The sequence below is a fragment of the Neomonachus schauinslandi genome, chromosome 10 (genome assembly GCF_002201575.2).
Source record: "Neomonachus schauinslandi chromosome 10, ASM220157v2, whole genome shotgun sequence".
Taxonomy (NCBI): Eukaryota; Metazoa; Chordata; class Mammalia; order Carnivora; family Phocidae; genus Neomonachus; species Neomonachus schauinslandi.
Window position 1 is genome coordinate 26,765,033 of NC_058412.1, and position 144,179 is coordinate 26,909,211.

At 40.0% G+C, this 144,179-nt stretch overlaps 3 protein-coding genes across 5 annotated transcripts; 2 read left to right on the forward strand and 1 right to left on the reverse strand.

Annotated features, from left to right (window-relative positions):
• Positions 1-17,715: 17,715 nt before the first annotated feature.
• Positions 17,716-18,542, forward strand: LOC110587285 (60S ribosomal protein L7-like). The gene has a single exon (XM_044918748.1). The coding sequence runs from the start codon at positions 17,738-17,740 to the stop codon at positions 18,482-18,484; it is 747 nt and encodes a 248-aa protein (XP_044774683.1). The 5' UTR covers positions 17,716-17,737; the 3' UTR covers positions 18,485-18,542.
• Positions 18,543-29,206: 10,664 nt separating this feature from the next.
• RASGRP3 (RAS guanyl releasing protein 3) lies at positions 29,207-66,091 on the forward strand. Of its 3 annotated transcripts, XM_044918750.1 has the most exons (16): positions 29,207-29,276; positions 30,267-30,369; positions 31,574-31,636; positions 32,211-32,342; positions 33,117-33,264; positions 34,732-34,905; positions 35,517-35,633; positions 38,177-38,452; positions 44,888-44,965; positions 48,674-48,790; positions 52,303-52,418; positions 55,187-55,334; positions 59,275-59,311; positions 61,797-61,922; positions 62,258-62,622; positions 65,955-66,091. In XM_044918750.1, exons 1-16 carry the CDS (start codon positions 29,207-29,209, stop codon positions 65,961-65,963), a joined length of 2,079 nt encoding a protein of 692 aa, XP_044774685.1. In that variant the 3' UTR covers positions 65,964-66,091. The 3 variants fall into 3 exon arrangements, with proteins under 3 accessions (XP_044774685.1, XP_044774684.1, XP_021553183.2); XM_044918749.1 differs by lacking the exon at positions 65,955-66,091 and having other exon boundaries at positions 62,258-62,650; XM_021697508.2 differs by lacking the exon at positions 65,955-66,091 and having other exon boundaries at positions 48,677-48,790; positions 62,258-62,650.
• A 21,992-nt stretch (positions 66,092-88,083) lies between these two features.
• On the reverse strand, positions 88,084-105,706 carry FAM98A (family with sequence similarity 98 member A). The gene is made up of 8 exons (XM_021697375.1): positions 105,544-105,706; positions 102,465-102,613; positions 99,967-100,101; positions 96,400-96,584; positions 95,298-95,378; positions 94,640-94,756; positions 90,959-91,126; positions 88,084-90,868 (listed from the first exon to the last, which is right to left on the reverse strand). Exons 1-8 carry the CDS (start codon positions 105,594-105,596, stop codon positions 90,200-90,202), a joined length of 1,557 nt encoding a protein of 518 aa, XP_021553050.1. The 5' UTR covers positions 105,597-105,706; the 3' UTR covers positions 88,084-90,199.
• Between the last annotated feature and the right edge of the window lie 38,473 nt (positions 105,707-144,179).

The following is a 144,179-nucleotide window of genomic DNA, read 5'->3' on the forward strand; positions in this document are numbered from 1 at the left end:
GTCATCAAAACTTCAGTAAGTATGGCCTAGTTTATGAGACTTCTTATGTTGGAAGCCAGAATTTACATTTACGTAACAAAAATAAGAGAAAGAAAGGCCCAAAATATATTTTCATACAATTCATTCGGCAAGTATTTTTTTTTTTTTTAAAGATTTTATTTATTTGACAGTGAGAGATACAGCGAGAGAGGGAACACAAGCAGGGGGAGTGGGAGAGGGAGAAGCAGGCTTCCGGCTGAGCAGGGAGCCCGATGCAGGGCTCGATCCCAGGACCCCGGGATCATGACCCAAGCCGAAGGCAGACGCTTAACGACTGAGCCACCCAGGCGCCCCTCGGCAAGTATTTTTAAACATATGCGTTGTGCTGCTTATTACACTAACATGAATAATAGCACAGACTTCACCCTACAGGATATTACCACCTAGTTAAGCATATAAATATTTAAAAAAATTGTTATGACAATCATGACACACAAATATTTGGTCTATAAAAGAGGCTTGTGTAGAATTTTATGGAAGAAATTTTTTGGAGAAAAGGAGAGGACTGTATATCTGAGTGAGTCAAAGAAGGTTCCCTAGAACTGGTGACATTTGAATTAGGTATAAAAGGATAAGTAATCATTGTTCAAGGAGAAAAAACTATATTTTGAAAGTCTTCTTTCCATGAAGAAAATGTAATTTGGTAGAGCTGAATCAGAGGGTACATGTTAGAGGAGGAACTGGAGAAAAGGCTCAAAAATAAGGTGGTTCTGATGGCTAAGGGTAGTGTGTGCCCTTCTGAAGCATTTAGATGTTTTTGAGGACCGCTGAAAGTTTTTTAAAAATCTTTTTATTATAGAAAATTTCCAACATATACAAAAGTAGACAGAATAATAGAATGAACCCCCATGTATTCATTACCTGACTCTAACAATTTTTAATGGCCAATCTTGTTTCATTTCTATCCCCACAAATGTTCTCTAGTTCCCATATTAGTTTTGACACAAATCTCAGACATTTAATCATTCCACTTGTAAATATTTTGGTATGTATTTCTAAAAGATAAGTTCTCTTTTGAAAAACCCATGATGTCATTAATACATCTAAAATAATTAATAATTCACAACTGTTGTTTTATAGCTTGTCAAGTAAAGAAGTGATATAATATATTTGTAATCTGGAAAGAAAACTCTGGAAGCAGTGAGGGGAATAAGTTGAATAGAAAAAAATACCAAACAATAGAAGATTCCAGAGATGGGTTTGAACCAAGTCAATAGTGATGGAGAAGAGGGAAGAATTTTCAGAATACTTAAAAAGTAAATTGGTAATTCTGGAGATCAATTAGATATGGGGGTGAAGGGGAGAAGGAAGTTAAGGAAAATTTGGAGGTTTTAACCTGCATAACCAGAATATAAATATGCCAATAACTGATATAGTGTAGGGATTCTTTGAAAGGCAGTTTAGCCTGTTTTTTCATTAGCCAGAGATGTTTGGAAACAAATCCAAAAAATATCTTCCTATTACCCTCAAATAAAACTTTCAGACTTGGAACATTTGGAGTAATTTAGATTGTCCCATCTTAAGAAAGTCATTAACAAAAGTTAGGAAACATCCAGAGTAACATCTAAAATGTTCAAGGGGATAGAGGAGCCACTTGGACAGACTGATGACTGAGACCTCTTTAGTTTACATCTGATAATAGTTATAAAATCACAAAGGCTAATGAACATGACTTATTCATCAAATCCCCAAACACTGAAGGTTTTAAAGATGTGAATTTAAAATAATGGAAGGAATTTTTTCACACTTTATGATGAAAATGTTCAAACAAACAAAAAAACTTGAAAGAATTCTATAGTGAATATCCATATACCACCAATTCAGCTTTATCATTAACAATTTGCCATGTTTGCTTTTTCACATCTATTCACATATCCATTCTTCTATCCATCCATTGGTTCATCTTTTTTTCCCCAAAAATAAGTTGCAGACAGCAGTGCACTTCATTTCTAAATACTTCTTCAGACATATTTTTAACTGGAGTTCAGTATTTGTTTATGCAAAATTTGTATTTTACACAAGAGAGATTAAATTTATACATTTATTTTGCCAAAAGGAAAGGCTGTGATTCAAGAGGGATTAACACAATTTATGGCTGATTCTTACTGGGTTATTTATGAAAATGAGAAGCTGTTTGAGAATTTCTTGATCCTCAAAAGTTGTTGCCATATGGAGCAACCATACCCTACCACAAAACAGCCTTTGAGGCAATGTCAAGTATTGACTTGGCAAAACTAATGCTTCTCAGTAAAGGTTAATTGAGTTTGAATGTGAAGAAACTGACACCCAGAAGCATAAGCTCTCTGCCAGTAAGCGACTGAGCAGGTATGAGAACAAATCACCTCCAGTAGTTTCACACTGAGCATCACTCCCTGCCTGTAACAACTCTGAAGAAGAACAGGATAACAGAGTGGATCGTTTATAAGGAAAAACTGTAGGAAAGGCAATGCATTCTATACAGAGTCATCCTGAGATTACTCAAGAGGAGCCAGTACGTGGGCAAGAGGAAAGAAGGTAAACTATTCTCACAAAAGAGAACTCTTTATTCACATATTGAGAAAAAAATGCCTATGTTCATAAATCTTCTGACATTCTCCAGAAAGATTAAATGCAGCTTATGATAAACGGCAAAAATAAAATAAAACTGAAAATGATTAGCACAGGAATAAAACAAGGGCCAAAATATGTCAGTAGAGTGATAAACAAGCTTAGACATAGAAAGCTTTGAAATGTTGTAAATTAAGTCAAATTCTGACATGTTAAAACCCACCGATTGGCTCAATAATTAAAAATCAAGCTGAGATGATGTCTAGAAGATGCATTTTTTCAAATGCTTATTGCTGATGAAGATATCTAGGATTCATTTGAAGACTGAAAAATTCAGTCAAATAGCCCGGTGTTTGCTTACACAAAAAGGAGACATTCTGATACTAGAAAGAAATTTAGGTGTTTGATTGGTTTTTTCAGTTTCCATTTTGATGTTAGGACATCAGCCTGTCTCAGTGGTTTTCACCGGGGGTGGGGGAGGGGGAGTAATTTTACCCTCCAGGGACATTTGGCAATGTCTGGAGACAGTTTGGGCTGTTCCTACTGGGGTTGGGGGTGGAGTACTACCGGCACCTAGTAGAGAGAGGCCAAGGATGCTGCCAAACATCCTGCAGTACATGGAACAGACCCCCACAATGAAGAGTTATCCAGTTGAAGTATCTATAGTACTGAGGTTGAGAAATCCTGATCAATATGTGTCAGTTACAAATCTTACTCTCATGTGCCTTGAAAACGCTAAATGACTTACACGAGCCATTTCATCTCATGGTTGCTGGTGAACAGTAGTAACTAGTGATGACCCAATACCCTTAATGAAATACTATTGCATGGGCACCAGGGCAAAAACAAGATGTAAAATGACAAGTCTTTCAGAATAAGGTCCACAGGAAGCCGAACTGAGTGGTTTACAACACAAGCCGACAGCACTCTTTGGTATCTAAGAGCATCAAATGTTGGCAGGCAAGAAAACAGATACTTGACGACTAGAAAAATATTCAAGGGAATTAGCGCCATACTGTTGAACAGGCAGGGAAAGGGATCATTAGATCCCAAGTAATATAGGACAGTTCATCCTGGGACTTCTCCCTCTGGGACTTGGGGAGCTCGTTTCTCTGCCTGCTTCTTTCCTCTTCAAAATCTCAGGAAGGAGAACTGAGAGTATCAGAAGCAGGTGGATTAGATAAACTCCGGCTGCCAACCTGATAATTGTGTCTCTGATTTAGATTCTTCTCCTTCATCTTCCCCTTACTAATTATATATACTCTATCTGGGTTTGCAACCATGTTCTCCTTTCTTCATCCATGTTACATCAGGTGTTCATCCCCTTGGTTACTCCTTCCTCCTTCTGATTCTTTAACTTCTTCCTCTCTAGAAGATCATCGCCATCAGGGTACAGGAATGCTTCAGCAGCTCTCATCTTATAAAAATATCCCTTGATCCCCACATCCTCTGCCAATTTCTCTTCCATTCTAGACAAAGTCATTAAACTCCTATTCTACACATGCTGCCTTTGTTTCTTTATCTCCCACTTACTCGTCAGCTCACACCAACCTGGCTTCTGCCCACCACTCCATTAAAGCTGCTCTTGTCAAGGTTACCAGTGACCTCCTTGTAGCAAAAATTTAAAAAGCAGATAGCTTCCCATCCTTCTCTTGTTTGACCCCTCTTAGTAGCATTCAACACACAGTTTCAGCTTCCATGAGCATGTTCTTCTCTTGGCCTCATGGCACAACATGCTTTACATTTTCCTTCTGCCTCTCTGGCAATTCCTCACAACACTGCTGCTTCACCTCCTTTCTCTGACCTCTAGATGTTGGAATGCCCAAGGCGTAAGGGTGGGCTCTCTTGTCCTTTCTCTTTATGCTTTCTTCCCAAGCGATTTCATTTCTGTAGCTTTAGATGCTGTTTACATAGGGATAATTCTCAAAATTAAATTCTATCTCTGATCTTTCCACATTTGGATGAATTAACTGCATCTTGAGACCTGCACTTGGGAGTTCACAGGCAACTCAACCTTAGCACATCTTAAGCACAACTATAGATTTCTCCCAGTGTACCTCTCCCTCTGTCCTGTCAATCTTCCCTAACTCAGTAAATGAGATTGTAATCCTGACAGTTCTTCAGGCCTTTCATTCTCTCACATCTCTCATTAAATTAATCTCCAAGTTCCGACACTTCAAAGAGATCTTTCCTTGCTACTCACCTAAAATAGTCCCTCTTGTCATTCTCTATCTTAGCATCCTGTGTGGGTTTTCATTCATTGCTCTTATAACGACTTGTAATTGTATATCAGCTTGTCTACTTGTCTGATGTTGGTTTCCCTCACTAAACTGTACACTCCATTGGGCAGGAATCTGGTCTCTTTGGTTCACTGCTGAGTGCCCAGGCCCTGTCATAATGTCTGGAAGGTAGCGGTATTGTGTTCAGTCAGTATTTGTTTAGTCAATCAAGGACTATTTGGATACTGAGCCTAAAACAGACACTTTTTTCCTGATGAGATAAGAATCAGATCCTTTTGCTGTTTGAATCATACTCTTAAGTAGATTAAAAGATAATAGTTAAACATCATTCAGAAAAGAGAGAAGGGGTGCCTGGGTGGCTCAGTTGGTTAAGCATCTGACTCTTGATTTCAGCTCAGGTCATGATCTCAGGGTTGTGAGACTGAGCCCCACGTTGGGCTCCATGCTGGGCGTTGAGCCTATTTAAGATTCTGTCTCTCCCTCTCCTGCTGCCCCTTGTCCCCCCAAAAAAGAGTAAAATTAATTTTTAATATGCTTGTTGATTGATGAATTGATTGAGTAGCTAATGGAAAATTTACTTAATTTCTTTGTGTTCCTATTTATAATATAGAAATAATACTATTAACTCTTTTTTTCAGAATTATTTTGTAGGGTGAAGTTAGATCATTGCTTTATAATGTCTTTTGAAGAAAGACTTTAGATAGGCACAAAGCCCCATTCGAGATGGTACAGAGATTACATGTATTATCAATTTCCTTAGTCTGAGAACTGCATTGCACTAATGTCTGAACTCTTGTGGTTTGTGGGTCAACAAAATGTCATTGGGCTTCTTTGTTATAAGCCCTATTTGAAAGGACACCATTTGACAGTGTTTTTATGAAGTGGCTGGACTTAGATCATTGTCTGTGTACCCTTGGAGCCTTCCTCTTGGCTGCTCTGCCCTGTGGGAAGTGCCATCCAAGCTGGTGGACCACACAGCACAGTGTCCACCCCACCTCACCTGATGGTGTCTGGCCAAGGTTCTGAACGAAGTGGGGAAGAAAGCAACTTCACTGGGAGGAGTGGGGGTAGCATCTCTAGACCTTGACAGCATCATAGATGTCTCTGGAAAAAAAAAAAAAGAAGGAAAGAAAGAAAAAAGGAAGAAGGAAAGCAAGCAAGCTTTTTTTTTTAATTAAAAATTTTATTTATTTATTTGACAGAGAGAGACACAGTGAGAGAGGGAACACAAGCAGGGGAAGTGAGAGAGGGAGAAGCAGGCTTCCCACGGAGCAGAGAGCCCGATGCGGGGCTCGATCCCAGGACCCCGGGATCATGACCTGAGCCGAAGGCAGACGCTTAACGACTGAGCCACCCAGGCGCCCCAAGCTTACATTGTTTTTAAGTTGTTTTTAAATTGGATGTTCAGTCTAAGTTTACACATAGACTCTTGGGAGGGGAAAACATTTCAGTATCTCAAATTTTTGTGACCCTAAAAAGCTGTTGGTAGGAATCAGGGAATGATGTTGTTTTTTCCTCTCCTTTTGCATTGGGCAAGTCCATTTGTTTTAATATATAAAAAATGACATTAGATGGTAGAACCTCAAGGAATACTGACTTTCCTTTGTCTTCTGAAATCTTCTGAGGCAATCAGTCTTTGTAGGTTTAAATAGTGGTTCCTAAACTTTTATTGATCGCAGACCCCTTTGAGACTGTCAGGAAGGCTATGGACCCTCTCCCCAGAAAGAAGGTTGTTGGGGGGCGCCTGGGTGGCTCGGTCAGTTAAGCGTCTGCCTTCGGCTCAGGTCATGATCTCAGGTCAGGTCAGGATCGAGCCCTGCATTGGTGTCCCTGCTCAGCGGGGAACCTGCTTCTCCCTCTCCTGCTCCCCCTGCTTGTGCTCTCTCTCTGTCAAATAAATCTTAAATGTAAATAAATCTTTAAAAAAAAAAAAAGAAAGAAGCTCATGGGCACATACACACACAATTCCACATATGGTGTCGGGGCCTTACAAATCTCTGATTCTTGGTTAAGAGTCTTGCTGCGGACTGAATTGTGTCCCTCCCCAAATTCATAAGTCATAGCTCCAACTCTCCATGTAACTGAATTGAGAAATAGGGCCTATACAGAGGTAATTAAGCTGACGTGAGGTCATAAAGGTAAGACCCTCATCTTGGTTGGCTGGAACCCATGTAAGAAGAGAAGAAGACACCAGAGCTCGCTCTCTCTCCACCATGTGAGGACACAGCAAGAAGAGTGCAAGCCAGGAAGAGTCTCACCAGGAACGAAATTGGCCAGCACCTTGATCTTGGGCTTCCTACCTTCTAGAACTCTAAGAAATTTCTGTTGTTTATGCCACCCAGTCTGTGATACCTTATTATAGCAACCGGAGCAGACTAATATCAGCCTACTCTAAAAACTGTTGTGCCCCCTAAAGTAGTTGTGCTTTGAAGGAGTGGGTATTGGGAAGGGGGTAGTAGAAAGAAGCTTTCCTTTTTCCTTTTTTCTTTCTTTCCTTCTTTCTTTTTTCTTTCTTTCCTTCTTTCCTTCTTTCCCTAGTGAGCAACTTCCCTGCATGTGGAAGAACCACCTTGGGGTGGGGGGGGGCGGTGGTGTATGGGAGCCTGGGAGAACAGGGAAAGGACCAGGTGGCAGCACTCTGCCTGGCTCTCTCTTTCTGCCCCAGGCTTCATGAGTCCCCACTGACTGAGCAAAGTATGAAGGTCGTGCAGAAGGATGATGAGTTCTCAAGCTGGGTGTGGACTTCTTTTGTAGGTTCTCCTTCATTTCACTGGCAAGGTTGTCCCTCTGAACCCAGGGCCTCCTTGAATTTCTTTCAAGTGTTTATTAAGAGGCAGGTATCCTCCAGAACACAATAATCCCATTTTGTAAAGTAGAGAGGTCTCTCTCCAATTAAGATTAGAGCTACCCAAGCCAGAGAAAAACTGCTGAGAATGTGGGAAGCATTTGCTCCTTAAAAATCCAGCCTTGGGCGCCTGGGTGGCTCAGTCGTTGGGCGTCTGCCTTCGGCTTGGGTCATGATCCCAGGGTCCTGGGATCGAGTCCCACATCGGGCTCCTTGCTCTGCGAGAAGCCTGCTTCTCCCTCTCCCACTCCCCCTGCTTGTGTTCCCTCTCAGGCTGTGTCTCTCTCTGTCAAATAAATAAATAAATTATTAAAAAAAAAAAAATCCAGCCTTATCCCTCTTGAAAAGGCTGCCACTGCCTGACGTTGGTGGAATTTGTGAGTGAGGACAATAGGAACTGTAATTTATAGACTATTTGGTCCCAAACCTAGGAGAGCGAGGGCAGAGTCTCAAAGCCTGGTGATGTAGTTTAGACTGGGGGAAGGGAGCATGTGCAGGTCTTTTCTGGAAGACTTAAAAGGAGAAGTCAAAGTCTGAGTGAGCAAAGTTAATTGACTTAAAACGAGAAGTCAAAGTTTGAGTGACCAAAGTTAACCAGCAAAATATGTGGAGTTTCATGTGACAGGAGTAAATGATAGGACAGGGTTTAGGATGCAAACGTCAGAGTCAGAGAGCCAGCTCTTTGTGTCAGGACCATTTGAGTTCCAAGGTTCCACCTTCTCAAGCTCACCGTCACCAACAAATACATCTTTGTCCAGCTCAAAAGTACCCAGAACTGCTTCAGATGCCCAGTACCCACCAACCAGGGATTTTAGCCTCTTACTAAAACTCCCATTATCATATTAGACCCCTGAATGCAAAAAAAAATATTTTGACAAAGGGAGATGATGGGATAGGAATCATATTTGCAAAGTCAAGGAGCCAAATTCCCTTAAAATTAGACTGCTGAGCAGAAATTCTGTGACAGACAGCAGATAGCTTCTACATTTTCCAAGTCTAAGTTAGTTCAAAATCAGCTTTCTGACACAGGTACTTTTTATGTCCCAGGGACCCCAGGATGAGGCTGGATTCTCTGGACACTCACCATGGTGGTGTATTTCCCTTTCTTCCATAAACTCTCTGTTTAAACTTGGGTAAATTATGTAATCTTTTTGGCCTCAGGGCTCTCCTTTATAAAGTGAGGTAGTTTACCTGGAGAATAAAAGGTCCCCTTGAAAAGTAGAAATGCTCTCTGTCTCTCCTCTACCACAATCTCTTTCTCTATTAGAACGACAGAGTTTCTCTGAGTAGACAAAAAAAAAAAAGCACTATCAGAAGACTTGAATGAGCAAGCTGATGAAATCAGGTGTTCAGAGACCAGTCCTTGCAGCTGCACTGACCAGTAAACAACCCTTCCCTGGTTTCTGGTTTCTCCTTTTAGAGCGATAAACAACAACAAAGGAAGAATACCAGCTCAACTTGTATAATCGCTAGTTGGTGACTCATGATCTAAGTGCTGGGAATTATTCACAGGAAGCTATCCTGAAAAGCCCACAGTGATGAGTACCTGTGGATTACTCAAATCTGACATGGAGGAGTAAGCTGTTAATAGTTGTAGTCAACGTATCCAAAGCAACATAGAGAGGAAGTGGGAGAGAGTGAAACTGGATACTCACTGTAATGTGAGGAATCTAAAAATGTATTTGCCTTTCAGCATGAGTAATTACATATTTTTATATAAATATCCCAGTATACATTCTGTTTTCCCTTAATCTTTCCAGAATCTACAAAGTAAAGTGTTGAGAGGGCGTTTGCACCAAGTCCCATGCTCTTTGGGAATCATTAGTGGACGTCTATTTTGTTGATTATGAGAGCTTTTCTGCAAAAGAAAGCACAGAAATCTGGGGGAATTGCAAAACTTGGAGGTAATGTAGACATTTTAAACATATTGTAAGTGGAAATAAATAATTTATTAGCCAAAGCAAGCTTGACGAATGCTGTAGAAATCCTTAAACTTGCTTTCTTGTTTGGGCACGAGGTGAAGTTTGTCTTGCAATTCGAACCTACTTTGTAAATGAAAATATGCCAGAAGGTATAGTAGTTGTGATTCTAGTTTGTTTAACCCACGAATAGTAACATTCTTAAGATCTGCCCAATGAAGGGTCCTCTTTAGCTTTCCCTTAGCATCTGTGATGTCAACAGGCAGCCTATGTGTCTGAGGTAGGGGCTCCCAAATGCAAATGTCTGCAGGAAATTATCTCCCTGTCCAGAACAACTGATATTTCACTTTCCTCTTAAATCTACTAAAAAGAAAAGGCACATAGTGGGGTGATAAATGGCAATGACCCTTGGCCTCAGTTGGGGAAACAATAGAGGGTAGTGGGAACTTTGAGGAATTAGAAGGCAGTTGCTACTCAGCTCCAGCCAGATGTTACCTCATGGGGCAGATCTGATTTTTCCATAAGAATCTAGAAAACTGGGGTGCCTGGGTGACTCAGTCAGTTATACATCTGCCTTCAGCTCAGATCATGATCCCAGGGTCCTGCTTCCCACCCCCCCCCCGCCCCGCTCATGCTCTCTCTCTCAAATAAATAAATCTTTAAAAGAATCTAGAAAACTGGAATTGTAAAAAGTGAAAGTCTGGATTTGTACATGTTGTAAATAATGCAAAATTTTTGAAACTTCGTGAGAGCCAATCCTGTGTGGGCCTAACAACAACAACAAAATACATCTATGGGGCAGATCTCTGTCCAAGAGGTCACTGTTTTATAATCTGTGGATGCTGAGTGAGGAAGACCTTATTTTGCACCATCTGCAATTTGGAGAAAAGAACTTAAGATTTCTGGTTCAGGGGCGCCTGGATGGCTCAGTTGGTTAACCGTCTGCCTTCGGCTCAGGTCATAATCCCAGGGTCCTGGGATCGAGCCCCACGTCGGGCTCCCTGTTCCACAGGGAGCCTGCTTCTCCCTCTCCCTCTGCCCCTCCTCCCTGCTTATGCTCTCTCGCTCTCTCTGTCAAATAAATAAATAAAAATCTTAAAAAAAAAAAAAAAAAGACTTGTAGTTCAGTAGTTCAGTATTTGTATGTCTTTAAATAGACATTCTCAGATAAAGAGAAAAACGTCAAAAGAGCATTTGAGAACGATATAATGATTAAGCAGCCACTGTACTTTTATATTTAATTTCTATGGCATCAGAGCCAATTTCTTAGATTTTATGGAAGCTATGATTTTGTATTAGGACCCACAAGAACACCTATGCGAGATGTTGCTGATGTCAAGCATATGGTATCTGTTCAGTCATCTTGCTGTGAACATGGTTCTCAATAAAAACTCATTGGGGTGGTTCAGATCGCTCCATATTACAACAAAGATGTGGAGATTTGGAGACATCTAGATGACATAAACAATTTGCCAGCTTTTATAAAAGAGATGTTTGGCACTGGGTAGACAGCACATTACCAAAGTCAACACTCTCTTACCCAAAAGCAAAACTAAATTTTGGGGAAAAAAAATAACTAGAATGGCTGAGGACCAGAAACAATTTTATAAAACTTGGGCTCCATTTACATTGCTTTAGATTCCTGAAGGTAACACAGTTGGGTCTTGAGTGTTCCTTCATTTTTCAGTATAGACACCATTTGAGATACTCCAGTATTTTCTTTCCGCAGTCATTGATGTTTTATGGTAGCTTTTTTCCCCTTTATTGCCCAAACCAAGTATTACTGCAGAATAATAAGTTAATGAGAGGCTTAAACATTTTCATTTGTATTTTTCTGTTTTAAGAAGGCAATAAATAATCGCGTTGTATTTAGTAGTGAGGAAGTATCTTTTTACCACCACGCTTCGTAAATCCTTTCAGGTTTTATGTGATTAATAGTTGAAGCGTGCTAAGACAGCTAAATAAATAAATAAATACATTCCCTGGTTCCTGGACTAGAAATTAGAGGTGTTGAAAAAAAGTCACTGAAAATGAGATATTGTGGTGAGATATTGGTGAGGGTTTAAAACTATGTGAACATGGGGACTTGTGAAATCCCCACAAATTACCACAGAAGTTGATGAGGTTCTCATTCTAATTTTAGTGCCCAGCTCGGTTTCACTTACTATTTCAACTCTTCAACATCCTTATTGTGACTAGTAGATCCATCAGCAGAACTTTTGGTGGAAGTGTTTTTGTGTGATTTCTACTCTTAAGAATTGTTTTTATGGATATTAATAACCTAATATGCATTTATTCCCATGCTGGAGAAAAATGATTGCAATGTCAAGACTTGGATCCTATTCATGACTCTTTGGTACACATGAAATACTACTGGGATTGCTATATGAATCTACTAAAATCTCCTCCTCTTTAACTTCTTTGGGGACATGTATTGTCTGTGTATCCCCTTAAGTACTTATATGCTTGATAGATATTTCTTCAAAAAATAGATTGTAACCGATCGATAAAAATATGAATAGTTGAGGGACGCCTGGGTGGCTCAGTCATTAAGTGTCTGCCTCTGCCTTCAGCTCAGGTCATGATCCCAGGGTCCTGGCATCGAGTCCCGCATCGGGCTCCTTGCTCAGTGGGGAGCCTGCTTCTCCCTCTTCTTGTGTTTCCCCCTGCTTGTGTTTCCTCTCTCTCTCTCGGCAAATAAAAAAATAATAAAATCTTTAATATATACATACATATATATACTTTATATATATATTAATTGTATATGTATATATATAAATAGGTGAATATGAATAGGTTGAGTTATATGTCTAGAGGCAGCTACTTTGTCCTCCCAAAATAATGAATACTACATAGTAAGAAGCTAATTATGGAATCTTTATTTAAGGAAATGTGGGCCTAAAGCACAGTTAGTAGAAATGGGATTTAAACTAGTTCTCACTTCATAACTCAAATTTCCAGCCTATGCTGCCTTTCCCCCTGGTTTCTTTGTTTCTTTCTCTCTTATTTCTTTCTTTTGCAAAATGAGTATATGTAGGTCAACTTATGGGGCTTATAACTTTGAGAGAAATGATATAAATACGAATCATTTTATTCCATAGGTAGAAGGCACTTTTTGGTCATTTACCAGGAAGAAAATAAATAATAGTAGCTAACACTTACCAAGAATATACTATGTTCCAGTTAATAAGCCCTTAACCTTTATTAACTCATTTAATTCTTTTTTTTGAAGTATTTTATTTGTAGATTTTATAGATGTTTTATTTAATTATAAAACAATGTTTTGTTTTTTAATATTTAATTTTAGAAACTTTTTATTAACATATAATGTAGTATTTGTTTCAGGGTACGTGTCTGTGATTCATCAGTCTTACACAATTCACAGCGCTCACCATAGCACATACCCTCCCCAATGTCCATCACCCAGCCACCCCATCCCTCCCACCACCCTCCACTCCAGCAACCCTCAGTTTGTTTCCTGAGGTTAAGAGTCTCTTACGGTTTGTCTCTTTCTCTGATTTCGTGTTAACTCATTTAATTCTTGTAACAACCCTACAACATAGATCCTATTACTATCGAGGTATACAGGTACAGAGACACAGTAAGACTACATAAAGTGCCCAAGGCCACATACTAGAAAGCACAAGAGTACAGTTTGGTCCCAGTGGTCTGGCTCTAGAGTCCAGACTCTTACCCATCAGTCGAGCTGTGCTCAGAACTCATTAAGTGACTAAAATGTGTGAAGCCTGCACAAACCCACAGCAAAGGGCTGCGTTGGATTATATCACGTGGACCTTCACAGTGGCTTTTAGTTCTGCTCCTTACAACATGGTAGCCCTCTCTCCCCCTCTCAATGTTTCTTGAATGAAAGAATGATCACATAGATTCTTTAATTCCAGTTTTAAGAGCTCCCCATTCTGTTAGCATTCCTGCTTCTCCACAGCTCTCTGCCTTTTTCAGTGTCCTTTTCTTTGCATGTGGTTTCTCCTTTTCTCCACTCAGTGCAACCCCACTCATGCTTTAAGGCCACAGCTCAACTGTATGAGTCAGAAGTTTTTACTTCTCTCGTGACTCTTTCATAATGCCCTGTATCGTCATTTCTGTTTATTTTGTGCCCCCCCCTTCTTTAGATTCTAAGGACTCTGAGATCACAATCTGTGCCTGATATAATCTTGTACCTCTGCCATGGTGTTAATCACAGTGTCTGGCACAGAAATAACTGTTTATTAAACAAATGATAAAATGACTGGAAGAAGTATTCAGTGTAATTTTATTCTCTATAACATAAATCTGTAATAAAAATCTGGAAGCATGTCTTGACATTCCATCAGGGGCATGTTAATATAAGAGGAGTAAATTCATTCAATAAAACTTAAAAAAATCAAGACAAAAATAAGATTGGAGGAAAAAAGTGGAAGAGCAACAAATTTAAAGTCTGCAGATCATGTGGGAAGAATAAGATAGCAGAGCAAGATAACCATATGCAGGTATCAGACGTACTTCTCCGTTAAGAGCTAGAAAGACAAAAGACACTGTTTGGTTCTTAAGAAACCACCGGGGAGACAGATCCATTCAGTAACATAAATCATAAAAGCCTCACGCAAGTCAGTACATTGAGTGCCAAAAATCTGCCTGGAGGACCTGGGAGGGAGGAGAAGAATTCAAGTAGGCATTTAAGAAGTGAGTATGTGATTGCCAAACAGACATATTGAGGGGAAGGAAAACATTCTAAAAACAAAACAAAACATGTACAAAGCATGATGTCCTGGTCAGTTCAGGCTGCTGTAACAAACATACCGTAGACTGGGTGGCTTAAGCAACAAAGTACCTTCATGACTTCATTATCTCCCAAAGGCCCCATCTCCAAATACCCAGGAGTGGCAGTGGAGAGGAAGAGGGGTGGACCCATATGAGAAGCATTTGGGAGGTAGACGATCAGACTTGGATATGGAGGGCTGGCACTGGGAGGTCTCGTTTCTGGCATGGAATACTGGGAGGTAGATGGAGCCATGCATCAAGGAAGGAGATACAGGTACAAAAGTTTAGGAGGGTGGAGAGGACATATTTTTTAAGTAATCAAAAAATTTTAGTGGAAATAATAATTCACAGGCTATTGTATGTCCCTTTAAAGTGTATAGCTTAGTGATTTTTAGTTTATTCACAAGGTTGTACCACAACTGCCACTCTCAAACTTCAGAACATCTTCATCACCCCAAAAAGAAACCCTCAACTCATTGTAGTTACTCCTTTGCCTCCCTTCCCTCAGCCCTTGGAAGCCACTAATTTACTTTTTGTCTCTATGAGTAGAGTCTAGGTCATGAGTATAGTCTTTGCCTATTCTGGACATTTCATCTAAATGGAATTATAGAAAATGGCTTTTTTTTTTTTTTTTTTTTGGTCTGGCTTTTCTCACTTAGCATCAGGTTTTCAAGGTGTACCCATGTTGCAGGATGTATCAGTGCCGTATTACTTTTTATGGCTGAATGAAATTCCATCATATAGATATACTTTATTTTATCCGTCTATTTATCAGTTCATAGACATTTGGGTTGTTTCAACTTTGGGGCTATTATGAATAATACTGCTGAACAGTTGTGTACAAGCTTTTGTGTGGACATAAGTTTTCAGTTCTTTCAGGGATCTATCTACCTAGGAGTGAATTTGCTGAATCATATGGTAACTCTATGTTTAAGTTTTTGAGGAACTTCCAAATTGTTTTCCAAAGTGGACACATCATTTCATATCTCCACTAGCAATGTATGATGGTAAGGTATGAAAACCTACCCTCAAGTTAAATAAAACTTTCCCAAAGGCCCCCCGTATTAAGTGGCAGCCCCCACTCTTGGCTCTCTATGGTACACCATGCAGCTGGCCTCAGTCTGATTTGGAGTTACTGACATGGAAGTGGTAGTTGAAGCCATGGTTGTGGATGAGTTAATTCATGGAGAATCTGAGGTGAGAAGAAAAGTCCAGGCACAGATACCTGTGGACCCCCAGCAGCAGGAGAGGAGTCTGTGTGTGACTGAGAAGGTGTGACCAGAGGCACAGGAGGAGAACCAGGGAAGAGAAGTTGCCAGGAAAACCATCCAAGGGAAGAATTTCAGGGGGAGTGTGGCTAAGAGGTAACACAAGGCTGCTGAGCCTTAGCATAAATGTGGTGACTCCGTCAGAGTAGTTTTAGTGAAATGTGGGAATGGGGAGTGAGGGGAGAACTGGACAGAGCTTGATTTGGGCGGTCTGAAGAGGGGATGGAACCAATCCAGCAAATTCTACGTGGCCGTCAAGGATGGGAGAGGTAAGAGAGTTGGCCAATGGGGAGCTGGTGGGTTTTTTTGTTTCTGGTTTTGGCCAGGGAAGATACCTCCTGTTTACTTAAACTGCTAACAGTTTAGCTCTAATTCATTAATTCTCCCTTTTTTATAGCTGTATCAACAAAACCCTTATTTCCAATCCTTTGCCTCCTCCAACTCTTTAATAGTTACTTTGTGAAAAGGAACCATCCTCTCCCTTTTTTTTCCTCTTCCTGTGTCTCTCTAGATCCTCTAATAAACCCATCTGATTCATGTTTCTAGCAGTTACACAATTTCCGAAGGGTAATTCGGCATATTAAAAATTAGTGCCATCAACCTCTAAACTCCATGAGAATTCCAAAAGTTCTTTTCAGCATTTTGACAGATGCCCACCAACCTCCTTATCCTCTGTATGTAATATGCTATTAATCCATGTATAATGTTGTTCTAGTGGGGAAATATACTCTAAATTCCAAATAACCACTTTACAAATATAGTTGGAAACATTTTGTAATTTTAGGACTTCCTTTTTTTTGTTTTTTTTTTTCATTGGGTTTTGTGCTCTTAAAACTTTAAGAGAGCTTTTTTTGTTCTGATGAGGAAGACAGAGTAATATTGTTTCTCTCGTGTTAGGGATGATGAAAGCAAGCCTTAGAGAAGTTAAATAGGGACCTAAGCCACTACTGACATTTATTAGTCACTAATATTTTCTCTTTCGTTGGTATATACAGGGATTTCTTTTCAGCAGTAAGGTGAATTTAGTTAATGCCTTAAATAAGAAGAGAGATATCACCACCTCTTGAGATTTGTTTTCCTTTTAGAGAAAGGAAGAAACATTTGCTGTAGGAAAAAACACGTGAAATCAGAGAGAATGACAAAGTCATTAAGTGGAGTCTTCTAATTATAGCCTTCAGGCTATATACATTTAATTGACAGTACGGAAATAATTTCAAAAACATTTTTTTGGTCCCTATGCTTTACTTTTAATTGTTTTCAATAAAAGGTCTAGCCCCAAATCCTTGATAGAGACGTGTTTTAAAACTGAGACTTTACCATCCCACAAAAGAGTACCATGAACATACTGGTTTCTAAATAGGAGCAAAAGTTTTCATTTAGATGATAACACACACAGTTTCACTTAAAAAGGAGAAATGAATATTACATTCCCAAGTGGGTCTATTTATGTATACAGAAGTTAGCATTAGAATAGTGTAAGAAATTTAGCTTTTATAGCTTATCACTGTCTCAACAAAACAAAATGCATCCGATAGAATGGGAGAAGATAATTGGATAAAAGGCTAGTATGCAAAATCTATAAAGAACTTATCAAACTCAACACCCAAAGAACAAATAATCGAATCAAGAAATGGGCAGAAGACGTGAACAGACATTTCTACAAAGAAGACATCCAAATGGCCAACAGACACATAAAAAAATGCGCCACATCACTCAGCATCAGGGAAATCCAAATCAAAACCACAATGAGATACTACCTCACACCAGTCAGAATGGCTAAAATTAGCAAGTCAGGAACACGACAGGTATTGGTGAGGATGCAGAGACAGGGGAACCCTCCTACACTGTTGGTGGGAATGCAAGCTGGTGCAGCCACTCTGGAAAACAGTACGGAGGTTCCTCAAAAAGTTGAAAATAGAGCTATCCTAAGACCCAGCAATTGCACTAGCGGGTATTTACCCCAAAGATACAAATGTAGTGATCTGAAGGGGCACCTGCACCCCAATGTTTATAGCTGCAATGTCCACAATAGCCCAACTATGGAAAGAGCCCAGATGTCCATCAACAGATGAATGGATAAAGAAGATATGGTGTGGACTTCCTCTTTTTCCGGCTGGAACCATGGAGGGTGCGGAAGAGAAGAAAAAGAAGGTTCCTGCTGTGCCAGAAACCCTTAAGAAGAAGCGAAGGAATTTCGCAGAGTTGAAGATCAAGCGTCTGAGGAAGAAGTTTGCTCAGAAGATGCTTCGAAAGGCAAGAAGGAAGCTTATCTATGAAAAAGCTAAGCATTACCACAAGGAATATAGGCAGATGTACAGAACTGAGATTCGAATGGCAAGGATGGCAAGAAAAGCTGGCAACTTCTACGTACCTGCGGAACCCAAATTGGCATTTGTCATTAGGATCAGAGGTATCAATGGTGTGAGCCCAAAGGTTCGAAAGGTGTTGCAGCTTCTTCGCCTTCGCCAGATCTTCAATGGCATCTTTGTTAAGCTCAACAAGGCTTCAGTTAACATGCTAAGGATTGTGGAACCTTATATAGCATGGGGGTACCCAAACCTGAAGTCGGTGAATGAATTGATCTACAAGCATGGTTATGGCAAAATCAACAAGAAGCGAATTGCCCTGACAGATAACACATTGATTGCCCGATCTCTTGGTAAATATGGCATCATCTGCATGGAGGATCTGATTCACGAGATCTATACTGTTGGAAAACGTTTCAAAGAAGCAAACAACTTTTTATGGCCCTTCAAATTATCTTCTCCACGAGGGGGAATGAAGAAAAAGACCACCCATTTTGTAGAAGGTGGAGATGCTGGTAACAGGGAAGACCAGATCAATAGGCTTATTAGAAGGATGAACTAAGGTATCTACCATGATTATTTTTGTAACCTGGTCAGTTAATAAATGGCTACTCTCAAATGGAAAAAAAAAAAAAAAAAAAAAAAGAAGATATGGTGTATATATGTATACAATGGAATATTGCTCAGCCATCAAAAAATGAAATCTTGCCATTTGCAATGACATGGATGAAACTAAAGGATATTATGTTAAGCGAAATAAGTCAATCAGAGAAAGACAATTATCATATGATCTTACTGATACATGGAATTTAAGAAACAAAACAGGGGATCATAGGGGAAGGGAGGGAAAAATAAAACAAGATGAAATCAGAGAGGGAGAAAACCATGAGAGACTCTTAATCAGAGGAAACAAACTGAGGATTGCTGGAGGGGATGGGGGTGAAGGAAGGGGGTAACTGGGTGATGGACATTGGGGAGGGTATGTGATGTAGTGAGCACTGGGTAGTATATGAGACTGATGAATCACTGAACTCTACCTCTGAAACTAATAATACACCATATGTTAATTGCATTTAAATTAAAAAATAAAAATAAAATCTAAAAAATAAATCTTATCACTGTCAATAGTAAAATTGGATAATAACATTAATACTAATAAAGCAGCATTGTACCGTCTCCATGCTTTTCATAATGTATCCATTTACTTACACTTTTTAAAAAATCCAATGACAGTTCAGAACTCAGTGCATCCCAATCATTTTACTGTTCTTGTTCTAAGTATTGTCTTATATGTGTTCTTTTTTCCTGTGGGGGTAAGTTTTTTGATAACAGTTTGATGATATCAATCTCTTGCCCAATTCTAGAATCAAGCTCAGATATTTCTGGTTGCTTTGCTGTCTGACACCACTGAATTTAGCTGGTATTTTCTGTTCTAGTTTTGTGACCCATAAAACTTAATATTCTCAGATGTCTCCTTTTCAGGAAGCCTTCCCAGCTCTCTTCGGTTAAATTTTATCCCACTTTTGTGCTCCCATAACACCCAGGGCATGTTTCTCTGGCACTGGACTTAATGGGCTTGTTGTTTTATAATAATAGGTTTATAATCTGTAAACTGAAATGGGATGTAGGCTCTTTAAGTGAGCTCTTTACATCTCCAGCCCATATCATAGCACTTAATATTTAGTAGATATTTAATAATCATTGGCCTTTCTTTTTTTTTCTCAACCAAACAAATGCCTTTCTGTGAGCATGGAGATACTTTTGAAGTCAGTTCTTCATTATGTTAGTGCTTCTTGCTGCATTCCTATGAAACAACTTAGAACTCAGAATTTAGAATGCTTTCCTAGTGTTCTCAAAGATAGCAGCTTCCACCCCCAGCACAGAAGGATGGTAGGTTAGAGAGAGATTATACTGCAGGCTGTGCCTTCTGTTCACGTTCTTTTGTTTCTTAGAGGCTTTCTGTATAGTATCTTCATTCTCTTAGAGCCTCCTTTGTGTAGATTCTAACCCATGAGATTGTCCTCTGGCCTCAGTGGGTGGATCCCTAAGAGTTATTTACTCATGCCAGTTACTGAAAATGTCTTCTTGCTCCTGGTGGGCACATGTAGGCATGACCATGTTAGTGCTGGTACCAAGTACGGAACAGAAGTGAATAACCAGCTCAGAGCTCATCCCATGTGGCTTCCTTGCATTTTTTTGGTAACAATTAAGTAACAAGCTTTAGCTGTGTTTTATTTGTTGCTAGATTTCTGGGGAGAATACTGGCCTCCCAGAGTTCAATGGGTAAAGCACTCAGCACCGTGATGGCACAGACAGCATTCAAAACGATGACCTCTTCTTTCTTCTCCTCCACTCATCATCATCATCAAGCTCACTCTGGAGTAAATGAACAAGGGGACGTGACTTCTTTTCAAGGGATTTGGAACCAGGTCCTTCCCAAGCATTAGTGCCACAGACAAGATTCTTATGAATATAATGCTGAAGGAAACACTGGTCTTCACAAAAACTATTTTCCCAAGGCCTAAAATTTTAACTTCTAAGCTAAATATTTTCTAGTTCTGAATCTTATTTTGGGATATTATTTACCATTTGAACACTAGAGTTGCCATAGTAGGTCATAACATTTCCATGGAGTTGAATGTGTCCATCTGGAAACCATCTGATTGCAAATGTCTAATATGTGTATATATCGGTTTTCTTCCGTGTTTAGCTTCAGCCAAATGCTAGGAAAATACCTCCTCAGTTGGACTTTGGAATTTCATATTTATTACTAGAGCTTCTTCAATATTCTCATTTCTCATTCAACTCATGTCAGATAGCTGTAAATATGTTCGTTTGGTTGCCAATAGTATATATCAGTAACCAAGAAAAAATAAATATAATGCATCTTAACCTTGTTACTTAATTGTTAGCCCAAACTACAAGGGGGCCTTGTGGAATGAGCTCTGAGCTGGTTATTGACTTCCGTTCAGTATTTGGTACCAGTGAGTCCCTAAAATGCCAAGCTTGCTCTAATAATAATGGTTATTCATCTTCAGACAATGGAGCCAGTGATAGAATGCTTAGAAGCTAAGCAGAGGACATAGTACACATTTGTTCTAGACAATGCCCAGAAATTTATCTAATAGGCAAGCCTTAACAACAGCTAAGATTTGTGTGGGTAGTAGAAAAAATATAAATTTTCATAGTCAGAGCTGGCTTTGCCACTAAACTAGTAACATGATAGGACAAGTAACTTAACCTCCGTAGGCCTTAATTTCCTCATCTGTGAAATGGGGAGAATAATATTTCGCTTTCGGGGTGTTATAAGATTTAAACATAATACAGGTAATTTTCCCAACATTATGTGTATCACATTACATGCCACCAACAAGTAGTATTTAAAGAAGATATTATTACTTTGTTTTCTAAAATCCGTAACAGTATTGTTTATTAATGCCCTATTGATTTAGGAAAAGCTCTATGCAGGAGAAAAACAAACAACAACAAAATTTTAAAACCCAGGAAAACCTCATTATCACGTTGAATAAATCCATCCAAGGCAAGAATGAAAAAAATTAGAGTTGAGAAAATATTTTCCACGGCGACTCCATATGTCATTGTTATATAACCTTTGGGAATATTTCTCCACTCTCTATAAATGTGGGATACTTGATTCTCTGGGTCATCATGATGGCCCACTTAAAATGTTGTAACTTTGCTGTAAGCATTGGGCTCATTTCCTCAGTATATACTGTCCCAGTTGGTTTGTGATAGAATCAGCTTCGACAGTGACAACCATGAGGCTGTGAGAGTATGATAAGAAGAGTAACTGATTGGAGGAAATAAGGTAGAAAGAGAAATTCAAATAACTGAGAGGCGATGTGGGAAGAAGTGAGAAGGAAAATTAAAATTAAAACAAGACCAATACAGAAATCAGCAAAGAATTCCAGATATGAAAAGTGAGCTGAGAAGGAACAGTAATATATCTTGTGATTTATGACCTTTTTTAGAGGTAATGGATAATGAGGGCATTGGTGAGTGTGCGTGGGGGGTGGGGCAGAGATACAGAAATCCTGGCAAGGAAAGTGCAGGATATGGGCATGGTGGCTGAGGCTGTAGATGCCCAAATGCAGTATCCTGGATCAAGACAAAGGGTGGGAGACAAATGATTTCTCCAATAGTGTCTGTCTTCTTCACTATTTGAAGCAAAGCTAGGTGAAATGGGAGGGATGCATGCCCTTGTGAGGAAACTACCTAGCAAATGCCAACCATGCTTTAGTTCTGAGTTATGGAAACCACATGTGACTGGACCATAATGGCATTAACTCAGAATCGCCTACTCCATAAAGAAGGAACTTGCTGTATAAGTTGTTCCAGAAAAGTTAAATAATTTCAGAAACGTGGCACAAGTGAATGATGTCACCCAGGGAACAGGGAACACGAAATTAATTTCTCTCAAAACAAACTCCAGAAGAAAAACATCAGCCTTTTCAATGGAAATAATGGGAAATAGCCCAGTAATTCTGGTTTCTTTCTTCTGTGCTTTATAACATCTGTTGTATATTTTTTTCTCTTGATAAACCTCAGATCTTCCAGCAGATGACCTTGTCTCCTTCTTTTTAGAGTAAATGAGTCATTAGACAGAAACTTCCTTGACTCTCCGCTATCAAAAGGACAAATCTATCTATACCTCTACCCATTGCCCCCCTCTTTCCTGCTGTTAAATTGAAAAAGGTGGCCAGCTACCTTATGCAAGGTAAATCCCTCCAGCTATGCATGGGTCCATGACTTCTGTCCTCTCAGGGACCTTGTTATGTATATTAAATTCTTTTTCTCCTGTTCCTTAAATTTTCCTTTCCACTGATTCTTAGAGCTTAAATATGGTCAGGTGTCAATTCAGAAGACTGTAATAGGTATCCAGAAACTAAGTCAACATTTCCCTTTGGATGTCTCAGACATCTCTAACTCAACACATCTAAAAATGAACTCATCATTTGTCCAACATGAACTTCCTTCCTCTTCCCCTCAATTTCTCAATCTCAGGGGAGTGGCTTCATAACCCAACCAAATATCTAGCTAGAAACCTGGAAATTATCCCTGAGTCCTCCTTTCTGCTCAATCCCCAAAGCCATTTGATCAGCAAATCTTGTTGGATCTATCTTCAAATTATATTCTGTAACCAACCAGTCCTCTTCATCTCTATTGCCACACACTGGTTTAGATAACAGTCATCTCTTGCCTAGATGGTCATAATTGACTACTAACTGGTTTCAGCATCATCTGTATATGTCTCTACTAATCTCTTTTCCATACTGCAGCTGGAGGGATCTTTAAAAAATCTAGATAGGATCATGTCACCCTCTTATTCATTTTTGAAATCATGGTTTCCCATTGCCTTTCAGATAAAGCCCATACTCCTTCATATAGCTTATAATACTGTTCATGAGCTACTCATACAGACTTCTTAGTCTCATGTCTTGCCACTTGTCAATACTTCAATCATTCTAAATGTCTTTCAGCTTTTCATAATTGCCGTTTTCTCATTCACTCTTTGCCTCGCTAAAACTCCTTTGGCTCCGAATTAACGTAGTGCTCCTCCCCTTCCTGGGATACTTTATTGTAATTACTTGTTTAATTCTTTGCTAGAGTATAAGAATTACGTCTTTCTTGCTCACCAATTTATCCTCTCTGTTTGCTCCTAATCTCTTCTACCAGCCTACTCTAGTATCTTGCTTAGTATCTGGTATCTAATAGATCCTCAGTATTTGTCAAATAACTTCATTGTTTTTCAGGGTTTTGATTCATTTCTCTTACTGAACTTAATAGTCTTGATTCTCCAATGGAGTCTCAGAGAATATAATCACAGCACCTTTCAAATCTCATGTCTGTGGTGAGAAAGGGAGATTAAGCTTGAAGGTGGCCAGAACAACAAATGCTATGTTAATCCTTAAGGCTTAAAGGTTTGTGATCATTAGCACTCATTTTCACTAAGGATTTAGGCATTTAGAGACACCCCCTTATCTCCGTATGAAGGTCATATAAAAGCAAAGACATATTTGTGGTCATTTATACATAAAGACAGTATCTGCCATTAGGAGGGAAGAGTCTTTAAGGGTTTTTGTTAGTTTTTTATTGCAATAGAGAGAATGCTATAGACAAGACTACCTTTGGAAGTTCTAATATGGCCAACATCATTTCAAAACTATTTATTGAATACTTACTAGATACAATATTTCACCTTATAAATCGTGCAGTCCTGGAGCCAGGAGCAACCTTTGCTGTCATTCTGGCATGCTTCCTAGACACCATCTGGGAATTAAGCCTACAACATCTCTGACAGTCATTACTTTACTTTGGCTTGAGAACTTTCGAGAATGAGATTGCATTGCTGATGAGGCCACCTGCCCTACTCCTAGAAGCTCTAATGTCACAATATTTTTTCTCCTGTTTCCTCTTCCTTCTCTAACTTAACATCTCTTTCCTGTCACTTCAATCATATGTCCTCTACTTCACCTAAGTCCTCAACTTAGGAACCCTTAAATACTGGAAGGGAAGAGATAGTGTGGGCAAAGGGAGATACCTTTCCTGAACACCTAGTGTTTTTGTTTTTGTTTTTAATTTTTTTTTAAGACTTTATTTATTTGTCAGAGAGAGAGATGAGAGAGCGAGAGCACAAGCAGGGGGAGCTGCAGGCAGAGGGAGAGGGAGAAGCAGGCTCCCTGCTGAGCAGGGAGCCCGATGCGGGACTTGATCCCAGGACCCTGGGATCATGACCTGAGCTGAAGGCAGACGCTTAACCGACTGAGCCACCCAGGCGTCCCTGAACACCTAGTGTTTTAAAGGACATGCAGTGGGTAGATTTTACGTTACCTCTGAAACTCCTTCAACAATCTAGTAAAGTAAGGAGCATTAATGGCATTTTACTCAGAGGTAACTAAAACTTTCCCCATTTGCTTATCTAATATGGAAATCCAATCCAAGATTCTGAGTCAAGAGACTGGGGTGCTAATTTATGTCTCTTAATGGACAGCTGCATGGAGTTGGCTCCTTTTTACTATTTCTAAAACTGAGAGTATAGTCCTTATTGTCCTAGGCAACCTCAGGAGGATTTTTTGAAGATAGAGGCTTTCATTAACACGAAAGCCTTTTTGCTGCCTGAATACATCATAGCCTTTGGAAATCACACCCAGTAGAACTCTATTGCCCTTTTGAAGTGAGAACTTCTCTCTTAGAAGTAATTCAAGCCCTGGGGAAATTTTGGCTTATTGTGTCCTTTTCAAACTTGTGAGAAAATGTGTATGCTGGGGAGCAATAATTCTTCATTGCAGCCAGAGAGTACCTATCAACACTAAAGCAAGTCCCAAATCATTGGGAGACTGAACAACCTGGACTAAAATAACATTGAAATTCATGTTGAGACAGTCAGGAGTGATTTAGAGTCAGACTTTGATGATCACCACAACAAACTCTTCTAGAGATTTACTAACACTCCAAGGTCAGTGTTTGGAAATTCTTAATGAGTACTCCAATAATAGAAGTATATTTGGACCAAAATAGTATTTTATACTGTGTGTATAGATTTTGATTTTGCCACATTTGCAGGATTTTAATAGGCTGAATTAAAAAAAAAAACTACTTGATTTGAAAAATATCATGTTACCAAATAACTATTTTGAATATTTTTCTTTTTTTAATTGACTTTGTAGATGAAATTTAGACAAAAATCACTCAAGGGTTTTGGAAATGCTTTAGCACCATGAGCATTCTTTTGGGTTTCTATTATTTTAACTCTGGGGATTTCTTTACGTTCTTTTATCAGGTTCTCCAAAGTACTTATTATTCAAATTGGAGAAACCAGTTCTGCAGACTGCATCCCCAGCGCCTTTTCCAATGATGATAACTGCCTTTAAAATTCTTTCAGACCTGGAGATCTTTCAGGGTGAAACCAGTGGGTAAGTATTTCTTTAAACTATTGTAGATTATGTGAAAAGCTTGACAAGATAAATATGCCTAAGAAAACTAAAAGAAACATGCTATGATATTAATAAGAGTTGTCTTTGGATGATGAGATGATGGGTAACTTTTTTTCCCTTCCTTTTTCCTTACTGTCTTATTTTAAATGGAGAATATATATTGTTTTTTAAATTTATTTTTATTTTTATTTTTTTATTATTATGTTCAGTTAGCCACTTTATAGTACATCATTAGTTTTTGATGTAGTGTTCAGTGATTCATTAGTTACTTATAACACCCAGTGCTCATTATAGCACGTGCCCTCCTTAATACCCATCACCCTATATTGCTTTTATAATAAAGAAGCTTTACTGTTGAAAAAGCAGTTCTAGACACAATAATAGCCATACATATAAAATGAGACCTCAGGTACATGTGCAGGTGACAGAACGCTAAGCAGGGGCACAGACCCATCTCCTGATTGCAGAAATAGATTGTAACTGGATAGTCTGGCCCCCCTGGCTTTCACGTGCTGGCTTCACTGTGGATCACAAATATAACTCCAAACATGGTGACAGGTCTTTGGTACCAGGTTATTTCCAACCCCTTATGGAAGGGTAATACCTTCCTCAAGTAGAACAGCTGAATAATTTTGGTTTTGACTTGAGACTCTAGTTTAGTTAATCTAGGCTGTTTGGTTCTAAGTAATATATTTACTCTTCAGTAACAAGTGTTAACAAGATAAAAAGTGTCTGTATAGACGTGAAGGGGAATCAGACTTGTCAGTTGTCCAATCTTGACTTTTAATGGGATTGACAGAATTTACATTAGGGAAATAAGAGAAGTGCTGCCCTCAAAATGTCCTGGAAGAGATAGCAAGTTCTTATTATGAATGCAGAAAGATCCTATCAAGTCTAGAAAGCTGGCAGGAACTTCTGTCCCAGGATGTTTACTAAATGCTGATTTAAATTGCTAAAACAAACTAAAAAATTTATAGTACACGTGCATACAAATATATAGTTACTCAAAGGCAAACTTTTTACAGTTTTATATTTTATTCATTTCTTCATCAATTCACTAATTCATCAAATGCTTTTCTTAGTATCTTCTCTGTGAGGGACAAAATCTTTGGAGCTGGGGAGTACACCAGAGAAGAAAACACAAAAATCCCTGCATTCATCGAGCTTATGTTTATAGTGCTAGAGAGATTTCAAAACAAATAAACAAGTAAAATATATAGTATGTCATATGGGGAAAACTGTTAATGAAGAAAAATAAATCCAGGAGGTGAGGTAGGGCATGCCAAGTAGGAGGTGAGTATGGGGAGAGAGGTCTTGTTGTTTTATTTTTTTAAATTTTTAAATTTATTTTTTTAAAGATTCTATTTATTTATTTAATTGACACAGAGAGAGAGGGAACACAAGGCAGGGGGAGAGGGAGAGGGAGAAGCAGGCTTCCCGCTGAGCAGGGAGCCCGATGCGGGGCTTGATCCCAGGACCCTGGGATCATGACCTGAGCCGAAGGCAGATGCTTAACGACTGAGCCACCCAGGTGCCCCGGTCTTATTGTTTTAAATAGGGTGGTCAGGAAAAGCCTCACCGATTAGGTAACTTGGTGAAGAGATGTAAAAAGAGTTGGTTCCAGACATCTTTAATATTTCCCTTTCACAAATCATTTGAGTAGCAGAAGTGGGAGAGCCCTGATCCAGTGTTTCTGTTATTTTTTACCGCACGTGGGAAATAATCCAACTTTTTATGCCTTGAGCATGGCACCTTCAGCACAAGAATATGGTTTTTACACAGAAATAATACATGGTAAAAAATTTTCCTTAAAGTTATATGCCTATTGCACAGACCCACTCAACTGTCACTCTTTGGGGTCTGATTGCACTAACACAACCATACACAGGAACATTAGCTTTTTTCCCCTATTCATTCATGTGTTTGCTTTCTGAAGTTGACTTTGAGCCTACTGAAGGCAGGGGTGGGACAATGATTTGTTCATCTTAGCAGCCTCAGTGCTTAGCCCGGTGCCTGGCATTTGTCGGGTCCTCAATGCTTACCAGTTGAATAATCACATTTTGAAAGTAAAATAGACATTGATTTCAAACAGCTTAAGAGATTCATGCCCAGTGGCCACATTTACCTATTAAACTGCCCAAAGTAGATAACTGTCTTACATCATGATGACCTCTGACCTTCTTTAGGCCCTATATGGAGCTGCCACGAGGACTCTGTAAAACAAAGTGATGGTGTTTCCAACAGCAGTACGTCCAGTATGAGGAACTCTAAGAGGTTTCTAATCCCCATTTTTCCCGTGACAGTGCTATAACATGGGACCTCTGTCATACCCACATATTTCTTCTACCTAGGTGACAGATCATTTGGCTAGGTTCTCTTTCTGACTAGATTAGGGGACAAAATTATGACAGTTTATGATATCCATACTTGAGAGAGCAATGAAAGGGGGCAAAGGAAACTAAAAGCTTTATTTTACAGTGGAGTCCTGATTCTAGACCTTACTAATTGTGTGGTTTTAGACTAGTTGCTGCATCTCTGCAAATCCATGACCTCATCTGTAAACTGGGAGTAATAATTACTATCGTTTGGAAGCACTGTTATGAAGCATCATTGTGTTGATCATAACAGTATTATTATGAAGGTTAAGTTGGATAATATATAAAGCATTTGGTAGAGTGCCTGGTACGTAATGTGAGTGTTCAGTAGGTTTTTGTTAATACTTTCACTACTACTATTATTGTTACTATTAGAGAAATCAGGCAAGTAAGATTTTTTAAATCAGTTGTTGAATGTTTATATGATCATTGAGGATGATGCTCATCAATATATTTGCACTTCAAAATTTACCTCCTTCTATATACTTGTAATAATATTAAACCAAGTAACATTTATAATATTCTTGAATGTCTCTCTTATCACTTAAGAATATGAAGAAAACGTAAGATATTATATTAAAAAAATGTCAGCTGCAAAATGGAATGGTATCTCACAGAACATTTCTGTGGTTCTGGAGTGCCCTATATGCTAAGGAGCACTTTAGCAGGCATTTTACCATCATGGTGGTTGACATAATCTCTGTCACTCTGAGACTTTTCTTGGGGAAAGATACAGTCAATGGAAGTCCTTATCTTTTTAGGTGGAAAAGTAATGCCTTAATGAGGTCTTGAACTCTAATCTGATAACTTTCGTTTCTTGTTTCCTTAGAGTCTTGAAGTATGACTAAGGACAGAAACCAGTAGCAGCACAGACATCACCAAGTTGTGTGATTATGGAGATGGTCTACCTGATGCTGAAAATGTGCCTAGTTTTTTGACAACGGCTAAATAACCATGGGGTCAAGTGGGCTTGGAAAAGCAGCAACATTAGATGAACTGTTGAGCACTTGCATTGAGATGTTTGGTATGAGCCTTTTCTCCCTTTGATATAGCTTGATACTCTCACTTCTCCCTATTCAGATGTGAGTGTTGCTGTGGAACAGAATTCAGTCTCCATCTTTGGCATTTAAGTCCTTTTTGATTGACCCCAATCTATCTCCCTAGTAACACTGCCCTGTGCATTTCCTTCCCTTTAATGCCCACAGCTAATATGCCAGCCATACTGTCCACTTAATGTTTCTGGAACATCCCCTGCATCTTTCTACCTCTGTGCCTTCACTGAAATTCTGCTTCAGGGCTCAGCTCAGATGCTGTTTCAGATGTTCATTATACCATTCCTAATCTCTGCTGTCAGGACTGCTGATTGCTTCCTCCCACAGCCCTTTGTGACTTTCCCACGGTGCTATGATCATTTCTCGGTCTTTTGGATCACAGAAGTGTGGATAGCACAGTCTGCTGCATTTTAATTTGCATATATGTCTTGTATCTCCTACTAGGTTACAGACTTTACAGCTATATGCTTTTTCATGTTGTTTACATATCCACCTCAGGATTTCAGATTATTCTTTGTACAAATGGAGTCACATTTGTACAAAACAAATGGAGTTGTTTTTTAAATTGATCATTACAGGAGGAGTTAGACCAGAGTAGGGTGGCCAGATAAAATACAGGATGATCAGTTAAATTTGAATTTCAGATAAAGTTTATTTTTAGTGTAAGCATGTCCTAAATAATGCATGGGTCATACTTATACTAAAAAATTATTTGTGGTTTACCTTAATTCGGATTAACTAAGTGTCCTGTATTTCTGTTTGCTAAATCTGGTAGTCCACCAGAGGGTGGGTGAAACCCCACATCCACTTAACTTGTAAGAAAGTACCAATGGAAAGAGGAGGAAAACAATAATTGGGTCTACAAGAAATTTTTGACACTAATGTTTCTCTACTGTTATTAGAAAAAGAGAAGAGTAGTACTGTTGTCTCCTCACCCCGCATTTTATTTTATTTTTTAACAGATGACAATGGAGAGCTGAATAATAGTTATTTGCCAAGAATAGTTCTACTGATGCACCGATGGTATTTATCTTCCACTGAATTGGCAGAAAAACTTCTCTGCATATATCTTTTCAACTACCGTGTAACTTCTACAATCATAAATCAAGTTCTGTATTTAGATAGAGCGTCTAACAAAAGCCAGTAAATTAAGATGAATAAATAGTCTTTAGTCAGTTATCCAGCTGTTTTGTGGATATATATAGATGTCTAGACAAGACATCTGGATGATGGACCAAACAGTTGACTATCCATCTGGATGTTTTGGCTCTACTTAAAAATAATCACTAGATATAAAATGAAACAGAAGCTATAGGCTGAATGTTTCTAACTTGACTTAAACATTTCTGCTGTTAGTACAATGAAAGAATAGTCAACACTGATTCCAGACCTAATTTATTCCTTTTAGGATAGCAAAATGATGGACGTAGAGGATACAGTTTAGACACATGGAAATGCCAGCCAAAATAATAGGATCTGGCTCAGGCACAGACACCACCTGAGTTTTCACATCTTTCCTTGCTTACAAGACACAAAGAACATTCTAGCAAGTTTATTGCGATTTGTTGGTTGATCTTAATTTCAGATTTCCTTCTGATATAAAAGCAAAAAAAAAAAATAGTAGAAACTCCAATTTTATAATAAGGGCTTTTAGCAGTCTACCACTTTTGAACACACAGCAGTCCTGAAAGGTGGTTGAAAGCCGAATGGTCCAAAATGAAAAAACAGTCTCAGATTTATAAGGATGTTTTTTTTCCCGGAGATCTAATGTTTATTATGTAATCACTAATATTGGTTCCTACAGTCTCGGCCTACTTCAAGCCCAGGGGACCTTGCAGATGACTGGGAAGACTTACAGGGTAGGAGGAGCCTGAAAGGCAGAGGGTCTGTCAAATGATTCTGAGGGTCACGTGGGCGTCCATCTGCTCATTGCAAGCTTCCTCCACTTCCTACTTCTTCCCTCCGTCCTCCCTACAACCTTAGGGCAGAAGGGGATGCAGAAAGGGTAAGGGGACATTAACCCTGAACAGAGGTCCCTGAAAGTGAGCAAGATCCTAGTCCCCAGATCTCAATATTGAGGGGTAGTGTGTAGATGACAATTATTCAGTGCTGACATCGTCAGAGCCCATTGTCTTCCCATTTGAACATCCACATAACCCAAATGTCCCCAGGATGGCCTTCTTATTAGGAATTCATCTAAATTGGTCAAACAGCTGCAGGTGTGGGCAAAGGAAACAAGGTGCAGGGATTTTTTCTTTAACTAGTGTACGTATCGAGATGCCAGTGGAGAAAGCTGTGATGAATTTCGGTTAAAGATCTGCTACTTCATGAGGTAAATATACATGTAATTGTCTTGTAGGGTATGGTTCTGGAATTGTTGACAATTTCTTTCTGCCCAGACAGTAGACCTAGTCTGGCAATAGAATTGACTCAGATTCCCCCCTTTATTGATTTTATTTAAATTGGCCTTCCTCTGTTCCTGGGAGTAGAATTTATCTTTCTTTTAGAGACCAAGCAGTAGCAAATGTGATTAGGGAATGAAACTAGCTCTTGGAAAGAGTAAATTCATTTTATCTTTCTATTTCCCCACCATAAGCTTTCCCATCTAGTTGCCATAAGTTGGGGGAAGGGTTTGATTTCAGCTGTGGTTCAGCACTTAGATGTGAGCCCAGATGCTCAGGACTTAGGGTCAGAAAGAGAGGCTCAGAGTGGGAGTGGTAGACTTGGGTCCTTGATTGAAGGAGGGAAGAGTGAGACCCCACGTCATCGGTGGGGAATAGGAGATTGCTAATTTGGGGTATGGTCCTGGGTTCATTGTTAAACGTAATCTGTAAAATGATACAATAGTTTCCATAAAGGTCTAGCTTGAAATCTTCTCTTCATCAAAAATACTTGATGCCTTTCAGGTACTGGATTCTCAAGTTTCCTGCAGAGTTTAATTTGGACCTTGGTTTGATCCGTATGACTGAAGAGTTCCGGGAAGTAGCTAGTCAACTAGGGTATGAAAAGCACATCAGCCTCATCGACATATCCAGCATGTAAGAGTGGCACACGTTTCTTTCGACATGATGAGCCCACTGTTTGGGGGAGAGAGTAGTGATGGCCCTGTTGGTGAACTCAGTTACTAGGAACTCAGCACTAATGAGACTAGCGTTTTATATCTACTAGGTAACTTTGCACAGAGAAAACTATTTAATGACCCTAAGAATGGTTATACCATCTTGCAAAGATAAGCTCTTGTGTCCTGGGCATTCATACTCTAGTCCTTTTTCCTAGGATACTTCTTCAAGAATCTTGATCAACAGTGCATGATCCAGGAATCACCAGGGATGTTGTTAAAAATAGAGATTATTCAGGTTCATTCCTGGTAAATTAGAATCTCTGGCAGTGAGGTCAGATCTCTCTATATCACGAGCTTTTCAGATAATCCGTATGTTGCTGTGGTGTGAGAACCAACTTCGGGTGGCTTTCATGTGCCTTAAATCACCATCCTATATACTGATAATCTGCCAAATTTATAGACCTAACCCTGACCTCTCCCCTATGATCCCAACCTTACCGGTCATAAGAAAGAGCAAGTAAGAGATTCTTGATGGATCAGTGCAAACCCACCCTGTCTGGAAAAACAACTCACAATTTCTGTTCTATTGGCAGTGGGTCAGTGGTTTTCTCTTCAGATATGAAGGACAGGGTGTGTATTTTGCACAAGCTTCTGGAAGCAGGCCAAGAGTTACAGAGTCAGTAGGTTAATAACTTCCATTGAATGAAATGGCCTTTCAGCACATTGACCAGACTCACTGTTTCTTTTATAGTCCTTCCTATGACTGGATGAGAAGAGTCACACAGAGGAAAAAAGTATCCAAGAAGGGAAAAGCCTGTCTGCTGTTTGACCATCTGGAGCCCATCGAATTGGCTGAGCACCTCACTTTTCTGGAGCATAAATCTTTTAGAAGGATCTCAGTAAGAAACTGACGTATATTCTTCCAAGGATAACAACCACCATGCCAACTTTCCCAAGAGCTGCGTTTTCATACCCTGAAGTGTTGGCAGCCTTTGTCATTGTGCTCTATTGGAAAAGTGCCCTGAATTCACAGGAACAATCCCTTTTAACCAAAGATAAATATTATCCTGTCTTTATTTTATGGCTTAGGAGCTATATATCTGTCGCTATTTTCAATGTCTCCTTTCATAGGATTAAAGCATGATTTTCTAAATACTCAGTGGAGATTTAACCATTCAAGGTTTACGGAGCTCCACTGACTTCTCCCAAGTGACCATGTTTTGCTAGGCCCTTCATTTGAGGGACAAAATCTTTATTTAGGTTGGGATTTGTATAAATGCTTAATTATGGGTGTAGGTTGAAAATAAGAATTGTAGGCTTTGATGAGAATCTCATATTAGGTTGTTTCTTTCCCAGGAACGGAGATCCTGAATTAAACTTGTCTTTCCTACTCTGTCGTGATAGCGTTTCTTCTCCACCCCCTTTCTCTTGCTCCTGACTATGGTCTCATGTCTCTTCCTAGCCACCTACTCACTATCCACTTGTTAGGATAATATTTCTGCAATGGCTCATAATCAGCCTTTGTCTTACCAAGCTCTGGGGCAGTCATTCTTCCTCCTTCTTTTCCAAGATGCCAGGGAATTAAATATATTATTACTTGCAAAGAAGAACATGAAGTTAGAAGTATGGATTTCTGAAAGACAGATTCTTTTCAATAAATAATCCTATTGGAGAGGGCCTTCATGGTTCTCTACCAACAGGCCATGAAAAGGAACCCCCTGCACTGTTTATATGATGGAAAGCTCATATGTATTTGATGAAATCCATGCTGACTTCCTGAGAAGGTGTCTGTTTTGCTAAGGAGCTACCTTACTTCAACTACTGTTTCTTTTTTTTTTCTTGAAAAAACTTTACAAAATTATTCTGACTTGAAATCATTATATTCATATTCATTTCCTTTTCTTTAATGTATGCCATTGTATCTCAAACTTGCCTGACCATTGGAATCACCAGTAGTGACTGAAAAATGGAGATTCTTAGATTCTTCCTCTGGAGAGATTGATCCCGTTAGGTCTCAAGTGTTCCCAGAAACCAATAGGTTAAAACACAAATGCCCCAGGTGGATCTTACGATCCAGCAAATTTGGGACTCACTGGAATGTGACTTCGAATCTTGTCCCTCCCCACCCCACCCCTGACACTGTGATGTGTAAGTGTGTGTCTGTGTATGGGGGAGTGAAACACAGCAAAACAATATATTAAGGGTACCTGTATATTCAAATGTGTAAGATGCCATTATAAATGTGAAATGAAAGAAATCATTATGTTGTTATGAAACAGTATTTCACATCTTCCATGCAACATTCTAATTTCTGATTTTGCAAAGACTCCATTTTAATTCAGAGTCTCTGAATCTTCCTTTACTAGTTCACTGATTACCAAAGCTATGTCATCCATGGCTGCCTGGAGAATAACCCAACCTTGGAGAGATCTATTGCTTTATTTAATGGAATCTCTAAGTGGGTCCAGTTGATGGTTCTTAGCAAACCAACCCCCCAGCAAAGGGCAGAAGTCATTACAAAGTTTATCAATGTTGCCAAGGTATGTATGTCTGGGAGTTAGATGGGGGTTCTTTTTTTTTTTTTTTTTTTTTTTAGGATTTTATTTATTTATTTGTCAGAGAGAGGTAGGAGGGAAACACAAGTAGGGGGCAGCTGCAGAAAGAGGGAGAAGCAGGCTCCCCGCTGAGCAAGGAGCCCAATTCAGAACTTGATCCCAGGACCGCAGGATCATGACCTGAGGCGAAGGCAGATGCTTAACCGACTGAGCCACCAAGGCGTCCCTTAGACAGGGTTCTTAAAGGAATCTAGATGGTCCTTCACTCTAGGGAAAAGTTGTTGAAGAAATTTGGGGTTCACAATATAGAGGACAATTAAAGTATTCATAATATCTAGTGAACAACTCATACTGCTATCATGCAAGAAGACTGCTTTTAATCGGCAATACTTAGAAGCATTTATGATAACTGTTTTTTTTGTAAAATGATTAGTATGTTTTTCTGGTGGATTGCATTTGTGCTTCATTTTAAATTGATAATGTTTTTCTTAGATCCTTGTTATTGAAATTGTGCATGCATTCACCTGTAATCCAGAAAGACCAGAATAATTGAAAAATTGTTGCGAAGTATTGATGTTAACATTTTTGTATTGCAGAAGCTCCTCCAGCTCAAAAATTTTAACACTCTAATGGCAGTGGTGGGAGGCCTTAGTCATAGCTCCATTTCACGCCTCAAGGAGACCCATTCTCATCTTTCTTCAGAAGTTACAAAGGTACAGTGGATTAGATCCTAGTCCCAAGTGAAAAAGTCATCTGTAAATTGTTCAGGGATAGGATGCTTCTAACAAATGTCACTCACAGGGGGAAAGTGTTCTTCTTAGGAAATTATTGGCTACACATGGAGAATTCAGTAGGAAGGGAGTAGGCACACTGCCTGGAAAACCAGACTGGAAGTGGTGGCAAGTGTCCCAATAGGAAGGACTTGAATACAATTAACGTATTGCAGGTGTGAGTACTCTACAAGTCTGCATTTGGTCCTTGCTATGTGATACGCTCTGTGACACACACAGGGGGTGCAAGACAAATAAGACAAATCATTCCTACCCTGCCCTCCTCAAAGGAAGTCATTGAACACCTGCTCTCTTCAAAGCACTGTGTTTGGCACAGTGAAAGAGACAAAGGAAGAGGGAGATGTAGACCTTGTCCAGAAATCCCTCAGATTTATAGGTGAGTTTTCAGGAACAAAAATATATTTTTTTAAAAAACAACGATCATTTCCCAAACTGAGCTTTTTCTGCCATATCTGTTTCCAGACCATAATAATAACAGTTTTCCTTATTGAGTGAAAAAGAACATTTCATCCTTATGAAAAGAGTTCCTTATAAGCATGGAGTTTGCTGTATCAGTAAGGATACTTTTCAGCTATCAGTTGAAAAAAATCTGGAAATTGCTGAAACAGCAAGGGAATGGGCCATCTCACATACCTGTAAGTCCAGAGGCAGGGCCAGATCCAAGCATGGTCTTATCAGAGCTCTTGGCTCAGTAGCTCTGTCTTCCTTGGAGGATCAGGTTTTTGTTTGTTTCATTAGACTGGCTTCCTTCCTGATTGGACCATCTGCAGCAGCAGGAAAATGATGCTCTCTTGTTTTGTTTTTGTTTTTTTTCTTTAAGATTTTATTTATTTGTCAGAGAGAGAGAGAGAAAGAAAGAACACAAGCAGGGGGAGCAGCAGGCAGAGGGAGAAGCAGGCTCCCTGCTGAGCAAGGAGCCTGATGCGGGGCTCGATCCCAGGACCCCGGGATCATGACCTGAGCTGGAGGCAGACATTTAAGGGACTGAGCTACCCAGGCACCCCATAAATGATGCTCTCTTGCTCATGAAAATTGGAGATAGGGAAAAAAATCTCTTCAGCCCTGCCCTCATGGAACGAAAGACCTTCTTTTTAGGCAGATTCGCCCACCTCAAGTCACATGCTCACCACTGGGCCAATAACAGTTGCTAGAGGAATATAATGTACTGATTGGCTTAGGTCTGTGTTCCTGAACCAATCACAAACTAAAGGGATAGAATTATGATGATGGTAAATCAGAACCCATCCTTGGACCTGGGAATGGAGGCAGCTCCATCTGAGTCACATGGTATGCTTGGAGAAAGTATAGCGCCCTCGAAATTGAGGTCTGGTTGCTGTTAGGCAACTAAAAATAAACAGAAGGATATAAGCCAAGATGCACAGCTGCCCGACCTAAAACACTCATTCTAAGTGTAACGGGGCTCGTTATCTAAGTGTCTTATTTTCCTTTAGTTTTGTACTGAATTTCGAGTAAAGAGCAAAACACATTTTACATGTTGTGAAGAGTAAGAATTCAGTAGGGGCTCTTAGAGGCTTGGAACCACCAGTGTATCTTCGAAAATTATTTGAACTCTTTCTTACAGAAAAGGAAACTGAGGCCCTTCAAAATGAAGTTGCTTGCTCAAGGTTGTGCTTCTAGTTAGTAGCAGAGTCCCAGACCATAGCTATCTCACACCTCAGTGTGGCTTTTCCTACCCCATCCCATCCCAGATTAACCTTCAAGTAATACCATGAAGGCAACTTTCTTAGAACAACTAGGACACTATGTTAAAAAAAAAAAAAGAAGAAGAAGATAATAGGAAGGGAAAAATGAAGGGGGGGAAATCGGAGGGGTTGACGAACCATGAGAGACGATGGACTCTGAAAAACAAACTGAGGGTTCTAGAGGGGAGGGGGTGGGGGGATGGGTTAGCCCGGTGATGGGTATTAAAGAGGGCACGTTCTGCATGGAGCACTGGGTGTTATACGCAAACAACGAATCATGGAACACTACATCAAAAACTAATGATGTAATGTATGGTGATTAACATAACATAATAAAATTTAAAAAAATAAAATAAAGGCAAAATAAAAAAAAAATTTAAAAAAAGAACAACTAGGACACTGTAATATACTACATACTATATTTTAATAGGATACATGCTTATATTTGTGGACTGTAATATTTCCGTGAATTGCAAAATACTTACGGCTGTTTGAAGCTATTTTACATCCCGAGAGCGCTAGCAGGCAGGAAGAGGTGCAGGCGGTTTCTGCTCAGCAGGAGACTAGAACAGGCTGCCCCACTCGTAGCCAGGCCCAGTACATTTTTCTAATTTTCTTTTTCCAGGTTAATATTTCCCTGCATCAGTGTTGGTGCAATCGATACCTCTCTCAGTGGCTGAGGAATGTCCTAGCCGTCCAGGGCAGGGCCTGGGGGTGGGCGGAAAGGAAGACTGAAACCTCTGCTTTTCCATCTGTTCTCAGAACTGGCATGAAATGACAGAGTTGGTCTCCTCCAGCGGTAATTACTGCTGCTACCGCAGGGCCTTTGCTGACTGTGAGGGCTTCAAGATCCCCATCCTCGGCGTGCACTTGAAAGACTTGATAGCGGTCCATGTCATTTTCCCAGACTGGACGGAGGACAACAAAGTGAACATTGTAAAAATGCACCAGCTCTCCGTGACCCTCAGCGAACTGGTGTCCCTGCAGAATGCCTCCCACCACTTAGAACCCAACATGGATCTGATCAACCTACTCACGGTGAGTTCAAGGGACCGGGGTTTGTGCTAAGGGCCCTTGCGTGCCTCCCTGCACGGGGGGTGCAGGAACATCCGGGACAGGCATTCACCAGGTTGTGTGCAGGGCCAGCAGACCGGGAGAGATCTGCAGGGGTGGGTGAGGGGAGAGGAGCCCAGCCCTATAAGCAGCATGAATTGAGACTATAATCTTGGGGCCAAGAAATTTTCCGTTGTCTGGAGGAGCCTAATCAGCACCCCTACAGCTCCACATCCAGAGCTCTTAGAGAGGCCCTCCAGCTCTCAGCCCCTCCCTCTCCCTCATCACACCTGTCTAGTTCATCACCTCCCTCTACATGGCCTCCTCTCGTCTGCTTCCCTTTGCCCTCCCTGCGCAACTGTAGCTGGAATCTGGGGTAATGTCAGGACCTCCTCTGTCATCTCCCTGCCCCCATGGCCAATCTCCCCAAAGCCGCCTGGCATTCGAGGCCCTTCCAGACTCATTGTCTATCTAGACTGTTTTGTCATCACCTGATCCCACATCACACTTGCCTTTGAGGAACGTTGGACTTTCCACTGTGAACCGTGGCCTTCTGCTTCCTGGCCTTTGCCCTTTCTTGGAAAATCCCTTCCCCTACCCACCCCTGTGACTAGCTCACATTCAAAAGCCTCTGTCTTTCTGGAGCATTCTCTGTTCCTCTCCAGAGCAGTAACACATCTGTCACATGTGTGGCTTTTGCTGTTTATACTTTCTTAACCATAGGAGGTATCACTTTGTAATAGATTTTTTTTTCCTGTTTACCTGACTTACACATCCCATAGCCCCAGCACCTCTCATGGTACCTGGCATATTTAGGAGCTCAACAGATGAATTGAACGCTGTATTTCGGAACGAAGTGGGTCAGACAGAAGACATTCATCTAGCATTCATATTTTTTTGTCATTTGTGGCTGGTCTCCAGGTGCTAGGGCTTTTAGACCCAACAGGTGTAGAGAAGAAAACCTTCCCCATTGGCGGCTGCTTTGTTTGCGGGGGAGGAGGCATAACCAAATTCTTTCACCCTTGTTTAACAAATGGAGAAGCAACTTCCCAGTTTGGATTTATAACACTGAAGCATCTGACACTTGGCTGCAATATTCAGTTGACTATTTTCCTTTAATGGCCATGGAAAATGAAAACAATAACACTTCTGAAGCTCTGAGAGCGTGAATCCCCTAGGACTGCTACCCTGGAGTGAGAGTGTTGGTTCCTAGACCTTTTCACAAACTATTCCTAGAGCACATAATTGTTTACCAAAAAACAGAACCCCTGAAATGTATGTAGTAATGGAAGCCGCACCATGATATAAAGTGGAAGTGGCCAACACCCAGAAACATGAATCTCTTGGGGCTGAGTTTGTATGATAAACAGTAAACACACAGACATTCTCTATTAGGGGGAAAAAAACCCCTCACAATAAACCAGGCACCTGCATTTATTAATCATTTGCCATGTAAATCTGTTTCCATGAATAAGTGACCAGAGTTGCAGCCCCCATCAGACTGCAAACCCACAGGCCCAGGTGATGTCTGCAGAGCGGCCTGAGTTCCCCACGTCTGTGTGTAGGCTGTCCTTACCATGTGGAGGAGAGCGTCGCAGAGCAGGTGCCCATGCTCAGGCATTTTCTCATCCACACAAAAGATAGGGTTGGAGGAGGGGAATGGATTTTGAGTCATGAATGCAGCAAGCACCATAATGACAGATATTTAGAAGGTATCAAAAGATTTTGAATGAAATTTTTTGGGTGCCAATGGAAAATTTGAACTCTAGAAATAAAGATTAAGCATTTTTTTTTTTTTTTTTTTTTGCTGGGAAGGAAAGAAAAAAGGAAGAGGATGCCAGTCTCTCTCTCTCTCTCTCTCTCTCTCTCTCTCTCATATTAAAGGAGAATATAGAAGCCACCAAACACCATATTTAGGAAGAGCAATGTTATCTAGTGTACTGCAGTGACCAGAATCCTAGGTGGGAGATCTAGCTTTTAGCTCTATGTGTGCAGTTACTTAGTTTTGTCTCCTTGCTAACTGGACTTGACTCTGGACTTTTCATAAAGGGTTTTGTGCTCATTTGTGAGATCTCTTCCAGCTCTAAACTTCTGTGATTCTAAATATAAGGACTGGTGGAACCTTGAGAATAAGGAAGTTCGTGTCAGTCTGATTCTGTGGTTCCAGCCCAGTGGCTCCTCAGGATAGCACAGCCCCACACATGAGCATCGATCAGCAAGCCAGTTTCTATTTACAGCCAACATCCCCCCTTCCTCCCCACAACCAAGCAGAAGGTTCAGGGCACGGGAATATACGTTCATTCTTCCTGGCCACAGGCAGATGAATCTCTTCAGTGCAGATAGAGGAGACTCCCATCAGGTGTTCACTGGAGCCCAGTGGGCATTTCATGAAGCACATATGTGTTGGGATTAGAACCATTTGATTGACAGAAGCTGCCCAAATGCATGTGAAGGCATACATAAGTGCAGGTTCGTTTGAAGGGACCATTCTTTTGCCGCAAGACTCTAGGTCAGGTTTTTGCCCAAAGTGATTGTTTGCTTCTAAATATGGCCCCAGGCGAGGAAGCCAATTCACAATCGAGAGCCCTGGAAGATAGAAAATAAGAACTCTTAAATGAATCCACAACTACTGAATGTCTGCTCCGTGCTGTGAGCTGCATAGCAATGTTTGAACTTTCTGTAATAATTGGTTGCCTTTTCACAACACTTCCCTGTGCTTTTCCTTGGTTCTCACAGACACTCTCAGAGCTAGCCTCTGCAGGCCAGAGCCTGTAAATTCACCCCTGCCCCTTTGTGTTTTACAAAGGAAGAAACAGATTTCTAAAGGACAAAAGGCTTGCAAATGGGGAACTTCTGAATCCCACTGTGGAGGGGTGGGGGCACTCCCTCCCCCACCCCAGTGATGGACATTTACTCCATAATATAGGAACATTGCTAATATTTATTTTATTTTGCATCTATAATAATTAAATAATCTCTCCATCCCTCTTCATGGGTATCTAAAGAAGGAGTTAATTATAGAACCAAATCTATGAGTCAGGGACTCTGATGCCATTTTTATCATTGTAAACTTACCCCCTGAATAGCACTGGGCACATGAAGGAAGGAGGACCCCAGCACTAAACTGTTGGGATTTGGATTGTTCCCCTTTTCAGGGAAGATCTAGAGAAGGCATTTTCCCTTGTGCTCCTACCCAATCCTGGAACCGGAAGTTTTAAAAGCTGATGCTTCTTGCTTCATGGTATATGAAATCATCTGATTCTTTTCATAGTATTTTTAGATCTATCAGTTACTTTTACCATTCTGAGTATATGCAAATAACTGGAAAGCCCCCTGTATTTTTACAGTTTCAAAAAGAAAAAAAGAAGAAGAAGAATTGCAAAAATGGTGAATGGCGATAGTTTGATGACCAAGTGTGTTTTATTTTACAATTCTCCAGTCAAGGCAATGTGGTCTGAATGTACAGGGTAAATCCACAACCATCTTTGCTGATAGGCTTGGATGTAAATGCAGCAAACTGTAACAGTGACTCAGGACATTTTTCAAAAACAGTCAGACTCAAAATATGTGAGACACAAGCAAGCATTCCTGAAATTCCATTGACAAGCTGCCTATAATTATAAAATAGAGGTGTATAGGAAGTACAACAGGTTACTCTACGCAGGGCCATAAAACACAGAGGCGATGAGAGAATGCACCTAGGTAGGATTGTGGCTGGGAAAGCAAAGAGCTGGCAGGAGTAACCCAGGGGCAGCTTTGCATTCGTTGATGCATGCAGTGGTATTTGACTGGGAGCCAAACCCTGCAGTGCCCATCTCTATGGCCCGCTAAACAAACCCTGCTGGTTACACGTTAACTTAATCTTCACGGCAGTCCAAGGAGGGACCTATTATTTATGCCTCCCATTTTATAGACTGGGAGACTGAGACCCAAGAAGGTTAATGACTTGCCCAGGTTCACAACAGTGCTAACAGAGAGCAAACATTTGGAGAAGATATTTCCATCATAGCACCCGATATCTGTCCATGTGATGTATGAAAATACTCAAGGATGTTCTGTGTCTTTTGAAAGAGCATCTCCCCTACATAGTATGTGGTTATTGGGATTTCTGGTCAGATGTTCTAGCACGCTTGTCATCCCTTCTCCAGCAGATGCCAGTGCCAATCACTAGAGGCCTAATCAGGAGGACAGGAACATGCTCATCAAAGTCCAGAATAACTCCTGATAACAAGGAATTGTTACTTGATTTTCTTTCTGTTTATGTAGTGTTCACAATGCAAGGCAGCAAGCTGTGGCTGGGATTACAGAGGCAGAAAAGACGGATGCGCTGCCTGCTTTCTTGAGGCTTAGAAGCCAGTAGAGTTTTCCATTGTGGAATTTACAAAATGGCGGGCAACTGCCCATGGCAGATGGGTTTTATTTGGCCCACATGGAATCATAAAATTTTTTAATTAGTTGCCAGTATTTAATAATGGAGATATTTCATATAAAACTCCAGATTTCTGGCTTCTTTTGACAAAAGAGAAGATATGGCACTTGTCAGGCTGACGACAACTTGCCTTGGCTGAGCAGTGGTTGTCTCCCATTCACCAGGAACCACAACTCTCCCTATTGCTTCCCTAACCCAGAGATCCATGTCAGATTCTACTTATCACAAATTTTTTTGTTGTTGAGCTCAGAGAGCAGGGCCCCAAGGTAATTACATCTGCAAAGACGTTTTTTGCAAAAAAGACATCGTTATACCAATGTTTCTATCAAAAGAGTTCTTTCATGCATCCCATTGCGTTCTTTTATATAATGGGCTGGCCCTTAGAGGCATTGGTTTGTGATATGGGGATGGTTCCTCTCCTGCAAAAAGGCGGAGCCCCTGGAGGTAGGAGTGACCTCTCTTTAGGGGAAGGTGGATACAGTGTCCATTCTTTGTGAGCAGGATTTTCAAGATCTGAAATGATGCTGGGGCAATTTTATAATAAAGTCAATTTTATTATGTTTAGAAAAAAATCTCTAGGTGACAAAGTCTAGGTAAAGCAATATATGACCCAATGTATGAAATCCTTAATTTAAATGTATTTAGTAGCTAGAATAGTGACTAGAATGGTCCTCAGCACATATTAGATGATCAATAAATCTTTGCTGAATGGATGAATAATTCAAAAATGACATCTATTAATACCAACTTTTTAAAAATGAGAACAAAAAGATAAATCCTTGAAAGATGTCCTTTGCCTCTGAGTTTTCTCCCACTTCTCCTCGTTCTTCTCCCTCACTCCACACCTATACACATTAAGTCTTTATTTTTAGACCAAATATTTTTTTTTTAAAGATTTTATTTATTTGATAGAGAGAGACACAGCGAGAGAGGGAACACAAGCAGGGGGAGTGGGAGAGGGAGAAGCAGGCCTCCCGTGGAGCAGGGAGCCCGATGTGGGACTCGATCCCGGGACCCCAGGATCTTGACCTGAGCCGAAGGCAGACGCTTAACGACTGAGCCACCCAGGTGCCCTAGACCAAATATGTTAAATGTTTCCTGCCTAAGTGGTCAAAGAAAGAACAGGGCACCTGGTAACATTCACTTCTGATGAAATGATGTGATTCATCAGGTATCTTAACATTGAAGAGTGGGGGTGGGACTCATCCAGGCTTATTTGTAGTCTCATGACTTCTATTTTAAGTGAATGGGACCATGCATTTTAGGTTTTACTGATTTTATCCATACTTTTCAATCTTGGTCTATGTTGGTATCCTTCCTGCCCTGATCTTTCCCTCTTTCTTTGCCCAAGTCCTCCGAGTTAGGTCCTAGTTCACAGGTTCCTCTGTGATTCCGTCTTGATCATTTCTGTCTTCGGTGACCCCCACACATAATAATAATATCAGTAGTAACAGCTGCAACACCAAATAACCTTTCTTGACATTTCACTGTGTACCAGGGCCCCTGTGTAGCACTTCACATGAAGTATTCCATTTGATCCTGATCAAAATGCAATTCAGTAGGGACTTTTATGATAATTTCCACTTTACAGATGTGGAAACTGAGCATCAGAGAAGATATAACTGGCTCAAGGTGACAAGGCTAAGCAGTGGCAGGCTCAGCACTTGAACTCAGGCCCTTTGGACTCCAGAACCTCTCCCTCTGCTGTATACACCACCCCTGAACAATCCCTACCTCATTGAGAGTGTTGCCTTTTATTGATGTAAATACATCTGATGTAACTCATAGGATGCTGATGGCCATACTAGGTTTCCCTGTTTCTTTTTAAAAGTTCATGTTCTACCTCTACATATTATCTTTCTAATGCTCTTCATGCTGTCAAATTATTAGACATTGAGCTAACACATTGAGTTTGAAAAATATTTCAGCCATGTAAATAAATAAGTAAATGTGATCCAACATCATCGTTTATCCCTTCTAATTTGTTGTAGCTTTCTCTGGACCTCTACCACACAGAAGACGATATTTACAAACTGTCACTGGTGCTGGAGCCTAGAAATTCTAAATCGGTAGGTGGTGTTTTCTCTAAGGATCAGTGGCAAACACCGTTGTTCGTCATTTATCGTACATGCCTGTTACAGTGAGGCTTTGTGATCTGAAGATTGAAGAATTTTAAAAATCTGTATTATTCCATTTTGCCCATGGAACGGCTGAGCCCTGACAGTTTAAGGATTATTTCTTCATATCAGAGGCTAATAAAGAAGAACGTTATTCCCAATTACTCTGTTTTATTGTTTATCTTCTATGTGTTGTGTCCCGTCTGAGAACTTGTGTACCTATGGGGCATCCTCCCAACAAAAGAAGAACTCATCTTAATGTTAAAGAGCGTTTAGAGTCTTCAATATAAAATCTCATTTAGCATAAAATTAAGCTTAATAAATTTTGAAGACCCTGATCATAATTCACAAATTTCCCTGCTAATGACCGACTCAGCTCAGAATTTCAGTATCACATTGGATCATGTCTCAATTAATGGCTGACTCTTAGGAAAGAAACATTCTACGCTGAGATTGAGGAAATTGCATTACTGACAGTACACTGGTCATTAGTTTTAGTGAGTGGACTGTTTCTTAGATATGTTTTGTGCTAGTAAGAAAATACCTGGGCAAATTTGAAATTTACAGTGAGGATGTGGTTTGCATGTTGAAGGAAAAACTGTCTGTGTTGGCTTCTTAGAGTCATATCCTGAGATCAGGATTCTGATAAAGACCTCATGCCTTACCTCCTTACCGGTTGAATTCTGTGGCATGTTGCCAGAGACATGGACCTTAAGTGTGACCCTCTATTCTGATTCTGAAGCATCAGCCCGAAAGAGGCAGAATGACTGTGACGTGCTGGGAGAGTACGCACTTGAGTCTGAGTCCGTTGACCTGGTAGCATCTGTTCTTACGATCTTGAGTATGGTGTTTCCATCAGCACGTTCACCTCCCCACCAGTCCCCAGAGGCCCATCTCCTGGGGACACTGAAGAACAGACCCATGTGGGGAGATACAGGCCAAGGGAGGAATGAGGGCTAGACTCTGCAAAGTTACCATGCCTAAGAGCTGGAGAGAAAAGCGAAGTTATTAGAAAAAAAGGAATTCATGAGCTCTTCTCTCACTCCTTAGCTTTGGTGTGAAGAAGCTGATTGCAGGGTGGCAAGCTGTTCCATGTGCACATGGCATTTCCACCACCTTGCACCTCCCTCTTCCTGTAACCGGGCACCTTAATTGCTACCGGTTGGTTGTTGGGCACCTGGTGGGGCATCATTATCTCATTAACTCTTAAGGAAATGGAGTCTGGTGAGGACAGGCGTCTCACACGGAGCACACAGCCAGTATGTGGGAGAACTGAGAGGTGGGTCAGGCCTGTCTGTCTTCAATGCCTGTGCTTTTTCTACCTCGGGACGCTGCCCTTCATTTTCCCGCCACCCCTTGTATCAGGAACATGGTAGGAATGACCATGTTAGCACACTTGCCTGAGTGGTGCTCTTTAGATTTGTTTAAGTTTATTTTCAGGATAAATTTTTGCCAATTGTTGGAGACATTTCCATCCAACATAGTCTTTTTTATCTTTTATAAAAGCAGAAGCTTTCAAAGTGCCTTCCAACGGCTAAAATCCTCTGAATCTATGAAAATGCAGTTCCCCAATCCCTTTCCATCTGTCATCCTGTTTTGTGCTCTGGTTTGACATATGCTGACGCTAGAGAACAAGTATTATCAGGATGATAGTACTGAGAGCGTGTAACTCAGTGTGCTTACGGTTGGTGCTGGTGGACCTCACATAATCCCACTGTGAACCTTTGCTCTGCACAGCGTACACTTCGTGTCTCACTAATTCTTTATGTTTTACTTTGTGTCTCAGTTTTTTCAGACTACCTCTAGGTCAAAAGAAATACCTCACAATTCCATTTTTAGGATAGTTAGGTCCAAACAATATATATCAATGTTCTAATGATGTAGAACCCACTTGAAAAAATAATACATGTCAAAATAAAAATAATATTTTAATTTCATTCTTAAATAACCACAATTACTTACTAATGGATGTGTGTGCCTATTGGGCATGGAACAATTTATGTCTTGGAATCAGATTGAATACTGCCACCTTTTTTCTTGTTCCACATTGATTTTTTGCTTTGGAAAGAGATGATAGCATTGAAAGAAATGTAGCAGGACCTAATGGGGGAACTGTGAACTATTTCAAGCTGGTAGTTCACGTGGTGTCTGACAAATATGGAGTACTGCTGTATTTCCCTTGGAAGTTTGAAATATCTTTTGGTACCCCTATGAGTCCACTGCTGTATTACGGATGGGGCATCTTGTTATATAGTTTGGGAACCATGGGTTTATCCTTCATCAGATGAACAAAATGAAAAGCTTGATAGAAAGAGCCATGATGTGTATGATGTGTGTGTGAATGAGTCTAAGTTTTGGTGATCATATCCAGACAGCAGGTAGTTTTTGGTCCTGCTGTCTCACCCACCGCACAACATTGTGAGGGGCTTAAATGCAGTACAGTTACTCCTCAATTCCTCTTGCAAACATGTTTATCCCCAATTCAGTATCAAATAAAACCTGCCAATACAAGTTTGCATGCATGCACCAGCAAAGATATTTATATTATTTGAGGGTCCCAGGGAGAGGAATAAAGTGCACAGCACTCTTGGCTGGTCTCCTGATAGGATTGTGTTTTTCCCTTGTGTTGTGTGAATATGTTGTGTGTTATCATCACTGTCTTCTCCACATTATTTAGTGAAAATGTCTTGCAAGAACATGGAAAAACATATAGAGAAAGCAAATTCACTGAAGAGGCTAGAAAGACCTAATTAGCCAACCAGAAGGGATTAAGGATTTTTTTTTTTAATTTAATTTATTTATTTGACAGAGAGAGAGACAGTGAGAGAGGGAACACAAGCAGGGGGAGTGGGAGAGGGAGAAGCAGGCTTCCCACAGGGCTCGATCCCAGGGCCCCGGGATCATGACCTGAGCCAAAGGCAGACGCTTAACGACCGAGCCACCCAGGCGCCCGGGATTAAGGATAATGAGAGAGATGGCAGCTTGAGGACATAAACTTGACAATTCTCGTGGGCCCATTTACTGCACACATCTAATTTTTCACCAACACCAAGTATTAAAGACTTAGACAACTGGTGTTTTATATATTTTATATTATACAAAAATCTGTATGGAGTATTATGTAGGCTTAAGGATGTTTTAGTCATATTTGGGGAACTTGGATAGAATATTTGGGTGGGCTGGGAGAGCAATATCTTTTTTTCCATTTAAAATAATGGAATTGAGGCTACTGCTAAACAAAATACACTATCCACAGGTGTATTTAGTCACAGATTAGATTCCATTGGCAAAGATGTTTGTTTTCAGAACATTTAAGTGCTACGTATATGTAAGTTTTTACTAGTACTATTAATATATAGAATGTATATGTCTTTTTAGTGTCCCCTAATTGCTCAAGGTCTCAGATAAAGTTGAAAAATGTCTTTCCTCGGGCGCCTGGGTGGCTCGGTCGTTAAGCGTCTGCCTTCGGCTCAGGTCATGATCCCAGGATCCTGGGATCGAGTCCCACATCGGGCTCCCTGCTCGGCAGGAAGTCTGCTTCTCCCTCCCCCACTCCCCCTGCTTGTGTTCCCTCTCTCGCTGTGTCTCTCTCTGTCAAATAAATAAATAAAATCTTTAAAAAAAAAAAAAAAGAAAAGAAAAATGTCTTTTCTCTGTCAGCAGCCTACCTCCCCTACGACGCCCACCAAGCCCGTGGTGCCCCTGGAGTGGGCTTCAGGAGTGGTGCCGAAGCCAGATCCCACAGTCATCAACAAGCACATAAGGAAATTAGTTGAGGTAAGTGGTTGAGAGAGTGGAGATTGAGCACTAGAAGGCCCTTTTCTCTTTCCAGAATATTCTGTCATTGCCCAAGAATCAGCTGAAGTCAATGAAAACAGCCCTCTAGCAGGTAGGAGCAATTTAGCAGACACTTAGCTCTACTTGGCATTGGCCTCTAGGGGAGAGTATCCCGGAAAGGCCCTCTTTTCCCTTCTTGTCATTCTGTTCTCATTTGCCCAAATACCCTCAGCTACTTCCAACTCTTTCGGTAGCATTTGACGCCTCCACTATTGCCCCTGCAACTTGAGGGACTATTTGGGGATTAGAATCTACTCCTGAGAAACCTACATGGGTCACAATAAAATGCCCAATAAATTGATTGCATGAGGGTAGGAAAAGATCCTGTAGGTGCACAGTTTCTCTTGCTGTATATATTGGGGTCTGTGACACAACAGCACAACGCCATTTGGGTCAGAAACATCACTTAATGATGGGAAAGTCTCTATCAGAAGTTTCCACATAGAAAGAAGAATAGAGGGGAGCCTGGGTGGCTCAGTCTGTTAAGTGTCTGCCTTTGGCTCAGGTCATGATTCTGGGGTCCTGGGATGGAGCCCCTCCACCCCACCTCCCAAGTTGGACTCCCTGCTCAGCAGGGAGTCTGCTTCTCCCTTTCCCTCTGCCCCTCCCCCCACCCCGATCATGTGCGCTCTCTCTCAAAATAAATAAATAAAATCTTTAAAAATAATAAAAAGAAGAGTAGAAGTGCCAATGTGCAGAAAATGGAAACATACCTGGCAGTAAAAACTATGACCCCTGATTAAACATCTGCTTTAATGGGTGGGTATGATGCAATAGGATCGTGTCTTTGGGATAAAATGAACATTTTGCTGGGGATGGATGGTTAAAGAAAAAGAAAGAATGTTCTACATCTTGGATCATCCAGGGAACTATAGTGCATTGGAAGAAAAGTTCTGTGGAGCATGTGAGGCAGCAAGGAAAGGTCAGAAAGGATGAAGGAAGGCATTGAGAAGCATAAGGTCCAGTGGAGACCATGTGCTGATGTTGTGGTCACAAACCCAACTTGGAGCCAAGGAAGGGGGATGGGATCCAGGCAGGAAAGAGTTGCAGCTCAGGAAGGTCTGGAGCCAGGAAACGAAAGACAGAATGATTCTCTCCCACTCTTTTCTCTGAATGCTCATTCCATTATCTGCTGAAAGACTTTCTTTGCTCCATTTGGGGAGTCTGTTTTGCCCTCTCCCCCGTCCTCTCTCTCTCCCTCTCTCCTCCCTTATGCCATCTCTCTTATTTTCTCTCCAATTCCAATTTCATGGGGGAAGGTTGGCCCAGTTTGGATAAATTGCCTACTTTTGGCTCAATCAAATGAAAGACTGGGTTTTATTATGAAATTTGCATACTAAATTTTATTCTACAAAAAGATTGTACTTTCAACATAAATACGGATTTTAGGCTATAAATAGTAGGCACTCTATAATGGTCAATTTTAAGCAATTTTGATTGTAGATAAATATTGATATTGGGACTTGCAAAAAAAAGGTAGTGCTTTATGATTTTGCACAATTCAGTTATCTATAGATAAACTTACAATGGGTGCTAAACAGTTATATTTTTAATTAAGCAATTTGTTCATTTATGTCTTGGTCATCTCCCAAAACACTTCTGAAGCAGTTTGCTACATAGGGCAATACGAATAAAGTAGAATAGACAGAAACCATAGGAAAAAGGGAGAAAGACTCGTTATAATCTTGCATACATGTGTTTCCGGGGAGAACTTAACAAACCTTTTTGAAAATCGGATTTAGCAGAGGGCAATGGAAGACTCCTTTTATTTTTCTCTGATTATAAAGAGAGTCAGAATCATTGTAAATATGCAAACTTTTCATAAAATAGAATCCAAGTTTTACTTTTAGGTCGTGGGAATTCTGCTCTCTAGGGATAAACACTGATAATTTGTAAATTATCTTGTATGACTTTATTCCCCCCCCCCCCATAAACACACTCACACCCACGTATGCCTCTGAGTAACATTGTTCAACTATTTTCCTAGAACAGATTCCCCTAAGTGGAACTGCTGGGTCAGAGAGTAAGCAGACTATTCTCCAGAAAGACTGTGGCTATTGACTTCATCAAGTAATATGAGAATGCCTGTTTTCTCATACCCTACGAAATTACCAATTATCTTAATGTTTTCCTATCTGAGAGGTTAAAAAAAGTTTTCTTTGCATTTCTATAATTATTAGCAGAATTGAGCATTTTCCATGAATATACTGGCCATTTGTATTTTTACTTTGGTGATCTCCCGTTTTCCTTTTATGTCTTTGCTCTCATGTATATTGCAAACAATCTTCAATGTCATTTATCTTTGAATTTGTTAGCTGGGCTTTTTCGATTCAGATATTTTGCATTTTATGTAATAAAATGTTTTCATTTATAGCTGCTGACTTTGATGTCATGGTAAGAAAGGCCTTTCCTGGGCGCCTGGGTGGCTCAGTTGGTTAAGCGACTGCCTTCGGCTCAGGTCATGATCCTGGAGTCCCTGGATCGAGTCCCACATCGGGCTCCCTGCTCGGCAGGGAGTCTGCTTCTCCCTCTCCCACTCCCCCTGCTTGTGTTCCCTCTCTCGCTGTGTCTTTCTCTGTCAAATAAATAAATAAAATCTTAAAAAAAAAAAAAAAAAGAAAGGCCTTTCCTACTCAAAGATCACAAAATATAAAATATATTTTTATCTATTTACCTTTCATACTTTTGTAGCTTTATTTTTTACATTAAAATATTTAATGTATCTAGAATTTAGTTTAGGGGCAACTGATTTTGTAAGATTATTAGCCATTACCTCAACAGTAATTATTGGATAATTTTTAATTTCCCTATGGATTTGAAAACATACTTTTTGAGATTCTAAATTCCTGAATATACATAGATCTATTTCCAGACTCTGCTATCTGTAGTAAGTTATGGTACCATGTTGTTTTGATTAATGTAGCTTTGTAGATTATTTGATTTCTGATAGGACACATTCTCCCTCATTACTTCTCATCTTAACAATTTTAGGCTATTCTTAACATGTTCACTTCTATTTGAACTTTAGAATCAATTTGTTCATTTAAAAAAAAATTCTCACTGGAATTCTGACTGGAATTACATTAAAAGTATACTTGAAGTTTTTGGATAATTTAACATTTTAAAGCTTCATTTTCTATCAGCATGGTATTGGCATTTGTGAATTCACCAAGCTTAACTCTTACTAAAACTGAAGTTTCAGTTTAGACCTCACTTTCTCCAGGAAACCTTTTAAAATCTCCCTCCTGTCTCCCCTCCCCTCATGGCACCCTGTTTTTATCCTCAGCATTGCACTTATCTTCTTATACCATAAAGGCTTCTTGATTTCATTATCTCCCACTGGATTCTAAGCTCCTCGATAGAATAATATGCTAGTTATCACTGCTTTCCCAGTAAGTTGAGAGCCTGACTCATAAATATTTATTCCATAAATATTTGTCTTTCCTTTGCAGTCTGTGTTTAGAAACTATGACCATGACCATGATGGGTACATCTCCCAAGAGGACTTTGAAAGTATAGCTGCCAATTTTCCCTTTTTGGATTCCTTCTGTGTGCTGGACAAAGATCAGTAAGTTTTAATTTTGTTATATTTTAATGCAACTGTTCTGAGCAGAAAATTAGTGTCAGAGGAGAACAGGGATACCTTTAATGTACATCCTGACAGCTTTAATCCCAGCGTGTTGATGAGACACGTCTGATGTTTTGCTGATTTTTTTCTTGGTGTCCACAAACATGACTGGTTGGATGAAATCACAGGGCAGACTGCACCATCAGTGTTGAGTGTGATGCCCATTTGCAAATGAGCCTGAGTCTCCATTTCCCATGTTACTTCTGCTTAGCTATTTCATCAACCCCCAAGCCTCCATCAAAAAGAGTAGGGGAGAAATATAGTTACACCTAGGCTGGTAGAGTCCTCAGCATCAGTGGACCTAAGGGCAAGACTAAAACTCACCAAGTAAGTAAAATTATTTTAAGTTACTTACAGTCTTCAGAAAAGCAGGTGATATCTACAGATAGCCAAGAAGTGTCCTCGCTTTGTTTCTCTCTTTGCTAGCTCAAAGGTTGTTTTGATAAATGAAGTAAAAATATATTTCTCTTTAGCTTCAAATGATTCCTGGAAAATTATATGACTTTAGAGGCTAAGATCCAGCTCATTAGAAAACAATGATAAAATATATACATATTGCGGAGAAACACTGGCATTAGTAATCTGACTGCTTAATTTTTAATTCTGTGAGATTAGTTCCTAGTTTAAAAATCATCTGTAATGAGGTGTTAGATTTTATATTGGTGAAATGTCCAAACTATATCACCTTAGAATTCTTTAATATTTTTGTTGGTGTGAGAATTTTTAAAAAATTAAATCTGTAAGTAATTCAATACACCAAGGAAAGCCTTGATATTTTATCATAACATCTTAAAACCTTAATTCATCTTCATTGTATATCTCGAACAAAGAATACTTTTTAAAATAAATTAAATTATTAGAAACATAAACTTCTTTTACAAAATAAAATTTAAGTTTCCTGCTAATTACCCATTTCCCTTAGTTTGTTTCTGTCCGTGACATGTAGGTAGGACATGAACTTAAAATCACTTCCTATTCTTCGTTTCTTTTTTCTGCTGGTTCTTTAGATGGACCTGACACTGTTCCAGAAAAGATATATAATTACATTTTTTTCTAAAAATGAAGGTTTGAAATATTCATAGCTTACATGATTTTTGTCAAAGAAGCTGAGATATGTTGATTTTGAGAGGCGAGTAAAACATCCAGGAGGAGATTCTAGCAAGCTGTAGATATGGTACCAAGATTCAGGAGAACAGTTTTGGAGATATTGATTGCTAGGTCTTCAGCCCAGCCGTGCAAGCTGAAGTCCCGGGCGTGAGAGCAAATTCTGTTGGGAAAGTTGAGAGCAACATGAGCTTAGGGCCTGAGGACTGCAGCTTGGGGACCCTTCCTCCCACATGCAGATGAAAGGGAGACATGGATCCTGCAGGAGAGCCAGAGAAGGAGGAGCATGGGAGGCAGGAGAGAAACGGGGCTGTGTGGAATCACAGGGGTACGTGGAGGAGAGAGTGTCAAAAAGGAAAAACCCTGTCTGCATGTCAGATGCAGCCAGGCGGTCAACAACGTCAAGTAGTGAGCAAAGGGGGTGCCTGGGTGGGTCAGGCGGTTAAGTGTCTTCCTTCAGCCCAGGTCATGATCTCAGGCCCTGGGGTCGTTCCCCATGTCAGGCTCCCTGCTCAGTGGGGAGCCTGCTTCTCCCTCTCCCTCTGCCTCTCCCCCTGCTTGTGCTCTCTCTCTCTCTTTTCTGTCAAATAAATAAAATCTTTTTTAAAAAGTGGGAAAAGGCCACTGAGGACATCATTGTGACAGTTTCAACAGAACGGTAGGGTTAGAAGCCTGTTTATATGGAGGGAAGAGTAATTGAAGGAAATGGGGGAAAAAACCCCTCTAATTAATATTCTTTTTGAAAACTTTGGGAGTAAGAAAAGGAAGAGAGAAAAGACAGGTGCCAGGGATGGAAGCAAGATTGAGGAAAGACATTTTCCAGGCGGGGAAGTTGCGAGCGTATCTTTACACAGAGGAAGGAGCGGGTGAAGAGACTGCGCAGAACCTGGAAGGAGCTGTGTCCTGGGAGACTGCAGAGTAGGGGATGGGAGCATGACTTCCTCAGAGACAGGAGGACCCAAGAGAGGACAGATGAGATACAAGGAATTCTGAATTGGCACAGAAGGGTGTGGTCTCCAGCACAGGCCGATGTGGAGAGAGGGCAGTATGAAGATCACCTACTTCATGTGGATTTGATCTTCTTGATAAACAAGAGGTCTGGATATGTGCTGGTGGGTGCAACCAGAGGTTCTGTGTGAAGAAGATCTGGAAGAATCGCTCTAGGAAATGGTCTATAAGCCAGTAAGACATGAATAAAAGATTACCAATGGCAGTGGCCTGGATGACATCAGGCTGAATGAATTTGAGAATGGCGGGCCCAGTTATTACAGTTTTTTGCCTTTCTCTAGCAGCCTAATTCTTGCACACCCTATTGCTAGGGATGCGCTAGAAAGGAGATTTCCTTCTAGAAGCTACCATTTGGTAATGAAGGAGACTTTCTGTGCTACGGAGCACAGGATACACATACGTATCTTCTCCATACTAAGAGCCTTTGGCACTAAATGCTGTCCTTCAAGGTCCTCTCCTTTCAGAAAGAGCAGAGAAGTAAACACTCCCCACCTGCTTTTGGCCACAAAGGTTTGGGGAGTTGGGTGATCACAGTGTGTCAGCCACTTAGCAACATGGTCTTCAAAGATCCCTCCCTTTTCTGATTCTCTTCACAGGGATGGCCTTATTAGTAAAGATGAAATGATGGCTTACTTCCTGCGAGCTAAGTCCCAGTTACACTGTAAAATGGGACCGGGATTTGTCCATAATTTTCAGGAGATGACCTATCTCAAGCCAACCTTCTGCGAACACTGTGCAGGATTTGTAAGTCTGTTTTCCATTGTTTTCTCTTGTGTGTAATTTGTGCCTCATTCTGAGAAGGTAGGAAAATGATACACCAACGGAGTCCATTGTCTGCTTTAGGTCAGAAGTAAAATATGATGGCTCCCTGAAATTAAAAACTAAGTTGAAAAGCAAAAACAGGGCGCCTGGGTGGCTCAGTTGGTTAAGCGAGTGCCTTCGGCTCAGGTCATGATCCTGGAGTCCCAAGATGGAGTCCCGCATCGGGCTCCCTTCAACAGGGAGTCTGCTTCTCCCTCTGACCCTCCCCCTCTCATGTGCTCTCTCTCTCATTCTCTCTCTCAAATAAATAAAATCTTAAAAAAAAAAAAGCAAAAGCAAACTCTGCAGGTTTCACTATGTTCTTTCTAGGAATGTAGGGCTGGTGACAGGAAAGGATAGTGAGGCTTGTTAACTCAAGAGAGCAGTTTGTCTGTTAATCCCTGCCAAGGAAAGTTCGGCCCAAGGAGCCTTGGCATTCATGGCTAATACTCATAGCAGGTGCAATTAAGGGGATTATTTATCTTAGCCAGTTCCTCCCAGTTCTTGCTTCATGTGATGTCAGTCACTAGAAATCCATCATGGCATGGCTCAATGATTCATAATTCGAAAGGAAAAAAAATCTTTTCGGAGGGAAGATAGTTATAATAATAAATAACATTTATTTGGCACTTGACAGTAATGAAGTACTTCCATACACGTTAATGTAATTAATCCTCATAACTAGCTCATGAGGCGAATATTTTATTCTCCCCATTTGCCTATCAGGACAGAGAGGTTCAGAGGGCATAAGTTTCCCGGGACCCTACAGCCCATAATTACCAGAGCCAAGGCTCAAACGCAGGTGTTCTGACCCTAATCCCGTGCTCTACGTACACCACTGCACAGACTGGAGATTGTACACTTCAGTTCCCCACATTGGATAATTCTCTGGCAACTAAGGGCAGCGTTGGTCCTGATACTGAACAAAGACTCATGCGCCCTGCAAGTCTAGTTGTTACCCAGGGTGTAGAAGATGAAAATGTGGTCCTCTAGGGGAGGCTGGCCCGGCAGCCCGCATGACTGCCACTCCTCTGTCCAGAGGCCAGAACTCAGTTGTGTTAGCTTCATTCAGCCATCGTGTTCCCCTGGAGACCCATTTGAATTCACAGCTGCTATCACAACTGCCAAAATAACAGTTTTCCCATCCCATGCTTGAAGGACTGGCTTTGAGGGGCCCAAGGACAGGAGTTTGTGTTCAAGCACATACTCCCCTGAGAATGGGTGAATAAGAGGCAGTAGTTACCTCAAAGATGGCCCCAGGTGGTCACTGCAGTGGATGTGATCAAGGGGCAAGGCCAGCCCACCCAGCTGTCCTCGCCCACCCCAGAGAAGGAGAGATTCTTCTTCTGTCAGGTTCACCACTGGGATTTCATCACCTGACCACTTTATCATACAACAAATATGTCTCCTTTTTCATATTTCTTTCCTCTGATGGGAAATCTTGGTTGTATCTACACCGAAAAATGCTGAAGTAGGATAGGGCCGTGTACAACTCTTCTGCAGAGCGGGGCCCAGTGAATCTGTTAGGCCATGGCTTAGCTCCACCGAAAGTCAGGTTGAGACATCTGCCCTTTGGTATGGTGTGAGAGTTGGCGGGCTCTTATCAAATCTCAAGGTCTTATCTGTGCTCTCTAGTCCTTCTGGGTATCTTTCCCTTCTGTGGAGGCATGGGTTCTGTAGAAGCAACAAGGTGGTCTTTCTCAGGAGCTTCCACACTTCCCTTCCTGACTCATCAGAGCAAGTTTGCTGGTGCTAGGTTCTTGATGCATCTGTGATAAGGTATAAAGCTCTGGACTTGAGTCTGGAACCCTGACTTTGAATCTCAGTTCTGCCCTTATTAAATTTATGTCCTTGAGCAAATTATTGATCATCTTTGAGTCTCTGTTTTCCTATCTGTAAAAGAGAGTTAATTAGCACTCCCAGTCCAGTGCTCCTTACACCATAGTCCGTCCAAATCCTAAAGCAACCTGAGGTCTCAAATCAAAGGACTGTGGGAAATATTCCTACACACTCATCTCCATGAGGTCACGGTCTCCTGTCTGTGGCTGGCACGCTGACCCAGAGCCCCTTCCTGCCTTGTGTCATCTCCTAGTTATTAAGGAGCGTTAGCAAGCAGTGCCCTGAGTTTCCCTCCTGCTAGAACTCAAAGTTCCTGCAGCTTTGCTAATAATGTGCCATATCTGGATATTAGAATGCTTCTTCTTAAATCTTGTCCTTTCTTGTCCTAGATCAGTGGCTTTTGCTCACACACAAAACACCCAGGAGCAGTGGCTTCCTGTCCTTCCCTCATGTGACACATCCTTCTTTCCCTGCTCACTAGCAACAAGACCTTGCCAAGTGACTTCACCTCTCGAGAGCCCAGTCTGTATATACATAGCATTGGATGAGTGAATACACATAAAAAGCTTAAAACTGTGCCTCTCACACAACCAAAGTTAATAAATGTTAGCTATCATTACTATGGGTATTACTATCACCAAGGTCTCTGTGAGGAAACAATTTCTTATCACTGCACAGTTTCCCAGATGTGGGACCTTGCAGATTATTTAATTCTCTGGATCGTCCCACTCACCTTTTATGGGAGAAAAGCAAACAATTATCTTGAAGGTCCCTGTATCTCTGACATGCTGGGATTACCCCAACCCCACTTCCCTTTTCTGCATAGACTGCCCCTCACCTCTTCTGGTCATCCAAGGTAACAAGCTTTGCTGCCAGTTAGTTGTCTTAATAATCCTTCCTTCCCAGGACACATTTACATCTTAATAATGTACTCCGGAGGACCCGCTAACTTTTAAGACTCAAAGGAATCACTTTCCACTGGTGGAATTTCCTTGTCAGAAAGAGGGTAAGGATCAGTCTTCCTGATGCCTCGAGTCACTTCACATTGGCAACTATTTATTCTTCTTGTAGGGAGGGTCATGAACAATGCCACACTCAGGGCATTGTTCCCCTATCATACATGTAAATGACACCCCCATCAGCCCCAGTAGGCCACCGGCCCTGTTTCTTTCAAAATCATTTTATTACAAAGATATCAGTCACCTAACCTAACCACTAAAAGGTTAAAAATGGGGGTTTTGCCAGCTTGAGCTAAGCCCACTGAATTCATCAATATTGTATGTTTCTGTGTCCCTGGGACCCGTGTGCAATGCTGAGAGTCATGGGGAAGAACACGGTGTGTCAGGGGGGTGAACACACTACCCACAGGATGATCCTCCGAGCCACCTGGACAAACACCCCCTCCTTAAACTGTAGGCCCTCACATGTCTCCTGAGACACTCGTCACTTACTACATCCTCCTTCCTCTGTGGTTGGCAGAATCAGAGTGTTTTCTGAATCTCCCTGAGCCCTGGCACAGGCCAAACACTAAGCAATCAGAGAATGAATACATGAACAAATAGATCTTTTCCTTTTCTATATTCTTTCAAGGCACAAATGCTACTCAGAAAAGAACCTAGCTCCATGCAAATGCTTTAGTGGGATATGCACCCCGTAGGTTTCTTAATTTCCTGTAGAGGGCGCCAAGAACAGCTGGAGTGATGAAAAAGAAGGCAGAGGGAGCTGGGGGCTTCCAAAAACAGTGACAGTCTCCCTGGTAAATTGAGCTGAGAGCGCATTATACCAAAGTCCAATAAATGTACCAATGTCAGTTTCCCATCCCGGCTCCCATTTGGCTTTCAGAAAGAAAAGGGAAGCAAAGCTGTTATCACCCCAGCTGCAGTGAGCTTCTATCTGACAGGAAGGGTGTCAGGATCAGCTACATCCTGTTTGTGCTCCACCAACCATCATGCTTCCCAGGACTTCCTTCTTTCTGGCCTTGTTGTTTTTTTTTTTCCCCCAGATTTTAATTCAGGTTCTCTCATTCTTTTGTCTTTTGCTTCAGCTCTGGGGCATAATCAAGCAAGGATACAAATGCAAAGGTAAATAAATGTTATTTGGTAAAATTTTAAAATGGGACGTGTGGGGCAGGAATCAAATTGTCTGATGAAACCACAAAAACTCTTGGCATCATGGAGAACTCGGCTCTTTGGACCACTGGCAACTGAAGAGGTAATGTGTCTAGGAAAAAAAAAAACAAAACCTAGAGTTTTGGAGAGCCCCAACTGGAATTTTATAGTTTGTTGTGAGAGCAAGAAAACCATCCTTATCAAGCCACATACATGTGGCCCCATCTCTAGGATGTCTTGTGAATCATCAGCACACAATTAGGGTGGGAACTCTGGAGTGGGACAGGCCTAACTAAAATACCATATGAAAGAACCTTGTCCTTCATGGGAAAAAGCACACACTCATTCCCGTAATACATATGCCTTTCCGCTCTCACAGGTAGCTTTTCCTTTCTCCACTAAATCACAGATGATGATTAAAAAAGAGGAGAAGCCTTAAAACTTATTTTTGTCCCTTTCAATGAATTTGTTCATATAGTTCCCCATTTAATTGAAATTTATAAACAAATAAGTATGTACTTGATAAAGGCAATACATATGCATATTAATAGGCACTTAGGACTGTGTTGTTACTTATGCATGTATGCTCATTATCTATTATTGGTGTTTAATTTAAGAAATTGCTGGATAGTTTATGCAGACTATTTGTACTGATGGTTTTAAGAATCCGACAATGCTCTTAAAAGATATAACTACAGGGCGCCTGGGTGGCTCAGTCGGTTAAGCGACTGCCTTCGGCTCAGGTCATGATCCTGGAGTCCCTGGATCGAGTCCCACGTAGGGCTCCCTGCTCAGCAGGGAGTCTGCTTCTCCCTCTGACCCTCCCCCCTCTCATGTGCTGTCTGTCTCACTCTCTCTCTCTCAAATAAATAAATAAAATCTTAAAAAAAAAAAAAAAAGATATAACTACAGAAGGAAACTTCTTCATCACAGAATGCCTTCAGATTAATACTATTCCCTTATGGTGTCTTTTTTTTTTTCTAGCTATCTTTCAGGCTTGGGCCTCGTGTTGTATGAACAGAGTTCCCTGAAGCTAGATGGGAGCCACCTTTTAGTCTCAAAAACCTTCCCTTTAGTTCCTGGTATTAGTTGTCTGAGTGTAACTTGGATTTTTACTTTCAAGCAGCAAAAATACTGCAATATCTTACCACCTAGCCATAGTTTTATTCTTGCTTCTGACCCTTAGCCTCTAAAAAGACACACACACACACATACACGCATGCACACACACATATAAACACACTTTTATGGAGATGAAAATCAATTAAGCCCTTGGATCAGCTGCGTGTATATGTATTTTCTCTTAAAGGCAATGGAATGAAAAACTTAATTAAAATAGACTGAACATTTCATTTTAATTTAGTCTTTCCATGATGTCATTACAAGAGCATTTGAAATAAGACCATTTGGGGGAAAAGCAAGTATTCTGAAAGAATTAGAAAGGTTCTGTTTGATAGTGAGAGAGAAATATGTTTTTAAAATGATCCTGTCTGGGGCACCTGGGTGGTTTAGTTGGTTAAGCGACTGCCTTTGGCTCAGGTCGGGATCGAGCCCCGCTTTGGGCTCCCTGCTCAGCAGAGGAATCTGCTTCTCCCCCTCCCCCTGCTCGTGTTCTCCCTCTAGCTCACTCTCTCTCTCTTTCAAATAAAGAAAATCTTTAAAAATAAAATGATCCTATCTGTTCAGTAATTCTAAGAGAAATGTAGGACCCTTTATGGGAAATAATTGTGTTGCTCTTTTCCAAAGCAGCCGAAGTTTTCTACCCCAAGCTGCAATTAATAGTCTGCTTTCTTAACTAAAAGCGTTCTAATGGGGGATTTCACAGAGTCTACTGCTGTTTCAAAGCCATAAAGTCAAATCTGGAACATAATACTGGGCATAAGCCCACCTTGTTTTCTGTTTCTATGCAAAGAAAGAAAGCAGGACATAAAATCACTTGTTCTGGAAAAGATGTGGAGGAATGAAGAAGAATAAAAAAAATGCAAGTGAATACTGAATGAAGGGACACCTCGCTGTAGATGAAGAGAGGCAGCTCTTGGTCCTGGGAGACACTAGAAGCTGGGGTTTCTTTCCCTCATTCTGGCTCAGGGAGCCTCTTGATGGAGAATCTGTCTTGGCCTGGGAGAAAACCCCAGTCCCATGGAATTTGCATTTAGTTTGGGGCAAAGGCAACTCCTCACTAGGTCTGTCCCCTGCTTGTTTGCTCCCCAGCACCTGGATGAATTGTGCAGAAGAAGAAGTTGAACAATGTGAGAGGAACTCCAGGAAGGCTAGCAAGTCCCACTGGCCCTTTTCCAGCCCCTGGCCACACCCTGCAGGCCTGAGCCAGACTCTGAGTCAACACGGGAAGGGGGATGGGGAGGGCATAGCCGATAGCTCAGGTGCCACCCTGGAAGCCCAGTCAGCACCAGATGCATTGGTTCCCACTAATCATCTGTGATACTTTGGGATTTTTCAGACTGTGGAGCCAATTGTCACAAACAGTGCAAAGACCTCCTGGTTCTGGCCTGTAGGAGATTTGCCCGGGCGCCCTCCTTGGGCAGTAGTCATGGGTCGCTGCCTGGAAGTCCCTCGTTGCCCCCAGGTAATAGCCTCTGCTTTCTTTTCTACCTCGATTTCTTTCTGCTTGCCTTCCCACACTTGGACTTCTGTTGGGTTCTGGATCTGAACCTGCTCAGGGTCCTCGACACCAAGACCTACTTCAGGGTGAGTTGCTATGGCTACACCCTTGACTCCCACTTGCTTCTCTCTGCTTTCAGGTCTCACTTCTATGCAACTCACCTGCAGCCCGTTTGGGTCTGCCTCTCGTCTGTCCCTCTAGGGCCTTGCCCATTGGACTCCTGTTGTTTGCACCAACTTTGATGGTTTGCTATAAAGCGATCAGATGTCAAATAATCACAACAGTCTCCCCCCTTTCAGTGCAGGATGAGGTGTTCGAGTTCCCTGGCGTCACTGCTGGACACCAAGACCTGGACAGCAGAGCCATCACGCTGGTCACAGGCTCTTCTCGCAAGATCTCCGTGAGGCTGCAGCGGGCTACCACCAGCCAGGCCACCCAGACCGAACCTGTATGGTCAGAGGCTGGCTGGGGGGACTCAGGGTCCCATACCTTCCCCAAAATGAAATCCAAGTTCCATGACAAAGCAGCAAAGGACAAGGGTTTTGCCAAGTGGGAAAACGAGAAGCCCAGGGTACAGGCTGGCGTGGATGTGGTTGACCGGGGCACTGAGTTCGAGCCTGACCAGGATGAAGCAGATGTGGGTGAGACCAGACAGGACGGTGAGGTCAGTTCTGGGTCAAACTACAAGTAAAATCACAAGAAGGAGGCTCAAAGGGGCCAAGATGAACATTATAGTGAGTCCAGGAGACAGCCTCATATTTGAGAGCTGAATGGTTGGGCATTAACACATACTACTTTTCATCTTGCTGTTGGCTAGTTATGTGATCCCAGGAAAATTATTTCTTCTCTTTGCACCTCAGTTTCATCATGTATAAAATGGAACCAGATGGGTTCTAAAGCTTAGTGAGGCTGCCATTTCTGTGTACTAAAATGATGTCCCAAGGATCCGTGACTTACTGGGTGTACCCGATAGGCCAGTACCCTATACCAGTCAGTTTAGTTTTCCAAGCTAGAATCAGGGCCCACACTCAGGGTGGGGGAGAGAGAGTGATGGGCAGTGGAAGCAAAAGACTTGCAGATAGAGAAGAATGGCTTTTGACAGCATCATGGAGAAGGGGGTGGTGAGAATCAGAGGCATGAGAGACTCAAGGTTCTATAAACCAGGCTTTGGCTCCACATAAAAATTACATTCACATCATCCAAGCATATGGAATTTGTTAGAATAAGCTGAAAATATAAATTGATTCAAGATAGACTTAGATAAATTTATTAGTCAAGAGTCCATAGTGTATTGAGAAGAAAGATTTGGGGAAATTGGTGTCGTATTCCTAACCTTTCAAGCTGTGCCATGGAGGACAGCCATCACCTCTCTATGGAGTCGTTCTCATAAACAGAATTATTGGGTTAGGCAGAGATCCTATTGGATCAAGCCAGTGCTCTTTATTCTTAGGTGGTCCTCCACATTCCACTCTTTAGGAGACCTAAACACACAGTCTCCTTGGTTTCCCATGATGAGAAAAACTCCGATGACCTTTAACCCAAATTCCTCTAGTTCCTTCCTCATTGAAGACAATTAATAAGGAGGCCACAAATTATCTTCAGTCTCATGCAGTTTATTGTAAGTTCCTGTTGAGCCACTTCTTTTCCCTTTCTTGTAACACCAGCTTTTGAAAACAGCTATATTGAGGCCTAATTTATGTACTATAGAACATACTAATTTAAAGTATATATATAATTCAGTGGTGTTTGGTAGTCACAGAGATACACAACCATCACTACAATCTAATTATAGAACATTTACATCATCCCCTGGGGATGCCTGGATCGCTCAGTTGGTTGAGCATCCGCCTCTCGATTTCAGCTCAGGTCATGATCTCATGGTGGTGGGATCGAGCCCCACATCAGGCTCCACACTCAGCGTGGAGCCTGCTTGTCCCTCTCCCTCTATTCCTCCCCCTACCCACTTGTGCTCTCTCCCTCTCTAAAATAAATAAATAAATAAAATCTTTAAAAAAAAAAAATTTACGTCATTCCCAAATGTACCCATTAGCGGTCACAGCTCATCTCCCCTGCCTCATCCCAGCCCTAGGCAATGCACTAATTTACTCTCTGTCCCTATAGATTTGCAATGCCAACTTTATTTTTAACATTTCTTCATTGATTATCTTGACAAATATTTCAGTCCTATCCTTCCATTTCTTCTACTGCCTGGCAAGTTCAAGCTGGGTATATAAAGGTAAATAAGAAAATGTTCCTGATATTATAACAGAAGAAGATATCCTAGGGAAGGGATCTTGACTTGGGGTCTAAATAAGGGCCTCAAGGAGTTCATGAAAGTGTATTATACTTTATGTGAAATTACATATGGACATATGCTCATTTCTGGAGAAAGGGTCGACAGCATTGAACAGATACTCAAGGGAGTCTATGACACTCCCCAAAAGTGAGAAATCTCTGTGCAAGATTCTTTGAAATTGTGCTAGTCACCCCATTACCACCTAAGCCTGTGGAGGCTGTTTCCATGAGCAATGTGGCTATAACTAAAATCTCATGAAAAACAAGAGCTTCTATGGGTAGAGTCGGAGGATGCCTACCTAGAGCTTTCATGATGGTGCTCACCTTGTGGACCACCTCTGAATTCAGAGGAGTACCTGCTTTTGCTTAATAAACCGTGAAACTAGCTATGAGCTCACTTCTATTTGCCTAGCACTGTTTAGAGTACTTAAACCTTGCTCCTGGCTTAGGAGAAATTCACTGCCTGTTAGATGTAGGACAATAACTTACATAAGTAGGATTTTCTGATCTTCAATAAGGAAATAGAGACAAAAATCTGGATTTTTTAAATTTAATTTTTTCTTTGAAAATTGAATATTTATATTCAAGTATTATCTTACCCTTTCATTTTTCTCATGTCATAAATCATAGAGATGGTTCACTGACTACTAGTATTCAATTTCATGTGTGCTAATTAGGGAAGACAGTATGTTTGTATATATAATGCATATGGTATACATTGTCCTTCTCATCCAAATCAGTAACAAATGAAAAGATTATTTACCCTTGTTGAGGGAAGAAAGTAAAAAGGAAAAAATGTGACAAAATTACATCAGGGTTGAGTATGTAGACAAAGGGGTTTTCATATTTAAGAATTTTTTTCTGCCAGGCAAGGCAATGAATAGCATTCAGAGAAATGATCTACAGATTTATTATTTAGAATCAGACGATGTCTATGAATCCTATGAGTAAAAATGATAAACCGACAGAAAAGACAGTTACATTTGTAATCTATGTATTTCCTTTGGTGGAGTTCCAGAATTTATACTCATTTTAAAATACAAGTGTGTGAACATTTTTTGGGACTATGCATATCATTTCTGCAATGATCATTGAGCCCCTGGATGGCAGGGACAAGATGGCAGGTCATGATTACTCTCTTGGCAGTAAGAATATGTGTATTTTCTTTATAATGCTTCTTCGTTTTCCCTTATCTTCTACTAAATTTAAAATCTAATTAACAAATATCATAGAAGGGCTAGGAAATGCTGGAGTAAATAAAGTTTGATATGTTTACATATATCTCTCCCTACATATTTCTCTATATACCTATGCAGATATGTGTGTGTATATATATATATATATATATATATATATATATATATATAATTTTCCCTTACAAATTTTCTCAGTGCCCTTATACAAATTTACATTGTGGATTTCTAAAAGGGAAACCTCAACAAGAAGCATTTCATAGACCAGGGTCTTGTGGAGCACCTTTTAGGGCATTAATGTAAGCAAACTTGTTGGACTCTGTAGGATTTAAGATTTCATAAGCTGTGTAGACTACACGATCTTTTGATTCCCTCTAAATCTTGAGAGCACAAAGTACTGATCATTTGGGATGTTCCCTCGAATGTCACTGGTAAACTGCTTTCTAAGAATATTCTTGCTTGGTTAAATGCGACCCAGCTATACAAAAGATTGTGATTCGTATTGCAGGATGGCTGACTTCAGGCTGAGGACACTGGAGGCAATAATGTTGGCATTTGGAAGGAGCAAGATGAGAAATTCTGAAGAACACTCCAACTCAGGAAGTTATCTGAAAAGATATCTTGGACTTTTACTGCCTGGTGACACCATGGGGTCTCCCTGATTGGACTGTGGGACAGAGGATTTACCCTATGAACTACTTATTTCCTCCTCCCCAGGCCCTAGTCAGGTGTCACCAAGTCTGGGTGATGTAGTTGGTAGATTTCTCTGTGTCTTTCCCTAGAGCCATTTATATATGAGTGAAGTGAAAGCTTTTCTGCATGTACTTGATACTCATTCTCTAAACTCTACTTTTTTGTGAGAATATTATTTCAGTATTTTGTAAAGTTTTGGTGGGGAGGAGTCAATTTAGAGGTCTTTTGTGTGTGTGTGTGTGTGTGGGACCAGGACGGGACCAGGACTTATTTTCTTGAGGGACAAGAAAGCTCTTCAGATCCTGGAATGAGGTGGTTCTTCTAATACAAGGAGATGTTTACATTGTTCTTACCCTACAGTTGCTATTACGATGTGTAACAAGTCATACATTTATATTCACATAAGTCTTACCAATTCTGCATCATAAGGAAACTATGACACAGCCATGAAAACTCTCCTGATATTTATAATTGCTGTGGGGGAAAATTAAGTATACTTGTCTTAGTGACTAGGTTTAGCCATCTTTCTTAGGACTCCTGTTAAGACTGCCAGTAAGAAATTTGGATGGTGATTACAAAATCAATTAAAGTTTCAGGGGATAAAATTTAGGAGAAAAACAAACCAAGAAGCAAACCACTTAGTGAAATGAAAAACAATCAGCAATTCTTTAAAAACTCAAAATAGTTTTAAGAACTTTGTTAGAAATGAAAAGTTTTGGTTATAAGAGAGAACTTTTGTCCTCTTCCTAAGAAATTGCCATCTGTAATTAAAAGAATAGTCATAGAAATCCAATCATCAGAAACCACCTTGGATTAACATTTCGTTTCAGCTTTTAAAGTATCAGTATTTTCAATGTTTCCCTTTGACCTAAATAGCTAGACATGGGTCTGTTTTTTATATGATTAGAGGAGAGCAAACTTAGTTCAAGGTGTTCAAATAGAGAGATTGGATTGAGCCAGTGGATGAGGGGATTGACCTGCTGCCATGTGGCCAGTGAGAAATTGTACCCACAGAAGTGCACTCATTTTCATTGGGAGTTTAAATGTGTATACCATATAAGACTGAATTTATTTCTATTTGGGGCAGTCACTTCAGTAAAGAAATCCTTCTCTTTTTCCATTAGATAAAATTGAGGACAGTTCTACTTAGCAAACACTTGACCACCTGCTCTGGGCAGGTCCTGCACTAGATGCACAAAGACAAGCAACATTTGATCTCTATCCTCAGGAGAGATGGTTCCTTAAAGTACAGTTCCAGATTTGCTAGGACGGACTTAATTGTGCCAAACAGATTGAGAAATCGATTTGCAGAAACATTGCAAATTAAATGAAGTTATTAGTTGACGGAGCTTTGAATAATCTATGTAATAAGAGAACTCACCATTTGCAAAGCACCTCAAAAAGCAAGCAGCCATCCCTGAGTGTTGGCTCTGTGTATATATACTATCTATTCCTATTCATAAATGCAATGAAATACATGTTAACAAAATTAAAAAACAGAAAATGGCAACTTAAGTACATGAAAATTCTTGTGTGTGTTTTTTTTAATTTTAAGAAAATTCAGGAAGAAAATTTGGATTATTTTTCCTCTCAAGGCAATTATTTCACTTGTCACTTTGTTTGGGTTATTTTTGAGTTTTCATATATAAGAAGAGTTTTATATTATCAGCCTTCCTGTGACAAAGATATTAAATGTACCTCAACTAAAAAGCAAATAAATACAAACAACAAAGAAAATAAAACAAACATATTTGTGTGTATATGTGTATACACACACACGCACACACACACTCACACACACTACTATTATGACTTTGCTAAAGAGGAATCTGTCCACCATGAAGCTGCTTTATAATGCTGATTATATTATTTACTTACAACCAATGGTGACTCTGATGTTTCAATCTGTCAGTTTCCCATTATAAGTAATATAAGTAAATTAGGCAAACCCACAGTGAAGCAAAAAAAAACTATGACATTTGGTCCCTCCAGACCTCCCTTTTGTAGGTTTAATGATCATTAACACCTTTTAGGTGAAAGGCAAAAGAAAACCAGACTCTTAACAGTGACTATTATCAGGTACCAGGAGAGAATACGTTAGATACTGCAACCGAGTCTTCCTTGAAGGATGTACAAATTGGATTGATGCGTTTTTTAGATCTGCCTAACCAGAGCGTGGACCTAATTGGTATTGAACACTTTATGTTAGTGGCAGCCTCCCAAAGCAATAATGTCCCCAAATGTCCATGGTAAGAGAGTCTCTCCAAAGGTCCAAAGGGCTTGCTGTTTAACAGTGAAGCAGGACTCTTACAGAAGGGAGCACCAAACTGTTGTTGATGGTAGGAACCTTAGCATTCCTAAAACAAACACACTGGTTTTTGACTGAGGAGGTAGATTCAGTCAAGTGAGGTATTGCCGCATGCCTCTGGCTTGCAATCTGCAATCGGATTTAAAGCCCATCTCTGCCAGTTGTAGTCATGAAACCCTGGGCAAGTCGTGTACATCTGCTTGAGCCTCAATTTCCTCGTTTGAAAAGGAGAGATTTCACCACCTTCCTCAACTACCTCACAGAGCTGTTGTAAAGATCAGGTCAAATAGTATATGTAAAAGTACTTTGTAAAGGGCTTATAAGTAAGTCAGTATTACTTTCAGTTAAGCAGGGTTCTTTTCTAAAATTGTCAATAAGATCCCAGACTATGTGTTTATATGGCTGTGTACTTCGGAGGCTCTAAACCCAACATTTAACTAAATTCTGTACCCAAAAAGAATTATTTAAATGGAGAAGTATAAATGAAAAATATTTAAAGGGGTTTTTCTTATTCCTGGCACTATGTGTGTGTAGGGTTAATTCTGTTCTGTTTCCTAACATTGGCTATTCTCTCTCTGTTTGAAAATGGGTAGGCAAGATTAAGAAACCAAATGGGCAAAATGTAAATGAGTTTAGAGAAATATAGGTTAACGCATAGCTAGGCTTAAGAGGTTGGCTCTTGGAGGAATTTAGTTTAATAGAGACAGAAAAGAGGAAAACAATGAACTTTTAAAATAAAAAGTACACCATTCATTTGATAACCAGAATATATTTTACACCTACTGAAGGTGGTCATGGTAGAAAACTACTTGGGATTTAAGGCTCATCAGGAAATCGCTTCCTCCAAGTTGCATCCAAAACTTGCCTGTTGAAGTCTAGAGCGTACTCAAACCTCAAGCAAAAGTATCTACTTTATTTTCTTTTTAAAATGTTAATAACACGCACATTGGAATGCATATCTCAGAAACAAAGTGACTTGCGGTTTGTACAAAATAGCCTAAGGAAAGCATTGCTTGGGAGCATTCTCTAAGGCAGCTGACCTGAAACTTCAGAAATAAAATGTCATTAAAAAAAAAAAAGGGACAGAGCAGTTCTGGATCAAATGAGATGCATTAACCAAATGAAACACAACAGCTACCTACTGCGTTGTAAACCTTGATGGGATTTTGGATCAAAAAATAAATAAAGCAGACACTTTGGGGGCAGCAATTAGGGAAATTTAAATACGGACAACAGCATCCCCCTTCTCTGCAGCTCTGATTTCCACAGTTCCAGTTACCTGCAGTCAACACCATTGGAAGCAGGTGCTTCTCCTTCTGACCCATTGTCAGAAGGTCAAAGGTCAATAGTAGCCTAATGCGATGTCACCACGTGGGCGTCACTTACCTCACTTCATCTCAACAGGCAGGCAGTTTGTAATCACATCATCACAAGATGGCGAAGGGTGAGTACAGCACAATAAGTTATTTTGAGAGATCACATTCACATAACTTTCATTACAGTGTTTTGTTATGTTCTATTTTATTATTAGTTATTGTTGTTAATCTCTTACTGTGCCTAATTTATACATTATACTTCATCATAGAGGGAAAAAAAATAACATCTATAGGTTTCAGTACTATCCGCGGTTTCAGGCATCCCCTGGGGGGTCTTGGAACATACTCCCCGCTGAGGGGGAATACTGTATATGTTAAATAACTTATGGAATGAAAGTTTATTCACGTCAGTGTGATAATGGCTTCATGGTTATATAAGATAACATCTTCATTTTAAGAGATGCCTGCTAACATAGTTAGGGATGAAGTATCCTATCTGTATTTTAAAATGGTTCCGTGAAGAAAAAGTTTTTGTGTAGAGAGAGAAAGGGAATGTGGCAAGATGTTAACTATAGTCAAATCTATGTAAAGGGTCTGGATATTCATTGTACTATTTCTTAAGCTTTTCTGAAGTTTTGTAGTTAAAAAGTAGGGAAGGGCACCTGGGTGGCTCAGACATTTAACGTCTGCCTATGGCTCAGGTCATGATCCCAGGGTCCTGGGATCAAGTCCCGCATTGGGTTCCCTGCTCAGTGGGGAGACTGCTTCTCCCTCTCTGTCTGCTGCCCCCCCAATTCCCCCGCTTGTGTGTGCGCGCGCGCGCGGGCGCGCTCTCTCTCTCTTTCTCTCTGGCAAATAAAATCTTTAAAAAAGGAAAAAGTAGGGGAAAAGAAATCATTACTTCTACTCTTACTGGAAATCATTTAAAAAACCACAAGGAGAATAAAAACAAGAAAGAAGTTCCATTTGCAGAGCAACTAGGAGGAATCTGAAATCCTATGCCCAACAGGAAAGATGGGCCTCAGGGCATCAGAGATTGGTCAGAGGCTTGCAGGAGGACCTGGAAGGAAATTGCTGTAGTAGAGAGATTACAAACAAAAACAGCTACAAGTACCCCTCTCAACACAAAGAGGCACATTCGAAGAGCATATCCTCAATCCTTTGTTCACAACAGAAAGAATGCATGGACCAGCCAGGGGCAGGAGCTTTCTGGACCTGGTTTGGTTCGCAGAAGAAGCAGAGCACACAGACAGGGAATATTTGCAAGAAAACCATCTGTCTCTACCATAGCAGAGTGCTACAGTCTTTTGTGGTGGAAAAAAAAAAATCCACAATTGCCAATCTCTGCCTATTAGCCTTTGGTAATTGAACTTACATGCAAAACCCAGGGTCATGACAAATTTCACCTGGCCTGGACATTATCCTGGCTCCTTCCCTAGATGAACTTCCCACAAGTTTTGGATAAAAGCTCAAAATTAAAAACAGTTAAGACAAAACAAAAACCCGGGGGGCATAACAGAGGGGAAAAAAGGGTAGTTAAACAGATGTCAGAAGACCTCTCACCGGAAAACAAACAAACTACATTGTTACAGATCGTCTGAAAATTGTTTCTCCACATATCAAAGCCACTTAATGAATTCCTGATCCACAGAAACCATGATAATAATAAATGCTTTGTGTTGTTTTAAGCTACTAAGTTTTAGGGTATTGTGTCACACAATAATAGAGAACTAAGGCAATATCCTGCTGGGCAATTCAACCCTAAGATTTAGATTATCTTCTCTACTGCGCAGAAATAAGTTGAATCTCTACCAGATAAAAATCCTTTGCATCTTATCAAGTTTTCTTCAAGTTAGTGTCTGGGTCCTTATCCATAATAAATAGCATAGCAAACAACGTTATATTTCCCTAGAAGAGAATTTCTCAAACTCTGCTTGAATGACATTTGTTTGCAGATGATTTTTGGGGGGAAGGGGTGGGGGCTGTCCTGTACATTGCAGGATACACCACTAGATACCAGGAGCACATCCTCTTCTCCCTTAAATTGTGACAAGCAAAAATGTCTCCAGACATTTCCAAATACTCTCTATGGGGCAAAATTGCTCTTGTCTGAAAAACACAGCCCATGCATCAGAATTATCTGCAGGTGTTGCTCAAACACTCGGCTGGGCCCCATCCAAGGTTTCTGATTTTGCTGGTCTGGAGTAGGGCCTGAGAACTTGCATTTCCAACAAGTGCTTAGGTAATGTTGGTGCTGATGCTGCTAGTTGGATACTGCATTTGAGAATCACTGCTCTGGAAAGTCAGATGACCCTTAGTTATGCTTGTTAGACTCTACTTTAGAATGAGACCCAAAAGTCGTGAAGCCATCTTTGGCCTTATTTCTAGGTTTCCAATGACTTTTCTTAATAATTCTAGAGAAATAGAAGGTGGAAGCAGTTCTGCATAGTTATAAAGGTAAACACCTGAACAAAACTAAATCTTTCTAAATACCGGAATATAAAAACCAAAGCAGAGAGACCTTATAACTTTTAAAAGTCATAAAAATGGAAAACCAATCCTAAAATAATAAGACAGAACGAAGTTCAAATATACCTGTCATATAAATGTAAATGGGCTAAACTCAACTAGTAAAAAGATTCTCAGATTGGTAAAGAAAAATCCAGTTCTCAGCTATGTATGAGACACTTGTCATTAGTGATTCAGATGCTTGAAAAGTTAAAAAACAGGCAAAGATACATCAGGTAAATGAAAACAAAGATAAAACATCACTCATAAACATAGTATCACACAAAATTAAATTCAAGGCAAAAGACACAAAAAGAGACCAAGACAGGCCTATTTTAATGCTAAAGAATATAGCCCACAATGAAAATATAATAATTACAAATATTTTTTCACCAAATTACAGAGCATCAACACTTATAGAACAGGAAGTATAGGAGATTTAACAAGAAAAACACAGAAATATATTAATGTTATTTTCACCTTTTCAGCTCATGATACACCAAGTACCAAGTACACAAAAAATAAGTTCTGACCTATGCAATCCAAAACGCCAGGTGCTACCCAGTGTGGCTATAAAGCACTTGAAATGTGGCTAGTCCAAATTAAAATGTGCCGTGGGTATAAAACATGCCTGATTTCAAAGACGGTATTCAAAAAAGAAGGTAAAATATGTTACTTAAGAAATTTTGACTAGTGATTACATGTTGCAGTGAAGAAGGTATAACACATGATCACAAAAACATTGCACAAACTGTCTACAGGATTCAGCATAGGCAGTAATCAGAGGGAAAGTTAAAGTCTTAAATACATAAATACATTAATAGATGAGAAAGAAGTAAAGTAAATGGCTACTTTACTCAAATCTAGAGTAAACCAAAAAACCTACTTAAAATGGATAATTTTCTAGGAAAATATAATCTGCAAAAACTTAATAAAAAAGTGGCATCGTTGAAGTTACTGTTCAAAGTTATCATCAGATGGTTCTACTAGAAAATACTATCAGATTCTTATAGATAGTTTCAGTATAACTTACATTGTTCTAGAACAGAAGAAAAAAATTTCTAAAATCTTTTAAATAAAGCAAACATAGTACTGGCACCAAACTCAGTAAGAATTGCCCCAAATACGAAAACTAGAATAATCTCATCTGAAGGTTCATACTAGAGTTTTAAGGATGGTTCAATATTCATTTATCTCTGAATATTTGATTATGTTAATAAATCTAAAGAGTGAAAATATATGATCATCTTTTTTTTTTTTTAAGATTTTATTTATTTATTTGACAGAGAGAGACTCAGAGAGAGAGGGAACACAAGCAGGGGGAGTGGGAGAGGGAGGAGCAGGCTTCCCGCTGAGCAGGGAGCCCGATGCGGGGCTCGATCCCAGGACCCTGGGATCATGACCTGAGCTGAAGGCAGAGGCAGACGCTTAATGACTGAGCCACCCAGGCGCCCCAAAATATATGATCATCTTAATAAATACTAAATAAACACTTGAAAAATTCAACACATTTTGATGTAAATAGTATTAAAAATAAAAATAGATGAAAATTTCTGAATGTGATTAAAATTTATCTATCTCAACCCCAAAACCAGCATGATTCCTAGTGAGGAAGCACTGCAAGCACTTATGCTAAAGTCTTATCTAAGATAAGAAGAAGGCCTATCCTCACTATTATCTAACATTGCTTTGAGAGGTATTAGGTATACAAATAGATAAAAAGATAGGAGTATCAATACTTTTTTATTATTTTTTTTTTGTAAACTTGTTTTTTTCTTTCTTTCTTTTTAGAGGTTTTACTTATTTATTTGACAGAGAAAGAGCGAAAGCACAAGCAGGTGGAAGGACTGAGGGCTAGGGAGAAGCAGGCTTCCCGCTGAGCAGGGAGCTGGAGATGGGACTTGATCCCAGGACCCTGGGATCATGACCTGAGCTGAAAGGCAGCCACTTAACCCACTGAGCCACCCAGGCGCCCCAGGGAGATGAATATTTAAAAGGAGGAAAATTACTACTATGATATGACTCTATCTTTAGAAACCCAAGAGAATCAACTGAAAACTTACTACAACAAAAAGAAAAATCAGTAAGTAGTTGGGTATTAAAGACAGAAATAGTTTTCATAAATACAGCAATATGAAGATAAAATAAAAGACCTTATCGATGAGTGACAGAAGTTAAGATATCAAGGAATAAACTTAATAAGAAACAAGCAGGGGTTGGGGCGCCTGGGTGGCTCAGTCGTTAAGCGTCTGCCTTCAGCTCAGGTCATGATCCCAGGACCCTGGGATCGAGCCCCGCATCGAGCCCCGCATCGAGCCCTGCATTGAGCCCTGCATCGAGCCCCGCATGGGGCTCCCTGCTCAGCAGGAGGCCTGCTTCTCCCTCTCCCACTCCCCCTGCTTGTGTTCCCTCTCTCGGTGTGTTTCTCTCTGTCAAATAAATAAATAAATAAATAAAAAGAAAGAAAGAAACAAGCAGGGGCATTCGGGTGGCTCAGTTGGTTAAGCATCTGACTGTTGATTTTGGCTCAGGTCATGATCTCAGGGCCCTGGGATTGAGCCCCGTGTCAGGCTCTGCACTCAGTGTGCAGTCTGCTTGAGATCTTGAGATTCTCTTTTTCCCTCTCCCTCTGCCCCTACCTGCTTGTGCACTCTATCTCTCTAAATAAATAAGTAAAATCTTTAATAATAATAAAAAAAGAAACAAGCAAATTGAACTTTAAAATGCTTCTCAGAGACACAAAAGAAGATTGAAATGAATGGAAAGGCACTAAATTTTTGGATAAGAAGAAAACATCATGAAGATTTCAGTTTTCTTCAAGTGAACCTTTGAATTTCTTATTGCAATCTGTAAAAAACTCTAAGAGGAAATTTTTTTTTTTTTTTTGCACTAGCAAATCGATTTTGAAGTTCATGGGAGGAAATAACAAACATGAATAGGTAGGCAATATCTGAAAAAGACTAATGAGTGAGTACTAATTAGCTCCATCAGATACTGAAACATAAAGTAAAACAATATTATAAGGGTATGAATTGATAGATAAAGAATAGCAAGTCCAAAAAAAAAAAAAAAGAATAGCAAGTCCAGAAATAGAAGAAGAAATATGGTAATTGAGTATATGATAAAGTAGGCATCTCATATCATTTCAGAAAATATTCAGTAAAATAATTTAGGACAACTGGGTAGCAAGCTTAAAATACATTTAGATTTATATCTCAAAACTTACACCATGATGATTTCCAAATGAATGAAAGATTTAAATGGAAAAAGATCAAACCATATTATAAGCTATGGGATAAATACTTTAAATTATGATCTTAGATAGGGAAGGCCTTTCTAAGTATGACACAGTACACAGAGCTACAAATATATTAAGACAAATTCAAGTTCCGGGTTTCAAATAAAATGGGCAAAGGAACTGAACAAATAATTCACGCCGAAAGAAATCCAGAGCACACAATATGTTACCCTCCTCACTAAAAAGAAATATAACTTAAAACTACACTGTAGTAACAGTTTCACTCATCAGACTCAAAAAATTTAAATAGTTTCTTGGCATGCGTGTTGGGAAGTAGACATTCAATTCACACATCACTGTTGGAAATGTAAATTTGTGGAACCTTGATGAAGACCATTTTGGCAACATCTGTCAAAATTCGACGTGTATTTTCTTTTTGTCCTAGTAATTCTTTTTTTTTTATTAATTTTTTTTATTTATTTGAGAGAAAGAGAGTGAGAGAGAGAGAGAAAGCACATGAGAGGGGGGAGGGTCAGAGGGAGAAGCAGACTCCCCACCGAGCAGGGAGCCCAATGCGGGACTCGATCCCGGGACTCCAGGATCATGACCTGAGCCGAAGGCAATCGCTTAACCAACTGAGCCACCCCGGCGCCCTGACCTAGTAATTCTGTGTCTGGGAATGTATCCTAAAGGTGATGATGATAGTAACAATAGCAGTTGTAGCAGAAGCTAATATAGCATTTACACTATGCCGGGCATCGTTCTAAGTAGTTTCTGTATACAGCCATTCACTGAATCTCTGCCGTAACCTGAGTTCTTATCACTGAGAAACTTGAGGCACAGAAAACTTAACAGGCCGAAGGACACACAGTAAGTGGTGAAGCTAGGCTTCAAGCCCCAGCGGTACGTGTCCAGATCAGGCTCTTGCTTGTGACCTCTCAAGATACACTCGGACACAAGAGAAGTAAAAAATGAGGAGGGTAACATATTGCGTGCCATTATTCGTGTACAAGTGGAGGGAAAAAACGAATATACTCTCTTTATATGTTTAAAATATCTCTAAAAGAGGACACATACACACCCCTAACAAATTAGATGTCTGGCAGGGGGAGGAGGGGTAAGGGAGGTCTCCACTGAGAGAGAGGATTCTGAAGCAGGTGTGCCTTAGGAGACATGAGAGCCGGTGCTGACTAAGGCTGTGGTGAGTGCTGGGAACTATGCAAAATTGGGAGGAAACCTATCTGTGTGGCAAAGGGACAAAATTGAGGAGACTTCACTGAATAACTTCTTTCTACATTTTGAATTTTGAGCCATGTATTACCTACTTAAAATTAATAAGAAACAATTTTTTTAAAATTCCAAATTTAAAAAAAATTCCAGTACCACACACCATCACTCTTGCTTTTTCGATAGCTAAAACGACTTCCGAAGGGGTGTTCTATACACTCCAGTGATAGTAGAGATTATATTCTCAAGTGGAGGCTTGTCTAGTGTACAAAATACAGACAGCTATTTCTGGCCTAGGACAGTGCATTATTAATGAAGTAGTCCTCATACATACATGAAGACATTTACCAGTTAGTGGTCCTTAAGCTTTTCTGCTCACCTGCACGTTTTTAAGTTTATATACAAAGTGTTTTGTATTTTTTAAAAGATTTTATTTATTTATTTGACAGAGAGAGAGAGCGAGAGCAAGAACACAAGTGGGGGAGTGGGAGAGGGAGAAGCAGCCTTCCTGCCGAGCAGGGAGCCGGATGTGGGACTCGATCCCAGGACCCTGGGATCATGACCTGAGCCGAAGGCAGACGCTTAATGACTGAGCCACCCAGGCGCCCAATATATACAAAGTGTTTTATCATAAATTTAAATGTTTATTGTTTGCTGTAAAATGAAATGAGCATTGACTGTGATAGGAATAAAGATCTCATGACATGATTTGATAAAATAGGTTCTAACTATCTTATTGGATAAAGACCCCTGAATCTGAAAGAAATCATTTAGCATTTTTTTTTTATTCTTATGTTAATCCCCATACATTACATCATTAGTTTTAGATGAAGTGTTCCATGATTCATTGTTTGTGCATAACACCCAGTGCTCCACGCAGAACGTGCCCTCCTCAATACCCACCACCAGGCTAACCCATCCTCCCACCCCCCTCCCCTCTAGAACCCTCAGTTTGTTTCTCAGAGTCCATCGTCTCTCATGGTTCGTCTCCCCCTCCGATTTCCCCCGCTTCATTCTTCCCCTCCCGCTACCTTCTTCTTCTTCTTTTTTTTTTTGCCGCGGAGCACAAAATCGGAACTTTTAAAAGTCATTTAGCATTTTTTCTCTAAGTTTTATCCAGTGTATCTTAATAGATTTGGTTTTTATGAAATAGTCCAGTTATATTTAAAAGAATCCATATAACTAAACCAATACTCTTTTGGTTGCTCTGAATTCAGAATATCCCTAGACAGGCCAATTTGATCCTTAAGGGAAATAAGTATAAAGGGATTTAAAGGGCTAGAATGCTTTAAATAGATGTTAAAGGAAGCTTCTTTGAACAGTATTTTTTACGGTCTCTGTGTTTGGTATCCAGAGGGTTTTACACTTGGCACAATTCCCAAGAGGAAGATGTCAGAGATGTATTGTGGACTTTTTGTTTGTTTGCTAGTCTGTTTTTTGGCAAAGTGGAAAAAGTTATTTTCTCAGCTAGTTTTGGGGAAGAGTATTTGTGGAAGATTTATTCCCTTGCTTAGAGCAATCCATTCAAGCAGCATATCCCTTGCAATGACTGCATATTCTTGCTAATTCCATTTTGGAAAACCCTATACCGTATCAGAGGCATCATCCTACCTTCTTATTTTACCTTGTTTTTTATTTTTTAAAAAAGTGCCCAACTAGAGAGAATATTTGACAGAGATTTAATAGGAATGAGTCTCCTAATCTTCACCTCATTCCTTTGTTGTCCTTGATGATGCTGTTGCACACACAAAGCTGCTCTGTTCCAAACACACACAACACCCCCCCCAAATGCACAAGAAAAGATTCTCTTATTAGACAAAAACTAGAATCAAGAAGCAAAAGGATGCATAGAAGATTGTCCCTCATAGATTCTGTATGTATGTGGGATATCAAGATATTTTAGGCTGTTTTGAAGTTGTAATAAGGAGAACTGAATGATATGAACTTCTTTGCAACATTTATTCCAAACTTGAACCAGGAAGGGAAGAGAGAGATTCTCCCTAAGGTTCTGTTTAACATGTTCCTGAGTAGTAATTACCTCTGTAGTTATAGTAGCTAAACACTGAGTGCAGATTATGTACCAAACACTGAGGGCAATTCATATAGATTGTCACTTAATCTGCATAGCTATTCTATGAAGGTGGGAATTACTATCCTCATCGTACAGATTGGTAGATAATGGCTAGTGCGCTAGCGTTCTGAATCCAGATCACCTGTCTCCCGGTGCTCTAAGTGAATTGTTAGCAAGAATTTGTCGTATCCATACATTGCTTTTTAATTTTAATGTGGGTACACATTTCATTGCCCTAGTTTGTTACAGAGAAGTGCTCTGGGGGAAACATGCTTTCTATTACTTTTGTTTTTCCATGGCAAGCACTTAAATAACAGGGTAAGAAGGTAACTGTTCACAGCACTGCAAGATTTAAAACTATTATTAATCTCATCATCATTGTAAATGGGATTACAAAATAGCCCTCCCTCATCTCTTTAGGTTGGGATTTACTTTCTACTTGTTTCATTAGAATTTTTTTCACTAATTTCTGTTAATCAAAGATTAGTTAGAATGAAACAAATTTCTCTATAGTTTCACATTAATAAAGATGACTTGTGCTTGGTCTTCTATACCCCACAACTGGTCTCCATTGAGAGAGAGGATTCTGAAGCAGGTATGGTATATGCGTTAGGAGACATGAGAGCCAGTGCTGACTAAGGCTGTGGTGAGTGCTGGGAACTATGCAAAACTAAGGAAACCTTTCTTTTCTGAGGAATTATTTGTACTTTTCACACCTTTCCCCAAGAAAACCTGATTTATCTCAACCATCTTGTAAATGCCTCAAAAAAAAATGGCATTAAGATACAGTCAATGATAGATAGGTTTGCTTTGAATTCCTAGAGAATTCTGCAGTTGACCGTCTTGGGTTCTTGTAGATACTCACTTACATTTTCTTGAAAATTTCCTTGGTTTTTGTAACCTCTCAGAATACACTTCATCCCATTAAGTTTTTTGTTTTTTTTTTAAATTTTATTATGTTATGTTAGTCACCATATATTATATCATTAGTTTTTGTTGTAGTGTTCCATGATTCATTGTTTGCGTATAACACCCAGTGCTCCATGCAATACGTGCCCTCCTTAATACCCATCACCAGGCTAGCCCATCCCCCCAACACCCCCCTCTAAAACCCTCAGTTTTTTTTCTCAGAGTCCATAGTCTCTCATGGTTCATTTCCCCCTCCGATTCCCTGGACCCTTCATTTTTCCCTTCCTACTATCTTATTCTTTTTTTTTTTTTTTTAAACATATAGTGTATTATTTGTTTCAGAGGTACAGGTCTATGATTCATCAGTCTTACACAATTCACAGTGCTCACCATAGCACATACCCTCCCCAATGTCCATCACCCAGCCACCCCAACCCTCCCACCCCCCCGACTCCAGCAAACCTCAGTTTGTTTCCTGAGATTAAGAGTCTCTTATGGTTTATCTCACTCTCTGGTTTCATCTTGTTTCATTTTTTCCCTCCCTTCACCTATGGTCCTCTGTCTTGTTTCTCAAATTCCTCATATCAGTGAGATCATATGTTACTTGTCTTTCTCTGATTGACTTATTTCACTTAGCATAATACCCTCTAGTTCCATCCATGTTGTTGCAAATAGCAAGATTTCTTTTTTTTGATGGCTGCATAATATTCCATTGTATATATATACCACATCTTCTTTATCCATTCATCTGTTGATGGACATCTTGGCTCTTTCCGTAGTTTGACTATTGTGGACATTGTTGCTATAAACTTCAGGGTGCACGTACCGCTTCGGATCCTGACATTTATATCTTTGGAGTAAATACCCAGTAGTGCAATTGCTAGGTCATAGGGTAGCTCTATTTTCAACTTTTTGAGGAAGCTCCATACTGTTTTCCAGAGTGGCTGCACTAGCTTGCATTCCCACCAACAGTGTAGGAGGGTTCCCCTTTCTCTGCATCCCCACCAACATCTGTCGTTTCCTGACTTGTTAATTTTAGCCATTCTGACTGGTGTGAGGTCGTATCTCATTGAGGTTTTGATTTGGATTTCCCTGATGCTGAGTGATGTTGAACACTTTTTCATGTGTCTGTTGGCCATTTGGACGTCTTCTTTGCAGAAATGTCTGTTTATGTCTTCTGCCCATTTCTTGATTGGATTATTTGTTCTTTGGGTGTTGAGTTTGATAAGTTCTTTATAGATTTTGGATACTAGCCCTTTATCTGATATGTCATTTGCAAATATCTTCTCCTATTCTGTCGGTTGTCTTTTGGTTTTGTTGACTGTTTCGATAGCTGTGCAAAAGCTTTTTATCTTGATGAAGTCCCAATAGCTCATTTTTCCCCTTGCTTCCCTTGCCTTTGGTGATGTTTCTAGGAAGATGTTGCTGCGCTGAGGTCGAAGAGGTTGCTGCCTGTGTTCTCCTCTAGGATTTTGATGGATTCCTGTCTCACATTTAGGTCTTTCATCCATTTTGAGTCTATTTTTGTGTGTGGTGTAAGGAAATGGTCCAGTTTCATTCTTTTGCATGTGGCTTTCCAATTTTCCCAACACGATTTGTTGAAGAGACGGTCTTTTTTCCATTGGACATCCTTTCCTGCTTTGTTGAAGATTAGTTGACCATAGAGTTGAGGGTCCATTTCTGGGCTCTCTATTCTGTTCCATTGATCTGTGTGTCTGTTTTTGTGTTAGTACCATACTGTCTTGATGATTACAGGTTTGTAATAGAGCTTGAAGTCTAGAATTGTGATGCTGCCAGCTTTGCTTTTCTTTTTCAACATTCCTCTGGCTATTTGGGGTCTTTTCTGTTTCCATAGAAATTTTAGGATTCTTTGTTCCATTTCTTTGAAAAAAGTGGATGGTATTTTTATAGGGATTGCATTGAATGTGTAGATTGCTCTAGGTAGCATAGACATTTTCACAATATTTGTTCTTCCAATCCATGAGCATGGAACGTTTTTCCATTTCTTTGTGTCTTCCTCAATTTCTTTCATGAGTATTCTATAATTTTCCTGAGTACAAATCCTTTGCCTCTTTGGTTAGATTTATTCCTAGGTATCTAATGGTTTTGGGTGCAATTGTAAATTGCAAATTAACCATCCTTAATTTCTCTTTCTTCTGTCTTCTTGGTGTATAGAAATGCAACAGATTTCTGTGCATTGATTTTATATTCTGCCACTTTACTGAATTCCTGTATGAGTTCTAGCAGTTTTGGGGTGGAGTCTTTTGGGTTTTCCACATAAAGTATCATATCATCTGCAAAGAGTGAGAGTTTGACTTCTTCTTTGCCAATTTGGATGCCTTTTATTTCTTTTTGTTGTCTGATTGCTGTGGCTGGGACTTCTAGTACTATGTTGAATAGCAGTGGTGATAGTGGACATCCCTGCTGTGTTCCTGACCTTAAGGGGAAAACTCTCAGTTTTTCCCCATTGAGAATGATATTCGCTGTAGGTTTTTCATAGATGGCTTTTATGATATTGAGATATATACCCTCTATCCCTACACTCTAAAGAGTTTTATTTTTTAAATTAATTAATTAATTATTTTTTAAAGATTTTATTTATTTGACAGAGAGACACACAGCAAGAGAGGGAACACAAGCAGGGGGAGCGGGAGAAGGAGAAGCAGGCTTCCCGCAGAGCAGGAAGCCCGATGTGGGGCTCGATCCCAGGACCCTGGGATCATGACCTGAGCCAAAGGCAGACATTTAATGACTGAGCCACCCAGGTGCCCCTCTACACTCTAAAGAGTTTTAATCAAGAACAGATGCTGTACTTTGTCAAATGCTTTTTCTGCGTTCATTGAGAGGATCATATGATTCTTGTTCTTTCTTTTATTAATGTATCACATCAATTGATTTGTGGATGTTGAACCAACCTTGCAGCCCAGGAATAAATCTCACTTGGTCATGGTGAATAATCCTTTTAATGTACTGTTGGATCCTATTGGCTAGTATTTTGGTGAGAATTTTTGCATCCATGTTCATCAGGGATATTGGTCTGTAATCTTCCTTTTGATGGGGTCTTTGTCTGGTTTTGGGATCAAGGTAATGCTGGCCTCATAAAATGAGTTTGGAAGTTTTCCTTCCATTTCTATTTTTTGGAACAGTTTCAGAAGAATAGGTATTAATTCTTCTTTAAATGTTTGGTAGAATTCCCCTGGGAAGACATCTGGGCCTGGGCTCTTGTTTGTTGGGAGATGTTTGATTACTGCTTCAATTTCCTTACTGGTTATGGGTCTGTTCAGGTTTTCTATTTCTTCCTGGTTCAGTTTTGGTAGTTGATACATCTCTAGGAATGCATCCATTTCTTCCAGATTGTCTAATTTGCTGGCATATAGTTGCTTATAATATGTTCTTATAATTGTTTGTATTTCTCTGGTGTTGGTTGTGGTTGCTCTGTTTCATTCATGATTTTATTTATTTGGGTCATTTCTCTTTTTGATAAGTTTCGCCAGGGGTTTATCAATCTTATTAATTCTTTCAAAGAACCAGCTCCTAGTTTCATTAATCTGTTATACTCTTCTTTTGGTTTCTATTTCATTGATTTCTGCTCTGATCTTTATTATTTCTCTTCTCCTGCTGGGTTTAGGCTTTATTTGCTGTTCTTTCTCCAGCTTCTTTAGGTGTAGGATTAGGTTGTGTATTTGAGACCTTTCTTTTTTCTTGAGAAAGGCTTGTATTGCTATATACTTTCCTCTTAGGAACACCTTTCATGCATCCCAAAGATTTTGAACAGTTGTGTATTCATTTTCATTTGTTTCCATGAATTTTTTTAATTCTTCTTTAATTTCCTGGTTGACCCATTCATTCTTTAGTAGGATGTTCTTTAGCCTCCATGTATTTGAGTTCTTTCCAACTTTCCTCTTGTGATTGAGTTGTAGTTTCAGAGCATTGTGGTCTGAAAATATGCAGGGAATTATCCCAATCTTTTGGTACCGGTTGAGACTGATTTGTGACCTAATATGTGATTTATTCTGGAGAATGTTCCATGGACACTGGAGAAGAATGTGTATTCTGTTGCTTTGGGATGGAATGTTCTGAATAGATCTGTGAAGTCCATTTGGTCCAGTGTGTCATTTAAAGTCTTTATTTCCTTGTTGATCTTTTGCTTAGATAATCTGTCCATTTCAGTGAGGGGGGTGTTAAAGTCCCCTACTATTATTGTATTGTTGTTGATGTGTTTCTTTGATTTTGTTGTTAAATTTGGTTTATATAATTGGCTGCTCCCATGTTAGGGGCATAGATATTTACAATTATTAGATCTTCTTGTTGGATAGACCCTTTAAGTATGATATAGTGTTCTTCCTCATCTCTTATTATAGTCTTCGGATTAAAATCTAATTTGTCTGATATAAGGATTTCCACCCCAGCTTTCTTTTGATGTCCATTAGCATGGTAAATGGTTTTCCACCCCCTCACTTCCAATCTGGGGGTGTCTTTGGGTCTAAAATGAGTCTCTTGCAGACAGCATATCGATGGGTCTTGTTTTTTTATCCAGTCTGATATCCTGTGTCTTTTGATTGGGGCATTTAGCCCATTTACATTCAGGGTAACTATTGAAAGATATGTATTTAGTGCCATTGTACTGCCTGTAAGATGACTGTTACTGTATATTGTCTGTGTTCCTTTCTGGTCTATGTTGCTTTTAGGCTCTGTCTTTGCTTAGAGGACCCCTTTCAATATTTCTTGTAGGGCTGGTTTCGTGTTTGCAAATTCCTTCAGTTTTTGTTTGTCCTGGAAGCTTTTTATCTCTCCTTTTATTTTCAATGAAGCCTAGCTGGATATAGTATTCTTGGCTGCATATTGTTCTCATTTAGTGCTCTGAATATATCATGCCAGCCCTTTCTGGCCTGGCAGGTCTCTGTGGATAGGTCTGTTGCCAATCTAATGTTTCTACCATTGTAGGTTACCTACTTCTTGTCCTGAGCTGCTTTCAGGATTTTCTCTTTGTCTCTGAGACTCGTAAGTTTTACTATTTGATGTCGGGGTGTTGACCTATTTTTATTGATTTTGACTGGGGGGGTGTCTCTGTGCCTCCTGTATTTTGATGCCTGTTTCCTTCCCCAAATTAGGGAATTTCTCGCTATAATTTGCTCCATATACCTTCTGCCCCTCTCTCTCTTTCTTCTTCTGGGATCCCAATCATTCTATTGTTTCATCTTATGGTATCACTTATCTCTCGAATTCTGCCCCTAGTGCTGGAGTTCTGCCGTTCTCATTGATCGGTAAGCTTGGTCTTGGCTGGCTGTTCTTGCTGATCTCCTGGGGGAGGGGCCTGTTGCCGTGGTTCCCAAATGTCTTTGCCGGAGGCGGAATTGCCCCGCCATTGCCAGTCCGGGCTAAGTAATCTGCTCGGGTTTGCTCTCAGGAGCTTTTGTTCCCTGAAAGCTTTCTGTACAGCTTTGGAGGATGAGAGTGAAAATGGCGGCCTCCCAATCTCCGCCCCGGAGGAGCCAAGAACTCAGGTCCCTGCTCCTCAGTGAGCCCCCAGAGAAAAGCAGTCAGTCACTCCCGTCTCCCCGGTCTCCGGCTGCACTCCGTGCTCACCCGGCCTGTGACCGAGCATTTCTATCTCGGGCGCCCAACCCCGTGTGGAGTCTCCAAACCCCGCAGATCCCTGCGGTGCGCTCCTGTGCAGCTCCTCCTGAGGGAGGAAGGGGCGTCTCCCCGGATCTGCTGCTGGTTGGGTCCCTGCTGGAGGAGCAGTGGCCCGACTGTGCCGCGGATCATGGTTTATGGCAACCCCGAGCTGAGAGCCCACGCCTCGGCTCCGTCTCTGCAGCCGGCTTCCCCGCTCTGATACCTGGGAGCTCTGCTGCACTCAGGCACCCCCGGTGTTTCTGTGAATCCGAGGGTCCTGGGACCACACTGTCCCGCGAGGGTTCCACCCCCCGCTTAGCCACTGGAGGGACGTCCCTCAGTGGATCAAACTTCTAAAAGTTCTGATTTTGTGCTCCGTGGCTTTATCACTTGCCGGTAGCGGCTGATGGAGTCCCCTTCCCCCCGCCGTCTATCCTCCCGAACATCGCCTTGCATTCACTTCTCCACATGTCCTACCTTCCAGAAAGTGGTCGCTTTTCTGATGAGAGAGTTGTTGCTATTCTTTTCTTTGATCTCCTGTTGAGTTCGTAGGAGTTCAGAATGGTTTGATACCTATCTAGCTGAATTCCTGGGACCAGACAAAATTTAGGCCTCCTACTCCTCTACCATCTTGCTCCTCCTCATCCCATTAAGTTTTACATTATTATTTTACTCCGTCCTTCTCCAGTAAAGCTTCTGGAAAGTCTAAGCTTACTTTCATGTCTATCCTTCCTTAAACTCCAATAAGCTGGCTTTATTTATCTATTCTGTAAAATCTATTGAAAAGGTCACAAGATGTAATGAATATTTTGCTGAATCTCTGTAGCATCTGGAATTGTTGGTTACTGAGCTCTGACGCCACATGGCCTAGGTTTGATTTCAGCTCCCTGCTTACTAGCTACGTGGATGTGGGCAGTCTATTCAACCATCCTGGGCTCCATTCTATGTGTGGAAACTGGGGTAACACAATGCTCTTGATGAAGTGTAACAGACTACTGCCCTTACTACTAAACCTAGATTCCCATGCTGCTCTTGTTTTCCTCTTGCTTCTGTGACCCTGCTCCATCACCTCTTAAGTGATTCCCCAAGATCCTATCATTGGTCTGAGGCTCTTTCCCCCCTCTTGGGTGATTCAATACAGAATCATTATTCTAACTGAATATTCCAATGCAAAATCACTGGATGCTGATCATTCCCAAATCTGTCTCCAGACATTTTCCAAAGTTTCAGATTGAAATCATCCCCCATCCCTATTATTGTATACATTAGTTTAAGCTCTTAAGCTTCTGATTCCAGTCTTTGCTCCTCCTTAAATTTATTCTCTCCTCTAGCCAATGATTTATATAGAATCCAAATCTGACCATGTTGCCTACCCTGGTATACTGAGGTACATAGACCAGGTCCAAGTTACTCAGGAAGATGCGTAGTGCCCTCTACTAACCAGCCTCTACCACCTTTCCAACTTCTGCCAATTTCTACCTCATAAGAGTAATACTGAACACTGCTATCCTAGGTCCCTGGCATAACTTTCATTTTTTATTATTTTATGCTGTAATTATCTGTTTCTGGGTCTGCCACTGCACATTTTCCAAGGCAAGACTTTCTAACTTACCTTTGTATTTTTTTAAAGGTTTTCCCTCAAATTCCTAGGGAACATGTTAAAAAAATGTTTTATTCTAGTTCCACCCCAGGCTTCTTCATTTACATTTAGTGGGAAGTAAAGGATATATTGGGGAAGTTCTCAATCCAACAGCTGTGTTTATGCAATGTCTTTACCAACATACTTTTACAGGTGACTAAAAGTACCCGAGGTAAGTGAGTTCAAACACTAACATGCATACCTCTTTCATCAATGGTTTGAATTGTGGGAATATATTAATGTATCCAAATGTGGAAATGGAGCACTGAACAAAAAGAGCATTTCTAATATTATAATTATGTTAGTGAGGAATGAGAGAAATAGGGGGAAAAAAGACATTTTATATATAACATTAGGTAACCCTGTGATGTATTTTTTAAGTAAACCCAATGGCCCTTTTAAAATAAAATGAATCAAATACCATTCAAAGTACTTAAGAGAGTTAAATGATATGCATACATTCTAAACCTATCTTCAAATGGATATAATATAGGTAAATAATACTTTATATTTAATATTTTACCTACCAGAAATGTAGGTAGGGCACTACCTAAAATATCTAAGTATAAGAATATAAGTGATTTGGGCAGTGGGAAAAACAGGTTAAGTATACACAGAAATGATTTCAAATGCTTTCCCTTAACAAGAATTTATTTAACTCTTCTATGTCCAGCATAGTTGGACACTAGCTCAGTTTGGATCTAGAGCAAGAAATGAAAATGATAGTGGCATATCTTTGATAATTTTCATAGAGAATGTTGACTTCCTGGTGTAGGGAAGAAGCAAAGCACTAACAAAAGGTACTGTCTTTCTCAATCTAAGTAATAGCATTTTAAGATTTCATATATCAAAAATTCCCTCCTAAAAATTTTGTTCTCTTGTTTCTCCAAGAAATTCCCACATTCCCAGTAAGTTCTTACTTACTACAAGTTAAAGTTAAATTCTGTGTGTAAAATCAACAGACACACTCTACACAAAATCTAAGAACTTTATTTTGATATAATAACAAACTAACTGGTGGTCTGAAATCCTATCCGAGAACTTAATTTGTGTCAAAACAGGAGAAACTAAAAGACAATTCTTTTTGGGGTTTATAATGCGGGGAAAAAAATTCTAGTTTGAAGCAGAAAATGAAGATGCAAATTTTAGAGCCATCATGGAGAAATGTATAATTTGCTTGCTTATATGCTCAAATTTGAAAAGCAATCTATTAACCATAAAAATAAATCAATTATATTTGTCAAAAGAATGAAACATATTCATTAGATATACTGTGGAGTCTTTGGTTACAAAACAGATTAAAGCAAATGCTAAGGTAAATGTGAACACATTCTAAGATACGAAACCTTGACAATTTTATCTCTAATAGGAAACTCCTATACATACTAAACATATTTAACAGCATAAAGAGGCTAATACAACTTTCAAGACAAACCTTAAAATCTGTAATGATAAATAAAAGTATTTTAAATTGTCTTCAAGTTTAGAATGGTAAAGCCTAGCCAAAAAAATCTAGTATACAGGTAAAATTAACAAAATAATCAAGGTAGGCTTTCAAAATGGTTTTTAGGTACCAAAAGAATGTGCTTATCTCAATAGCAAATAGATTATTGCTATTCTATGGTAAGACATGAGTTGATTCTTTACTCTAAAAGGCCCAAATTAGTAGGAAAAGGAAATACTATTTCTGTTTTTACAAACATATTTTCATTTCACTTCCTTTGAAGAGAAATGTCCCTCATTCTTAGGAAGAATGGAGAAACAAAATAAAACAAACCAAAAAAGCCCTGAAAGATTAGGGCCATTAATTTAGCTTTGCCTAATACACTGTGTAACAACAGCTACACCCAGTGGCCAGAAGTGAGTAGTGAAGTTTTGTAGCTATAATGTTATAGAAAAAGGTAAATTTGGAGATAGGGTTTTTTTCAATTTATTTATGGTTTTAGGGTAAGGGTTATCTTTCATCACAAATTATGTTTTAAAGAAACACTCAAGAATTTTTGGGGGAACAGATGCCTTAGCTCATAAGCTTGAAACAAGTATCCACATTAATTCAGTTTTTAAAAGTAGCTAAAACAAAACTCAAACCAGAGAGAGAACATACAGATACTTTATTGCTCACCTTTCACACAAAGCACACCTCCAGCCATTTTCTTTCACAGCTTGACAATGTTTACGTATACAAAAACCCAGCAAGAAGCTTCATGTTGATTTCAGTAAAGGAGAATGTAAAACATCAACTCAGCCAGGCTTTTGTTTTCTGCAGCAATAATAAAGGGCCTCCTGCACTAAGCAAAAATCTGTCCTCTTACTTGGTAGTGCATTTCTTCCATTACAAAAAAAGTCTCCTGCCCAAAGCAAACTAACTTGTATTTGCTGAGCCAGTGGTATTAACTCGTGCATAAAACAAATTTGTTTGCTGTTTCTTCTAACAGATTTCAAGTAAAAATAAGGTTTAAGGAGGAACTTGTTTTGAATGGATGCAGGTCAGTCTGAATTGCTATACTATATAAATGCCTACATGTACTATAGGTTCACAACTTAGTTTGCTTTTATAATCTTTACGGATTTTGGCCGTGTTCAAGGTTTTCAGAGTTGAGCATATGGTACAGTATTCCATCAAAAGGATAAGGCTACTGAATGTGCTATCTGTGGAAGAGCTCATTTAATAGGAACTGACCTAAAAGTCTATCACGAAGCAAATGTGGCATAATCTCTCTGAATAAAAAGCCAATCAGGGCAGAACTGTGCTTGGCAAATAGTCATTAGAATACTTTAAGGAAAACACATACAAATGGACTGTTAATATGAGGAAGATTTCCTAGTTGAAAATCTAAAAAAATCTAGGAGAATCCTCATTTCCAAAACCGCTTTTTGAAAACTACTTATTCAAGTAATTTCTTCCCAAAAAAGTATGCATGTTCTGACTGTGGAATTAGTCTACTGGTCAATTAAAGGCAATTTTAATTACCTTTTAAAAAGTTCTTTATATAAAGGAGAGATGTACGTGTTTCTCAAACAAACTTTGTCATGTAAGTCCTTTAAAAAAAAAAAAAAAACACACAAACCCAACAGAATTGAATGAAGACCTACAAATACTTATGCCAAGCAGGAATCTGCCTGCCACCTGTGGTCTCACATTAATTCAAAATTGATGCTGGACTCAGGATTCTGAAACTAAGTTTCTATTACTTGAGCTCTAGCAAAGTGTAAGGTTCTGTAGCCTCAACTAGTATAATGTCTTCCCTGTCCAAATCCAGAATGATTATACTGATAACCTCCATGCTGGAAGTGCTGTTCAAATTGTCCCCCTTGGTGATAATTCTGGCTCCCCCTTCCTCCCCAACCTCCTCCCTGGCCTCCACGACCACCTCGGCCTCCGCGACCACCTCTCCCTCCACGACCACTGCCTCGATCATTATGGTGCCCACCATCTTGGTATCTATTGTCCTGCTGGTATCCACCACCCTGGTATCCACTTCCGGTATATGTAGATGTTTGGAAGCCGCCATAACCACCGCCTTGATAGCTACCACTGTGGCCACCACCATGATAGCCACCCGGCTGGAAACCCGAATCTCGGTAACTACCATCTTGGTAGCCACCTCCTCCTCCACTCCCTCCATCTGTCCAGCCTCCTTGATGCTTATTTCCTCTTCCTCCCCCTCGGCTACCATGGTCGTAGCCACCACGTCCACCTCTCCCTCCTCCTTGTTCATGACCTCCTCGTCCTCCATATGAGGAGGAATGTTCATAACCACCTCTCCCTCCTCCTCGGCCTCCTGCTTGCTGCTGGGGGCCATCTTGCCTTTTCTGCCATGGTGGCATCTCTGGAGGTGGAGGTTCAATTTCATTGGGTCTACCTCCTCTGTCAGGCACCCTGCCCATCAACACCTATGGGATAAGAAAGATATTTTAAACTACTGTATTTTATTAATAGAAATAAACGTATATTTGAAAGAAAATAAAAGGTACTTCAATCACCTTATTGATGGCACAGGCAGTCTTTTCTCTTATAGAGCCACTGCTTGTCCTTAAAATCTTTGACAAGTCTTGTCTTGCAGCCAGGAGGTGGGCAACAGAAATAGTACTTTTAGGAGATAAAACTGAGCGTTTCGGCTGATAAACCTTTGCTAATTTTTCTGTCTGACTCTGTCGAAGCAAAGTGTTCAAAGACAAAAGTCAATTTTCAAAATGACATAGAAACACTGACTTTTTTTTTTTTTTTATTTGAGAGAGAGTAAGAGCTAGAGAGAGAGCGGGCATACACACAGAGGGAGAGAGAGAGAGAGGGCATACACACAGAGGGAGAGAGAGAGAGAGAAGCAGACTCCCCACTGAGCAGGGAGCCCAATGCGGGGCACGATCCCAGGACCCCGGGATTACGACCCAAGCCGAAGGTGGACGCTTAACCGACTAAGCCACCCAGGCGCCCCAGAAACACTGATATTAAATAAGTTAAAGACTTCCAAAATGTCTGATAATAATAGTTACTAGGCTTAAGATGGGAGGAAAAAAGTTAGTTATACTCACCATTGTTCCTACCTAGTCAAGAACTACCCTAAGACACAGCTGTCACACTTGCTGATACAGCAAGGAATAATGTTGGAAAGGGGACACACAGGGTAGAGGAGCCTCCTTTAGGACTGTGGGAGTAAAAAGGTCCCCCCTGACATTGGTCTCAAACATATTCATTCTATCTATCTAAATATAAGGATGTAAACTCATTTCAATAATTTTGCTTTTGAATTTTCCCATCATGTTTGCTTACAATGAGATAAAAAATGTTAGCTACAGTTAATTTGTTCTAATTAACAGGATACATTTCTTCTGAAGTGATCCCCCCTGTGTAATACTTTCCTCTATTATAAGTAATAAGTAAGAAAGAGGGTGCCTAGGTGGCTCAGTTGGTTAAAGCAACTGCCTTCGGCTCAGGTCATGATCCTGGAGACCCGGGATCGAGTCCTGCATTGGGCTCCCTGCTCAGCGAGGAGCCTGATTCTCCCTCTGACCCTCCCCCCTCTCATGTACTCTCTCTCATTCTCGCTCTCTCAAATAAATAAATAAATCTTTAAAAAAAAAAATAAGTAAGAAAGAAAAGTCTACTTTAACCATTTAGTAGAAGTATAAGTTAATGATTAAGACTGTCAACTCCTGAGAAACAAACCACTGGGAATCTGGGACACCTTGGCACGTCACTTCAATGTGTGTGAAACACAAGACCGCAAAAGACATAAACAGAAATTTCACACACGAGAAAATAAAGTTCGAACAAATATAAGAAATGTTTTCCAGACAGGAATCAACAAATGCAAATTAACCGGGGTGCCTGGGTGGCTCAGTCGGTTAAGTGGCTGCCTTCAGCTCAGGTCATGATCCCAGAGTCCTGGGATCAAGCCCCGTAGCGGGGAGCCTGATCCTCCCTCTCCCACTCCCCCCTGCTTCTGTTCCCTCTCTCACTGTCTCTCTCTGTCTCTCTCTCTCTAATAAATAAATAAAATCTTTTAAAAAAAGGCAAATTAACCTAAATTGTGAGAAATAACAATCTCCTATCTACTAAATTTTGGAAACAACAGCTATAATACACAGTAAAATAGTACAAAGAAAAAAAATATTTGGTAAGTCTGTCAGTTATATGCAGGTACTCAAATATTGATATTGTAAATGTTTAAATTATATGGGGAAAAAAGGATGTAAAAAGGTATGTTTATTAGAATTGTGCAAACAGACAAAGCAAGGAAAACAATACTAAAAATGAAAATAGCTACTGTGGTGAAGACAATGGAATGATCAGTGACTATTTTATTAGAAAAAAATTACTTGAATAATTAAAAGGATAAAGAGATTGTCATTCCATAGCTTGTCTGGAGGGAAGTTTCCTGAACAGGTCTTGTATTTCTTTCTTATGGTCACTCGTGCCTATAGAAAGTGCTCAATGTTTGTTGAATGGAGACAAAAACCTTTGAGAAGGTAGCTTAATGTTTCGAATATAACTGATACAAAATGCAATTTCAAAGTGATATAAGTACATATACTTCATTATGTGAAACTGGTTCATTTTGTGCGAAGTTATTTCTATAAAGTGATTTAAAACCAAGTTGCAAAATGAGATGATCAGTATATAAATTCCACTCGATGAAAACATAGATTTGTGTAATTTGTATAGTCCTTCCTTATCCTCTCCAATATATTTATATAGTTCATAAAATCATTGTATATTACGGTTCAAAAGAATCTTAAAATAACCCCTAGATTAAACATGGCATTTTAAAGATGTCAGAAGTGGGGAGAGAGACGGAAGCTCAGACACAGTGGGTCAGGATACCAGCTGTACAATCCAGTAAAGACAGGGCCAAAACCAGAACCGCGCAGTACTGCCTCAGTCGGGGCATGACTTCGTTGGTAGATAGCTTTCCAGCTAAGAGGTGCAGGCTTCATGTTTTTGAATGATTGTTTCTATCAAAGATAACTTAGGAAAGGACTGGCATTTCCTACACAACAGCCATAGGAGAGAACAATTTGCTGCTGGTGTTGATACGGACTAGCTGTGAGATCTCAGACAAAGCCTCCCATTTACTGGGTCTCCGTATTTGTTTGTTTGTTTTTTTCCAGTTACAAAATGAGAGGAGTTAAGACTGATCTCCAACACCTCTTTCCAACACTGCAATACTATAAATAAATACCTACCCCAACAATTTAGCAGCCAAATAGGGCTGTGCCAAGGTTTAAAGATTTTAGGTGAAAATAACATTATTTAGGAAAACTACATAAAAATTTTTTTGGAGTCAACTAAAATTTAAAAAAAAAAAAAATCTGTTTTCAAACATGAATGTGCTATTAAGGGAACATATAATACACAACTGGACCAACCTCCCCATTAAGTTCAAGGATTAGTTCCATTTCAGAGTCGTAAGGATGTGAAGTCACGTGTGTCAATTACTTTCTGCTCACTGATCATATAATAGATATTTAATAAATATCTGTTGAATGACCAAGATCTTTACCTGGATTATCTCATTTAATTTGAAGCAAAACTGAAATCTTACCAGATTCTTCAATTCTCTATAAATACTAATATCTGGTCTTGCTAAATCCAGTATTTCTAATTAGCAAATGAAATTGTTAGCTTAAAGTACAGTAAATGAGTAATTTAAAAATTATTTTAGTGATATTTAGTCTTTTAGTGATTTTCAAATACTCTGTTTCTCCTACGAGTGAATATTCCCAGTATGGTCTAAAACATATGGTTTTGTTAAAAAAATATTAAAAAGCTGAAAAAAAAATGTTTTCATTATTGCTGGAAAGGCTGAAAGAATTGCTACTCAGCAACTCATGAAAGAAAAATTCCTATATGTGTCTCCTATGCATTTCTCTCTCCACTGTATCTAAACTGTGCTAAGAATGTTTAAGTCTCATGTCTATAAATATTCTGCTCTTTTAAAAAATATTTAATATGGGGCACCTTGGTGGCTCAGTGGGTTAAGCAGATGTCTTTGGCTCAAGTCATGATCTCAGGGTCCTGGGATGGAGCCCCAGGTCATCAGACTCCCTGCTCAGGGGGAGTCTGCTTCACCCTCTCCCTTTGCCCCTCCTCCCAGCTTGTGTGCTCTTTCTCAAATAAATAAATAAAATCTTACAATATATATATATATATTTTATATGTACCTTAGCTCTGTCAGACCAGCCAAAAGACTGGACAGTGACATCCAAACGTTTTATTAGCAGCTTTCTCCGAACTTCATATTCATTGGCTATGGCTTGGTTAATTGCTTCTATCTTTTCCTAAAAAAGAAATTTAAAAGACCAGTTAGAATTTAAATGTGCTTGACCCCCTGGTTCCAAAACTGCAGAGACTGTGTCTGTTTCATTCATAAATGATTCCCCAGCACTTAGCACAAAGCAAATTACTTAATATACTACTAAAAATTATTTTAAGTTCATGAAATAATAGGCTAAATAATGTCTCGAAACATAATAAAGACTAAGTAGAGAATTCTCATTTAGCTTTCCCATAATTTGCTGTGTGAAGTTTAGCCCAATGACATTTTTGGCTTGAAGGCAACCCATTTGGCCATTAAAAACATACCGAACTTCAATTTATTTTGACCAGCTATGTGAAATATTTACAAATTACGAGATAAGTGTTTCTAATCTTACACAAGTAAAATTATTCCAAATAAATCTTCAGATTCACAAAAATGGACTCTAAGAATGTCCACCTAGGAAACTACATATTGGAAAACATAACCTAAACAGCACAAACTGTCAACATCATGAGATAAGTGGTTCTTTACCAAGACAACTCAAGATGACTGCTACTCACCCAGTGGGCTGGTCCCATTGGCTTCTTCAATAAAGGCTTTCCCACATGGTTAGGTGGAACTTTTGCTAATGTCTCCTTTAACTGACACAAACACATAAATGAATGAATAAACAAATCTAAAAGTACAACATATCCTCCTCATCTTCCCAATTCCCATCATATCTTGCCATCAAAAGAAGATTCCTGACAGAGGCAAAGGTGGAGGATGTTTTGAAATGTACAGGACCCACATGATAAAGACACTCACTTGTCCCACTCCTCACGTGCCTATGGAAGCATGATTCCTTCACTGTACCTAGAACAGTGCCTGACAACAGTAGGCACTCAATGTGTACTTGCTGAATGGATGAATGAACACACAGAAAAATATGGACTATGAATACAGTGCTGCTCCCCTGTAGAGTTCAGCCAAATTTGTGCATCATGGTGTCCATCTACCCCACAATGCAAATGTACCAATTCTTGGAGTCCAGCAGATATGCATACAGAGAGTAACTCTGCTATAACAAATACCATTCTCTTATATTCATTAATTTATTAAAATGGCTTACTCCTAGTCAATTATATTTTAAAAAAACCTCTTAACTGTTAAATGTGTGGCATAAAAATGATTCTGAATTATTTTCACATACTAGATTATGTTAGCAGTCAACAAACCTAGTTTGCCAATTGAAACATAAGATTCAAAGTGACTGGATTAAAAATCAAAAACATTTACATCTTTTTCTGTCCAGTCAATGAAAGGAGGGTGGTAACATTTAATGATCAAGAACTTAAAAATTAATTGCGTTAAAGTTCAATGATAAAGCTTTAAAAAGGACTTAAGTCTTCATTCTTTTTACATTATACCTAGCTTATTTCAGCTTATAAATCAAAGTGTAAAGTTTCCTTTTTGAAAGAGAAACATGCTGACAAGTTAAAAAAAAAAAAGTAAAATACTAACTTCTCTTTAAGGTATCTAGAATTTAAAACCCAAAACTCATTTAGTAACAATTAATAATATGCACATTAGGTTCCCATTAAGAGAAATTAACTTGCTTCATTTCAAACAAATGTAGGACTATGCCTTTAATACACTACAATCTGGTACTAAAGGTCTTACTTTTTTTTCAATCCCGCTGAAGAATTGGAACATAGTTATATTGGCTGGAGGTTTGGACATTCCTAGAGCAATACATATGCCTTTCAACTCTTGAAAGACCTCACTACCGCCTCCTTCTTGAGCTTTTTTTGGAGGAGTATTCACACAGAGCATTCTGGCAGCTTCTAGTTCTGAGATGAGGTATGCTGAAGTAAACAAAATAAGATTTCAAAATGAGATACAGCTACAGTTAATAGTCATAAGTCTGGAGTCACAACTCTATAGACCTAATGATACGTAACTTTTAAAGCTGCAAGAATGGATAAAAACAAGAAAAAAAAAACCATTTTTACCTGCAAATGACATAACATAAACTGGTTCTGTAATTCAGGTATTTAATCAATATATGTTTAAAGGGTAACTTATAAATAAGTGATTCTTCTTTGAAACGAAAGTATCAAGGTAGATCACGTCTCAAAATCTGGATTCTTATATCCTACTATTCAGGAACTCCAGAACAGGGGCTGGCATCTGTTAACAAATTTACAAAAGGTGGAAGGTGGCCAATCTTCGGCAACAGTTAGAACCGGTTATTATTATTATTTTACTTCTCACCACTGACATGCACCAGTGATATAACTCTCTTGCTCTCTTACCTTCCAATACTTAGGCAGTCTGTTCAGAACTGGCATGAAACATTTTCAAGTGGTCAAAACTTACAAAAACTTACAAAAGGTCAAAACTTACAAAAAGGAAGACATGAAACTCCCCAAAGCTCCTTTCTCATGGCTTCCAGTAGCCTAATGCCACCCTCTCTGTTTAAAGAAAACCCTCTTCCATCCAAGTTCTCAGTATTCGCTTTCCCTCTACCTTCCTCATTCTCTCCCCCCTCCCCACTCCTGAAAAACAACATCAATAAAACTTTCTGATCTTTTCTTGACAGAGTTCTTTTGTATCAATATCATCCCCTCATGTGTTGATTTCAGCCAGGCATAATGAGGGCTGCAATCTGCTTCAGGTAATTGAAGGTATAAATATTTAATCTTATTCCTTTAACTTTCCCAAGGACATTTAAATTTTTATGAAAGATGATTAATAACCATTGGGAGCTCAGGATTTCGGGTGAGAACCTTCTGACAACATTAGAAAGATAGTTTTGGAAAAAGACATTTTCTGGGCTCTTGAGTCTCATAAAAAGTTTAAAAGAATGATCAGCTTGACTATCTCATTTCCTACACCCAAGGTGTAATGTTAGAACAATAAATACAGCAAGTTTCTGGAAAGGTCATTCTAAATGGCTTTGATGAAATCTTAAAGTGTTCCATATAGCAAACTGTAGGAGTTAAAAGATCAAAAAGTAAAATTCCACTGTCATGAAAATAACCACTGTTTTTCTAAATATGGTTTTATTGGAACATTACCACACTCATTTCCATAATCTCTATGGCTGGTACATGCTACAACAGCGGAGGTTAAACAGTTGTGACAAAGACCTTCCGACTCACAAAGGTGAAAATATTTACTGTCCCATCCTTTAAAGAAAAAGTCTGCCAACCCTTGTTCTAGAAAATCATATGATTTAATAAACTGGTTCTCTAAATTTGGGACAACATTAACTCAGGCATCCAAAAATTAGTTCACCAATACAATTACCATCAGAAAACATTATCTGTTACTGATGTGTTCAAAGTACTAGGAAGGGCACTGGAGATATAAAAACAAAACAGATGATCTCTACTGACAATCTAGTTAGGAATAAAGAATATATGCATTCATGATGAATAATTCTTCATCTATTAGGAACTCAGATATCTGAGGTTTTTTTTTTTTTTTTTTTTTTTTACCTAAGGGAAATAATCTGACAACCAGAGAGGCAATGAACAGTCAAAACTTCTTAACCAGACACAGGAGAGTCTTTTAGCCACTCATTCAAAGACTATTCTATTTTACTAACAATTCTAATGAGATTGGTTATTTACCCCCTTGGAACACAACATATTAAAAGATTCAAATCAGTAAGGTAAAGGGTGCTGGAGAAATAAGTAAAATTATAGCATCAAGAGGTGACAACTGATACTTGGAAAGATGAGAAATATTTATACAGAGTGAATAGAGAATGAGCACATAAATACTAGCATGACAGAGAGAATAGAAACTGAGGGGAATATTTTAAAGGGGAAACAGCAGAAGCAAAGATAAAGAGGAATGAATAGTGTATGTGTGCATGAATTCCAAGAGCAGCATAACCTTTAGTTGGTTTTAGTCATTTAGTTGAGAAGCAAACAGTTGTATATTACTGAAGAGCTTCTGAGGTGATAGCATATTAAAATGAAGTCTATAAATTGTAACCCTGATCCCAAAATAATATTCAGTGCAGTCTTAAGTAACAGGAAGGAGTCAAAGGCATTTTATAAAGTGGTTTTTGTAAGTAGGAACACTAAAAAGGCCAAACTCTTAGTTCTTTGAAAGAATTATTTGTGGTCATTACTAAGCTCTCCATGAAGTTCTTATCTTCCTATGTAAGATAACATATCCTGAGCGCCAAAGATTAGGTTTTGGTAGAATGAGTGAGTACACTGTCACTGAGCCAGTTCTAGAAATCACACAATTTGAAGGATACTGAATGCATGCATAAGAACATGCAGCAGTATCAGTATTTAAAGCAGTATCTGATCTTATGTGCCTACCTCCCATCCCCCACAATCATTCAACAAAGGGGAAATTATGTAAGTGATTCTGGAATAACTCAGTGCCTGAGTATAGTGGTGATGAATACCTTTTTTAAAAAAACGAACCTTCAAAATTGGAGCTCATTTTTCAGAAACCATTACAGTTGTAAAGATAATATTTTAAAAATCCTCTGAACTGTGTCATAATAAGAACTATAATATTCAGTTAACTAAAGCTTAATCTAAATGTGTCTCAGACTGCTACAAAAATTGTGAGTTAAGACTATTGGTTGTGTTTACTGGAGAATTCATTTAAGGCAATAAAATTTGTGAGTCTACTTACTGTTTCTCAGGGTGAAGAAAGGAATGTAGTTAGTATATAAAAAACATGGAAGGAAAGAATTTTCGTAACAATTTCCCAGAATGATCAATAAGCACAGGAACAATTCAAATACTATTCCAGAAAATTTTATACTGTAATTTGATATATTTACAAACAAAACCAAAATCCCCAATTACCCAACCACAAAGAAATATCCACAATATAAAACACTTTAATTTTATTAAAAAATCTTCATTATTCCCACACTACTTTCCTAGTCTATTTTAAAATGTGCTTCCAGTTTAGAACGCTAAGGTTTAATGATCACACACTTGGACACTCGGCGCTAACTTTGGTCATATTAGGTGAAGCGCAATAGTACCAGCAAAGTTAAATGGTAAAAGAGTAGTAATTACAGAACAAACGCTACTACCAGTGCATAGGCCCACCATTAGCTTCTAAGTTGGAAATGTAATAGTTTTCTTTAAGTAGCATTCTGAATTAAATCCGTAATGAAATAGTACAACAGCCAGTTTATTAGTCAAAGAAAACATGAATAAAAAAGTAATAGCTACATTCTAGTAGCCATGAACTTACTGAGCAAAAGGAGGCAGTTCTTCTGAACGAGAAGGCGCTTGGTCACATCACCAGATGTCAGTGATAGATATGGACAGTTCATCTCCCCTAGTAGCCCACTCACCTCAAGCTGGAATTCTTCAGCTTCACTCGGGCCTTTTAAGAATTAAAATAACTTTAATAAAAATGACTGTTTTTCCCTTTAGCATAAAAGTTATGTATAAACAGAAAGTTTTAATAGGATTTTCCTAGTACAAGTTACTTTGACTTCTAATTCATCCTTTCTCACACTACTGCCAATTTTCTTAATCAGTTTTCATTACGTTAGTCCCTTTTTTGAGAATCTTTAATCGTTTCCTAATTTCTACCCCATCTAATCTAATTATTTGTCTGCCTTTAAAGATTTCTTCATAGCCTCTATGCTTTACCTTCCCTTGCATATTACTATAGTAGTACCTATGACACATATATAGTAGTTACATTTTACCTTCAAAAATATTCTATTTGTGCCAGGCCAGCCTCCTCACTGTCCCAAGAACACTGTCATTTCCACTTCTGTGCCTTCATTTAAGTTATTCCCTGTGACTGATAGACCCCCTACTTTCCCTTCATCTATCAAATCCCACCTCTCCATCAAAGCCCACCGGCTCCTTGATAAGACCTTCCCCAAGTCCTGTTGCACTCAATGATTTCCTCCCCCTGTGAACCACAAAGTGAAGCATTTAATTACTGTACTAATCTCCAGTTTCATTTGTGCCTAATATTCCCAGTGAGATTAAATTTGAAGTTAGCAAACATGACTTGTAGTTCTATATTCCCAAACATGTTAAGTACCGAGTTCATCTTGTGAACCAAGGAGAAACAATGCTCCTTCTTCCTTACTTTTCTGATGGTTCTCTATCACACAAGGGCAAACTTTGAGTCACTTGACCTGGGTCCATTTTCTTTCTTCCTTTCTTTTTTTTTTTTAAGATTTTATTTATTTATTTGCGAGAGAGAGAGAATGGGAGAGCTAGAGAGAGAGAATGGGAGAGCTAGAGAGAGCGAGCACGAGCAGGAGGGAGATGGAGAAGCTGACTCCCCGCTGAGCAGGAAGCCTGATGCGGGACTCGATCCCAGGACCCTGAGATCATGACCTGAGCCAAAGGCACTTAACTGATTGAGCCACCCAGGCGCCCTGGGTGCGTTTTCTCATCTGTAAAATGGGAAGGCTGTATTATCATTGTTTTGCAAACTGTTCTGTGAACTCAAATTCCACAGAACTCCTTTAGAAACAGCTGGGGAGGATGAGGAGAGAGTTGTGCAAAAAGTACTCCCTCTTAATTTCAACTAAACAGGTACACTGTTAACTGTTTTGTATGTTGGCTTCTATGTTTTCGTGTGAACAAAGGGGTTCCAGGTTATAAACAGTTATCATCTACTATAGGTGTTTTCACAAGTTCCTACAATCTCTGAAATGTTAGGTCAAGAGGCAGTGTTAGAGAGTACTGGTTCCCAAACTTGACTGCTGGGGTTGAATTCTGGCTATATCACGTACTAGTTGTGTGACCTCAGGCAGTGCATGTAACCTAGCTGTGCTTCCTTGTTTAATGTATAAAAGAGTAATAAAACCTACCTCAGGTTTTAAATGACTTAACACATGGAAACTGCTTACAACATATTGTTTAATAAATGTAAGTTGCTGCTATCATTACTGTTACACGACAGTGTCCTTAGTAATTAGAACTGGCTGCAACTAACATGCGCACATTAAATATACTGAACATGCAAGAAAATGAGCTCTTCAATACGCGATTCTGTGTGGGGGGAAAAAAAGGGATTATGTGTATAGTTCTCCATGAGGGGAGGTTAACTAGAGAGCATTTTTCTTTGTCTCCTATTGTAGGTTTACCTATAGTAGGAGGGAACCAGATGGTGGGGTGTTGGGTTCCAAGCTTTTGTCTCTTTTGCAGAGTCAACAAACTAGTGCTAATACAATAACAAAATTGGCAAATATAAAACAGCTCTCAACACCATAAATCTGATGGAGCTGCATCTGGTTGTGATGGATCTAGTGATACATTCCTAACTTCTTAAGTGTTCTCTTTCTCCCCATGCATAACAGAATTATAATGCATTTCCTTTACATGCTATACGTACTTCTGGAATCTAAGAAAAACATCCCAATTTCCAGTTCTAGCCACCGATTTAAGAACTAACAAGCCATGTTTCACAAAGAATGGAAAGTTCATATATGCTATACTTGTCTCCCATTTCTGTATTTGAGTAATAAGGTCTTTTCAACTACCACAATGTTTTAGTAGTTGCACAACTATAATCTGTTTTCTCAACTTCCAAAATCACTTTATCTCTATAAATAATGGAGGAAAGAAAAGTATTTGGGTTTCTTTATAAATCTTTTTTTTTTTTTTTTAATTTACAAAGAACTTAACACTTCAGGTTTAGTACTAATAATGTTGAACTGACAATACCCCAATTTTACTTTTATATTTTGTACCTAAAACTGAATGTTTACTTACTGTTAGTTGCTTGCACATTTTCCTCTAATTTACAGAACACTCTTAATTCAGACACCAGCCAAGCACAGAGTTTGGTAAACTCGGGGGAACTGGCTCCAGCAGAGACTGCCTGAGACAGAGCGCCATCTTCCAACAATGGACCCTTGTAACTGGTGAGTAAAAAATTATACTTCAGAAGAATATAAAACCACACCTAATGTTTTATACAAACACTATGTATTATTTGTATGAATAAACAATCGTTTCATAAGTTATGATGACCACTCTGCAAACTTACAGATGTAAATAAAATTTACAGAAAACTAAATCTAAAATTTAAATTTTAATCTAATAAGATCTATTAGAAAAATAAGTTACATGATAACTGCATTTCCACCCTTCAAAATATATATAAATATTTAAGAGACTCATATATACTACTAAATTATGTCAACCTCTATACATTATACTGAAAGCTCTTGCTGTACAAGGATTTTCTTACTTTAACTGAACTGAATATTAAAACCACATTAACAAGAGATAGCTGATTATACTATAGTTTACGATTTAAGTTACCTTTTCTAGAAATCAATTAGGTTTTTTTTTTTTTTTTACTTTTTTTGAAAACAAAAACTTTCCAGCTAATCATTTATTTCCTTTTTCCATATCTGATGACAGTTAAGGCTATTAAGACATACTAGTACCAGAGAAATGTCTGAATTAATTTAAAAGATTAATAATTGCTGGCAAGTTGATGTCTGGGTGAACTGGTGCATCTGAATCCTAATCCTCTGAAAGTGATTCAAGCATAATTTTAAAGTATTATTAAATATGCAAACATTCATAAAAGACAATAGTAATAATGAACCCCAACCTAGAATACAGCTAGAACTAAAGATCCTGTCATTTTCAGGGTAATTTTAAAATATATATTCTCCAGAAGATTATTTTATCTTTTAACTGAAATATTGATAAAAACTTATGGAAGATGAAACATTAAATATACTTAAGATAATTTGATGTTTGGAAGTATAGAGATGTTAGAGAAATGACAATACTTGATTCTTTTAAAATGCACCTATGTTTTTATACACTGAATGGAATGGAAAAAATCTTACACAAAAAGTGAGATTATATATAGTCTGGCATCTAGATTCAAAACCACATATAATTAGACATTGCAATAAAGAGACTAGGCCTAGAAATCTCTCCTTGTGTTACACATTCATAATTTGTTAGTTTATTCTACAAGTAGTTATTGAATTCCTACTGTGTGCCACATTAAAGATAAAAGTCATTTAAAATTTTAGTATTTCTCAGTGAATCCTTTAAACGTACATGTCAATTAATTATGAATTTTAATGATTGAGTGCCACCAAACTAATTGGTTAGGCTTAAAATTCATAGCAAAGTTTTCAGAAAATCTGAAGGTTTACATTACAACTCATCTAGAATATTTACTTGATTTACAATTATTATAGTAAAAATTACTTTTTTTAGTACTCCAGAAAAGAAAAAAAATATAGTTTAAAGGGTAGAAGAACAATAATGGGAAGACATAGCATCCATCACCAATTGCTAGGCAACATCTACCCAAGCAGCACAACCACATTTAAATAAGGCTCCCTTCTCCTCTCATTTTACTACTCCTTCAATGCTAACCCTAAGTGTCATTTCTTCTAGGAAGCTTTTAGGACTTCATTCTTTCCAAGTAAAGGGACCTTCCTCAGTTCTCCTCACAGAATATTCTGACAGTGTGAACTTCTTTTCCACCTCACTTTGACCCATAAATGATCAGCCCAACACTGCCAAGGGGCAAGTGTTCCTCAAGAAAATGTTTACTGAATGAATGGATTTATATGTGAGCAAGCAATTTAGTCTGAGATGTCCACCAAAGAGACCATTTTGCTGAATGTGACTTTTACCTATGCTCTAATCAAAGAAATAAGTCCCCTAAAGTCTGAAATATTCATGAAAATTCAGAGCAAGTTCCAAAAAAAAAAGAACAATGGTAATTCACTTTAAGAAAAAAGATTTAAGCACTACCACTTCTTCTCCCAAGAATTTCTATCAGGACAGCAATGACTTAAATGGGCAGACTCTGAGAATCTCACAGTGTCCTTTCCTAAAAAAGGTTCCCCCAAAGGTTTCCATGTCATAGAAAAATCTTCGAGGAAGGTTTTGATAAAGGACTTGTTACTTTATAAATTTAGCTAGCTAAATCTATCTATATATATTTTGGACACCATTTACCTGTAGACAAATATTTAATCACACAATTTGTTTCTGGAACCACATTTAGACCAAAAGGTTCTAAATTCTCAAGTTTTAAAGAGTACACTAATCTCAGTGACCCAGTGAGGTAAGAAGCCCTATTTCCAGCTTCTAGGTACTAAATTATGGTTGGGTAATTGTCAGAAGAGAGGAAATGCACAACAAACACGTAGGGACTTGGTGGCTGAAGATGCCTCTAGGGTAAGGGCTAATGGTGACTCGACGAAGTAGAGTGTCACTGTCAAGGGAAACAGCCAGTGAATGGTTCCCATGAAGGTGGTGACAGGTGAGGCGCATAAGTAAGCGGGCTAGCGGAACGGATGCAGGCATGTGGCTTAGGGAAGCCTGAGTGCATGCAGACATGACTGGGCAAAGGAGATTTTTTGAGAGAAACGGGGTGGGGTAGGAATAGGGGCTCAAGAGAGGAGCAGGAAGTTTGGAGGACAGCTACGAAAAAAAGAGAATCAACTTTGGCAGTCTCTTGAGTGAGCGGGTAGGGCAAGAGGATGGGGAGCAAGAAGAGAAGCTCGGGGAGGGGGGTGGCGAGAAGCCAGAGCCCAGACAATGACACGCATGACTGACAAACGCTGCGGGTAACTCGGCTGCAGGGAGCACAGGGAAGGCCTAGGGTCGTCACTTTAGAAGGGCCCCGACCCGGCAGGGCAGACAGTGGACGTGGCAGTGGGGTCCCGGAGCCATAAGGAGGCGACAGTCAGGAGCCACCGGGTGCGGCGTGCAGAGGCAGGTGTCCCCGACTGGGGCGGAGGAGGTGTTCCCGGGGGCCGGCAGTGTGAGGTTTAGGAGACCCGTACCCTGGCAGTCTTACCCTAGATCTTCCAACGACTCCAAGATGTCAGTCTCCATGAGGTCACACTCCATGCTACCGTGGTATTCAAATTTCCGAGTCGTCAGGCTCCCCTCTTCGCCGGCAACGCGTACACTCGCGCATGCGCTGCCCCCCCAACTTCCAAATCGACAGCTGGCGCCTCAGCCGCTGCACTGCGCATGTCCCGAGCGTGCGCAAGAAACTCGGTCCCGCCTACCGCCCCACCCCTGCCGGCTAAAGAGTTGCCGGGCGGCACAGTCTTACACATGCGTATTACTGGATAGAGAAGCCGGCGGCCCGAAGAAGGGCAGGAGGACTGGCTGCGTGGCATCTGGGCGTGGGGACTCACATCGAGGGGGAGCGGTCTAACCTCTCTTAATTGGGTGTACGCATGTGCGAATATTGGGGCGAGGCGGGCGCGGGAGGAGCTTGGGGAGGGGGAGTTCTCAAGACTTGGTGGGTGTTGGCTGTGAAAACGGAGTCTCCGGATCTCTAGGAGTCACCCGAGTGGAGCCCCGCAGCGTGCTGGCGTGTTCTCGCCTGAGCTGTGGGTCGTGCCGAAAGGGAAAACTCCAGTCTAATTCCTTAGGACAGGCGTGGACTGGCCAGTGCCGAGAACGGCACATACCATGCCATCTGATTACCTTGTGGCTGCAGTAGCTTTATTTCAGGATTAGAGAGGCGTCAACTTTCCGTTGACACGGATGTGTTCGGAAAGTTGTTTCATTCCCCCTGTTGCTTTCTCTCCCTGATTTCTTAAGCCCTTTCCAGACATTTTATTCCCAGGCGTCCTCTATTTTAAAGAGTTGGGCGAGGGTAGGGGGGCATTCATTCCATATCAGATAGAATAGCATATATTTAAATCCACACAATTTAAACAGCGAATAAACTTTTTGTTTTTGACGTTTGGCTCCTGTGACATTCAACTCACGAAGGCTTATGATTCCTTGTCAGTTATTGATTGGGTATGTACTTAGAAATTATTGATAAATGAGGAAAATTGTTTCAAAGTGATGGCACATTTAGAAAATTACTTTTAACCATGAGTTGGCATAATGCTGAATTGTGTAGGCATTTAAAGAATTTTCACACTCTGCCAGTAAATTTTATTTTGTAGTTTTCAAACATTTTTGTGTCTAATGGCTAAATGCCCCTATTCTTAACAGTACTCCTTTTTTAGTTCCTTATTTTGCATTATCTGGAGTGGGGAAAGGAATTAATGTTTATTATGTACCTATGCTGGGTTTGACATGGTTATTATTGATCCATATTATTTTATGCAACCATAAGCCTGTGTATTACTCCCGTTTTACAGGTAATGACACTAAGGCTCAGTAGCTTAACGATCTGTCAAAAATTATAAGGCCATTAAGGAACTGGATTTTGAGACTCACCCATATCTGAATCCATATTCCTTCTGATTTGACTAGTTAAATAAGGATTTATATGTAGGATATGAAAAAATAGAAAGATGTAGCTAGTAGAGTTTGTTGAACCCTGTATATATTGTACAAATTACCTAATTATAATGAAAATGAAATAATTATTTGTTCCTATAGGGTTGTTGAAGATGCTAACAAAAAGTAATGCTTAGTGCAAAATCAATTGGGGAAAATAAAGGGTATCATTCTTGACTCACTTTTTGATGTAATAATGCTTTAAAAAGTAAATATTGTCATAATTTCTATAGGATCTTCTAGGAATCTTGTGCATTTTATTTTGAAATTGTTAATATTGTAAACTTGATATCTAAAGACCTCATTCAAGCTGAATTTAATAGAATGAAAAGAACACTGATCTGGGAGTTAAGGAACCCTGGTTTTGGCGTCAGATCAGTACAAGAATGAATTTTATAGGGGCGCCTGGGTGGCTCAGTTGTTGGGCATCTGCCTTCGGCTCGGGTCGTGATCCCAGGGTCCTGGGATCGAGCCCCGCATCGGGCTCCTTGCTCCGCGGGAAGCCTGCTTCTTCCTCTCCCACTCCCCCTGCTTATGTTCCCTCTCTGGCTGTCTCTGTCAAATAAATAAATTTTTTTTTTTAAGATTCTACTTATTTATTTGTCAGAGAGAGACAGAGCACAAGCAGGGAGAGCGGCAGGCAGAGGGAGAAGCAGGCTCCCTGCTGAGCAGGGAGCCTGATGTGGGACTCGATCCCAGGACCCCAGGATCATGACCTGAGCCGAAGGCAGCTGCTTAACCGACTGAGCCACCCAGGCGTCCCAAATAAATAAAATCTTAAAAATAAAATAAAATAAATGAATTTTCTAATACTTAAAGGTATCTGAAGTCCATCAGGTATTTATGGGAGATGATGAGTTTTCTGTGTAGAAGGTGTTCAGCTAGAGGCTAGATGATGACTTGTTGAGGGTGCTCTTGGGAGAAGGCATGGGACTATTTACTAACCCTGATAACCTTTGATTAGACTCTTACCCAAAAAGAATGTAAAATACCAATTAAAACCCCTTCTAGTTCCTATCACTGGGGAGGACTGGTTGCTGTCTGTTTTAGTTTCCTGTGGCTGCTGTAACAGGTGGCCACAAATTTAGTGGCTTACAATAAGACAAGTTGATTAACCTTCAGTTCTGAAGGTCAGATGAGAGAGCACGAGCAGGGGGAAGGGCAGGCAGAGGGAGAGGGAGAAGCAGGGCAGAGGGAGAGGGAGAAGCAGACTCCCTGCTGAGCAGGGAGCCTGACGTGGGGCTCCATCCCAGGACCCTGGGTCATGACCTGATTCAAAGGCAGCTGCTTAACTGACTGAGCCACTCAGGCACCCCTCTTTTTTTTTCTTAAGGTTTTATCTGTTTATTTGAGAGAGAGAGGGAGAGTATGAGTTGGGGGGAGCAGAGGGAGAGGGACAAGCAGACTCCCTGCAGAGCAGGGAGCCAGACGCGGGGCTCAGTCCCAGGACCCCGGGATCATGAATTGAGCAAAAGGGAGATGCCCAACCAACTGAGACACCTCTCCACCCCGAGAGAGAGAATATTAAGCAGGCTCCATGCTGAGCATGGAGCCCAACGCAGGGCTGGATCTCACAACCCCGAGATCATGACCTGAGCTGAAAGCAAGAGTCTGACACTTAACCTACTGAGCCACCCAGGCGCCTTGTTTGTTTGTTTATTTATTTATTTATTCATTCATTCATTCATTCATTCATTCATTCATTCATTCATTCATTCTAGGTCTTTCTGAATAAAAGCTCCAAACCTGATTTCTGTTGTCTACCCAATGATGCTTCAGCCTGGTTGCCATGTCCTGCCAACATGTAAATCAGGCACATGGTGAACCAGACAGACCCTGGTCTAATTTCGGTGCAGTAAAGAGTTTTTTAGACTCTAGCCCAGAGGTGATAAACTAGTATCCAAATCAGCCCAAGAGTCATTTTTTGTTTGGACTAACTGATGTTTTAAAGAATTTTGAGTCATTTAAAAGTATGAAGATATTATCTAAAAATCTAGATTGCTGTGTTTTCTTGAAAATGTAAATCAGGTAACTCGGCAGCACTGGGCTCCTAATGCCCATCAAGGCAATAATTGGCTTGGGTTGAGAAGGCTGCCCCTTATAGATTTGGCATGAATCTACCAGTTCTCTATGGTTTTGGGATCCTATCACTCACACAATATATGACATACACGTTCACCCAGCAATTTACTTGCCTTCCTGTGAGTTTGGGATTTCCAATTCTTTTTATTCCTTTACTTCTTAATCCTGTTGGTACTTCTCCTACCCTACCTCTCATAGGGCTCCTCTCCTTTCTCCTCTGCTTATTCTAGTGTAGGGGAAGAAAAATTTTTTCCTCTGCCCTCTCAGTTAATGAATGGGTCCTATAAATTAAACTGACAAAGACAGATTAACAGGAGAAAAGGCATACACATTTTTATTAATGTTACTTTTTTTTTTTTTTTTGAATGTTTATGGTACTTCACCGGAAAGAAGTGAAAACTCCAAAAAGGTAGTTAGACTATACCATTTTAACAATGAGTGATAAATTGTGGAGAAGTGATTACAAAGAGAAGGGATTGAGCTCTTGGGGTGGTAAATTGTGGGAAGGTAAGTATATGGGGGGAACTAATGGAAGATAAGGGTTATTTTAGAAAGGTTTGTTGGTGCAGACTCAACTTGGTGCCAACTTTCTTCATGGCCATAAAACTCTCCTGGGATGGGGTTAATGGCAGGTCTAGTTTCTCAGAAGTTTCTGTTTGTAGTCAGTTAACGGAAGCTCTGAGAAGACTTCTTTCTGCAACTGTTGAGTCTCAATTGCCTTCAGCTTAAAATAATCCAAATGCCAAAGTGGCATATTTTGATTCTTTTCACTAGTCACACGGAACTTCTACTATTCACTTAACATACCTTGCCCTTCCATTCCTCTGTACTTTGTACAAGTTGTTTCCCCTGCCTGGAATCCCCTTTCCCTCATTCTCTGACTGGCAGCTCAGTCTTTTAAGACTCAGTTTGGGGGAAGCCTTCCCTCACTGCCCTAGGCACTCATTCTCTACCTCTCAAAGATTCCTTAGCGCTTCGTCCCAGATAACATTCCTGTTCCAGACAGGTGAACATAGATCCCCTCTGCTCTCTCTGCTACTTTGCTTACATTCTACCAGATCCTCAAGGTTTAGTTCAGCTTCACTGCTCCGCAAAGAAGGTGCTCTCTCACTGCACCAATTAAAATAAATTTTCCTCTTTGGATTTCTAAGGTGGTGGTGCCTAACTTGATTGACTATCATAACTATCTGGGGGACTTAAATGCAGATTCTTGGGCCTTGCCTCTGATGCATCTTATGTCAACATATCTGGGGTCGATTTAGAAATCTATTTTTCTTAAAACCACCTCAAGTGGTTTCATAATTAGTCCTTCATAATTTAACATATATTAATGTTATATTTTTATATTGCTTATTTAATATGTTCTGATCTTTTCTATCCAGTTGCGATAAAACCATGCATATCCTACATACTGTTTAGTACATTGATGCATACACAATAGGCATAAAAATGTTGATTATTTGATTGACAAGAAAATGTTTCCTTTCTCATGACCAGATTTTGCTTTCTTCTGAAAGAATAAAGTGATTCTTTTCAGGGCATAAATAAATATACAACGATGAATTATGCTCTGAGCTCTTGTATCATCCTGGAACTCAGTCAATGCCTATTTAAAACTAGGCTATTCTGGTAGGATGGTATGTTCTCTGCTGACTTAGATTGTTATTAGCAACTTTGTCTCTTATCCTAGTGTAGTGAATCTTTATGGTGTGAGGCATTAGAGTCTTTAAGGAGATTTTTCAAGCCCCACTTCCCCCCCACCCCACCCATGAGTCCCCTGGAGAATCACAGCATTGTGATGAGCGATGCTGATTAGGAGTGTGCTGTGAAGAAAACAGGGCAGCAGCAGAATAAAGGCTGTAAATCACTGTCCTAAGGAGAGCTTATCAATATGACCATTATGATTAGATAAATGAACATGACACTAATTTTGAATATCCTCAGAAATCTTAGTTTCCAATTCTTAGTAACAGTTATTTACTTAATTTCTTTTTTTAAAAAAAAGTTTTTATTTAAATTCCAGTTAGTTAACATACACTGTAATATTAGTGTCAGGTGTACAATTTAGGGATTCCACACTTCCATACATTACCTGGTGCTCATCACAGCAAGTGCACTCCTTAATCTGCATCATCTATTTCACCCAATCCCCCACCCACCTCCTCCCAGGTAACCATCAGTTTGTTCTCTATAGTTAAGAGTTAATTTCTTTATTATCAGGTGGGATCATTGTTTACAAACACAATAAAGATAAGAATAAAATATATTTTAAGCAGAAATAATTGTGTTTAATTTTTTGTGTTGGATCACTATGTTTTGGAAAATTTGGGTAAAATCACATAAATTTGACACTGTAGGGAATCTTGGGACATTATTCTAGAACATATGTAATATGTTCTAGAATATACATATTCTAGCATATGTAATTATTAGCTTTTCTCCTATGCATCTAGAATACCCTCTATCATACTTGGGAGAAATGAGAAAAGAGTCACGGAAATCATTTTCTCTAGGGCTCTAATCGCTTCTGTGATTGAGAAAGGCTAAGTTATATAGAGCCCAATGGTTTTCAAACTTTTGTGTTTATCAGAGTTACCTGGAGGATTTTTATTTTTATTATTATTATTTTTTATGCAGTCTTTTTTTTTTTTTAAGATTTTATTTCTTTGTTTGTGAGAGAGAGAATGAGCGCACAAGCAGGGCAGAGGGAGAGGGAGAAGCAGACTCCCCGCTGAGCTGGGAGCCTGATATGGGGCTCGATCCCAGGACCCTGAGATCATGACCTGAGCTGAGGGCAGACACTTAACGACTGAGTCACCCAGGCACCCCAGCCTGGAGGATTTTTAAAACACAGATTGCCAGGCCCCACCCCTAAAGATTCTGACTCAGGTCTGGGATGAAGCCCCAAAATCTGTGTTCCTAATGAGTTCCCAGGTAATAGCTGACACTGCTGGTGTAGAGACCATAACTTGAGAACCACTGATCTAGACCAACTCTTACCTTATTTAAAAAGACTCATGTCAATCAGTAAGAAAATAAATATATACCATGACCCGGTACACACAGCCTCGTGCACACACACGCACACAGCTGAAACAGTTTCGTGATAAAGACACACTCCTTGCTAGGTGCTGTGGAAGAGAGAGCTACAGGAGAACTCTAAGTATTCTTAAAAAAACAACAGAAATTATAGGAGTATCACAGAATTTAGATTATAAGGAAGCCTTGTTGAATGGCTTAAAGACAAGATGAGGGGCAGGGGAGAGGCAAGGTGTTTGTTCTTTTCTTTGCCTATTTTATTACTGTGACCTTGGAAATGAGAAAACTATGGATGACAATGTCAGTAGGATGGGAACATCCACCAGAAGTGATGTCAGGAACTATGCTGAGATAGGAATGGATTGCTATCTGGATTTTACCGAGGACTGTCTGAAGACTGAGGATTTTTTAGGGAGATTCGCAGTCTGTGACTGTTCACTTGGCTGATGTATCCCGTGCAATATATTTAGCTAGAAAAGAGAGTTCCTTGTTTGTGTGAACTGACCCGTCCCAGGTCATGCGTAATGAATTGATACCATGGCCGGGGCTTCACGCGCATGCGCAGTTCACTCTGCCCGCCCCTGCCCCACGACCCCTAGGCCTGTGTGAACGTGGGCGTACGAGCACCGCAGCCCATCTTGGAGCTACCGGTTCTTGGAGCTGCACTCCAGATGTGCAGCTGAAGCAGGGAAGGTGGTTTGCGTCAGATCCCCTCGGCTATAAGCAGGGAAGACACACAGGACCTCAGTGGGCGTCAGGTCTCCCAGGTGTCTCTCCTCAGCGGACTTCCCGTGCATGGCCAGGCCAAGGAGTTCTGGTGAGATCCCGCTTCAGGAAAGAGGTAGATAACTGTTTTGGAGCGGGGTGGACCTTGGCGTGGAGGTGTGTCCTCCAGACGGTTTCTGCTGGTGGCCTGATCTATCCCTACACGTCCCAGACCCCAGACAGATCCCAGGGTACCTGGGTGCTCACGTGGCGTGCAAAATGCAGTTTAATCCGCGTATTTGCCCTCGGGCACTAGGCCTTCTAGGCCTACTGAACAGGGCCTGCCCTCTCCCTCCAGGCCATCCTCCTGGGGCTTTGGTTCCCCTCACTACACCATTGATGAGAAGGTTTGCATTATGGTTACCATCAGGCCCCATATGACCTTGCTGTTCTAGTGGTATGGAGGCCTGTCTGGCAATCCTTGTTTTTAATCCAGAGTGTTTTCCCTGTGTAAAAATACTTCTTTGTGAGGTACGATTTATTGTAAGATACTTTATCAATATAATAGATTTTGGGGGGATGCCTGGCTGGCTCAGTCAGTAGAGCATGCGACCCTTCATCTCGGTGTTTCAGGATTTTTTTTTTTTTTTAAAGATTTTATTTATTTATTTGAGAGAGAATGAGAGAGAGCACATGAGAGGGGGGAGGGTCAGAGGGAGAAGCAGACCCCCTGCTGAGCAGGGAGTCCGATGTGGGACTCGATCCCGGAACTCTAGGATCATGAGCTGAGCCGAAGGCAGTCGCTTAACCAACTGAGCCACCCAGGCGCCCCTGTTTCAGTATTTCTTTTCCTTTAGTTAGTGCCTCCAGTTCTTGGTCACATGGTTTGGAAGAATGAAGAGGTAGACCAGATGAAGAGTGGTGGGCAGCAAAGCAAAGTTTATTGATCGATAGTACGGAGCTCCCAAAGAGGGAGGGGACCCTAGAGGGTTGCTGTTTTGGTGGTTACATCTAGGGGTTTTTTGGCTTGTTGGTGGGCTGTTTTAATCTGATTAACCCTCCCTGCGCCTGTCACCTAATCAGGTTTTTGTCTACAGGTTCATCTACCTATCAGGTAGTTGTTCCCCTGGGAAAGGGTGGAGGGCTTCCTCCAGGGTGGTGTAAAATCCTTTTAAGGGTGGTTTCCTTTTAGGGTAGGGGCCCCTTGTCCCTGCTTATCTTTCTTCCTACTATCCTTCATTATTTGGGTTGTGAGTTCGAGCCCTGCTTTAGGTGTAGAAATCTTTGCATAAAAAAATAGATTTTTGGGAAAGCAAAACCATGACATGCACATGAATTTCTTCACATTAAAAAAATTGCAGGATCGGGGTGCCTGGGTGGTTCAGTCATTAAGCGTCTGCCTTCGGCTCAGGTCATGATCACAGGGTCCTGGGATCGAGTCCTGCATCTGGCTCCCTGCTCAGCGGGGAGGCCTGCTTCTCCCTCTCCCACTCCCCCTGCTTGTGTTCCCTCTCTCGCTTGTCTCTGTCAAATAAATAAATAAAATTAAAAAAACTTTGTGCAGGATCACAAAATTTGAGTTTAATTCTTTTATATTTTACTATCTAAAGATTCTTCCTGGGTTACTTTTTGCCATTGACAAACGTGCACAGCATCGTGATATATTGAAATCAATTGGATAGAATGATTGAGCAATATTGGGGGATGAAGAATGTGGGATGACTGTTATGTGACTGAATGGAGGTGATGCCTTCACCTGCTACAGGGACCCATGAAAAAAGACCAGATTTGTGGAAGAAGAATATGAGATGAATTCTGGATATGTGGAGACATTTTGACACATTCCCTTAAGACATTCAGATGGAGCTGTTGAATAAGCAATTGGATAAGAGTCTGGCGTTAAGGGGAGAGTCTGGGCTGGAGATGTTTATCTGTGAGTTACCTCTGAAAGAATGGGACTTGAAGGTGAAGTGTGGATGTGATTAATTACCTAAAAAGAGTAGAGTGAGATAGGAAAGGGAGACCTTGAGAAATACCGGTATTTCATGGCAGATAAAAAGAGGTGAAGCTACAAATGAGGAAAAGAACAGAGAGGAGTAAAATCAGAGGAGTGTTGTACAGTGGAAGTTAGAAGTAGATTCAGGATGGAGAGTAGGGACAGCTGTGTTAAATGTTGCAGACGGGTCTAAAGGGATGAAGATTCAGAAAATGTCGAATGAATTTAGTTACATAGAATCATTAATAACTCAGGAAGAGCTGTTTCAATGTAGAAATGGAGGCTAAAGTAAGATTGAAATATGTTATTCAGTGAATGAGAGCTGAGGAAGTGAGGATGGTGAGCATAGAGAAAAACTTTGAGAAGTTTGATTTTGAAGGTGTAAAGCTGAGAGCAATAGAGATGTTGCTAGAAAGATATGCAGACTCAAGAAAGTTTTGTTGTTGTTTACATTTACATTGAGAACTTTTTTTTTTTTCCAGAAGATTTTATTTGAGAGTGAGAGTTGAGAGAGAGTATGGGAGCATGAGGGAGTGGGGGAGGGACAAGAACGGGGAAGCAGAGGAAGGTGGGGGGAAGCAGAGGGAGAGAGGGAGGGGCAGAGGGAGAAGCAGACTCCCCAATGAGCAGGGAGCTGGAATCCACTGCTCTGGGGCTTGATCCCAGGACCCTGGGATCATGACTTGAGCCAAAGGCAGTTGCTTAACCAGCTGAGCCATCCAGGCGCCCCTACACTGAGCACCTTTGAAAGCCAATGAAAAAGATCTAACTGAAAGTGGGTGATTTTATACAAGTGAAAGAAAACCAAATTGGTAATATTTTTCAAAGTTTGGGAGTGGGGAGGATCCAAAGTATTGACAAAGATTCTTTCTTTTGACCAAACTTGCATCAGGCTCCTCTGAGTCCTGATTAGGCCCTGACCTTGGACTCCATCCTTATCTAGAGGCCCTGCCCGTTTAGTCCAGTTTTATTTTATTTTATTTTTTTTAAGATTTTTAATTTATTTATTTGACAGAGAGAGAGAGGGAGAGAGAGAGCACAAGCAGGGGGAGCAGCACGCAGAGGGAGAAGCAGGCTTCCCGCTGAGTGATGAGCCCAATGTGGGGCTCGATCCCAGGACCCTGGGATCATGACCTGAGCTGAAGGCAGATGCTTAACTGAGAGAGACACCCAGGAATCCCTAGTCCAGTTTTAGCAAGAATCTTGCTAAGTCAGTTTAGCATATATCCCCTACCCTTGATATCTGTTCAACTCTTTATTCCCCACCCTCCATGTCTTATCACCCTGGCCTGCCTTCAGCAGAAATCCTTTCAGTTTACCCAGTATCCCCCCACCCGTGATGTTCCCTCTTAGTAATTTTCCATCCACTGATCCCCATCCTGCTCCTAGGCTGTAAACCTCCACCTGTCCTTAATGTACTTGCAGTTGAGCTCAATCTCTCTCCCTTCCTGCAAAGACCCCACTGTAGCAGTTCCTTCGAATAAAGTCTAAAGTGTCATGAATAATTTTTTCTTTAACACTACTAGGGTATGAATGAGCCCTGGAGCTGGAAGGATGGTAATACATGTTATGCAGTGGTGAGAGAGTTGATGAAACTATTTCTTGCAATAACTTGGGAGACATAGCTAATAAGGTTTAGCTCTAAGGAACGATGTGGGAAAACAATATTAGAAGCTTAAATAGGTTTCTAATGGCTGAATCTGCAAGGTATTATTCAGAAGAGATGAACTCAGAAAAGAATTGCTATGTTTGCAATCAGGAATGAAAAAGGGTGGAGAAAGTCTTCAAATCCTGGGATTTACTCTTGGAAGAGACCATTGCTTTCAACCTCAACTCGCAAAAGCCAATATTAAGAAGGCTTCTGGGGAGTAAAAGCCAATTAAAACACAATTTTGTGTCAAGGGTCAAACTCTCCAGATGTTAAAACAATGGAAGGAGGTAAGATGTTTCAGAGTAGGTGTCCACCTAAATGTGTTCTGCCCAGTAAATCACTTCAGTGCCTCAAGGAAAAGAGATGAAATGTGAGGCACTCCCACAGAAACCTTATAAATAACGCACAATTAATTTATGTGAGGGGGTCTTGAGGTCAAGAAAGCAAAGGAATGTAGTTCTTCTGAGAACTCTGCCAAAAAAAAGAATAAAAATTAGGGACATAGGCTTGAGAAGAATCAAAATATGAAAGACTTGTTTAGGAAAGTGAATCTGGCAATGGAGTCTGGTTAAGGAAGTCTGTGACTGACTCATACATAATGATCTTGGATCCTGAATTTCCTGAAAAAGCTGCTCAGAATGCAAGGAAGGGCTTTTACCCAGGCCTCCTTCAGGTGTGGCTAAGGAGGATTGTGATGCCAGCCAGGCATCCCTTCTTTTTTTTTTTTACGATTTTATTTATTTATTTGTCAGAGAGAGAGAGCACCAGCTGGGGGAGCAGTAGGCAGAGGGAGAAGCAGGCTCCCCGCTGAGCAGAGAGCTTGACACGGGGCTCGATCCCACAACCCTGGGATCATGACCTGAGCCGAAGGCAGTGGCTTAACCGACTGAGCCACCCAGACGCCCCCAAAAGCTTTTTATCCTGATGAAGTCCCAATAGTTCGTTTTTTCTTTTGTTTCCCTTGCTTTGGAGATGTGTCTAGCAAGAAGTTGCAGGCGAGAAAAAAAAGTTGCTGTGTCCAAGGTCACAGAGGTTGCTGCCTGTGTTCTCTTCTAGGATTTGATGGATTCCTCTCTCACATTTAGGTCTTTCATCCATTTTGAGTTTATTTTTATGTATGGTGTAAGAAAGTGGTTCAGTTTCATTCTTCTGCATGTGGCTGTCTAATTTTCCTAACACCATTTGTTGAAGAGACTGCCTTTTTTTCCATTGAATATTCTTTCCTGCTCTGTCAAAGATTAGTTGACTATAGAGTTGAAGAGAAGAATGTAATCTGCGAAGATTGAGTGTATGACTTCTTTGCTGATTCGGATGCCTTTTATTTCTTTTTGTTGTCTGCCTTTTTGTTGCTGAGGCTAGGACTTCCAGTACTATGTTAAACAATAGTGGTGAGAGTGGACATCCCTGTCGTGTTCCTGACCTTAGGGGAAAAGGTCTCAGTTTTTCCCCATTGAGGGTAATATTTGCTGTGGGTTTTTCTTAATATGGCTTTTATGATATTGAGGTGTGTTGCCCTCTATCCCTACACTGTGAAGAGTTCTAATCAAGAAAGGATGATGTACTTTGCCAAATGCTTTTTCTGCATCTATTGAGAGGATCATATGATTCTTGTCCTTTTTTTTATTTATGTAGTTTATCACATTGATTGATCTGCAGATGTTGAATCACCTTTGCAGCTCAGGAACAAATCCTACTTGGCTGTGGTGAATAATCCTTTTAATGTACTGTTGGCTAGTATTTTGGTGAGAATTTTTGCATCCATGTTCATCAGGGATATTGGTCTGTAATTGTCCTTTTATGTGGGATCTTTGTCTGGTTTTGGGATCAAGGTAATGCTGGCCTCATAAAATGAGTTTGGAAGTTTTCCTTCCATTTCTATTTTTTGAAACAGCTTCAGAAGAATAGGTATTATTTCTTCTTTAAATGTTTTGTAGAATTCCCCTGGGAAGCCATCTGGCCCTGGGCTCTTGTTTGTTGGGAAATTTTGATTACTGTTTCAATTTCCTTGCTGGTTATGGGTCTGTTCAGGTTTTCTATTTCTTCCTGGTTCAGTTTTGGTAGTTTATGCATCCATTTCTTCCAGATTGCTTAATTTGTTGACATATAGTTGCTCATAATATGTTCTTATAATTGTATTTCTTTGGAGTTGGTTGTGATCTCTCCTCTTTTATTCATGATTTGGGTCCTTTCTCTTTTCTTTTTGGTAAGTCTGGCCTGGGGTTTATCAATCTTATTAATTCTTTAATAAGAATTAATAAAGAACCAGCTCCTGGTTTTGTTGATCTGTTCTACTGTTCTTTTGGTTTCTATTTCATTGATTTCTGCTCTAATCTTTATTATTTTTCTTCTCCTGTTGGGTTTAGGCTTTATTTGCTGTTATTTCTCCATCTCCTTTAGGTGTAAGGTTAGGTTGTGTATTTGAGACCTTTCTTATTTCTTGAGAAAGCCTTGGATTGCTATATACTTCCCTCTTAAGACTGTCTTTGCTGCATTCCAAAGGTTTTGAACAGTTGTATTTTCATTTTCATTTGTTTCCATGGATTTTTTAATTCTTTAATTTCCTGGTTGACCCATTCATTCTTTCGTAGGATGCTCTTTAGCTTCCATGCATTTGAATTCTTTCCAAATTTTGTGATTGAATTCCAGTTTCAAAGCATTGTGGTCCAAAAATTTGCAGGGAATATCTGAGTCATTTGGTAGTGGTTGAGACCTGGTTTGTGACCCAGTATGTGATCTGTTTTGGAGAAAGTTCCATGTGCACTCAAGAAGAATGTGTATTCTCTTGCTTTAGGATGGAATGTTCTGAATGTGAATCTGTGAAGTCCATCTGGTCCAGTGTGTCATTCAAAGCCCTTGTTTCCTTGTTGATCTTCTGCTTAGATGATCTGTCCATTTCAGTGAGGGGGGTTTTAAAGTCCCCTACTATTATTGTATTATTGTCGATGTTTTTTTTAAATTTTGTTATTAATTGGTTTATGTAACTGGATGTCCCCATGTTAGGGGCATAAATATTTGCAATTGTTAGATCTTCTTGTTGGATAGACCCTTTATGATATAGTGTCCTTCTTCATCTCTTATTACAGTCTTTGGTTTAAAATCTAATTTGTCTGATATAAGGATTGCCACCCCAGCTTTCTTTTGATGTTCATTAACATGATAAATGGTTTTTCACCCCCTCACTTTCAGTCTGGAGGTGTCTTGGGTCTACAATGGGTCTCTTGCAGACAGCATATTGATTGTCTTGCTTTTTATCCAATCTGATACCCTGTATCTTTTGATTGGGGCATTTAGCCTGTTTACATTCAGGGTAACTATAGAAAGATATGAATTTAGTGCGATTGTATTACCTGTAAATCACTGTTTCTGTATATTGTCTGTGTTCCTTTCTGGTCTCTGTTATTTTGGGGCTCTCTCTTTGCTTAGAGGACCCCTTTCAATATTTCTTGTAGGCCTGATTTAGTGATCACAAATTCTTTTAGTTTCTGTTTTTCCTGGAAGCTTTTTATCTCTCCTATTTTGAATGGCATCATAGCTGGATAAAATATTCTTGGCTGCATATTTTTCTCATTTATCTCCCTGAATATATCATGCCAGTCCTTTCTGGCCTGCCAGGTCTCTCTGGATAGGTCTGCTGCCAGTCTAATGTTTCTGCCATTGTAGGTTATGGACCTCTTGTCTTGAGCTACTTTCAGGATTTTCTCTTTGTCTCTGAGTTTGTGAGTTCCACATTCACTATGTCAGGATGTTGACATATTTTTATTGATTTTGAGGGGGTTTCTCTGTGCCTCCTGGACTTGAATACCTGTTTCCTTCTCCATATTAGGGAATTTCTCCACTATAATTTGCTCCAATATACCTTCTGCTCCCCTGCCTCTCTCTCCTCTTCTTCTGCCATCCCAGTTACTCTAATATTGTTTTGCTTTATGGTATCACTTATCTCTCGAATTTTCCCCTCATGATCCACAAGTTGTTTTTCTTTTTCTCAGCTCTATTCTCCATCATTCTGTCTTCTATATCACTAATTCTCTCTTCTGCCTCATTTATCCTAGCAGTTAGAGCCTCCATTTTTTATTGCATCTCATAAATTGCCTTTTTGGGGGGGCGGAGCAAGATGGCGGAGGAGTAGGAGACCTGGATTTTGTCTGGTCTCAGGAATTCAGCTGGATAGGGATCAAACCATTCTGAACACCTACAAACTCAACAGGAGATCGAAGAAAAGAAGAGCAACAACTCTCTCATCAGAAAAGCGACCACTTTCTGGAAGGTAGGACGTGCGGAGAAGTGAATCCGAGGCGATATTCGGGAGGATAGACGGCGGGGGAGGGGCCTCCGGCGGCCGCTTCTGGCAAGTGATAGAGCCGCGGAGCACAAAATCGGAACTTTTAAAAGTCTGCTCCACTGAGGGACGTCACTCTGGTGGCTAAGCAGGGGGTGGAACCCTCCGGGACAGTGTGGTCTCAGGACCCACGGGTCACAGAAAGACCGGGGGTGCCTGAGTGCAGCAGAGCTCCCAGGTATCGGAGCAGGGAAGCCAGCTGCAGAGGCGGAGCCCAGGCGCGGGCTCTCAGCTCGGGGTTGCCATAAACCGTGATCCGCGGCACAGTCGGGCCCCTGCTCCTCCAGCAGGGACCCAATAAGCGGCAGATCCGGGGAGACTCACCTTCCTCCCCCGGGAGGAGCCGCACGGGAGTGCACCGCAGGGATCTGCTGGGTTTGGAGACTCCACCCGGGGTCGGGTGCCAGAGATAGAAACGTGCGGTCACAGGCCGGGTGAGCACGGAGTGCGGCCGGAGACCGGGGAGACGGGAGTGACTGACGGCTTTTCTCGGGGGCTCACTGAGGAGCGGGGCCCCGAGTTCTCGGCTCCTCCGCGGCAGAGATTGGGAGGCCGCCATTTTCACTCTCCGCCTCCAAAGCTGTACGGAAAGCTCGCAGGGAACAAAAGCCCCGGAGAGCAAACCTGAGCAGATTACTTAGCTGGGAGGGGGCAAGGGCGGGGCAATTCTGCCTCCGGCAAAGACATTTGGAAACCACGGCAACAGGCCCCTCCCCAGAAGATCAGCGAGAACAGCCAGCCAAGACCAAGTTTACCCATCAATGAGAACGGCAGAACTCCAGCTCTAGGGGACTACTGCACATAGAATTCATGGCTTTTTTTTTTTTTTTAAAGATTTTATTTATTTATTCATGAGAGACAGAGAGAGAGAGGCAGAGGGAGAAGCAGGCTCCCAAGGAGCAGGGAGCCCGATGCGGGACTCGATCCCAGGACGCTGGGATCATGACCTGAGCCGAAGGCAGACGCTTAACCATCTGAGCCACCCAGGTGCCCCGAATTCATGGCTTTTTTACCATGATTCTGTAGTCTTTCAAAGTTAATTTTTTTTTTAACTGTCTTTTTTTCTTTTTTTTTCTTTTTGAATTTTTCTTTTTCCCTTTTTCAACCAACATCTTATCAATCCCTTTTTAAAAAAAAAATTTTTTTTATTTTTCATTTTTAGAGTCATATTCTATCCCTTCATAGTAGTTACCCGTATTTTTGGCTTATATATATAAGTTGTTCTCTCTTTAAAATTTTGAGATAGTTTCTTCTAACAGATCAAAATATACCCTAAATCTCTAGTATATGGTGTTTTCTATTCCCCTGCCTGATCACATCCTCTCCCTTTTTCTTTTCTTTTTTTAAATCCTCTTCTTTCTTTTTTCAAACAACTTCTTATCAATTCCTTTTATAAAATTTTTATAATTTCCATCTTTACAGTCATATTCCATCCCTTCATCATATCAACCCTTATTTTTGTACATATATAAGTTTTTCTTTCTTTAAAATTTTGGGAGGCACTTTCTTCTAAAAGACCAAAATACACCCCAAATCTAGTGTGTGGCACTGATCTATATACCAGCCTGATCATATTTGATCACATTCTGTTTTTTTTGTTGTTGTTTTGTTTTGTTTGTTTTTGTTTTTGTTTTTATCTTTATCTTTTTTTTTTCTTTTTCTTTTTTCTCTCTTTCCCTTTCTTTTCCCACAGCTTCAGGTTTTTTCTGATTTGTTTAGAGTATATTTTCTGGGGACGTTGTTACTCTGCTAGCATTTTGTTCTCTCATTAATCTATTCTCCTCTGCACAAAATGACAAGATGGAAAAAATCACCTCAACAAAAAGAACAAGAGGTAGTACCGACTGCCAGGGACGTACTCAATACGGACATTAGTACGATGTCAGATCTAGAGTTCAGAATCATCACTTTAAAGATACTAGCTGAGCTTGAAAAAAATATGGAAGTTATTAGAGAAACCCTTTCTGGAGAAGTAAAAGAACTAAAATCCAACCAAGTAGAAATCAAAAAGGCTGTTAATGAGGTGCAATCAAAAATGGGGGCGCTAACTGCTAGAATAAATGAGGCAGAAGAGAGAATCAGTAATATAGAAGATGAAATGATGGAAAATAAAGAAGCTGAGAAAAAGAGAGATAAACAACTACTGGATCACGAGGGCAGAATTCGAGAGATAAGCGATACCATAAGACGAAACAACATTAGAATAATTGGGATCCCAGAAGAAGAAGAAAGAGAGAGAGGGGCAGAAGGTATAATGGAGCAAATTATAGCAGAGAACTTCCCTAATTTGGGGAAGGAAACAGGCATCAAAATCCAGGAAGCACAGAGAACCCCTCTCAAAATCAATAAAAATAGGTCAACACCCTGACATCTAATAGTAAAACTTACGAGTCTCATAGACAAAGAGAAAATCCTGAAAGCAGCTCGGGAGAAGAGATATGTAACCTACAAGGGTAGAAACATTAGATTGGCAACAGACCTATCCACAGAGACCTGGCAGGCCAGAAAGGACTGGCAGGATATATTCAGAGCACTAAATGAGAAAAATATGCAGCCAAGAATACTATATCCAGCTAGGCTGTCATTGAAAATTGAAGGAGAGATAAAAAGCTTCCAGGACAAACAAAAACTAAAGGAATTTGCAAACACAAAACCAGCCCTACAGGAAATCTTGAAAGGGGTCCTCTAAGCAAAGAGAGAGCCTAAAAGCAACCTAGACCAGAAAGGAACACAGACAATATACGGTAACAGTCACCTTACAGGCAATACAATGGCACTAAATTCCTATCTTTCAATAGTTACCCTGAATGTAAATGGGCTCAATGCCCCAATCAAAAGACACAGGCTCTCAGACTGGATTAAAAAACAAGACCCGGGCACCTGGGTGGCTCAGTTGGTTAAGCGACTGCTTTCGGCTCAGGTCATGATCCTGGAGTCCCTGGATCGAGTCCCGCATCAGGCTCCCTGCTCGGCGGGGAGCCTGCTTCTCCCTCTGACCGTCTCCCCTCTCATGTGCTCTCTCTCTCTCATTCTCTCTGTCTCAAATAAATAAATAAAATTAAAAAAAAACAAAAAAAACAAAACAAAAAAAACAAGACCCATCGATATGCTGTCTGCAAGAGACTCATTTTCGACCCAAAGACAGCCCCAGATTGAAAGTGAAGGTGGAAAACCATTTACCATGCTAATGGACACCAAAAGAAAGCTGGGGTGGCAATCCTTATATCAGACAAATTAGATTTTAAACCAAAGACTGTAATAAGAGATGAGGAAGGACACTATATCATACTTAAAGGATCTATCCAACAAGAAGATCTAACAATTGTAAATATCTATGCCCCTAACATGGGAGCAGCCAATTATATAAGCCAATTAATAACAAAAGCAAAGAAACACATCGACAACAATACAATAATAGTGGGGGACTTTAACACCCCCCTCACTGAAATGGACAGATCGTCTAAGCAAAAGATCAACAAGGAAATAAAGACTTTAAATGACACACTGGACCAAATGGACTTTACAGACCTATTCAGAACATTCCACCCCAAAGCAACGGAATACACATTCTTCTCTAGTGCCCATGGAACATTCTCCAGAATAGATCACATCCTAGGTCATAAATCAGGTCTCAACCGGTACCAAAAGATTGGAATCATTCCCTGCCTATTTTCAGACCACAATGCTTTGAAACTAGAGCTCAATCACAAGACAAAAGTCAGAAAGAACTCAAATACATGGAGGCTAAAGAACATCCTACTGAAGAACGAATGGGTCAACCAGGAAATTAAAGAAGAATTAAAAAAATACATGGAAACCAATGAAAATGAAAACACAACTATTCAAAATCTTTGGGATGCAGCAAAGGCAGTCCTAAGAGGAAAGTATATAGCAATACAAGCCTTTCTCAAGAAAAAAGAAAGGTCTCAAGTACACAACCTAACCCTACACCTAAAGGAGCTGGAGAAAGCACAGCAAATAAAGCCTAAACCCAGCAGGAGAAGAGAAATAATAAAGATCAGAGCAGAAATCAATGAAGTAGAAACTAAAAGAACAGTAGAACAGATCAACGAAACTAGGAGCTGGTTCTTTGAAAGAATTAACAAGATTGATAAACCCCTGGCCAGACTTATCAAAAAGAAAAGAAAAATGACCCAAATCAACAAAATCATGAATGAAAGAGGAGAGATCACAACCAACACCAAAGAAATACAAACAATTATAAGAACATATTATGAGCAACTCTATGCCAGCAAATTAAATAACCTGGAAGAAATGGATGCATTCCTAGAGATGTACCAACTACCAAAACTGAACCAGGATGAAATAGAAAACCTGAACAGACCTATAACCACTAAGGAAATTGAAGCAGTCATCAAAAATCTCCCAAAAAACAAAAGCCCAGGGCCAGATGGCTTCCCAGGGGAATTCTACCAAACATTTCAAGAAGAATTAATACCTATTCTTCTGAAACTGTTCCAAAAAATGGAAATGGAAGGAAAACTTCCAAACTCATTTTATGAGGCCAGCATTACCTTGATCCCAAAACCAGACAAAGACCCCATCAAAAAGGAGAAGTACAGACCAATATCCCTGATGAACATGGATGCAAAAATTCTCACCAAAATACTAGCCAATAGGATCCAACAGTACATTAAAAGGATTATTCACCATGACCAAGTGGGATTTATCCCTGGGCTGCAAGGTTGGTTCAACATCCGCAAATCAATCAATGTGATACAATACATTAACAAAAGAAAGAACAAGAATCATATGATCCTCTCAATAGATGCAGAAAAAGCATTTGACAAAGTACAGCATCCTTTCTTGATCAAAACTCTTCAGAGTATAGGGATAGAGGGTACATACCTCAATATCATAAAAGCCATCTATGAAAAACCTACAGCGAATATCATTCTCAATGGGGAAAAACTGAGAGCTTTCCCCCTAAGGTCAGGAAAGCGGCAGGGATGTCCACTATCACCACTGCTATTCAACATAGTATTGGAAGTCCTAGCCACAGCAATCAGACAACAAAAAGAAATCAAAGGCATCCAAATTGGCAAGGAAGAAGTCAAACTCTCACTCTTTGCAGATGATATGATACTTCATGTGGAAAACCCAAAAGACTCCACCCCAAAACTGCTAGAACTCATACAGGAATTCAGTCAAGTGGCAGGATATAAAATCAATGCACAGAAGTCAGTGGCATTCCTATACACCAACAACAAGACAGAAGAAAGAGAAATCAAGGAGTCGATCCCATTTACAATTGCACCCAAAACCATAAGATACCTAGGAATAAATCTAACCAAAGAGACAAAGGATCTGTCCTCAGAAAACTATAAAATACTCATGAAAGAAATTGAGGAAGACACAAAGAAATGGAAAAACGTTCCGTGCTCATGGATTGGAAGAACAAATATTGTGAAGATGTCAATGCTACCTAGAGCAATCTACACATTCAACGCAATCCCCATCAAAATACCATCCACTGTTTTCAAATAAATGGAACAAATAATCCTAAAATTTGTATGGAACCAGAAAAGAGATCGAATAGCCAGAGGAATGTTGAAAAAGAAAAGCAAAGCCGGCGGCATCACAATTCCGGACTTCCAGCTCTATTACAAAGCTGTCATCATCAAGACAGCATGGTACTGGCACAAAAACAGACACATAGAAAATGGAACAGAATAGAGAGCCCAGAAATGGACCCTCAACTCTATGGTCAACTCATCTTTGACAAAGCAGGAAAGAATGTCCAATGGAACAAAGACAGTCTCTTCAACAAATGGTGTTGGGAAAATTGGATAGCCACATGCAGAAGAATGAAACTGGACCATTTCCTTACACCACACACAAAAATAGACTCCAAATGGTTGAAAGACCTCAATGTGAGACAGGAGTCCATCAAAATCCTAAAGGAGAACACAGGCAGCAACCTCTTTGACCTCAGCCGAAGCAACTTCTTCCTAGAAACATCGCCAAAGGCAAGGGAGGCAAGGACAAAAATGAACTATTGGGACTTCATCAAGATAAAAAGCTTTTGCAAAGCAAAGGAAACAGTCAACAAAACCAAAAGACAACCAACAGAATGGGAGAAGTTATTTGCAAATGACATATCAGATAAAGGGCTAGTATCCAAAATCTATAAAGAACTCATCAAACTCAACACCCAAAGAACAAAGAATCCAATCAAGAAATGGGCAGAAGACATGAACAGACATTTTTCCAAAGAAGACATCCAAATGGCCAACAGACACATGAAAAAGTGCTCAATATCGCTCGGGATCAGGGAAATCCAAATCAAAACCTCAATGAGATACCACCTCACACCAGTCAGAATGGCTAAAATTAACAAGTCAGGAAATGACAGATGTTGGCGGGGATGCGGAGAAAGGGGAACCCTCCTACACTGTTGGTGGGAATGCAAGCTGGTGCAGCCACTCTGGAAAACTGTATGGAGGTTCCTCAAAAAGTTGAAAATAGAGCTACCATATGATCCAGCAATTGCACTACTGGGTATTTACCCCAAAGATACAAAAGTAGGGGTTCGAAGGGGTACGTGCACCCCGATGTTTATAGCAGCAATGTCCACAATAGCCAAACTGTGGAAAGAGCCAAGATGTCCATCAACAGATGAATGGATAAAGAAGATGTGGTATATATATACAATGGAATATTATGCAGCCATCAAAAGGAATGAGATCTTGCCATTTGCAACGACGTGGATGGAACTGGAGGGTATTATGTTGAGTGAAATAAGTCAAACAGAGAAAGACATGTATCATATGATCTCACTGATATGAGGAATTCTTAATCTCAGGAAACAAACTGAGGGTTGCTGGAGTGGGGGGTGGGGTGGGAAGGATGGGGTGACTGGGTGATAGACACTGGGGAGGGTATGTGCTCTGGTAAGCGCTGTGAATTGTGCAAGACTGTTGAATCTCAGATCTGTACCTCTGAAACAAATAATGCAATATATGTTAAGAAAAAAAAAAAAAGAAGAAGAAGAAGGTAGCGGGAGGGGAAGAATGAAGCGGGGGAAATCGGAGGGGTAGACGAACCATGAGAGACAATGGACTCTGAAAAACAAACAGGGTTCTAGAGGGGAGGGGGGTGGGAGGATGGGTTAGCCTGGTTGTGGGTATTGAGGAAGGCACATTCTGCATGGAGTACTGGGTGTTATGCACAAACAATGAATCATGGAACACTTCATCTAAAACTAATGATGTAATGTATGGGGATTAACATAAGAATAAAAAAAAAATAAATTGCCTTTTTGATTTTGACTTGATTAGATTTTAGTTCTTTTGTTTCTCCAGAAAGGGATTCTCTAGTGTCTTTTATGCTTTTTTCAAGCTCAGCCAGTATCTTTATAATCATTATTCTGAACTCTTATTTCAACATCTTACTTATATCCATACTGATTAGGTCTCTGGCAGTCACTACTGCCTCTTGTTCTCTTTTTTGAGGTGAGTTTTTCCGTCCTGTCATTCTTGCAGAAAGTGTCACTTTTCTATTTGTAGAGTTGCATCTATTCTTTTCTTAGATCTCCGGTTGAGTGTGCAGGTGTTCATAGTGATTTGGTAGTTATCTAGCTGAATTCCTGGGAGCAGGTGAAACTAAGGTCTCCTACCCCTCCACCATCTTGGACTCAGACCCTGTTTTGAGGCTTAATGACACAATCTATGCAGTGTGTTTAGAACAGTGCCTACGATATAGAAACTATCAGTGTTACAGGATTTCTTTTCCTTTAGTGCCCTGGTTCTGCGTCACACTGCTTCAAGGAATGAAGTGGTAGACTAGACAGAGTGGTAGGAAGCAAACAAAGTTTATTGAGTGATAATAAAGCAAATAGTACAAAGCTCCCAAAGAGGGACGGGACCCGAGAGGGTTGCCACTGGACTTTCTACCTCTAGGGTTGTTATGGGCTTGTTGGCAGGCTGTTTTAATCTGATTAACCCTCCATGAGCCTGTCACTCAATCAGGTTTTTGTCATCTACCTATCCCGTGGGAAAGGGTGGAGGGCTCCTTCCAGGGTCATGTAAAATCCTTTTAAGGGTGGTTTCCTCTTAGGGCAGGGGGGCCCCTTGTCTCTGTCTGCCTTTCTTCTGACTATCCTTCATTATCAGTAAATGTTTTTATTATTTTTTTGCAGAAATGTAAAACAAAGCTTACAGTTCTTTTCAGTAAACTGTCCAACAGTGCATTTGAATAAGGGGAAAAAATACCCATATTCCTTTTTACAGATAAGAAACTGAAGCTCAAAGAGATATTGTTCTAAATTTACAGAGGGTGCATCAGTAAGCCTTCCTAAAATAGAAATTTATAGCGGGTTATTTCTCTTGAATAGCATGGAGAATTTATCTGGCGAACTTTCTTGTTAGAGAAATTTGCCAATGAAATAGTTCGTTGATAGGGTATCTCATTGGATTACATTTTATCTATAAAAATGCTGTAGGAAGATAAGGCAGAAAAAAATAATAGCAGTGGAGAGGGAGGGGTTGAATGTGCCTGGTTGGTTTTAAAGATGGCAGCTTGTTTTATGCAGGAAGGTGCCACCTCCTATTCTCACAGGCATTATGTTCAAACTTGCCTTTCAGTCTTTCATTATCCACAGAGTGAACTGTCTGAGATGTTAAAACTGCTGATACATTGAATTTGGACCCTTGAGCTATGAGGCTCCTTGTTTGAGGGGCCAAGAGGAGCCCTGCTCAAATACCTTTTCCGTTCTTTACAACCAATGCTAGTTGGTTGTATGAGACATATAGTGTTCCAGGTACTATTCTTAGAGCCTCACAAATATTATCTCACTCATGTCTGTAACAAGTATAAGAGATGGGTACAATTATTATTACATTTTAGTAATGAGAACATTGAAACATAAGGAAGCTAAGTAACTTCTCACAGAGCCAGTAAATGAGAATGCCAGCATAAGAATCATGGCCAAAGGATTCCAGAAGCACACTCTTGCATTGCTTTCCAGTGGTAGAATGGTCCTAGGGGAGACAGTTTTGAAATAGGGGAAGGGAGGTGTGGGTCAGGTGAAAAGAACAGAAAAAGATGGGAATTTTGAGGGGCAGCATCTGCTTAAACCCCCAGCTCTTGTCACTGAGAGCAGATAGCTCCCTGGAAGGCCTAGTTGTCTCTGCTGGTTATGCAGAGATGCTGCAAAACTGGGCTCCAGGTTCCTGGAAACCACCTTACTAAGTAACTGAGGCATTGTTTTCTCCTTGAAAGTATCATTCTTTGGTAAATTCATTCACACTAGGGAATACCCTAGCAAGACCACAGCTCCCATCTTGGCTTGCCATATGCTTCTCCCCACCTTGGCCAAATCTTGCCTAGTTAAAGCCACCTCTTCTGTTGTTTGCATTATAAACTATTTTTTAAAAAATAGTTTGCATTAGAATCTATTTTAGGGGCACCTGGGTGGCTGAGTTGGTTAAGTGTCGACTCTTGGTATTGGTTCAGGTCATGATCTCAGGATCATGGGATCAAGTTCTGCATCCAGCTTTTGTCTCAGCAGGAAGTCTGCTTCTCTCCTTCTCCCTCTGCCCCTCCCCCTGCCAACTCTCTCTCTCTAAAAATAAGTAAATAAGTCTTTAAAAAAAGAAAAAGAGTCCATCATAGTTAAAACTGCCTAATTGCTTCACTTTGCCAAAGAAAGAGAAAACCAAAAGCATTGATTCATTAATGCATTTGACAAACATTTACTGAGTACCGACTATAATGGTATCATTTTTTTTTAAGATTTTATTTATGTATTCGAGAGAGAGAGCGCACCTGAGAGGGGGGAGGGTCAGAGGGAGAAGCAGACTCCCCGCTGAGCAGGGAGCCCCATGCGGGACTTGATCCTGGGACTCCAGGGTCATGACCTGAGCGGCAGGCAGTCGCTTAACCAACTGAGCCACCCAGGCGCCTTATGTGGTATCGTTTTTGATGAAGATCCAGGGCCTGAGCTACTCCCTGGTCCCCTCTCTAGCAGTCTACTAGAAGAGACCAAATATTATTCACAAATTACTGGGTAGCATTTGGTGGTTGAGACTGAAAAAAAAATCTGTCCCAATAAATGTCTTGGTGATTTATTTATCCAATGATCATATTATCTATCAGATCTCAAACTATAGTATTCTGAAGTGACTAAAGTTCTCAAATTTTCAGTTGCCTTGACTCTATTTCTTTGTTTGAATTTTATGAAACTTCATTTTTATTTTATTTCAGTGTAACGCCGGCGCCCCTGTGGTAAATATTTTAATAGAAGTTTTAAAATATTTTATTGTTGGGGCGCCTGGGTGGCTCAGTCATTAGGCGTCTGCCTTCGGCTCAAGTCATGATCCCGGGGTCCTGGGATCGAGTCCCGCATCGGGCTCCCTGCTCTGCGGGGAGCCTGCTTCTCCCTCTCCTTCTGCCTGCTTCTCTGCCTACTTGTGCTCTCTATCTCTCTGTCAAATAAATAAATAAAATCTTAAAATATATATATATATATTATTGTTAAGAAAAAGAAAAGTTATTCCAGAGCTGTGGATCATTGCCTGCCCCTCCCCACCCTTCCCTTCTACTGAAATTTTCTCTGCTGTTGCTAAACCAACAACAAAATGACCTTGTGTCATCCCACCTCAGCTGTAATTAACTGTGTGAGAGGAGAATATGTGACTTAAGAATATGATTCCCTGAGATTTATAGCCTCACATGAAAAGATGGGCTTGCCCAAGCATTTTTCTCTGGAATTCGAAAACCAGGGAACTGAGGTTGAGCCACGTGGCCACAGGGTCAGCTGTGAAAAGGATGTGCAGAAGACTGCTGGGATGTAGCATGGCCAGGTGCCTGAGCTTAGCAGACAGAAGTGAGGCTGCCATCCAGATGACTTGGCGAGCATAGGTGTTTTCTCATCTTTATAGATAAAACTGTAGCTCCGAGAGCTTGAGTTACGTCATCCAAACCTGAAGAACTAATAAAGCTATACGGTACTCACAGCTTTCTCTTACTCTTTCTCTCCATATAAAAACTAAAACAAACATACCCCGTAAAACCAACTTGAGTAGTACCAATGAAATATAATTCTAGAAGACACTCATGGTCCTTTTTTCCTTTCTGAGTCTCCTGGACACTCTATGTGTGTCTGCTCTCTCTATATCTTCAATAAACTTTGTTTTCACCTCAAAAAAAGAAAAAAAATTCTAGAATAGTCTCCATTTCTCATGGCCTATAATTTCTCTTTCTTTCAGAACAGGGGCGCCTGGGTGGCTCAGTTGGTTAAGCGACTGCCTTTGGCTCAGCTCAGGATCCTAGAGTCCCAGGATTGAGTCCCACATTGGGCTCCCTGCTCGGTAGGGAGTCTGCTTCTCCCTCTGACCCTCCCCCCTCTCATGTGCTCTCTCTCTCATATAAATAAATGAAATCTAAAAAAAAAAAATTAAAAAAAAAAGAACATTTAGAGGCCATATACACATTTTTATGGGTTACCTAATTTGTAGTTGTACCAATAGTAATTTTAAAATCCCAACCTAGTACAATGAAAGATTAATGCTATATTCTTTTTACTTCACTATTAGTAAGACTCCATCCATTTCTCACCCCATTTTTATCAGTAAAATTGATCTCTACAGCCTGCTTTTTGCTTCCAATTCTAGTGAGTGCAAATCTTTCTATTTAATGAAGGAGGCACAAAAAGAGGAGGAAGAGAGATCCTCTCTAGAGCCATGTGGCTTCTGGGGGAGAGAAGCTTTCTGTGCTATAGAAAGCAGTCAAATAATCTCATTTGATAAAGCATTGGAAACATTCATTAGACTCTCAATCTTGCCTTTCTGTGAAGTAAAGAGATTTCAGTGAATATTCGTAGTGATTGCTAATTTGTTTCCTACTAATATAAATCTGGCCTTGGAAACAAAATTGAAACAAAGGGTCTTGTAAGATTCTGAGGACTTTAAAAATAATGCTATGTCCTGTGAAAATAACCTTCAAAAACAAACATGTAATTCAGGTTGTTTTTATTACTTGTTATTTATTTATTTATTTTACCCTGGTAATAATGTTGAAATTGGCATCTCTATAGTCCTAAAAAGAAAAAACATATTTATAAGATGCTTTTCTCAAATCAGTAGCCCTGTCTTCCTTATGTGGATGGGGGAGTATGTATGACTGCTAGTTTCCATCATTTAAAAATGATTAATAGTTTTATTTACATTAGCAGTTGTTAGAGATACACTTACTAACTCAGATAACTCAAATGACCTTCCTGAAATTGATGTGACTTATTTCACCAGCTTGAGGAAAAACGTAACTTCATACTCTTCATCCTCACATGCTTTATTTGAAAAGAAATCAAATATAATCCCACTGTGGTTTTTTCTGCCCTCCCAAACTGTACACGAACAGTTTGAACCAAAGCTTCCTTCCACATACCAGGCAGAGAATGAGGTGGGTGTCCGATCAACCTGTTAGTGTCTGTTGCTTCAGATAGTACTACCAAGTTCTCCTGCTGGGTGTGTTGTACAGCCCGATAGACTAATGTCTATTCCTTTAGTCATGCCCTCCTGGCATAGATCCTTGCAAAGGCTGATGTCACCCTCCCAAGGTTATATTGACATGTTGGGCCACAGCTGTTTTTTCTGACACTGTGCCACAGTGGATCGAGGGGGGCTCCACACTCAAGCCCACTCTATACCAGGGTCGGTTCCCACACTTTACCTTTGGGTGAGCCTGGACTACTAGCCTAGAATCTCCATTCCACTATGATTCTGCTTTGGGGTTCCTGACAGATTTTCCTGCTATTGGACTATTGTTTAAGCGATCATGATCAGGCCAGGTCATGTGGGGCTTCACGTATCATCCCTCCCAAGGGGTCTTGGGATCCTTAGCAAAGTGGTCATCCTCTCTTCCTGAGTGCTGCATACAAAGGGGTCTTAGATGGGGGACCTTTACTCACAAGATTCTCTTACATTTCCCCCCAGGACATGGCTCCAAGTCTTCTTTATTTGCATCACTAGAACAGTTAGTTCTATCATTCCAGTGATAGCTCATTTAACGAGTCAGTCTGCCCCTGAATATATTGTGCCTCAGTTTTGGACCCAGAAGCAGTGGCCATAATTTAAAATTTTTCCTCATCTGAGGCTTCAAACACCTATGCAAGGTCCTGTGCTGCCAATAATAGAGGAAGAAAGGAGTGATTTGAAGGTATGTGAAGGAGATACGAGTTCTTGAATCTGTGTGTATTCATGTTGAGTACAAATCTCTGTGTGTATTCCAAAATAAATTGGACCTCTGAAAAATGTAGGGGAGGAAAAAACTTTTTCTCTACCCTCTCATGTTCAGTGTCTGGGAGCCTGCAGATTAAACTGACAAAAGACACATTAGCAAGAGAAAAAAAAAAAAATAGAGTTTATTCATGAGTACAAAATGAGGGTGCTCATTGATGAGTAACTCAAAGGGTGTGATTAGACTTTGGGGCTTATATACCATCTTACGTGGTGAAGGGGAAAGGGGAAAAGGCAGTGGGAAAACAAATGACTTCTTAAAAGGGGGTGGGGAGAAAGGGCATTTATGGAAGATAAATGGCTGTTTGGAAAGATAAACGGGCTCCTAGGAGAATAGATGGGAGATAGAATAGCCTTGAGTCTTGAGTCTGTTGGAATGTAGTGCCTACTTCTTGAGTTCTAGTCTCCAAGAAGATTAGAGTTGTCCTCATGGAAGGGATTTATTATTGACAGTTGAAGTCTTTTGAGAGACTCTGCTTTTAGGAAGATGAGGGATTTCAGGAACTCAAATGCCTTCAGCTCAAAATAATTTTTATGCTACAGTGGCATATTTTGGGGTGGCATGTCCTGAGCCCCTTCAAAAAGGACTAAATCATTTGAACATTACAAAGAATAACAAACTTTTAAAATATACAAAGGATAGTTTCCTGTTCCTTTTGAGGAAAATTATAATTCACTTCAAGAAAGTTTAATTAAAAAACAAACAAACAAATATCCCCTAATCTCCCTAGAAAGCCAACCATAATTAATTTTAATACCAAATATATTTCATTCCAATGGATCGTGGACAAAGGAGCTTTATGATCTTGGAATTCCCTATACTATGAAACCTTAGCCAGTAGCAGGAATAAATTCTTGTTGGTGGACCTTGACTGGTGTCTCTCATTGGTCAATTCCCTGCTGCCTCATGCCATGGGAAGGGAGAGGGTGCTGGTGGCCCCCATGGCACCCTGGTATTGGGAATGAGAGTGTAATCAATGTTCATGATAAAAGCTTGGTTTCTTTTAATTTTTCTACTTTTTGACATTAAGTGTGTAGTCACTGGCATCTACTTGATGGCTTATCAGATTGGTTTAGTCTCTACTTAGGGCTGGATGTACAATATATATATTTTTTAACCTGAAAGATAAAATATAGAGAAAGTATTTTCAAGTTAACTGTGTGCTTGTGGACCTGGGAAAGACAAAAGATGAGTTGACTAAACCCTAATGAAGTGGAAAATATTTGTATTTTGTTTCAATAACTGAGCCCTAGAGCCTGTGGGGACCCTTGGTTTTTTATTCTTTGCTACAGCAGGTACTCAACAATGGGTTTGGAATAGTCTCTTTGTTCTGTGGCCAATGAAGTTTTCTTACTGGGGGCAGATGGCAATTTATTTTTGAATTGGACTGGACAGGGATACTTTTTTTTTTTTTTCCCCTTGCCTATGGTGATGATTTTGGGAAGGCAAGCCTCCGTAGAATGTTAATTCTGGCAGGTTAGGTTTTTCATGTAATCGTAATTGGAAGAATCAGGAAAAATGACTGTAAGTTGGCCAATAAATTAAATCATTTCTTTTTTCCAAGAAGGCTCTACTTGGAATTGTTGCTAATGATGTCAAGCCTCTTCTGTAGCTGATGACTTATAAATTCAGACTTCTCTCTTGTGCCTTACCCTGGTAGATATGCTTTGAAGACCTTTCTCCCTGTGCTACCAATGCCCCTAAGCATTCTTGCATAGCTGCTATTTTATATTTATGTTTCCTTGATGACTCTCCTGAGCCAATAACAGCATCTGCTCCCACAGTTTGCAGGGCATTAAAGCAAGAGTCCTCTCGGTACTCTGTGATCTATGACGGACACTTCTTATCGACTGCATTTTAATCAGGTTCCCTCTTCCCTTCCTCTAAGTAGAGGTGTTTTCTGCATCGTGCCATTGACAGATAGTTGCCCTCATCAGCTTTGTTCATAAATTCATAAGAAAATTAGCTTACAGTTATGAAATAATACACTACGTTTCCTATTCAGATTTGTTTCTATCAAAAAAGGAAGATTTGCTATTTGCCTGGGAAGGACTGAATTGGTTCTGTTCTTTGTTAGAACACTGAATGACACTTTGGCAGTGCCTCTGTGTGTGTTTATTCAATTTCAGATAAGAGGACATTTTTCTGTTATGTAGCTTATCCCACATAAAAAAGTTTTAGATAAAACACTTCCGTAGATCCAAGCTGTGCTTTGAAATGATCATTTTATAGGAATTTTATTTCTGAAGTGACATTCATAACCTCATATTAAATGACTTCTTATGAAGCTATCTCACAGCACTGAAGAAAGAAATCAGAGAAAGAAATGATTTAAATATATGCATTTACCCAAATCTCTCGTTAATCCAAAGGCCATGGTATAGGTATTGCTGTGGAGTCATATATAATGAAGGAATCTGAAAATATTCAACTTAGAAATTATCTTGGGCTAGTGTTGTAGACTAAATATTTGTGTCTCCTCTCTACTATTCATATGTTATAATCCTAACCTCCAATGTGATGGTATGAGAAGGTAGAGCCTTTGGGAGGTAATTAGGTCACAAGGGTAGAGCCCTTATTTATTTATTTTTTTATTATGTTCAGTTAGCCACTGTATAGTACATCATTAGTTTCTGATGTAGTGTTCCATGATTCATTAATTGCATATAACACCCAGTGCTCCTCACAACACGTGGAGCCCTCATGAATGGCATTAGTGTCCTCAGAAAAGGGATCCCAGAGTGGCCTCTTTCGCCCTCTATCTGCTGTGTGAGGCTATAACAGGACAGGGGTCGCTGCCCAGAAGAGGCTTCTCTCCAGATCCTGACCACACTGGCACCCTGATCTCAGACTTCTAGTCTCCAGAACTGTGAAAAATAAATTTCTGTTGTCTGTAAGATATCCAGTCTCTGGTTCTTTGTTAAGCAGCCTGAACTGACTAGCACAAGTGGTGTTTCCCTGTTTTCCACAGAACAGCAGTTTAGGGAACTGTGAATAGCTTTAAAGAAAAAAACACTTTGAGGAGAAAACATGGTCTAAGAGATGTATGAAGCAGGTTAAAAAAATGTCAAGTTTTCTGGGGCGCCTGGGTGGCTCAGTCATTAAGCGTCTGCCTTCGGCTCAGGTCATGATCCCAGGGTCCTGGGATCGAGCCCCGCGTCAGGCTCCCTGCTCCGTGGGAGGCCTGCTTCTCCCTCTCCCATCCCCCTGCTTGTGTTCCCTCTCTCGCTGTGTCTCTCTGTGTCAATAAATAAATAAAATCTTTAAAAAAAAAAGTCGTTTTCTTTATTATAAGATTTCACATCTCCTTTAAGATGTTAATATGAGTTAGAGTCTCTAAGAGACAGTTATGTTACGTTGTGCTTCCCAAGGTTATTTGACCACAAATTTAATTTTTTCCCAACATATCATTTTGTGGGGCTCAGGTTTAGCCAAACATACATGGGAAAGTGCTGGTGTAGTGTGGCTCCTTAGTTCTTTAGTAGAAGAAAGTGGGATCCAGAAGAGAGAAGTGGCATTCCTCATATTCCCCAGATGGTGAAGAGCTGTCTCAAAGCAGGAACCAAGCTCCCCATGTCTTTGTTCTTTCTATGATTCCACAATGGCTCCACCTGGTTATACTTTTCCTATGGGAAGGTCACTCTTAGAGTAGGTCCTATGTACTTTTTCTCTTCATGCTTTTTTGCAATATACATTTAAAAAATAAACTTGAGTTTTTAGAGCAGTTTTAGGTGTATAGCAAAGTTGAGGTCCTATGTACTTTTTCTTTTCGTGCTTTTTGCAATATCCATTTAAAAAATAAACTTTATTTTTTAGAGCAGTTTTAGGGTTATAGCAAAATTGAGCAGATGGTACAGAGATTTCCCATTTGTCCCCTTCCCCCACACATGCATAACCTACCCTGTTATCAACTTCCCCCACCAGAATGGTACATTTGTTATAATGGATGAACCTACGTTAACACATCATTATCATCCAAAGTCCATTGTTTACACTGGGATTTGCTCTTGGTAGTGTACATCCTGTGGGTTTTGATAAATGTATGAAGACATGTATCCACCGTCTAGTATCATACAGCGTAGTTTCCCTGCCCTAAAAATCCTCTGTGCTCTTCTCATTCATCCTTCCTTCCCCCCCCAACCCTGGCAGCCACTGGTCCTTTACTGTCTCCATAGTTACGCCTTTTCCCAGATTGTCACATAGTTGGATCATGTGGTATGTAGTTGTAAGGGAGGAAAAACTTAATTTTTCCCCCTCTGCCCTCCTAGTTCTCTAGCTGGGACCTATAAATTAGATCGACAGAAGACAAATTAGCAAGAAAAAAAACCCCAAAAGAAATGTATTAATAACACGTATCGTGCATTCTCATGGGAACGCTCAGAGGTAATTCCAAGGGATGGTTAGAACTTGGGTTTATACAGTGTCTTAACGAGAGAACAATACATTTTTAGAGAAGTGACCAGACAAAGGAATAAGACTTGGAGTTTCTAGGGTGGCAGACTGTGGGAGGGCAAATGTATGGGGGAAATCAATGGAGGATAAAGGCTAGTTTTACCAAGGGTTGTTATGTAGATTGCTCTGGTGCCATCTACAGTTGTCTCTGGTGATTAACTTCTGTCCTTTTGGTAGGGAGGAGGTGAGGGCATCTTTATAAATTTATGTCCCGTTTTTAAGCACATAAGGAGAGGGCAGAGAACTTTTCGTGAATCTACTTCTACTTAATTGTCTTTATCTCAAAATAATCCTTGGGCCAAAGTGGCATATTTTGCATGGCATATTCTGCTACCCTTCATAGTCTTTTCAGACTGGATTCTTTTGCTTAGTACTATGCATTTAATGTTCTTCCATGTCTTTTTATGGCTTGATAGCTCATCTCCTTTTAGCCCTGAATAATATTTCATTATCGGAACGTACCACAGTTTTTTAAATTTATTCACCTGCCGAAGGACATCTTGGTTGCTTCCAATATTTGGCAATTATGAATAAAGCTGCTACAAGCATTTGTGTGTAGATTTTTGTGTGGAAGTAAGTTTTCAACTCATTTGAGTAAATGCCAGGGAGTACAAATGCTGGATTTTATGGGAAGAGTATATTTGGTTTTGTGAGAAACGGCCAAACTGTCTTCCAAAGTGGCTGTACCACTTTTATTTCCACCAGCAAAGAATGAGAGTTTTTCTTGTTCCACATCCTCGTTAGCATTTGGTGGTGTCTAATAGATGGATTTATCTAATAGATGTATAGTTCCTTATAATTTTTAAGGTTTATTTTTTCTAAAATGGTTTTAACATTTAAGTAAAATAGAAGGGTTTTAAGGAAAAAAAAATATCGACCTATTGTATTCACTTCTTCCCAATCCCCAGTCTTGTTTGCGAGAGGCAAACATTTTTAACTCTCACCTTTTTCTTTTGCTATCTGCCTCCATATTTTAAAGTAACACTGTATTGTCTTAATTTATTAATTCTACCCATTATCTGTTCATTTCCTATTATGTGGGATGAGAATTTAACACTTTGATACCTTTCCTCAGCCTAATTTCATTGCTCACTTTCTCTACTTGTGTTTATTTTTTGTGCATTGTTTTTTGTGTATCCTGAAGTTAGTAAGTGCATAGCTTTTTTCACTTGCTTTGTTTCATATGTATATACAAATATATTAAAATATTTATACAAATATATACATATGAGTAAGATATAAACACAAATATACGTATGAATAAGCAGAAAGAGTAAAGGAGGAAGTGAGAAGGGAGGGAGGGAGAGAGCAAACTTCTCAATATAATTTTGCACATAGACAAGCTTATCAGATACTTTATCAGGACCTCTTTTTTTTTTTTTTTTTAAAGATTTTATTTATTTGACAGAGAGAGACACAGTGAGAGGGAACACAAGCAGGGGGAGTGGGAGAGGCAGAAGCAGGCTTCTTGTGGAGCAGGGAGCCCGATGCGGGGCTCGATCCCAGGACCCTGGGATCATGACCTAGCCGAAGGCAGATGCTTAACGACTGAGCCACCCAGGTGCCCCAGGACCTCTTTGTATTTGGTGACTTTTCTTGAGCCCACAAATTTCCAGTCTCTGTCTCTAGGCCTGTTGCACAGTCATCTGGGAATATTCTTTGTCACCCTTTCAGATTCATTTCATGGATACTTTGTTTCTTGGCTTACTTTTTTGATGAAGAATATTCTTCAATATGTCTAATATCTTAAGTTTATTCTTGTACTTGATTAATACTTTGGCTAACTATAGAAATCTAGGTTGAAGGTGATTTTCCCTCAGAATTTTACTTATTTATTTGATTTTTTAAAAAGATTTTATTTATTTATTTGACAGAGAGAGATACAGTGAGAGAGGGAACACAAGCAGGGGGAGTGGGAGAGGGAGAAGCAGGCTTCCCGCGGAGCAGGGAGCCCGATGCAGGGCTCGATCCCAGGACCCTGAGCCGAAGGCAGACACTTAACAACTGAGCCACCCAGGCTCCCCTCCCTCAGAATTTTAAAAACATTGCTTCCAGGGATGCCTGGGTGGCTCAGTCAGTTAAGCGTCTGCCTTCAGCTCAGGTCATGATCCCAGAGTCCTGGGATCAAGTCCCACATCAGCTCAGTGGGGAGCCTACTTCTCCCTCTGCCTGCAGCTCTCCCTGATTGTGCTCCCTCTCTCTCTCTCTGACAAATAGATAAATAAAATCTTTTTTTTTTTTTAAAGATTTTATTTATTTATTTGACAGAGAGAGACACAGCGAGAGAGGGAACACAAGCAGGGGGAGTGGGAGAGGGAGAAGCAGGCTCCCCGCAGAGCAGGGAGCCCGATGTGGGACTCGATCCCAGGACCCTGGGATCATGACCTGAGCCGAAGGCAGTCGCTCAACCGACTGAGCCACCCAGGCGCCCGATAAATAAAATCTTTTTAAAAAACTCCAAAAAACAACATTGCTTCTAGATTCCATGGTGGTTTTTGAGAAGTCTAATTTAGTCATTTTAGTTTCCTTTTATGAGTGACTTTTAATATGTTTTGTTCTTTCTGAAAGCTTTATAATCTTCTGTTTGACCTTGGTGTTCTGGAATTTCACAATAGTATGCCTTGATTGTGGGTCTTTTCTCATTTTCTTATCTGGCTCTTGGTAGCCTTTTTCAATCCCTGGATTCATGTTCTTCATGAATGACAGTATTCTCTCATATTTTTTTGTGTATTTGTTTAGTAGTGGTAAAAGTCACATAACATAAAATTTACCATCTTAACCAATTTTTCTGGCCTTCAACTCATTGGGTGAGGCCCACCCACATTTTGGAGGGTAATCTGCTTTACTCAGTCTGCTGATTTAATTGTTAATCTCATCTAAAAAATACCTTCACACCAATATCTAAACCAGTGTTTGACCAAATACCTGGGCACCATGCCTAGCTAAGTGGACATAAGAAATTAATCATTATTGTTATATAAATAGAATCATACAGTATTTGTCCTTTTGTGACAGGTTGATTTTACTTAGCATAAGGTTATCAAGGTTCTTCCATGTTGTGGCATGTGTCAGAATTTCCTTCCTTTTTAAGGCTCAGTAATATTCCATTGTATGTACATACCACTTTTTGTTTACAGTTCATCTGTCTCTGGACATTTGGGTTGCTTCCGCTTGTTGGCTATTGTGAATAATGCTGCCATGAACCTGGATGTACAAATATCTCTTGAAGTCCTTGCTTTCAATGCTTTGGGTGTATATACCCAGAAATGGGATTTCTGAATCACATGGCTCTCATTTGTTTTTCATTTTGAAATCCTATTAGTTGGATCTTAAAATTCTTAGATTGATTCGCTCATTTTCTTACCTTTTTTCTTCTCTCATGTGACTGTCTTTTTTATTCTACTTTTTGGAAGTTTTCTCTCCTTGTGCCTCCTTCTGTTTTGCTCATAACAGACTATATTAGAATCATCTGTTGGCTTGTCTGTTTCCCTCCGAGACAATAAGCTCCTTGAGGGGCCTCATTATTTCTCCAGTGCCCAGATTATAGTGTTATTCAATACATTTCTATCGAATTGAACAGACAGTTCAAATGGTAAAGGATCAGAGATTCAGCAAGAATCCCCCTAAATGAGGGCTGATTCCAGAAGAGAGGCTATTTGTCTGTTTGACATCTCCCATCCCTGATTATGACCCCTGGTCCTCTCCTTTCCTCCTGCTTCAGTGAGTAGGGAAGGGGGCTCACATTTTTTTTCTCTTGTCACCTCAGGGCCACCTCCACCCAGCATGTGTTAGACAACAGTGCCAAAAACATTTTCCCCTTAATAAGGAGATTCTGGTTACAGTGATTATGCTCAGATGCCTACAGGATTGCTGGAACCTGACCTCCAGATACCCAGGGAATGACCATATTGTGAAAAAAATCAGCGTGAAAAAAAAAAAAAGATAATGAGATAGGCTTGTTTGTAAATATTTGGTTCACCTTTCTGAGAGACATATCTTTAAGCTATAAAACTGTACAGTATGTTTTATGGGTTTTATCTTCCTTCCTAGCTCTATAAAATGAGAGTTTTATTGGTGTGAGCCCTCTGTGTGAAATGAATGATAGATAAGCAGATGATCATTTTATTTCATGGGGGAGACAAAATGTGCTGGGCTTTATTGCACCTAATCCCCCACTGGAAGAAGAGTTTTAAAGTGCATAGTGGTTAATTCTGTTTGGCAGATATGAGTTGTAAACATGTTTTCATCTGCTTTCTCTCCTTATTAAATTAGAAATTTTCAGTGATTATAGGTTTTTACTTCTCTTGTGGGGAATTTGGAAATAATTTTTTATATCTATTTTTCAGATGCAATGGTGATGTCCCAGAGTGACCTGGGATATAATATTAATTAGTATCAGCATATTACTACCATTGGTATAAATGGCATTTTTGGCTTAGAATCCAAAGATTAGCTATCTTCATCATTGTCAAAGCAGTGACTCGTGATCACCCCAACCAGAAAAGAGCTCTTCCACATTGGCACTAATTTATCACTCTTTGTCTGCACTTAGTAAATAAAATTCCTTTTACCGGGGAGGCCTGTATAATAACATGGCTGATTCCCACCCTCTTTATCTTTTCTATCCCTGAAGGTGGCACTGCCTAATTTTGACTAGTATGGGGCAGAAAATTGATTTTATTTTTCACAGTAAGTCTGACAGATTATTTTTGGTTTTGTGGTGCATTGAGCCTAAAAGGTGAGGAGGCCACATCCAGACTCAATAGGAAGCAGTGCTACAGTTGGCTAGAGATGCCTCCCCAGATTCAGTTGTGGGGTTCTAGTTACGGCTCACATTATTAGATTGGGTAGGTGTTGGGGGAGGGGAGTTGGAGACCACCCCTGAATTCGTGGATTGTAGGACAGATGACGTTTCACAGGAGCATCGTGAGTCCAAAGGGTACCCATTAGGAATGTAGTCTCATCTCTCTCTTCTGAATTTCTCTAAGCCACCTTCCCAGTCAAAGCACTCACTCAGAGTGAAAAAAACATACGGACATGCCGGGACACCTTACGTCAAAAATGCTCTAGAGGAGAAGAGGCTCACATTCAATGGATCTCTTATGGCAAGAACTCCACTCCATCCCAGACCACTTCATGAAGTGGGCATTCCAGGGGGCACAGGCTACCTAAAGGTCTGGCCCTGGCTTGCAGGCCTTTGTGCCTAAAAGAGAGAGGGAGAGGAGAAAGGGAGACAGAGACAGAGAGGCAGGGATGCTTTGAAAAAGCAGGAGGATTAGTTTAAAGTTACAATCTCAACTTGTGAGTTTTTCTTTGTTTCACTTTTCATTTTGATGTCTTAGGGAAGCATTGGTCATTTATTTAACATCTCTCTGACAGAGAAATCCAACACAGATTTGACCTGTCACTTCTAGTTTCATAAACGTTTGCTCATAGACAGACAAACCTAGTTTACATGCTGGCTCATGACCCCATCTTTCATCATTTTGTATTTCAGTGAATAGCTTGTGTTTTTCCATCATCTTCCTGGTTTTATGTTCATTCTGCCCCCTTTCTCTGGAATGCCCTCTCTCCTCTGCCTATTCTTCAAGCCACTTCCTCTGAGCTCACCCAGTATGCCCCACCTCTGCTAGCATGTGAAAACGTAGCTCAGGCATT

What these genes read in the sequence shown, in the direction of transcription:
- RASGRP3 (XM_044918749.1), top strand. Translation starts at nt 29,207, where the DNA reads ATGGGGTCAAGTGGGCTTGGAAAAGCAGCAACATTAGATGAACTGTTG. An exon ending in TTTCTTCAGAAGTTACAAAG is followed by an intron (nt 35,634 to 38,176) that starts GTACAGTGGATT and finishes ATCTGTTCTCAG; the next exon opens with AACTGGCATGAAATGACAGA. An exon ending in AGCCTAGAAATTCTAAATCG is followed by an intron (nt 44,966 to 48,673) that starts GTAGGTGGTGTT and finishes TTTCTCTGTCAG; the next exon opens with CAGCCTACCTCCCCTACGAC.
- LOC110587285 (XM_044918748.1), top strand. Translation starts at nt 17,738, where the DNA reads ATGGAGGGTGCGGAAGAGAAGAAAAAGAAGGTTCCTGCTGTGCCAGAA.
- FAM98A (XM_021697375.1), bottom strand. Translation starts at nt 105,596, where the DNA reads ATGGAGTGTGACCTCATGGAGACTGACATCTTGGAGTCGTTGGAAGAT. An exon ending in GAACTGCCTCCTTTTGCTCA is followed by an intron (nt 96,585 to 99,966) that starts GTAAGTTCATGG and finishes TGTTTACTTCAG; the next exon opens with CATACCTCATCTCAGAACTA. An exon ending in TCAGCGGGATTGAAAAAAAA is followed by an intron (nt 95,379 to 96,399) that starts GTAAGACCTTTA and finishes TGTTTGTGTCAG; the next exon opens with TTAAAGGAGACATTAGCAAA.